This window comes from Panthera tigris, chromosome B3 (assembly GCF_018350195.1).
Source record: "Panthera tigris isolate Pti1 chromosome B3, P.tigris_Pti1_mat1.1, whole genome shotgun sequence".
NCBI lineage: Eukaryota > Metazoa > Chordata > Mammalia > Carnivora > Felidae > Panthera > Panthera tigris.
Window position 1 is genome coordinate 59,506,424 of NC_056665.1, and position 115,596 is coordinate 59,622,019.

Sequence of the window (115,596 nt, forward strand, 5' to 3'; positions counted from 1 at the left end):
AAAAAAATTAAGAAAAAAAGATTCTCTATCCCTTGGGGCCCCTGGGTGTCTCAGTCAGTTAAATGTCCAACTCTTGGTTTCAGATCAAGTCATGATCTCATGGTTTGGTTTGTGGGTTCAAGCCCCACATCCGGCTCTGTGCTGACAGCATGGAGCCTACTTGGGATTCTCTCTCTCCCTCTCTCTCTGCCCCTCCCCTCCTTCTCTCTCTCAAAGTAAATATTTAAAAAAAAATTTTTTTCTCTCCCTCCTTCTCTCTCTCTGCCCTTCCCCCTCTCACCTGATCATGTACTTTCTCTCAAAAGGAAGGAAGGAAGGAAGGAAGGAAGGAAGGAAGGAAGGAAGAAAGAAAGAAAGAAAGAAAGAAAGAAAGAAAGAAAGAAAGAAAGAAAGAAAGAAAATACCACCAGTATTGATTTGGGGATCACAGATTTTAGTGATTTTAAATTTTAGTAGGCTAATTCACAAATACAGAACTCATAAATAACGAGAATGATTGTAAATGTTGTGGGATAATTTGGAGCTTGAGGCTACTTGGCCCTGTGAAATTGCCATCTCAACTTGTGGTTTCTTTTCTTTGTCTTTTTTCTTTTCTTTTCTTTTTTAATATAATTTATTGTCAAATTGGTTTACATACAACACCCAGTGCTCATCCCAACAAGTGCCCTCCTCAATGCCCCTCACCCACTTTCCCCTCTTCTCCAGCCCCATAAACTTTCAGTTTGTTCTCTGTATTTAAGAGTCTCTTATGGTTTTCTTCCCTCCCTCTCTGTTTGTAACTGTTTTTTTTCCCCTTCCCTTCCCCCATGGTCTTCTGTTAAGTTTCTCAAGATCCATATATGAGTGAAAGCATATGATATCTGTCTTTCTCTGACTGACTTATTTCACTTAGCATAAAAGCCTCCAGTTCCATCCAGGTTGCTGCAAATGGCATGATTTTATTCTTTCTCATTGACAAGTAGTATTCCATTGTATATATAAACCACACCTTCTTTATCCATTCATCAGTTGATGGACATTTAGGCTCTTTCCACAATTTGGCTATTGTTGAAAGTGCTGCTATAAACATTGGGGTACATGTGCCCCTATGCATCAGCACTCCTGTATCCCTTGGGTAAATTCCTAACTGTGCTATTGCTGGGTCATAGAGTAGTTCTATCTTTAATTTTTTGAGGAACTGCCACACTGTTTTCCAGAGAAGCTGCATTCTTTTTCTTATTTATTTATTTATTTATTTATTTATTTATTTTGAGAGAGTGAACACAAACATGACTGGAGGGAGAGGCAGAAAGAGAGGGAGAGAGAGAATCCCAAGCAGGCTCCTCATTATGAGCCCAGAGCATGATATGGGGTCAGTCTCACAAACCTTGATATCATGACCTGAGGCAAAATTGAGTTGGACACTTAACCAACTGAGCCACTCAGGTGCCCTTTTATTCTTTTCTTTTCTTTTTTAAGTTTATTTATTTTTGAAAGAGAGAGACAGAGAGAAAGAGAGAGAGCAAGTGGGGGGTGCAGAGAGAGAGGGAGACCAGGAATTCCAAGCAGGCTCCGTGCTGTTAGTGCAGAGCCAGATGCGGGCTTGAACTCATGACCTGTGAGATCATGACCTGAGCCAGAATTAAGAGTTGGATACTTAACCAACAGAGCCACCCAGGCACACTTTTTTTCTTTTTATACTAATTTATTTTACATTTTAAAGAATAATACAATTTATTTATTTATTTATTTTTGCTTCTTGTATAAGATTTTTAAATTTTTACTTAAATCAAAATTAGTTAACATATAGTGTAATAATGATCTCAGGAGTAGAATTTAGTGATTCATCACTTACATACGGTTACTTACGGTGTTCTCCTAACAAGTGCCCTCCTTAATGACCATCACCCATTCAGCTCATCCTCCCACCCAATACCCCTCCAGCAACCCTCAGTTTGTTCTCTGTATTTAAGAGTCTCTTACGGTTTGCCTCCCTCTGTGTTTTTATCTTATTTTTCCTTCCCTTCTCCTATGTTCCTCTGTTTTGTTTCTTAAATTCCACACATGAGTGAAATCATGTGATATTTATCTTTCTTTGACTGACTTATTTTCCTTAGCATAATACAATGCAAATGGCAAAATTTCATTCTTTTTGACTGTCAAGTAATATTCCATTGTATGTATATGCGTGTGTAGATAGATAGATAGATAGATAGATAGATAGATAGATAGATATACCTGGACACACACCACATCTTCTTTATCCATTTGTCAGTCAATGGACATTTGGACTCTTTCCATAATTTGGCTATTGTTGATAGTGCTGCTGTAAACATTAGGGTGCATGTGCCCCTTCAAATTAGCATTTTTGTATAAATAACTAGTATATATAGGTATTTGGATAAATAGTTGGTAGTGCAATTGCTGAGTTGTAGGGTAGTTCTATTTTTAATTTTTTGAGGAACCTCCATACTGTTTTCCAGATTGGCTGCACCAGTTTGCATTCCCACCAGCAGTGCAAAAGAGATCCTCTCTCTGAATCCTCGCCAACATCTGTTGTTGCCTGAGTTGTTAATGTTAGCCATTCTGACAGGTGTGAGGTGGTATCTCATTGTGGTTTTGATTTGTAGGAATAATACAATTTAAAGCAAGAGTTAAAGTACAATACCTAGGTACAATTAAGTAATTCACTGAATTAAGTAATTTGACTATTCTCAATAATTGAACTTCCTGTTTCTTAGTCATACATCTGATACCCTTTTTTATTTATTCATGCAAATTAACTTTACTTATTTTACATTCTAAATCTGAAAAATTAAACACTTTTAGTCTTTCAAGTCTGATTATGTTATTTATTATTTCTGCTAACTCTCATTCCTGATGCCTTGTTTTCTCACATGTTTTGTATTTTCTGATTGTGAGTTACTTGTTGTAAATTTCTCTTGTTATTCTTTGAAGTCCATGTGGTTTTTTTTTTTAAAGATTTTTTCTATATTTATTTTTGAGGGAGGTAGGGGCAAAGAGAGAGGGATAGAGAGAATCCCAATCTGACAGCACAGAGACTCATGCAGGGTTTGAACTCACTACCCATGAGATCATGACCTGAGCTGAGATCAAGAGTTGGATGCTTAACTGACTGAGCCACCCAGGCACCCCTGAAGTCCGTATTTTGAGTTGGATTCCTGCAGAATGGACTTACATTTTTTTTTTCTTTCAGGTACCTAAGGACACATGGGTAGCATGAATTTGTGCCTTAAACCTGTAAGAGGACCTACTTGGTCCTTTTTTTTTTCTTTACAAATTTTTATTTAAATTCTTCTTAGTTAACAAATAGTGTAATATTGTTTTCAGGAGTAGAATTTAGTGATTCATCACTAAATGTTAAATTACATATAACACTCAGGGGTCAACACAACAAGTACCTTCCTTAATACCCATCACCCATCTAGCCTATCCCCTGCCCACCTCCCTCCATCAACTCTCAGTTTGTTCTCTATTGTAAGGAGTCTCTTATGGTTTATTTCCCTCTCTCTATTTTCCCCCTTCCTATATGTTCATCTGCTTTGTTTCTTAAATCCCACATAAGAGTGAAATCATGTGGTATTTGTCTTTCTCTGCCTGACATATTTCACTAACCATAATATACTCTAGCTCCATCCATGTTGGTGTAAATAGCAAAATTTAATGCCTTTTATTTTATTTTTCAAGAGAGTGTGTGTGCATGCGTGCAAGTGGGGGAGGGGCAGAGGCAGAGAAGGGGAGACACAGAATGTGAAACAGGCTCCAGGCTCTGAGCTGTCAGCACAGAGCCTGATGCCGGGCTCAAACTCATGAACTCCAAGATCATGACCTGAGCTGAAGTCAGATGCTTAACTGACTGAGCCACCCAGGAACCCCAAGAGAGAGCGAATCTTAAGCAGGCTCCACACTCAGCACAAAGCCCAGTGTGGGCCCAATCCCACAACCATGAGATCATGACCTGAGCTGAAAGCAAGAGTCAGACGTTTAACGCAGAGCCACCCAGGCTCCCCAAGATTTCGTTCCTTTTGATGGCTGAATAATATCCCATTGTATATGTATACCATATCTTCTTTATCCACTCATCAGTTGATGGACATTTGGGCTCTTTCCATAGTTTGGCTATTGTTGATAGTGCTGCTATAAACATTAGAGTACATGTACCCCTTTGAAACTGTATTTTTGTATCCTTTGGGTAAATACCTACTAGTACAATTGCTGGATCATAGGTTAGTTCTTTTAACTTTCTGAGGAAACTCCATGTTGTTTTCCAACATTGTTGTACCAGTTTGCATTCCCACCAACAGTATCAGCTTGTGGTTTCTAGGTTACTTCAACAGAGAAGACATTACTGGAGCATCATTCACTAGCTCTTAAATTCTTGGTCACTTACTATTCATTGGTTAGAACTAATCACTTGCCCCTACCTAGCTGAAAAAGATATGGAAAATGTGGGGATTTCTTGGATATCTAGTGAGCAATTCATATTTCAGTTACAAAAGGCAAATCAAAAAGGGAAAAAGGGAGAAAAATAATTGTAATTTACAAGGGAGCAATGTGTTCTTGTCAGAAGGAGTACCCGTCTGACAGTTTTGAGGCAGTGAGGATGTTTCAGATTTCTCAACTTCTTCAGCTCCTCCTAGGTATCTCCCTTTAAATTGCCAGATTACAGAGCATTCCGGTCATCCCACCAATCTTCTCCATTTCACTTTAGCAAGACACATGATTAATTTCTTATTCTGTACTCCTGTAATTTGTCTGTTGTTTCTGTTTTTCTCTTTCTATTTGATCACTCATGGATTGAAACTCTTCTCATTTTTGTTGGACTTTACCAAACTGCAGTTGAGCCTTGAACACCACGGGTTTGAACTGTGTGGATGCACCTACACACAGTTATTTACTTATTTTTTTTTTAGCTAAATACAGCACTGTAAATGTATTTTCTCTTCCTTATGATTTTGTTAATAATATTTTCTTTGCTCTAGCTTACTTTATTGGAAGAATACAGTATATAATACATATAATATACAACATATGCATTAATTGATGGCTTATGTTGTTGGTAAGGTTTCTAGTTAACAAAGGCTCTTAGTTAATTTTGGGGTAGTTAAGATTTTTGACTGTGCAGTGGAGGTTGGGGGTGGAGAGTGGTGCCCCTAATCACCTGCATTGTTCAAGGGTCAACTGTATAAGCAGTAACCTGCTTATATCAGATAGCTTGATATATTAGCTATAAACCCTAAACACTTTACCCTCAGTTGGCACATACTCTGAAGCTTTGGTGGCAACAGGATTGCTTAACCAACTGCTTGCTCCATCATCATATGTACTGCCAAGAATTTCCTAGCTTGGGTTGAGGGAGTACTCATTGTTTCCCTCTCTGTTTGAGTCTACTAGTTTCAAACTTGTTCTAAAGATCTTTCACTCAAGACACTACTTCTTGGTAAAAATTTCTGTATTAATTAGGACTCTTTAGTTTCAAATAAATAATTCATATTGAGCTAAATAACTCAATACTAAAGGACTCTTTAGTTTCAAAAATATAACTCGTATTGAGTCTAATAACAATAGTAGTAATATTTAGTGAAAGTTTATTTTGTAGCAGTGCCTGGCACATGATAGGTACTTACTCTATTGGATGAATGCCACACTGTGCTAAGTACTTTAAGTGCATTATCTAATTTAATCCTCAAAATAACTCTATACTAGTATTTCTCCTTTTTATAGAAAAGAACATTGTGACACAAAATGGTTTAGAAACTGCCCAAGATGCCCAGCTAGTAAGCATTGGAGCCAGGATTTGAACCCAAGCCATCTCATTTTTTTTTGTACACTATTAGCCAAAAAGGATAATTTATCATAAGGGGGTTGTTACAGAACCAAGGGAAGAAATTCAAATGGATTGCAGGATGGCCTGGAACCAGGAGATAGAAAACTATTGGGAATATAGGCCATACTCTTCCTTTGATTATCCTCTCTGCTTTTCAGACTAGATGTGGTAACTGTGATAGGCAAAGGGAAAATATTGGCAAAGGGATGCAGTAGATCATTTCACTGATCCCAACTTCTGATTTGCCTTGGAAAATCCTAGCAGTGTCCTCAACTTTGGTGGCCTGGCCAAGTCATTCCATTTTGGGGGGCCTCTATTTCCTCATTTATAAAATGAGAAGTTTCTTTACCACAGGATTCCTCAGGTCTCTTCCAGTTCTAAAATTCTATGATCCTAAGTGAACTTTCTAGGGCAGAAGCTCATTAATAATAGATTTGAATGTGTGGGTTTGAGGGGATAGAATAGAGGAGGATTTTAAGGAAAGAGGGACAGAATAATAGTTTGAATGGAGCCACAGTGTTGAATTACTATTTAGAGCTGGTGTCAGGTAAAGGCCTTTGGGGATATATAAATGGAGGACAGAAAATACTTCTCACCTTGACCAGACCAGAGTATTTTTTATGGGATCTCTCTGATCTGTGAGCAGTACTCTCTTTCTTTGTATTTGCATGAATACATGCACATGTGGGCATGCGTGTGTGTGTCCATGTGGGAAGTAGCCCCCTTGCACAGTGATTTAATCTGGCTTATCTCTTTTCTCAGCTCAGAATTTTCTACAGAGCATTCACCTAGGCCACAGGAAGAGGACCACAGGGCAAACACAAATATTTGAATGGCCCAATGAGCAAGTTGCACATCCATAAAATGAGAGGTTTGGTCTCTGTAACCTCTGAAGTCCTCTCCCATTCTTAGCATTTTGTGGTTCTAGGTACTGAGTCAAAAGTGGCTCTGCTCTTCCTGAATGCTCTGTCATTGGACCAGACATTTGTCTTTGTTTCTCTTCTCTGTTCATACCTGGCTGCCCAGTTCCTTTCTCTGGGCCCCCTTTGTTCCTTGATTCCTTCAAATCCTACTTGCTTTTAACTCCTTTGTACCCTCTATACTTTCTTACATTTTTCTGCAGCCCCCCTCCCTACCACATTATAACCTGGTCTCCAGGTCTCCACCTCTATTTCTGCCCACTGCTATCTGCATCCTGGCTCTTAACTGAAGTTATTTCCCTGGGCTCCTCTGAGCCCCCGCCCCCCCCCCCCCCCCCGCCCCCGGGATCCCCTATCACTGGTCCCTCTCACAGAAGCACACCTTTCTCCAAAGCCAAAGGATCAGGTATTCAGTGGCTCAGGTGACAAACCTGCTGTCAGGTTACAGATATTGTTCCCTGAAAGACCACACTACAGTGTCAGTGGCAACTCAGGCTGCCTGCAGTGCTCTGCCCTCACCTGGCTATTGCATACAAGGTGAGAATAACCAGAATTCACCTCTTACCAGTGCTCACCTGGAAACATGGCTCTGAGCCTCTGGGCCCTGCTGCTGCCGCTGTCCTGTGCAGGTGAGATGAACAGTGAGCAGGGCTGGGGATGAAGGGGATGGTTGCTGAAAAGAGACTTAAGAATGCAGAGATTAACCGGTTTCTATAAAAGATAAAGGAAAATGGTCAGAGACTGGAGCTAAGGGAGAAAATGAGGGTTAAGAAAGCAGGCCAAGACTTACTATAGTAAGTATTCAGTAGTATTCAGTAAAGGGACTCAGCTTGCCATCCTTGTCGCCTCATCTTTAGATCCAAGCTAGGACTGGGCTCCGGGCAGGACCGAATTGGGTTCTAGGCTCTTCCCCTTTAGTGACTTCTGGTTTCTCTTCTTACAGTGATTCTGGTCCCTACTGGGATTCAGTCCCTGGACCCTGGTCTCTCCCTCCTGAAGTCATTGCTCTCCACAATGGACCAAGCTCCTCAGGGGTCCCTCAGCCGCTCACAGTTCTCTGCATTCCTGGCCAACATTTCTTCTTCCTTTGGGCCTGGGAGAATGGGGGAGGGACCTGTGGGGGAGCCCCCACCTCTCCAGCCCCCTGCCCTCCGGCTCCACGACTTCCTAGTGACACTGAGAGGCAGCCCAGACTGGGAGCCAATGCTAGGTCTACTAGGGGATGTTCTGGCACTGCTGGGACAGGAGCAGACCCCCCGGGACTTCCTGGGGCACCAGGCAGGTGTGCTGGGTGGACTCGCAGAGGTGTTGCTAGGAGCCTTAGTTCCTGTGGGGCCCCCAACCCCTACCCGGCCCCCATGCACCCGTGATGGGCCCTCTGACTGCGTCCTGGTGGCTGACTGGTTGCCTTCTCTGCTGCTCTTGTTAGAGGGTACACGATGGCAGGCCCTGGTACAGGTGCAGTCCAGTGTGGACCCCACAAATGCCACAGGCCTCAATGGGAGGGAGCCAGCCCCCCACTTTTTACAGGGTCTGTTGGGTTTGCTCACCCCAGTAGGGGAGCCAGGCTCTGAGGAGGCTCTTTGGGGAGGTCTGCTGCGCACAGTGGGGGCCCCCCTCTATGCTGCCTTCCAGGAGGGGCTTCTCCGTGTCACTGACTCCCTACAGGATGAGGTCTTTTCCATTCTGGGGCAACCAGAGCCTGATGCCAATGGGCAGTGCCAGGGAGGTGAGTGCTGCTGGGTTCGGGGCTGGGCTGTGGCAGGACAAAGAAGGGGGGAGATTGGGGTAGTCCTCTTCCTTACTCTTTTCCCTCCTAGGCAACCTTCAACAGCTGCTTTTATGGTAAGTAACTCTCTTACCAGGAGAGGAGTTCTGAGGGAGTGGGCCTGGAAAGTTGTCAGCCTGCAGAATGGAGGAGGAGACTGATGGGAGGGCATTGTTTAGTGGTTTTCGAGCGTGACTGTCTGGGTTGGTGTCCTAGCTCTGTTTACCTAGCCAAGTGACCTTGGGGTAGTTACATTCTCATTCTCATGCCTCAGTTTCCCTTCTTATAAAATATAGATAATATTAACAACCACAGAGTTGTTGAAAGGGATTGAATGGGTTGATGCTCTATGTGCAAGCCACTCAGAACTGTCTTGCACATAGTGCTTAATAATGTTACCTAATAAAGCTGGGGTATGGAAAGAAAGGATAAGACTGGATTCCTCCATCTTTACTGTTTCAGTACAACAATGTCAGAACACTGTTAGACTTACTCAGTTGCAGGGCAGATTTCCTGATGTGAGGTCAACCAAAGGTTGTATTTAAGCTACCTAAAAGTATATGAAGAAAGGAGAAAGAAGGGAGCCAGGTGGACAGAAGGGACTCCAGCTGGGCTGCTCCTAGATGATTTTGTGCCTTGGCAGGACAGATCTTTCTCCTGCTCCCACCATCCCAGTATTTAAACCAGTAACACCTATACTCCCAGGGACCTTTTGGAAAAGCCTATGCTTGCCATCCCCCCATGCAGGGCTCTGGGCCAGGGTCAGAATGTTCAACTAAAGGTTAAACTGACCAGGTGATGCCTACTTCTCCCTCCTGCCCTCCCTCCAGGGGCATCCGGCACAACCTTTCCTGGGATGTCCAGGCGCTGGGCTTTCTGTCTGGATTGCCACCCCCACCCCCTGCCCTCCTCCACTGTCTGAGCACAGGTGTGCCTCTGCCCAGGGCTTCCCAGCTCTCAGCCCACATCAGCCCTCGCCAACAGCGAGCCATCTCTGTGGAGGCCCTCTGCGAGAACCACTCAGGTCCAGCACCACCCTACAGCATTTCCAACTTCTCCATCCACTTGCTCTGCCAGCACGCCAAGCCTGCCACCCCGCAGCCCCCTCCCAGCACCATTGCCATCTGCCAGACAGCTGTGTGGTATGCAGTCTCATGGGCACCAGGTGCCCAAGGCTGGCTACAGGCCTGCCATGACCAGTTTCCTGATCAGTTCCTGGAGGCAATATGTAACAACCTCTCCTTTTCAGCCTTGTCTGGCCCCAATCGCCGTCTGGTAAAGCGGCTCTGTGCTGGTCTTCTCCCACCCCCCACCAGCTGTCCTGAAGGACTGCCTTCTGTTCCCCTCACCCCAGAGATCTTCTGGGGCTGCTTCTTGGAGAATGAGACCCTGTGGGCTGAGCGGCTGTGTGGAGAGGCGGGTCTGCAGGCTGTGCCCCCCAGCAATCAGGCTTGGGTTCAGCATGTGTGCCAGGGCCCTACCCCAGATGCCACTGCCTTCCCACCCTGCCACATTGGACCTTGTGGGGAACGCTGCCCAGATGGGGGCAGCTTCCTGATGATGGTCTGTGCCAATGACACCATGTATGAAGCACTTGTGCCCTTCTGGCCTTGGCTAGCAGGCCAGTGCAGGATAAGTCGTGGGGGCAATGACACTTGCTTCCTAGAGGGGCTACTGGGCCCTCTTCTGCCCTCTCTGCCACCACTGGGACCATCCCCACTGTGTCTGGCCCCAGCCCCCTTCCTGCTTGGCATGCTATCCCAATTGCCACGTTGTCAGTCCTCTGTACCAGCCCTTGCCCACTCCACACGCCTACACTATCTCCTGCGCCTGCTGACCTTTCTTCTGGGTCCAGGGGCTGGGGGGACTGAGGCCCAGGGGATGCTGGGTCAGGCCCTGATGCTCTCCAGTCTCCCAGACAACTGCTCCTTCTGGGATGCCTTCCGCCCAGAGGGCCGGCGCAGTGTGCTGCGGACAGTTGGGGAGTACCTGGAACAGGAGGAGCAGTGGACCCCGCTGGGCTTTGAACCCACTGCCAGCCCCAGCTCTGGTATAAACAAGATGGAGCTGCTGTCCTGCTTCAGTGTGAGTAATCTGCCAAGGTTAAAGCCCCTGGAACAGAGGGAAGGGCCTCCAAACAAATTCTCTAATACTGAGAGGTAGTAGTATAGTATAGTGTTTTAAGCACACAGCTCTGGAGTCAGACAGGCCTGAGTTCAGATCTTAGTTCTGTGATCAACCTTGGACAAGTTATTTAACCTCTCTGAGCAACATTTTTTTCACTTATAAATGAGGGAGAGTAACCGTGCCACTTTTTTAGGGTACCTGTAAGGATTACATAAGATTATACATGCTGTGGGCTTATGTATATAGCATGACACATAAACGTGCACTAAACGTTATCTCATTATTCTTTCTAACTCTTTGACTCTCCCCCTTTCTGCTCCAGAAAGGAAAGGTATCAAGTTGGAGGGATCTGACTCTGTCCCTAGAGAGTGAGAAGGCTGGCAAATATAGGAAGATAAGACAGAAATGAGAATAGTTCAGGGCAACCAGAAATCAGAAGACTTGAGTTCTGGGTTCAACTATGTCACACATTAGTGTGGTAATAGGAAAATAATTTAACTCAGATTTTCTGGACTTCTGTTCCTTCTCTGTAGAGTGAAGGGGCTACCATAATTCATTCATTGGGTGCCCCGTTATATGTAAGGCCTTTGCTAGGTTATGTAGCATATGTAAAGATTCCTTACTCCATGTTAGGGCCCACCTTTCTCAAGTCCTGTGCCCAGTGAAATGGGATTATACAGATTCATAGTTTTGGTTTGGATCTACAAGTATTTATTGAGCCAACAATGGACCTAGCATAGAAAAGGGTACAGGAGAAGTTTGAGACATCATCCTGGTTTAATGGAATTTAGTATCTGATGAGACACACATACAAGCTTCAGATGAAGGACAAGCATATAGCAAGTGGACTTGGAGTGCCTGGGGAATCTTCAGGAGGACAGAGGAGACAGCTCTTGGTATCTTGTCTGTCTCCCCACCAGCCTGTGCTATGGGATCTGCTCCAGAGGGAGAAGAGTGTTTGGGCCCTGCAGATTCTAGTGCAGGTAACAGATGGAGGGGTACATGGATGGAATGGGTAACAACTGTGGCATGAGGTCTCTGCCCAGTGAGGCCATGCCCACTTTAACCTCCTACTCCCAGGCATACCTGCACATGCCACCAGAAAATCTCCAGCAGCTGGTGCTTTCAGCAGAGAGGGAGGCTGCTCAGGGCTTCCTGACGCTCATGCACCGTTCCTGGGCCCAGCTTCAGGTGGGTATAGAGGGCAGGTGGGGGGGGGAGGGGAGGATGGAGGGAGACATCTGGGAATCAAGAGCACCTGGAACCTGGTGTGCAGAGGGCTTCCCCAGTGGAAGGAGAAGCTCAAAAGGAGATGGCGATAATACTGAGCATCTCCAGAGCCAGCATCCATTCCTATGCCCTCACAGGTGCCACCATCTGAGGAGCAGGCCCTGGGTCGCCTGACAGCCTTGTTGCTCCAGCAGTACCCACGCCTCACCTCCCAGCTCTTCATTGACCTGTCACCGCTCATCCCCTTCTTGGCTGTCTCTGACCTGATGCGCTTCCCACCATCCTTGTTGGCCAATGACAGTGTGTAAGGACCCCACACCACTCCTTCTGATCCTGTCAGGGTCAGCCAACCCCATCAGCCTATAGCAGCCCCTTCTTGAAATCCTCTCTGTTAAAATTAGGGAGAGTCTCCTTCTTGTCCATGATAGTAGGGCTTCAGAGTGTGAGGGGGACAACAGGGGCCAAAGGTTAATATCCATTTCTCTCCCCAGACTGGCTGCCATCCGAGATTACAGCCCAGGAATGAGGCCTGAACAGAAGGAAGCTCTTGCAAAGCGACTGCTGGCCCCTGACCTGTTTGGGGAAGTGCCCGCCTGGTCCCAGGAGCTACTGTGGGCAGTGTTGCCCCTGCTCCCCCACCTCCCTCTGGAGAACTTTCTGCAGCTCAGCCCTCACCAGGTATGACATGATTTTCTTGACTAGCCCATCTTCTCCTAGGTGGAACAGGAGTCAGTAGTATGTCTCCTGGTGAGCTTCTCCCCACAAGTGTCCCACAGTGACCCAACATGAGCTGACCCTCCTCACCTCAGATCCAGGCCCTGGAGGATAGCTGGCCAGCAGCAGGTCTTGGGCCAGGGCATGCCCGGCATGTGCTACGAAGCCTGGTGAACCAGAGTGTCCAGGACGGAGAAGAGCAGGTGCGCAGGTGAGCAGTTGTGGGATCAGTGATCAAAGCCAAATTGGGAGAGAGGCTAGTGCAGCTGCCATGGTGGGTTGGGGGCCTAGGAAGGAAGGGTCAAAAAGGTAGGCAGCGGCCACAGGCAGTATAGGATTCCAGGACAGAGGCCTATCTATGGTACCCATATTTCCTAGTTTAGCAGAGTGCCTACTCCATATACCTACACGATCCCTACCTTAGTGCCAGCTTCAGTGACCACATGAAGGCCAGCTTCATGCCCTTCTCAGGCTGGGGTCCCTCGCCTGTTTCCTGAGCCCTGAGGAGCTGCAGAGCCTGGTACCCTTGAGTGATCCACTGGGGCCAGTAGAACGGGGGCTGCTGGAATGTGCGGCCAACGGGACCCTCAGCCCACAAGGACGGGTGAGCCCCTTGGCACAGGCCTACAAGAGTCCAGGCTTTCCTTGGGTCTGTGTGGATGACATGCTCAGTCATCTCAATCAAGCTTGAGCACAACAGTGCCAGCCCTCCCCTGACCTCTACTATCTCTGTTCCTTATTTCGTGGTCATCCTTATCTGTTACCACCTCTTCCTGACCCAATGCCGTTTGGTCTATGACACCCCAAACATACCCTTTGACATCTTAAGCCCTATCTGTTCGTGTCCCATCTTTGGTTCTAAACCCTAGCCCAGGCCCTGGGAAATCCAGATGTGGGATTAGAGAGGAAGTTTAAGGTTCACTTGTCTTTTCTCCCCAGTCCCAAACTTTCTTTGGTTACAGGTGGCATATGAACTTCTGGGGGTATTGCGCTCATCTGGAGGAGCTGTGCTGAGCCCCCGGGAGCTGCGGGTCTGGGCCCCTCTCTTCCCTCAGCTGGGCCTCCGTTTCCTGCAGGAGCTGTCAGAGCCCCAGCTTAGAGCCATGCTTCCTGCCCTGCAGGGCACCAGTGTCACACCAGCCCAGGTGGGCCTGTCTCAGTCTCTAACATCCACCTTCCAACCCCAGGAACCCCACTCAAGGGAATGACATTCAGGGATACCACCAGCTTCTCTGGAGCCTCCTTTTTCTCTGTCCCAAGGAGGACTCCCTCATCCCCCTTCTTCAGATCAAGAAGAGCCCAGAGCCAGGCTAGTCACTGGGGTGGTATCAAGGAAACTAGAAGTTTTAAAGGGTAGGTCCTAGGGACCTGCATAAAACCTGGCTACCAGGACTTGAGTGCTGTTGTTTCATCCCATCCCACCTTAGGCTGTCTTACTGCTTGGACGGCTCCTCCCTAGGCATGATGTGAGTAGCAACAACTTCTCAATGTCCCTCAGAGGTCCCTGTCCCCCTTTCCTTGGCTCTCACATCTGCCCCTTCTTCCCTCTCAGTTCCTCAGACCTGCTGCCTTGCTGTACTGTGATTGTTGTCTTCCCAACCACCCTGCTTCTCTTCTTCAGGACTCTTGTCTCTCTTGCTCCCCAGCTGTCCCTGGAGGAACTCTGCTCCTTGCACCCTCTGCTGCCAGGCCTCAGCTCCCAGACACTCCAGGCCATCCCTAGGCGAGTTCTGGTTGGGGCCTGTTCCTGCCTGGCCCCTGAACTGTCACGCCTCTCAGCTTGCCAGACTGCAGCATTGCTGCAGACCTTTCGGGTATGAGAGTAGCAGGGAGGATGAGACATTCAGGGATGTGGGCTCTGGTTAAGAGGAGGGCATCTTCCCTGTGGCCAGGGAAGGCCTCCCATACCTCCCCACTTCCTTACACACACACACACACACACACACACACACACACACACACACACACTGCTGATTCTCATGCAGGTGAAAGACGGCGTTAAAAACATAGGTACAACAGGTGCCAGTGCAGCTGTGTGTATCCCTGGTCAGGTACGTGTGGGATCTCCCAACTAAGCTCCTCTCCATGTCCCCGGGTAGTTTCATATGACTGGTGCTGCCTCCTATACTCTCCCTGCAGTGGCCCTGAGCATCCAAGTTGACTCTGTTTACACCAAGACATTAGCAGCTCTCCCCAGTTCCAGTTACATGACAGCATGACCCACACTGTCCTATAATGTCAAAACCAGAAGGGTCTGAGAAATCTTCCAGGCCAACGAACCTGCTTTCAGATAAAGAGAGCAAAGCTCAGAGAGTCTGAGGGAGATCAGTTCATCAGGTGCCTGAATAGCAGCAATACTTGACCACATCCACCTTCATTGTGAGGGCTCTCTGGTGTGTGTTGCTATAGTGGCACATGCCATCCACCCTTTCCCTAGTTTTGGTCCCTTCCCACCCCCATGATGCCCCTCTTACCTATCATTACTCTGCTACACACATCCTCACCAGCAGCCCATCCCCACCACCTGGCCAGACTGCCTGCTTCCCCTGCTCCCACTAAAGCTGCTACAGCTGGACTCTGCGGCTCTTCTGGCTAACCGAAGGCGCTACCGGGAGCTGCCCTGGTCTGAACAGCAGGTAATTCTCCTCACTTACTCCAGAACTATCCTCTATGTTCCACCTCTTTTATCTGTCAGCCCTAGATTGGTCACATTATCTCCAGCATCCTTTATAATGTGACTTGCTTTGCTTTATTCCTTCTCCCTTCCCCTTACTTCTCCCCCCCCCCCCCATCTCCAAGAGAGGAGTGTACATTTGGGAGAGTAGGAGGCTGGTGGATCCACAGGGTGGGGAGGGAGGGCTAGGTCCAAAGCATCTTAGGTCCTTGGGCAATATCTCTGCTGGGGGGCTGCTCCTCTTTCTTTCTCCTGTAGGCTCAGTTTCTCTGGAAGAAGATGCAGGTGCCCACCAACCTGACACTTAGGAATCTGCAGTGAGTAACTTGTGTTGAGCAGAATTTAATTCAACTAACATTTTTTGAGACTTCCCATGTGCCAGGCCCCATATGATATGCAATGGGACATGCGCGGATGGATGATGCATAGTCCCAGCGTGTGGGCCTTCTCTTGGCTCCTCCTCCCTTTACTCTCTTGCCTTCCCATAGCACCACACCTATCCTGACTAGTTTAAGGGATTCAGAACACCTGGATTCAGGTCCCAGCCCTGAGACCTATTCATGGCCTTGAGCAAGTCATTTAATCCTCTAAGCTTCAGTTTTTTTCTTCTGTGGAATGAGAATTACAATAGTACCTACCTCATAGGATGTGGTTGTGAAGATTACATGAGGTAAGACATATAAAGTACTTAATATAGTTCCTGGCCCAGTGAAATCTCCCAATAGATATTTGCTGTTGTTAGTTTAATCCAAGGTGACCTCAGAGCTACTGGCCATGCAGCAATAAACAGGAACAAGTAAGTATCACTTTCCTTTCACCCACAGTAAAGGAATCATGGGCTTCAGAAACTAAAGATATAGCTCTACGCTCAGTTTACCACATTTTTAATAGAATGATGTTCGGAATATCCCTTGACGTCTGTGAACGTTTATTTTCCTCTCTGATAAACAGTGATGATGTTGTGGTTTTCTATGGAAAGCCATTTCTCAAACTGTAAATTACCATAAATGAATTCTGTACTTGTGTTGAGAGTATCGGTATCAAGGAGCAGACAGACCACAGCATGTGTTGAATGAGCATCTACCCACTCACATACCTACAGGGCTCTGGGCACCCTGGCAGGGGGCATGTCGTGTGATTTTCTGCAGCAGATCAACTCAATGGCAAACTTCCTTGAAGTAGTGCACATGATCTATCAGCTGCCCACTGGAGTTCGAGGGAGTCTGGTGAGAGGGGTGCTTAAACATTAGTGGAGCAGGGAGGCAGGGATCCTGGGTACCGAATCCGGCCCCTATGCTTAGCTCTATCCTGACCTGTTTCCCCAACCTATCCTACAGAGAGCCTGTATCTGGATGGAGCTACAGCGGAGGATGACAATGCCAGAGCCAGAGCTGGCAACCATGGGGCCAGAACTGAGTGGGCTAGACACCAGGCTACTCTTGGATTTACCGTAAGTGCTACAACTGGAGACACTGGATCCCTAGACGTCTCAACCTGGGGTAGAAGGTCTGCCCTTAGGAAATGCCCTAAGGTGGACGTTTTCTGTCTGGTGGTCCTCTGCCATCAGTTATAGCCCAAAGCAGAGGATTCTACTCAAAGTTGCTCTATGTTTTGACTGGCTCCCAGAACATGACCCCAACATAGGACAGCTAATGGTGGGCAACACTATGATGTGGGCTGCCAAACAATCATAGTATAACCTAGGCCACATTAATAGAGATAGAGTATCTGAACTGAGGGAGTCAATGGTCCAACTCACCCTAGAAGATTATAGTCTGCTTAAGCCACCATGTTGTCAGTGTGTTCAGTGGAGTACAGAAAGAGCGTGTATGAAACATGATAAATGCCTTTAAATACTCCTAAGGCTATCAAATAGAAAATAGATTAGCATGTTTCTGAATGGCTCCATTGGGCATCACAATGACCAATGAGTAAAAATCAGATTTGAAAAATACAAGGAAAACTGATGTAGCAAATTCCCAATGTCAGAGCTATTCAAGCCTGGGCCGAATGGTCTCATTGCAGGAATGTTGTAGAGCACATTTAAGTATGGATAAGGGTTGTGGGGAGAGAAAATTCATGAATGTAAGGGTCCTCTTAACACAGAGACTCTAGGAGTTTTATGAGTATCTCTCTCCAGGCTTCCTTTCTCATTTTGCCCCCATCCCTACCCCATTGCCATCTGAACTGTAAGTTAGAGTAGGAAAAGGCTAGTATTAGTCTTCCTAGGGATGAGGTGATGGTAAAGCAGTTGATTCCATCCTTACATTTTTATAGGCCTTTCCACAGATTTTGGCTTTTGTGCTATGCAGCCTAGTTCCAGTTCCAGAATTGGCAGCCCTAGATAGAATACACTTCTGAAACCTGGACAAAAGGGCTTTTAAAAAAGCCATTGAAATCTATTTAAATTTATTGGTTCTTGGAGATAATTTAGAATCCTAAGGACCTAGATAAGTTTCTAGACCATGAGTTGGAAAACCTGAGTTCCCCATCTAGGAAAGAGGAATAAGAAAAATACCTGTCTTACCCCAAAGTTTTGTCATAAGGTTCAAATAAGAGAATACTATAAAAGGGCTTGGTAAATTGTACAGCACTATGCAAATGAGAGAGGACTTCCCCACAAAAAGTAGAGGAAGGGTGACCCTGTGGAAAAAAGGACTTGGGAGTAAGATCCCACCATCTCTGTGAGCTGGTTTTCTAATCTATAACATGGGGGGGGGGGGATTTTTTAAAGTTTATTTTTATTTGTTTTGAGAGAGAGATAGAGAGCAAGTGGGGGAGGGGAAGAGAGAGAGGGAGACAGAATCCCAAGCAGACTCCACACTGTTAGCATAGAGCCTAACGAGGGGCTCGAACTCATAGACCATGAGATCATGACGTGAGCTGAATTCAAGAGTCAGACGCTTAACCAACTGAACCACCCAGGTGCCCCAAATGGGGAGAAATTTTAAAGATATTTAATATTTGGGACTTTTGATTCCATTAGATAAGGTAGGGTCATTTGTCATTTTTCCTGAGGAAGACTAGAAATATGGCACTCCTTTTGTTCTCTCCTTTTAAACACTATGAAGGGAATTGCATCTGGGGCAGTTTAATATCAGATCCTGTCCAGGGCCATAGGGTTTGGTCTGATGTTACCTCTTGTCTGGGCAATGTGGCATTCTGTTATCCCTTCTCAACAGGACTCATTTCTGAATGCCCCTGTTGTCAAATTGCTATAGGGTCCGGTTGATGGATAGACTGTCCAATGAATCTATTATGTTGGTGGTGGGGCTGGTACGAGGAGCTCCAGAGCAGCTGCTGGCACTGACCCCACTCCACCGGGTGGCCCTGGCAGAGAGGGCACTACAAAACTTGGTAAGAGTCCAACGTACCAGACTCGGAACTGCTGCCTGGACAATTTTTACCTCTCAGACAATGCTCTCTATCTTCTAGGCCTAGCCCCACACTTTTGTTGCCAAAAAGGTTCTTGTCCAGAAGGCCCTAGCCCCTAGATATATCTCTAGGTTCCATCCCAACCTATCTCTAGGTTCATATTTTTTGTCCACATTCCTTAGAGTCCAAGAAATCCGTTGGATTCCAACTCCTAGCCTTTCTGCCTGTTCCTATCTGGGCTCATTATTTAAGAAAGTAAACAATGGCAGTGAACATCGTAGGGTCTTGAGTTGGGAGCTGGAGGGAGGGAAAATCAAAGGTTTTGGTGTCTTGATCAAAGAATCTGGTCCTCTGAGTCAGAGATGCATTGTCCCAAGGCCTGATGCCCCCTCCAGGCTCCAAAGGAGACAACAGTCTCAAGGGAAGTGCTGGAGACATTGGGCCCCTTGGTTGGATTCCTGGGGATAGAGAGTACACGACGGATCCCCCTACCGATCCTGCTGGGCCAACTCAATCAGCTGCAGGGCTTCTGCCTAGGAGAGCCATTTGCCACAGAGCTGGGATGGCTCTTGTCACAGGAGCCTGCTCTTGGGTATGAACCTTCGGGAACTTCTAATTCTGACTCATCCTATACCCGCTCTCTTAACCACCATCATCAGTGGCAGATCATTGAATAAATATACACAAGGTCCCTTGGAGCCCTGAGTCCCCATGTCCTCTTTTCCCCTTCCTTTCCCTCACAGTTGTCTCAGCATCCCAGCCCCTGATCTTCTTCCTGTCCCCCAGGAAGCCAGAGTTGTGGAGCCAGGGTGAAGTAGAGCAAGCTGGACGCCTAGTACTCACTCTGTCTACTGAAGCTATTTCCTTGATCCCCAGGGTGAGGTGAAGGAACAAGGGAGGGAGTAAGAGCAGAGAGGGGACTGGTGAGCTGGCTTTGGGGAGCTAAGGGCAAGGAGACTGAGGGCAAGGGATGTGAAGCCTGAATCTGGGGGAAACTGCTAAAAAGAGATAGGACTTTAAAATTATAGCTGCAGCAGCTGGCCCTGACCTGACATCCCCACCCTCCATCTACCATCTCACACAGGAGGCCTTGGGCCAAGAGACTCTGGAGCGGCTCCTAGAGAAGCAGCAGAGTTGGGAGCAGAGCAGAGTTGGACAGCTATGTGGAAGACCACAGCTTGCTTCCAAGAAAGCTGCCTTGGTAGCTGGGGTTGTACGGCCCACTGCAGAAGATCTCCCAGGTGAAACTACCCAAATATTCATGTCTATCAGGGTGTATAGGAAAGAGTATCCAGAAATGTAGACAGAAGTCGGGCTCTAGGTATGCTGTGCCCTTTGAGCAGATTTGCACACCTTCTGCTCTCTGGGCTTGGGTTTTCTCATCTATAAACCACAGTGGTTAGAGGGATAATTTTCAAGGTCTTTTCTGGTTCTAGGGTTCTATAGCTCTGGACATTTATAACTCATTACATTATTAGCCCAGGACTTACCTTTTCCTGTTCTCTTATCCATATTAGCAGCTGACCCACTCTAAGCTTGGCTCTATGCTAGAGTATGGTGCTGTCTGCTGGGAAGATGCTTAGGATGTAGGAGGGAGATGCTAGTGAGACCTGAGTTCTGATCTAGACCTGCCATTAAATCCCTAGGCAACCCCTTCAGCCTTCCATTTATACAATGAGGGACTTATCCTCTTTAGTCACTTGTTCTAATATCCCTTGAGTCCTGTAATTCTCATACTACAGTAATCCTTTGGCCCATACTGTCTATGTTACCCTATCCTCCAAAGGTTGGAGGGGTCATTCCACCTATAGATATTTCTGTGGGCATAGTTTAATTCTACACTGACCCCCTGTGCCTGCCTTCCCCCTTCAGAACCTGTGCCAAATTGTGCAGATATACGAGGGACATTCCCAGCAGCCTGGTCAGCAACCCAGATTGCAGGGATGGAGCTCTCAGACTTTGAGGACTGCCTGGAATTATTCGCAGGAGACCCAGGACTTGGGCCTGAGGAACTACGGGCAGCTATGGGCAAGGCAAAACAGGTTAGGGATGGAGGGGCCAACATGAGGAAGCTGGTTGGGTGTGGTATGAGACACAAGGGAGTGGATAGCTGGGGAAAAGTGGAGGAAATAGGAGATGAAAGAATGAGAGTGGATCCTGAGTAGGAAGTCAGAGAGGATGAATATGGAGAAAAGGAAGCTAGTGCAATGGGTAGAGGGAAGAAGGCAGTGGTTACCAAACTTTAGGGTGTATCAAAATTATCCAGGGAGTATGTTTTTAAAATGCTGGTGCCAGGGTCCTATGCTAGACTCACTGAAGAATCTTTTTTGGGGGGAAGAATCTTCTGAGGGCTCTGGGAGATCAGCATTTCAACAGGCACTCCTAGTGAGTCTGGTGCACATAAGGTTTAGAATCCATGGACTATGATCTGCTATTCTTCTATACTGAGACTCTAGCATCTTTCAGTAACACCTTAGTCAGAACCTTAATCCAACCCTCTCATTTTACAGTTGAGGAAACTAAAGACCCAGAGAGGCAAGTGATTTGCCTAGAGTTCACAGCTAAGGTCAGAGGCATGACTAAGACCAAGCATTCTGACTCCTAGTCCAGTGCTTTTCCACTCACATTGTTCCTCTTTCTCCTAGTTGTGGGGTCCTCCCCGGGGATTCCGTCCTGAGCAGATCCTGCAGCTAGGTCGGCTCTTAATAGGTTTAGGAGAGCGGGAAATACAGGAGCTGATCCTAGTGGACTGGGGAGTGCTGAGCACCCTGGGGCAGATAGATGGCTGGAGCTCCATCCAGGTAACACCTTCCCTTTTCCTACCTTCCAAACTTCTATTCCACAGATCTAGGCCTTTAGGTCACCTAACACCTAAAGAATTTTTTTTCTGTTACCCTGCTTGGCCATTCTTTCTATTAAAATAGAATACCCCCTACTTGTGGCCTTAGGAACTCTGTGATTTATTCACTTTGAGGTCTGGACACATAAAACTCCCTCCTGACTGTCTTCCCTGAGGCCTTCTCTTTTTTGGATCCTCAATCTTCCTCATGGCTATTGGATCATCAGTTCTTAATAATACAAGTATAAAATCCAGTAGCACTTGTCTCTTCCCCAAACATGAATTTACCCATGAATTCCTTGTGATTTCTCTCCTTATTCTGTGCCCTCCATCTCCATCCCAGCTCCGGGTTGTGGTCTCCAGTTTCTTGCGGCAGAGTGGCCGGCATGTGAGCCACCTGGACTTCCTTCATCTGACTGCACTGGGTTATACACTCTGTGGACTTCGGCCAGAGGAGCTACAGCATATCAGCAGTTGGGAATTTAGGTCATCTGTGGAGGGGATGTGTGGGTGGTGGTGCTCATGTAAAGGTGGACTCACTGGGGATGGAAGACTCATGGTGGAGTGGTCCCATGGAGGAAGGGACCTCACCTGAAGCCATCTATACTCCCGTCCCATAACCATGGACCCTATCACTGTGGCTGAATATACTTTCTTTCTTTCCACTCTTCCACAGCCAAGCAGCTCTCTTCCTGGGCAATCTGCATCTCCAGTGTTCTGAGGAGCAACTGGAAGTTCTGGCCCAGCTCCTTGTGCTGCCGGGTGGTTTTGGTCCAGTCAGTAACTGGGGGCCTGAGATCTTCACTGAAATCGGCACAATAGCAGGTAGGGAGGCTGGGCCACTGCTGGTGCTAGCTGTTAGAGGTTGGTTTCCCTACCATGGATGGACTGGGTGGAGGACTGCTCTGGAATTCTTAAGGTGGGAGTCTGAGAAGGCATTTAGGTAAGAGGTTGGAGATGTGTTGGGAAAGGTGTATGGCCGGGTATTTGGGGAGAGGTTAGAGAAGTCTATAGTCTGTAGGTTTGAAGAGAAGGGGGAAGGCCAGTATAAGACAATGTTTGGATGCCCATCCCACTTGCTTCAACAGCAGGGATCCCAGACCTGGCTCTTTCAGCACTGCTGCAGGAACAGATCCAGGGCCTTACCCCTCTTGCTATTTCTGTCATCCCTGCTCCTAAATTTGCTGTAAGTATTTAAGAACTGGGGTCTGAGGTGACCACACAGAGCCAGGGCCCAATGGGGGCTATATTGGATGTACTAATTTCTGCTCCCACCCCCAGGTGGTGTTCAGTCCCACCCAGCTATCTAGTCTCACGAGTGTTCAGGCTGTGGCTGTCACTCCTGAACAAATGGCCTTTCTGAGTCCTGAGCAGCGACGAGCAGTTGCATGGGCCCAGCATGAGGGGAAGGACAGCCCACAACAGCAGGGTGAGTTCCCAACTGCACAGCTTGCCCCACTAACTCCTGACCCAGAATCTGACCCCAAACTTGATGCTATCTGGTTCATAGAACCCATTCAGGGAGACCCCTGAAGCAAAGGGATCTAGGCAGACAGTTTCCATGTATCAGTGGTTCTTGGGGAACAGAGTTTTGATATTCCTCCCATTTTCTGTCTCATTATAGGTCGAAGCACAGCCTGGGGCCTTCAGGACTGGTCACAGCCCTCCTGGGCCATGGCATTGACCATCTGCTTCCTTGGCAACCTGCTTTGAACCTGTCTCCACAGTTAAAGAGAAAGATTGTTGGGAAAGAAACTTTAATAAAGTGCAAATGGAAATGCATTCTAATTATCCTCAGGAAGCCGATGAGGAATATGGGTAAAATGCTAATGCTTTCCACCCACCTGAGAATCAGTGTTCCTGGCATGCCATATCTGGAGTCTTCTTTCCATCATAAATAACCCCACTGCTTCTTTTCCTTTCCTGAAAGCTAGTCCCTCCTCATCCCAACCATTAGAAATAACACAGACAGCTAGAGCATAGCAAGGAGTCTTTACTAGGACAGAAGGGAGTTGGAGGGGCATCCAGGGCAAGTAGAATGGGCCACATTAGAATGGGCAGAAGTCCTGGGGATCTTGAGTCATCTCCTGAGGATGGGGAATTAATGCTTATTGTGGATGAGAGGTGGAGGGATGCGGATATCCTGGCCTCTCTCCAGACGCCGTTCACAATCAATCAAATAGTTTACTCCATCGATGACCAGCTGCACCAGCTCCACCTGAAGGACACTAATCCTTGATCTCTGCTTCCCACCCTTGAGTTTCCTTCTTGAACACTGATTTGCCTTCTCTAGGAACTCATTTCCCCACTCAACCTGAATTTCATTTCAGATTCTGTTACATTCCTGGGGCCCACTCACTGTCATATCTCCACCCCCACAGACCTATACCTTTCCACACTGTAATCCCTAAGGATCTCACCTCTGACTTGCCCAGTCGGTCCAAATTAGAGATGTCAAAGACGCTGCCTGTGGCAGCTGTGTCCACTCCACCAGTGCCACGCTTTTGGAGTCTTAAGTTCTCCAGGATCTTTGGGAAGCGGCTATCCTAGAGGAGAGGAGATAGGGATTGGGGGCCGGGCCATTAGGGGCAGAGACTGGTCCTATTTGAGACTGGTCCCTTTCCCCTGATACTCTACCCACAATGTGTCTGACTCCTTTCCAAAATGCCCATACCCTCCCATCCACACAAGGCCACCTTCCTTATTCATACCCCTCTCTAACCACACAACTCATTTACTTTGCTTAGCAGGGGCAGTTTGATGTGCACTCCTGCCCGAAGTCCAGTGCCCAGGTTAGACGGACAGGTCAAGATGTATCCCAAACGCTCATTCCACATGAACTCCCAGCCACGCTCCTGGATCAGCCGTTCCACCTGAGTCCACAAAGGCTCTGTTAGTGAAAAGTCAGGGATATTTGAGCCCTCACTTAGCCAGACCTACAAGAACTCTAGAAATATGTCTAGAATGAGGAATTTGGACTGTGAAAGAATGACACTGCTGTTTGTGTGTGTGGGGGGTGGGGTGGGGAATCGTTTGTTATTATCATGTGTACAAGGTAATTTTGATGTTGCAAGCCCATAATGGTGAGGTTACAGAAAAATATCTTGTGTGTGGAAGAAGAGACACTTGAGAGAATAAGGCACTAAGGATGATCTAGGGAAATGAGTGGAGGTGGTAAACTGAACTGAGGAAGGAATGATTATTCAATGAGCTCAGCATGCATGGATTATCTTTGCTTTGCTAATGAGCCTAGAGTTTGGAAGGGTTCTTTCACACATAAAATGAGGGTGTAGGCTTTGCAACAGGAAGAGGCAAGAAAGCCTTCTGTTAGCTGTGGAAAGAGCACATGTGAGAAGGCAGAGAGAAAGGTGAAAACAGTCCAGAAGAGCTGGACTCATAGTTATGTGTATACATGAGGGGGTGGGGAAGGGAGTGTGGGTAGATTGTTTTGTTTCACTAGAGCTTCCTAATGATGGAAATGACTATTAGAGTTCAAGAGACAGGGGGTGTGCCAGAAGGATGGATGCGAAGACTACCTCATATGAGTAAAGAGAACCCTGTTTATAGTTCAGAGAAAAAAAAAAAAAAAACACGGCATAGGGGGTCATCTTACATGCTGAACAAGGGGAAACCTTTACATCTAGAAAAATAATAGGAGCTAACACTTATTGAACATTTATTATGCACCAGGTATTTTACATACATTATCTCATTTAATCCCCAACAACCTAAAATGTAGGAAGCCGTATTATCCCAATTTTACAGATGAGAAACCTGAGGCATATCATTTGAAAAGTACTTCCCTACCCACTTACCATCAGAATATGTTATCTGTTATTAGCCAAAAACAATAAAAACTTCCCAGCTAGAATCTAAAAAAAGAGAAGCTGTCTGTCTTTCCAAGTCCAAAATATAACTGTATATATGAGAACATACAATAAAAACTGGGTTTATGGGGATTTCTAATCTAGAATAGAATATGGAGTCCTAATCCATATATGATTGAGGATTCAGTAGAGCCACACATTCTGGGACTTAAGCCATTCCATCTTCCATTTCCCCTAGTCTCCCTCCTGCTCTCAGCTTAAAACCTAGACATGATACTTCAGTGAGAATGACAGAATACCTTGGTTCAGAACTGGATGGTTACACTGGAATCATGAACACACCAATCTTTCACTTCCTACGTTGATCCAGGCTCAAACTTTTCCTTATCTGCACACTCCGCACACCTCAGGCATTGACACAATTATTCCATCTTTGTCTTATCCGACAACTACTTTATTTACTACCTTAGATTCAGGACATTCTTTCTCTTTCTATTCTTAGGTGACCATATATCCTGGTTTTCTCTGGACAGTCCTGATATATTGTCCTGGACTGACTGATGGTGATCCCTTTTGTTATCAAAAGTATCATGGGTTGATTGATAAATTATATGGTCTAGTCCTTAGCTTTTCCTTATGTCCTCCCACCTAGTTCCCTTATACATTCTTCTCCAACCTCTTTGAGGCCTCGACAGAATCTTTCAAACACTTTCTTCATGTTGCCACCCTTCTCCATGGAGATGACCCGTGTATGATCCTCTTCATTCACCCAGATCAAGAAGCTCTTCTCATTGTTGTGCCTGAGAGCAGTAAAGAGGGAAAGACAGGGATCAAGAGATAGGGCGAGAACTGGGAGAGATATAGGAATAAAAGACATTTACAGATTATGGGGGAAAGAGAGGTAAGGTAAGCCTCATACCAGATTCCACGAGCATCTGGCCAGTCTCGAGCCATTCCTGCTGCAGTCAGCAGTGGGGACACGGGCTTATCAAATAGGAAGTGGTCCTGAGGGGAGTAAAAGGACTTGAGTTAAGAATCTTCACAGTAGCTCCTGGGCCTCTATCTCATCTGACCCACCCTCCCCTGACTCTTCTTTCTATTTGCTTCCTCAACCCAGCTTCCTCTCAAGGCCCCTCACATCAATAAGCTGCTGCTGTTCAGCCTCTGTCATCTCACTGAGCCGATAGTAACGTCCAGCGAGGTCACCCTTCAGGCCACTCAGTGCATCCACTACAACACGTTCCACCTCTCGTCGCTCTGCCCGAGTACAGGCTGGAGGAAGGCTGAGTCCCCGGATACTTCGGCCAGTTCTGACTCTTGAGGACAATACATACCTCTCATCAAAGTAGCCAGAACGGATCTAGGGAATAAGAGAAATTAATATAACTCACAGAAACACAGGGGTGGGAACAGAGAGCCTTGGGGAAGGAGAGACCTTAAAGACTGTAGGGGTCCTCACTACATGCATTGGAAGGAGAAGTTCATTGGGCAAGCACTCCAACAGAAGAGGGCATTATGAATCCTCCCTCAAACTGCCCACTTTGGGGTACAGTCATTCTCACCCACCCTCTCCTCTCCTCTCCCTTCCATATCTGCAGCTCCTTAAGGTACAATTCTTCCCCCAAAGAATCTAACCAAAGAAACCAAAACTAAAAGCTCGGCAGTATAATGACTCTGAGTCAGGAATAATTAAGGTGAAAGGATTGGAGAAACAGAATGCTATATATAAGGCAATGCAAATCAGAAGAAGAATATCTGTCCTACCTTGCTGGCATCCAGATCAGTGGTATGCTTCATTGTTCGAGGGTCATATCCATTGTGTCGCTCTTGTATCACAGGATCAAACAGCTCAGCAAATACCTGATGGGGAATTAAGAGGGAGAGGGTGGTTAAGGAGAGAGAATCCCTTTCCAGGCCTTAGTTGTGGATTGATTTCACTGGGTCAGAAAACATGAGTATGGAAGGTCCAGCCTTAAGGGAAAGTGAAGGGTCTTTAGGGGGAAGGAGCTGGGATTACTGGGAAGATGAGTTGGGTCACCAGGGAAACTCTGGGGGCCCCCTACCTCATAGGTCTCCTCATCTCCAGCTACCATGCCCACAGTCTTGATGAAGGGGTGGCCGGGGTTGTCCACGCCAGTCTGGATACACTGATCTAGCGTCCAACCAGTGGGTGTGGTCTTGTCGCAGAGCCGGGCATAGACTGCTGGGGTCAGGTGACTGGCCATGCAGTTGTTGTGCTTTCGGAGGTCTGGGTACTCAGCGCTAGGGAGGGGGTACCCAGTAACCATGGAGGAGAGCACAGGGGGCCTAGACCCAGTGCAATCAGCTGGGAGCTATCCAGTTAGCCATGTCTGCCTTTGCTCCTTGGGAGGAGGGGAGATTAGGGGGAGGCTAAACCTTACTTAGTAATCTCTTTAGGGACTTTCAGGGTCTATTCTTTCCCAACAGGTCTAGTTTCCTCTGGCTGGCGGGCACAATTTCCCCAGATTTGCTCAGTTATTTCCTACCATTAGCACAACATTGGGATGGGGGAGGGGAAGACTAAGGAGGGGAATTCAGGAAATGGGGGGGGGGGGGGACAGCAGGAAACGAGATGGAAGAGAGCGAAAAGGATAGTTCCTGGTTTCTCAGTTAGGGCTTTGGGCAGAGTGGGTGCAGCCAGAACTCACAGGGCCAGAGCGGGTCTTGGGGGCGGGGACTGCGGGTTACAGGTCCCCAGAAATGCGTTAGCCTTATGGTTTTGGCTTCCATTCCCAACCCACTGTGGTCTCCAGATTGTACAGCACTCCACTCCAGAGCCTTCGTGATTATAACCCTTCTCTTTTGCCCAGGTCCTCATCTCCATCCCCATCTTCGTTCCCGTCGCCACCTCCCCCCACCCCACCCCCCCACCCCTGTGCCTCAGACACTGATACCTCGGGGGATACAGCCTCCGTCGTTCACTGGCGGCCCTTATAGGTTCCGGGCGGAGCAGAAACCCAGCGGCTAGAGACCCAGCTCCAGCCAAAGCCAGGAGCCTGAGCCCCGGGCGGGCGGACAGCAGACGAGAGAAGGGACCAGCCATGGCTTGAGGGTCCGGCTATGGAATCCCGGGGTGGGAGCTGGCGCAGGGCAGGAACAGGGAGGGAGGATGCAACCAGAAGGACTGAGGACTGGAACTGGGTGCGAGGCTGGAGCTGAAATGGGGGCCGGATTGGAAGCTGGAGCAGGAGAGGAAAACGGTAGCAACCAGACTGCAGGAGAGGCGCAATGAGGTAGCGGCTGGCGGGCGGAGGAGGGAGGTCCCAGCCGCAGTCTCCAGGGGTGGGGCTCACGCAGGCCCCGCCTTTCCGCCTGCCACCGCGCTAGGTATGCGGGGGCAGAGGTGGGAAGCACCGCCAGGTAGATTAGGGGACCCGAGCTTCGCAACCTTTGGCCGGGGATGCCGGCCCACCTGGGTTGAGGTCGCCCAGATTTCAGCACCACGTAGAGGACAGCACCCGACGGGACCCGCAAAGCCTAACACCCTTCCCCCAAGCCTCTCGGTTTAATCGGAAACCCGATTCGTCACTCTGTGTGGGTGTGAAAGGGTGACATTGCCCAACCTCTCTCTAGTTTTCGGCCTTCCCCAGCAACCTCTCCATATTCCCAGGGGAGGCGGCAGCGGGAGAAACCGTGGCATAAATACAGACAACAGAGAAAGAAATGGAGAAATCACACAGAGGCATACACTGGAAAAGACACCCGGTGGCTCAAGGTCACCTTTGCTTTAGAACCAGGAAGAGGACCAAGGTGCCCTCCGGCCACACCTGTGCTATTCTTACAAGGTTGTGGAAGGATTCCCTGAGACCAACCAGGGGAACATTAACTCTTATCCCATTTATGCTGTGTTCCCTGCTCCCGATTGGCTCCCACATAGCCCTGCTATGTCCTGCCCCCGCTTCTCATGATCCCCAACTTTTTTCACCTCCACCCTCCTCCCCATTTTCTACTTCACCTTTGATCTTTTACTTCCTCGTGTTTTATCCAGGTTCAGGACTGTCTTCTGCTCACAGGACTCCCTCTGAGTATTCTCTGCAAGCTTGCCTACCTGTTGGTTGTACTGGGTGTAGACCTGGGATTGGGCAGGGAATTGTTAGTTTCCTCTTCCTCCTCTCCCTTCTCTCCCCTCTTTGTAGTTTCCAGTTCCTGGGCTGGAGGGGAGTGTAAGGTGAGGTGAAGGGTGTGGTAAGATGACGGCGGGTAGGAACAGAACAGGCAGGCACAGGTTTCCAACCACCACAAATGTTTCCTCTCTTGGCTCCCTAATCCTGTTTATTCCAGAGTGTAAAGGGGAGTGGTGTTCAAGGCCAGGGAATCTGTACATTCCTACTGGCCTTCTGTCCTTTATCCTCCCAAGATATGTATTCAGATTTGAGAGGGTGTGTTCCCACAGCTCAAAGTGTGACTTAGGTGTGACTTGACCTTTGTCCTGGCAGTAAAGAGAATGAATGATAGAGCCAAAATAGAGATGTGGGGGCTTCATATGGAAAGTCATTTAAGCTTGGGTACACATGGTGGTGTTAGTCCCTTCTCTGAGCCATCTTGGTGATAGTAAGATACTTGGAAATCTTACTTGAGAAAGAGAAATTCCCTTCATATTGTCCTCTGGCCCCACTGATGAGATACCATTCTACTCCTATACTCTCGTTCCCTTCATTACTCTCAGGCTTCCTTTGTGTTCCTTTTCCTCCCTTCTTCATTTGTATCCTTAGAAGCTATCCACCTCTCTTCTGTGTCCATCACTTAATTCCTTCTTCTGGCAAGAGAGCAATTATCAGAGAATTGATAGAATTCTGTAGTTAGAGTCACTTTTGGAGAGATGGAAAATGTTACCTGTGTTGTGGGGGCTCATTGTCTAGGTTAAGGAGTAGTTATGAACAAGCAAATATAATTACTTGCAATGGTGTATATTTACCCAGATAAAGAAGGGAGATAATCTTCCAATGAAGGAGAGTTGTTATTTGATTGAGAGGGTGGTTACTAAGATTAAAGAGGTAGGGAACAAGAAGAGAGAATTAGAGAAGGAAAAATAAGACAGCCTGAGAAATCACTCAAGTTTGGAGACTAGTTGTCCAAATTTGAGTAATAGCTCCTCGGAGAAAAGATGTGTATTTGTGTACTTTTCTTATTCCCTGTGAGTCACTGACAGCCACATAATGTATTAATGCTCATTTTATAAAATTATCCTATGGCATACAGGAAGTAATTGATATGTATATGTATTTTATTTATTTAATGATAATAATTACCAAGACCAACATTTATAAAGCACTTTATAATTACAAGAAACTCTTGTATGTGTTATTTCATTTAATTGGATTGTTCCAATGGTTGACCAGGGACTGAGACTACATTTTAGACATGAAGTCTACATTTTAGGGTGCGAAGATAAGTTAATTACCTAGACGATGTTTTAATAACTTGTTTGAAGGGCTGGAGTGGTGGAGAGGACATGAGCCTGAGCACAAACTAGGGAAGTATCTATTTCCCTTAGGGACAACCCTTAGAATCATCCCTATCTCATTCAGGGTTAGTATAATGAGGCACCTGACTGAAAAAATGGTAAGCTCCTTAAGGTTGCAGAGGAGAAACAGGGCAATTGGGATTGTCTTGACTAGGGAAACCTAAGTAAGGATGAAAAGATAATAATAAAAATGGAAACATATACAAAATGCTTTCATATAACCAGTACCATATGATTAGATTTTTAAAACACTCTCTTACAGATGAGGGAATGGAGGCTGAGGGAAGTTCAGTGACTTGCCCAAAGCTGCACAGCTATTAAAGGTAAGACCAGGACTCAAATCCAGGTTTGTCTGGTTCCAAGGCTGGAGGTGTAAAGAACAAACCAGTGTGGATATGGGAATCATATTGCCCAGTGTTCCATGTACATCCATTTTCTTGTCTTCTCCATAAATAAGTCTTTGTTCTTTCCCTTAACTTTCTGATTTGTTTCTCTCTGTCTCTTTTTGTCTCCAGTCTACTTATCACTCCTCTACATCTGTTAACATTTCAACCAACATTTATTGGCTCTCTAAGTATATCATACCTCTTATGTTTTAAAAATCAAACAGAGGGGCGCCTGGGTGGCTCAGGGTGTTAAGCATCCGACTTCGGCTCAGGTCATGATCTCCCCTGTTCCTGGGTTCAAGCCTTGCGTTGGGCTCTGTGCCGACAGCTCAGAGCCTGGAGCCTGCTTCACATTCCGTGTCTCCCTCTCTCTCTCTCTCTGCCCCCCCCCCCCCAATCGCGCTCTGTCTCTCACAAAAACAAACATTAAGAAATTTTTAAAAATAAAAAAATAAAAAATAAAAATCAAACAGAAAACCTGGTTCGTCTCAGGTCGTGCAATGGCACAAATTGTGCCTCTTTTCTGCATCTTGCTTCTTCTCTGCTCTTCGTCTCACTGGAAAGTCTCTGTCTAGACCAAGCATCTGGGCTGTGGCGACACAGAAATCAGAGGAAGGCGAGCATCAGGTTGCATTCCCTCCCCATAGCCACTAGGGGCCACCCTCCTCCACGCAGAAGTGCGGGCCAACGCAGCCTGACTTTGTTGCCGGTGCGCGCCTTCCGCTGATTGGTGACACCGCAGGGAAGCAGCGCTTTGATTGGGCTGCTGTCAGGTGTCGCTGCCGGCAGGTTCGGCTGCGCGAGCGCAGGGAGGCGGGTGAGCGAGGGCCGGGGGCGGTGGGGGAGTGGCTGGGGGCTGGGGGCGGTATCTGAGGGGGTGGGCTGGATAGAGTGGGCTTGCTAGGTGCTGAGGGCCATGGTTAGTACCGGCTGGGGGCGGCTTCGGGAGGAGGCCCTCGATGAGGCCTCAATGTCTGCGTAGGGAGAGTAAGGCGGAGAAGGCGGGGGAGGGCGAAGGCTGGTGGAGTCGCATCGGAGGGCAGTATTCGTGACCGGGAGCTGTGTGAGGAGACACACCGGAGACACACCGTAGGGAGTCAGCAAGAGAACAGAGGGGTGTGAGGATTTGCGGAAGAGGGAGTCCTGCGTGAGGAGCGGAGTCAGCCCGAGAGAGGGTCAGGGTGGGGAGGTCTGTGTGAGGAGGGGTGGAATGGAGTCGACTCTGGAGAGGATCAGCTTCAGGCAGGCGTTGTTACAGAGAGGAGGGTACCCTGGAGAGAGCTAATGTGAGGACGGAATTGATCTAAGGCAGTCTTTGTGGGAGATCATTGAGTGTTCCATATAAATTGTTACCAAGTGTGGTGACTCATTTGCGGGTTTGGAGGGCAGTTTAATGTTGGAGAATCACTGAGTGAGAGGATTACTTGGATTATTAATTGGATTCGTTGATCAGTGATGGGGGAGGGGGCAGCAGTGTCTTGAGTGGTTGGGGGAGGGTCCATGGAGAGTCATTGTTGCAAATTAGGGAAAGAAGGGAGTATGAGTGAGTTGGTAGAACAAGGGCTTCAGCCCAATTCATCCGTGTCAGAATAAGGATCTGTGTGAAGGATTAAATGCTGCATCCAGAAAGAATTTAGGGGTCCACTGTGGAAGGTGAGAAGGAGCTAGTGTTGGTTGCCTGAGGAGTTTTACTGTGTTGAAAATATTCCTGCCTGGACTCTGTATTGATGTGTCCCCTTCACCACTAATGGTGCCCTCCATTAAGTGCATGGTGTTTAAGGAAATTAGAGGACTACTGCAAACAGCCCTAAATTCTAAGGGATCAAGAAGTTACACAGTTTACCCTCCCTTCTGCCCCACCCTCTCTTCTCACCTACTTATCGTCTCCCCTCCCATCCTCCCTTTTTTCCGTCATTTGCATTGATTCGGCCTTGGGAGTGAGATTGCTTTAGCCTAGTGTAGAGTGTGAAGTTTTCTTTTGCAACAAAGTATTGAAGGAAAGGGGGATGGGAAGAAGGGCCTGGAAAACAGGGGAATGGCTCTTGGAATACCATATTAAATCCCAGCTTCTCTCAAAGGTACATTTAAATAAATCCTGTCTTATTTCATAGCTATTTCATAGCTATTCAAAGCTATTTCATAGCTTTGTCATTTTGCTTTGTTAACTATAAATTTAGGCCTTTATAATATCTCTTTAGCCCCTTAAAGGATCTGTGAACAGACTCTTCTTCCCCATTCTGTTACCATCCCCTGTTATAGAGTTGTAAAAGATTTTAAGGAAAAATGACTATATACATTCAGTAGAAAATCAGGAAGGACTTAGTGGAAAAAAAGGGTGAAGGGTTAGGAATCTTAGACATGAGGGAAAGCCCCTGCTTCAGATAAAGGATAAAGGGTGCAACAAAATTCTGCCTGCTTAAACTATACAGGTCGTGGAAATTGGGTCAGGTCACTAAAAAGGGGTTCAAAGATAAAGCATATGTATAAGACCTGCAGTACACAACTGGAAATGTTAAGTCTTAAGGAGAATGTTGTGACCGGCCTGTGGAGACAAGCAGATGGTAAAGACTGGGGAGGTCAAGGTCTATACAAAGGTTAGCAATAATTTTCTAATCAAAGCTGGAAATCCCACTGGGAATGGTAAGGGTTTAAAATAAAATACAAAATGCAATTGTTGAAGACTATTTTATAAGTCTGTTAAGATGATCCATTTACTTAGAATGTGGTGTTCATTAGAGTCATTAGTATTTCTGAGAACTTTTGGAGAATGTGAAAAATTGCTGCTGGGTGACTCAATTTTATTTTTGGAAACAAATAGTATATGTATCCTCACAATTTGGCATTAACAAATGTTAACCTTTTGTGTATTTGTTTCAGATTTTTAAAAAATTGAAATAAACATTACAGATAAGGTTGTAAAGTTCCACTCAAATCCTTCTCAGTTCCATTTTACCCTGTCCTCAGAGGTAACCAGTATTATGAATTTGATGCTTTTCTTTTCAGTCCATATTTTTAGACTCTACTAATTATATATACAGTCATAAATATATGTAATATTTTTTATTTATGCAAACTGAATTGTACTGCAATGTGTGTATTTCTGCAGTTTGCATTTGGAAGCTGTCCATATTATTACAGACATCGTTTCTTTTTTTTTGAAAGAGTGAGCATGAGATGGGGAGGGGCAGAGAGAAGGAGAGAGAACCCCAAGCAGGCTCCATGCTGTCAGCACAGAGCCCGACGTAGGGCTTAAACTCATGAACTGTGAGATCATGACCTGAGTCACATCCAAGACTCAGACACTTAACTGACCGACTCACGCAGTTGCCCCTGATTCATTTTTTAAAACTGCTGTTAGTCTATCATTTGTATATTCTACCCTGTATTTATGCATTCTACTTGTGATCTCTGAGTTTTCAGTTTTTCCCATTACCAACAGTGAGTTTATGAACATATTTGCACGTTATGTGGGAGAGTTTCTTTACAGCAGAGATTCTCAACCTCGGCACTACTGATATTTTGGACTGGATAATTCTTCATTGTGGGGGAACATCCTATGCATTTGAAACTATTAAGCAGCATCCTTGGCCTCTACTCATTAGACACCAATAGCACCTTCCCAGTTGTGACGACCAAAAGTGCTTCCTACCAAATGTCCCCTGGCCAGCAGAATCACAGTTGGTTAAGAACCACTATTGTACATGTGTATATGTAGAAATGGAACTGCCAGATTATTCTAATCCAAGCGTAAGTCTTAAGATATTCTCACTGATTAGGGTGCCTGGGTGGCTTGGTTGGTTGAGCACCCGACTACGGCTCATGTCATGATCTTGCAGTTTGTGAGTTTGAGCCCGGAGTTGGGCTCTGTGCTGACAGCTCAGAGCCTGGAACCTGCTTCGGTTGTCTCCCTTTCTCCCTGCCCCTCCCCCACTCATGCTCTGTCTCTCTCATTCTCAAACATAAATAAACATTTTTAAAAAAGATATTTTCACTAATTATGGCTCTAGGCAGATTTTTTTCCTACTGACACCTTGGCCTAGACCCGACTTGGGTCTGTAGTACCAGGAGATGGTAGAGAGAAAACTGAAACTTTATTTTGAGAATGGGTTGGAGGCTATTGTATGGATGCCTGTATCCTCAACCTCCCAGTTAGCACTAGACCTCTTTCCTTGACAGATTTTCCAGACTTGGGCATCTGTCTTTTAAAGTGGAGCACATGGAAGAGAAACAGGGAACATAGAGGATTTTAATGTTTTGATATAATGCTTAGAACATAGAGTGCCCTCAATAAATTCTTTTTGAGTTAATCCTTGGTAGGAATGAAGATGAGGGTTAAGGTCAAAGGCAGCTGTGCTCTCTCATTACCTCTGCCCTTGAATTAAATCCCTGAGTTCAACACTACTGTGGGGAGGTGGTGAAGGGATAGGAATGTTTAGGAATGAATCCAAAGTTGGAAATGTCTCTCTAACTTTCTCTTCTGGTAGGAATCAACAGCAGCCTTCCATGAGGAACTGCCTTTTCCACTTGCTGCTGGAGTTAATGGTGTTTCCTGCTGGCAGAATCAGGGACATGCCAGCACTGTAAGGGTTAACCTACTGATCCTCTTACCAGTCTCATGGTTGGGGTGGAGTGAGCAGGGAGGAAAAGGAAGACCTTGCTTTTCTCTTATGGATCTTTAGTCATGTCAAGTCATAGCCCACGTGCCTCCTTTCCTGTTGTTCCTTTTTACGATAGCTTTGTTTCCTGTTCCCCCTAGTCTCCTTGTGGTTCCCTCTTATTTTATCATTCCCTATGCCCCATCCCCACCCATTGCTATGTGGGTTTGGATTCTGAGCTAATGGGATACCCTCCATTGCAGAGCGGGATGAGTGGGTGCTCCGGCGGGGATGTGGTCGTTGCCGGCCAGTGAGGGCGAGAGTGCCACGGCCCACTTCTTCCTTGGAGCTGGAGATGAGGGGCTGGGCACCCGTGGAATAGGCATGAGGACAGAAGAGAGTGACAGCGAGCTCCTTGAGGATGAGGAGGATGAAGTGGTAAGACTAAGGAAAATGACGTAACTTGGTGTTGGGACCCCTGTCATAGAGAGTTGAGATTCCATTGGCTGGAGATACTTCTCTGCCCTTTCCAAATGCGTAGACTCCCTGTCATAAACAGGCCCTATCTTGATTAAGAGGAGAGGCAGTAGAGATTGGTTAGATTACCTATCTTTGAATCCCTTGCCTTTATGCCTTCCTCCTGTTGTGTCCTGGTTATTGGTTCTCTAGCTCTCCTACCTGAGCACACATTTCCTACTGTGGAAAGCCTCCTATTCTTTAGGCAGTAGGAATCCCTATAGGCACCCCAATCTAGACCTAAGTTGGGAGACAGCATTTGCCCCATAGTTCCAAAGCCTGGCAAGAAACTCTATGCCCTAAGGAAATGAGACAGTGTTCCCTAAATAGGGATGGTCTAGGTGGGAAGCTCCTAAGTTCCTGACAGTACTTCCTCTCTATAGCCTCCTGAACCTCAGATCATTGTTGGCATCTGTGCCATGACCAAGAAATCCAAGTCCAAGCCAATGACCCAAATCCTAGAGCGACTTTGCAGATTTGACTACCTAACTGTTATCATCCTGGGAGAAGACGTGATCCTCAACGAACCTGTGGAAAACTGGCCATCTTGCCACTGCCTCATCTCTTTCCACTCCAAAGGTTGGAGTCTGTGAAGGAAAGTGGGAGGAATGGTGTTGGGAATGCTGGCCTGGGAAATGAGGTTCTTACTGTCGAATAGTACAGTGGTCATCAGCTCTTCCTGACACACTGGTGAACAGTGCAAAGGGGGTTCCTTTCCCTGTATTGTGGAAGAGTTGCTGGCGGTAGTTTAAAGCCCATATTTGAACCTCAGGACAGTTCTAAAGCTGTTAGGGTCTCTGACAGAGTTGTGTGTCTCTAGAAGGACCCTAGAAATAACATCTTTTTAACTTTTTCCTGATGGATATTATAGACTTGGGAAGTTGGGCAGAAGGATGTTACGGGTTGGATGGGTAGAGGAGCTTAGTGGCAACTTTAGCTTTAATACCTCTATTTTTCTTGCTGTTTTCTCACTCTGTCTCTTTCACTTTCTTTTTTTGATCTATTTCCTTTTTCTATCCCAGGATTTCCTCTGGACAAAGCTGTTGCTTACTCCAAGCTTCGAAACCCCTTTCTTATCAATGACCTGGCTATGCAGTATTACATCCAGGATAGGTATAGCTTTCTGTTGATTGGTGGGGTGGGCAGTCCTGAGATCATGCCTGTTTAGAGAGCCCACTCTGGGAGGGGCAGAGTCAAACAAACATGCCTAATTTTTGTATCATACCTTCCCGAGTTCTATACCCTGGTATCTCCCAATTCCTGAGCAAATGAAATCCCTAGCCTCTTCCCTTGTTCACCATTCCCCGCCTCCCCCAGCTAATTTATTTGGGGGTGACAGGAGGGAGGTGTACCGGATCCTGCAGGAGGAAGGTATTGATCTGCCTCGATATGCTGTGCTCAATCGTGACCCTGCCCGGCCTGAGGGTGAGTACCTCGCTTTGTCCAGTCCTGCCCCACCTTGCTTTCTGTAACATAGCCCAGCTGTCCATCTTCTGGACATCTCCATGTATTACTTATCCAAGTGAGGCTTTGGTTATTGGGCAATGGGTAGAGTTAGAACCATGGGTCCTTAAACAGAGACTTAGACCTCTTATGTAGGTATTATCATATTTATATAGCATATATTACCATATCTATTACTAAGATACGGTCATAGAAATTTGAGGGTTATGAAGATTAAAACTCAGAGAAATGGGAGTTGGAAATATTCTACAATCCTCAACCCTGGGAATGACCACATACTTTTACTTCAGAGTGCAACCTGATAGAAGGTGAAGACCAGGTAGAGGTAAATGGAGCTGTCTTTCCCAAGCCCTTTGTGGAGAAGCCAGTGAGTGCAGAGGACCATAATGTTTACATCTACTACCCCAGTTCAGCCGGAGGAGGAAGTCAGCGCCTCTTCCGAAAGGTATGGGAGACATTTGAGCATTTGGGAAAGTCAGATAGGTGGAAGGACAAGAGCTGGAGAATTTGGGGACAACGTGAAGGCAACATCTTTTTCTTCTTTTTCCTCCTGAAGATTGGCAGCCGAAGCAGTGTTTACTCTCCTGAGAGCAGCGTCCGAAAGACAGGATCATACATCTATGAGGAGTTTATGCCAACAGATGGCACAGATGTCAAGGTTATGGTGGATACAGGGATTTAAGAAGTGATAAATGTCTGGGTTGGGATGGGGTGCTTGGGAAGCAAGTGGAAGTGTATGGAGAAAGTCACAGAAAATAAAGTGAATGTGATTTGCTTTTACATTCAGGTGAAAATAATGAATGAGAGAAGTAGACATTTACATTGTTACTGTCAGAGCAAGGGCAAGGGTAACATGGAAAATGGTATAATATTGTAAGTTATTTCTTAATGAGGACTAGGTAATAAATGGTGCTGGAGTCCCAAGGAGAAACCTTCATAAGGATACTTTGGTGGGGCCCAGTAAGGAAAATGTCAGTCTCCTTGTTCTTAATACTCAGGGTTTTTTTGTTTTGTTTTGTTTTGTTTCCGAAACTAGTTTACAGACCTAGTGCTCATGTTGTCTTCTCATATGCAGGATGAGCGGTGGGCATACTCAGTGATGCTATGTACCTGCAGGTATATACAGTGGGGCCAGATTATGCCCATGCTGAAGCCAGAAAATCTCCAGCTCTCGATGGGAAGGTCGAACGAGACAGTGAAGGGAAAGAGATTCGATATCCAGTCATGCTGACTGCCATGGAAAAGCTGGTGGCCAGGAAAGTCTGTGTAGCTTTTAAGGTAGTGAAAGGCCCTTGGGGGATGGTGCTGTGGAGTGAGGGAAAGGGACAGGAGCAGGGGTCTGGAAGAAAGAGTGGCTCTCTTGTTTTCATCTTGCTTCTTTCCACTGCAGCAAACAGTTTGTGGTTTTGACCTTCTTCGTGCCAATGGTCACTCCTTTGTGTGTGATGTCAATGGCTTCAGTTTTGTCAAGAATTCGATGAAATACTATGATGACTGTGCCAAGATCCTGGGGTAAGGACACAGTGGTCTGGACTGGGGAGAATGGGCTTAGAGAAGAGAGAAAGCTTTTTGCCTTATTTTAAATATTATAAAAAGGATTAAAAAATGAAAAAAGGAAAATAAAAAAAGGGCTTCTTAGCCCTCTTGCTTTCCTAACACTGTACTCCCCAGTTACAACTGTTAGCAGTTTTACATATATGTCTTTTTCTACCATGTATAAACAAACTATTTATAGTACTAAATGTGATCATACTGTAATACTGTTTTAAAAGTTGATTTTAAAGTAAATTTACCATGTAATATTTAAAAATGTATGAGGAGGGGTACCTGGGTGGCTTTGTCCGTTAAATGTCCAGTTCTTGATTTTCGCTCAGGTCATGATCTCAAGGTTTATGAGATCAAGGACCACATTGGGCTCCACACTCACAGCACAGAGCTTGCCTGGGATTCTCTGTCGCTCCCTCTCTCTCTTTCTTTCTCTCTCTGCCTCTGTCTGCTCCTCCCCTGTTCATTCGTGCACATGCGTGAGTTCTTTCTCTCTCTCAAAATAAATACATGAATTTTTGAAAAGTTAAAAAAATAAAAATGTATAAGGAATAATGAACATAGTGAGTATTCATGTATTCACCATAAATCTTCATATATAAAATCTTTCTGGGGTACCTGGGTAGCTCAGTGGGTTAAGTGTCCGACTTCAGCTCAGGTCATGATCTCATTCCTAGAGTTTGCACCCCGCATCAGGCTCTGTACTGACAGCTCAGAGCCTGGAGCCTGCTTGGGATTCTGTGTCTCCCTCTCTCTGCCCATCCCCTGCTTACACTGTGTCTCTTTCTAAATAAATAAATTAATTAAACATTAGATATAAAATCTTTCTTTGAGGTTTATTTATTTTGAGAGAGTGCAAGCAGGGGAGGGGCAAGAAGAGAGGGGGACAGAGGATCTGAAGTGGGCCCCGGGGCACCTGGGTGGCTCAGTCGGTTAAGCAACTGACTTCAGCTCAGGTCATGATCTCGCAGTTCGTGGGTTCGAGCCCCGCGTCGGGCTCTGTGCTGACAGCTCAGAGCCTGGAGCCTGCTTCGGATTCTGTGTCTCCTTCTCTCTCTGTTCCTCCCATGCTGGTTCTCTGTCTCTCTCTGCCTCTCAAAGATAAATAAACATTAAAAAAAATTTTTTTGACGTGGGCCCTGTGCTGACAGCAGAGAGCCTGATGTGAGGCTCGAACTCATGAATTGTGATATCATGACCTGAGCAGAAGTCAGATGCTTAACTGACAGAGCCACTCAGGCTTGAATAAAATATTAAGAATACTCCTTGCTAATTACATCCCTTCCCTTTCTACCCAGAGGTAACCACAATCCTTAATTTGGTGTTTGTCATTCCCATGCATTTATTAATATTTTAATACATCTATGGGGGCTTTTTTGGGGGGCATGTTTTTAGAGTTTATATAATATATTCTACAACTTGCTAATTTCTGTGAGCTTTATTCATATGTGTAGTTGTGGTTCATTCATTTTCATACATTTCTTCATGTTTTTCCTTCTAGGAACACCATCATGCGGGAGCTTGCTCCACAGTTCCAGATCCCATGGTCCATCCCCACAGAGGCTGAGGACATTCCCATTGTCCCTACCACATCTGGCACTATGTGAGCAAAAGTATAAAATCTGGAGTAACCTACTTAAGGCACCTGAATCAGACCACTGGTTACTTTCTGACCCTATACCATATGACTAGTGGAGGCTGGGTATCTTCTAGGCAATTTCCTTAACCCTGCCTATATTCTTAATCTCAGTTTTTCCTCTGCTCTTTGACATGTCATGTAGGATGAAATGATGGGAGGTGGTATGGGGTGGGTTGGAGGAAAGGCTCTAACGACATTCCATATCTTAGGATGGAACTCCGTTGTGTCATTGCAATTATCCGTCATGGAGATCGTACTCCCAAGCAGAAAATGAAGATGGAGGTGACACATCCAAGGTAGGATGAATGTCCTGATTTAGACAAATAGGTTTTTGTGAGAGAGATGGGGATGGGGAAGTTCCCAAAGGCTTTGACTGTCTCACCCCATACTGAAGCTTTTCCTTATTTCTTCAGATTTTTCAGTCTGTTTGAAAAACATGGTGGCTACAAGACAGGGAAATTAAAACTGAAGCGGCCTGAGCAGCTACAGGTAAGGTGGTGAGTTGGGCTGGGAGGAGCGAGGTGGGTATGGGATTGGGGGCCTCAGTGAGAGACCAGGATGAAAGGGTAACTGCCCAGGACTTGGTCTCCTTCATGGATACCCTATTATTTCCTCCAGGAGGTGCTGGACATCACAAGGCTGTTACTGACTGAACTGGAGAAAGAACCAGGTGGTGAGATCGAGGAGAAGACTGGGAAACTAGAGCAGCTGAAGTCTGTGCTGGAGATGTGAGAAAGGGGATAGGAGAGGGGAGCCAATGACAGTGAGAACTAGGTGCTGGGGTAGAAAGTAAACTGAGTTTATCCTGCAGGTATGGTCATTTCTCAGGCATCAACCGGAAGGTGCAGTTGACTTACTACCCTCATGGAGTAAAAGCTACTAATGAGGGGCAGGGTAAGATATAATACTCCCTTCCTATTACCACTCAAGTCTCTTATTCTTAAACCTTTAGATGACCTGAGGGTGCTCTGACTCTTGATTTCAGCTCAAGTCGTGATTTCACGGTTCGTGGGTTCAAGCCCCACATCAGGCTCTGCACTGACAATGTGGAGCCTGCTTGGGATTCTCTCTCTCCCTCTCTCTCTGCACCTCTCCTACTTGCGCTCTTGCCTCTCTCTCTCTCTCAAAATAAATAAAAAAAATAAACAAAACCCTTGGGATGAGCCCTGAGTGTTATACGTAGGAGATGAATCACTGGATTCTACACCTGAAAACATTATTGTACTATATGCTAACTAACTTGGTTGTAAATTAAAATATAGAAATAAATAATAAAAAACAAAACCTTTAGATGACCTCTACACCAGATCACCATTCTGGGCTCCTCAGAAGACCTGACATTTAGATGTCCCCACTACTTTCCTTTTTTTTTTTCTTTTCTTTTTTTTTTTTTAATGTTTATTTATTTTTGAGGGGGGAGAGGGGCGGGTAGAGAGAGGGGACAGAGGATCCAAAGCGGGCTCTGTGCTGACAGCAGACAGCCCAAAGGAAAGGCTCTTGAACTCATAGATCTTAAGATCATGACCTGAGCCGAAGTTGGACATTTAACTGACTGAGCCACCCAGCTGCCCCCCCTCCCAGCTATTTTTCTTAGATCTAGACCTATTCACTTCCCCTTATTCCTGCAGATCCACAGCGGGAGGCCCTATCCCCTTCTCTGTTGCTGGTACTGAAGTGGGGTGGAGAACTGACTCCTGATGGCCGTGTTCAAGCTGAGGAGCTGGGACGAGCTTTTCGCTGCATGTACCCTGGAGGACAGGGTGAGTGTCTGGGGGGCAAATAACAGGGCTTGGATGAGATGATTAGAGAATAAATTGGGGGAATGAAGAGACAGAGGCAATGGGAAAGTTAAAGGGGGAAAGGGGCATTCTTTCTTCCATGTGGGTATGTATAGCAGTCCATTCTTTGTCCTCCCCTTTCTCCCCCAGGTGACTATGCTGGCTTCCCTGGTTGTGGGCTGCTTCGTCTCCATAGCACTTTCCGCCATGATCTCAAGATCTATGCCTCTGATGAGGGCCGTGTCCAGATGACTGCTGCTGCCTTTGCTAAGGTGCACACTATAGTTCTTTCACAGTCCCAGCTTCCATTAGATAGAGCAGCTAAGAGTTTGGAGAACTAGTTGGGAAATGTCAGCGTGTTTATGTGCTGACTCAGAGAAGTTTCTGCTTGTGTCTGACCCATTCTGTACCACTGAGAATGAGCTGAGAATAATTAAGTGGGCGTAGGCACCTTGACCTGTACTCCTCGCCTCTACACCAGCTCTCATTTGATCTCTGAGACCATTTAGGCTTAGGGGAAGTAGACTGGAAGGAAAACTAATAGATTTTGTGCTTCCCCTCCAGGGCCTTCTGGCTCTAGAAGGGGAGCTAACACCCATTTTGGTACAAATGGTGAAGAGTGCCAACATGAATGGGCTACTGGACAGCGATGGCGATTCCTTGAGCAGCTGCCAGCACCGGGTGAAGGCTCGACTGCACCATATTTTGCAACAGGATGCACCCTTTGGTCCTGAGGATTATGATCAGGTCAGGCTCTCCCTATTTTTGTGCCCAATGTACCGCCATCCCAGATTCCTAGAATTCTAACTAATAGTGATCAGTAATGGTACTTACTACATTGTAGACACTGCTTTCCATACATTTTCTCATTCAATCTTTACCCTTTGAGTTAAGTATGGGTCTATAATCTCTTACTCATAATTTCAAAAATAAAAAAGATCAGGCACCAAGATTCATTTGGTAGCAAAACCTGACATGATAAGACTATTTCTAATTCTTGGGGCTCCTAGGTGGCTCAGTCAGTTTAGCCTCCGACTCTTGATTTCAGCTCAGGTCATAATCTATGGGTTCAAGCCCCGCATCCAGCTCCACATGGACAGTGCAAATTCTGCTTGGGATTCTGTTTGTCTATCTGTCTGTCTCTCTCTTTCTCTCTCTCTCTCTTTCTCTCTCTCTCTCTCTCTCTCTGTCCTTCCCCTGCTTGCACTGTCTCTCAAAATAAATAAATAAACTTTAAAAAAAAAGACTATTACTAATTCCTATTTATTTTGTTTAGTGTAAATAGTCATACATTGTGCTGCAGAAACATAAATGTGTTTAGTTATGCCCTCAGTCCTGCTAGAGGTATTATATAACATATGACTATGTGCTATATTAACTCTAAAGTCTGAAAAATTCTCAGTTCTAAAACAGTCAGTCCCAAAGATTTTGAATGAAATAATGTTTCAGTTATTTATTGCTACTTAAAAAACTACCCCAAAACTGAGTAACTTAAAACAATATCCATTTTATCTTACTCATAGTTCTAGGTTCACCTGGTCTTCCTTGGGGTCTCTCCTAAAACTGCCCAGATGTTGTCCATGTGTTGGGGCTGAAACCATCTGAAGGCTTGACTGGGTTGCTAAGATAGCTGGGTTCTCTCCCACTTTATGCTCTACCTATAGTCTTAGAGCCTCTCCTCTCCACATGTTTTCTCCATGTGGTTTCTCTAGCATGGTAGCCAGACTTCTTAAATGGTAGCTTAGGACATCCCAAAAGCAGAAGCTTCCAAGCTCTTTTATATTTTTAAAAAATATTTTATTTTTAAGTAACCTCTACACCCAACATGGGGCTCAAACTCACAACCCTGAGGTCAAGAGCCAAACACTCTACTGACTGAGCCATCTAGGTGCCTCCTTCCAAGCTCTTTTATTTTTTATTTTCAGTTTTTTAATTTAGAAAGAGAGTGCACTCAAGCAGGGGAGAGGAGCAAAAGAGAGAGAGAATCTTAAGCAGACTCCAGGCTCAGCGCAGAGCCTAACATGGGGCTTGATCCCATGACCCTGAGATTATGACCTGAACCAAAATCAAGAATCGTATGCTCAACCGAATGAGCTGCCCAGGCACCCCCCGAGCTCTTTTAAAGTATATGTCAAGACTTAATTAGTAAAATGTAACTTTGCTTTTTGGTTTTGTTTTATTTTATTTTATTTTGGTTAAGCAGTCACAGGGCCAGTACACAGTGTAGATTGTAGGCAATCCACCATAGGAACTGTGGACTTGTACTACTTTTCCCCCATTTTAAAAATGAGAAAACCTAACCTCAGAAAAATTTAAGCAACTTTTCCAAGGTCACCTAATTAGTATTAACCTAAAGAGTCTAACCTGAGAGCCCGGACTGTTCACCACTATAGTGTACTGTCTCACGGTAGTAATCACAGTGGATGCCATTACCCAATGTCATCTTTTTTTGCTGTGTATCCAGACCTTGATTGACTGGGAATCATATGCCAGACAGTGATTTTGTACTATCCTCCCACTGATAGCTCCTCATTTCTGATGGATTTGTTTTTTAAAGAAAGTATATTTTTATAGAAGCTGTAGAACCCCTTGAATCTTTTTTTTAAGATTTTTTTTTTTTTTGAGTTATCTGTACACTCAGCATGGGTTCAAACTCACAACCTCAAGATCAAGAGTTGACTGCTCTACCGACTGAGCCAGCCAGGTGCCCCCCACTTGAATCATTTTAAAGTGTATAGTTCAGTGTATTAAGTATATTCAGTTAAGTCTATTCACAATATGGTGTAACCATTTCTGATGGGTTCTTCAATGAGCTAAGTAGCTGAGAACATTGTCTGGAGAATGGCATTTTTTGTATTTTTCTCTGAGCAGGACTTAATAAGGACAGGACCTTGCTCTCTTATTTTCCAATCAGTGTCAAATTCAAAAGCTAAAGCACTTTTTCTTTCTCTCTTGCTTCTTTTTGCTAGCAAAAATGGGACTTGTGAGGACCTAGGTTGAATATGTGTATTCCACCCATAATCCTCTTTTCACTTCCCCATTCTTCATTGACTGTCACTGTCCTGAAAGCTTGAGCTGGAATCTAGTTCTGAGGCAAGACCTCTGCTGTAGGTTCAAGCTAACATTTTGTTTAGAGGAATAAGATTTTGTTATCTCTGTTACCCACTCATGAAAACCTTGTGTAGGGATTGTGAGGGGTTGGTTTAATCTTTATTCCTCAGTATTTTCCATGTATATTTTAGAACCCCCCAATAAAAGAACCTAGGTTTATTTTATTTCCTCTGGATTCTAAGGCTTTTACCCTCAACCCTCCTTAGATGACTGTGTGTTTGAGCAATCCTCTCATCTTGGAACTGGTGGTCTGCCCTGTAGCCCAGGAATTCTCATTAGAGTGAGCCTGTAAACAGATCTTACTGGCAGACAGTTTCTGTAATAGGCTCACAGGATTCTGCACAATCAGCACAGAGCCTATCTTGCTTTTCATCTCTCTGTTGCTCATAGCTCGCTCCCACTGGAAGCACTTCCCTCCTCAACTCCATGGCTATCATCCAGAATCCTGTAAAGGTCTGTGATCAGGTATTTGCCCTGATTGAAAACCTCACTCATCAGATCCGGGAAAGGATGCAGGACCCCAAGTCTGTAGGTGGGTATGAATAGTACTATCTTCCCTTCAAGGTTTCAGGTATGGATGGGTTACTCAGGCACTCCTGTGCCCTCTTCTAAGTGTCTGAAACAAGGCATCCTCATCTCTCTGATTCTACTGCAGATTTTTTAGGGTCTTTTGTTGAAGGTAAAATCTTTGGTTCTTTCTGACTGTCTGTCTTCCTTCCAGACCTGCAACTCTACCATAGTGAGACTCTAGAGCTCATGCTACAGCGTTGGAGCAAGCTAGAGCGTGACTTTCGACAGAAGAGTGGGCGCTATGATATCAGTAAGATCCCTGACATCTATGACTGTGTCAAGTATGATGTGCAGCACAATGGGAGTCTGGGACTTCAAGGCACAGCAGAGTTACTACGTCTCTCTAAGGCACTGGCTGATGTGGTCATTCCCCAGGTGTGTCTCATAGCCTGGGGCACTGGGAAAGGAAGGGGAGAAAAGCAGAAAGGAGGGATGGTGTGGGAACCAGGGAAAGAAAACTTAGAGAAAGAATTAGTTGAGTTGCTATATTTGTCAGGGTTCACTCTGGCTCTGAGTAAGTGCAAGAGGCTAACTGAGGAGACACCTGGAGAGGGGGAATGTGGTAGATATGAAAGAAACTCTAGACCTGAGGTGAAGACAAGCATCATCTTGGGCCTGGGAGTATGAGGCAAGAGGGAAACAAGATTCATTGATGTACTTATTCCTGGCCTGTGGCCCCTAGGAATACGGGATCAGTCGGGAGGAGAAACTGGAAATTGCTGTGGGCTTCTGTCTTCCACTGTTGCGGAAGATACTACTTGACCTGCAGAGAACCCACGAGGATGAGTCTGTCAACAAGCTGCATCCCCTGTGAGGGAGGGCTGGGAGGGGTGCTGGATGGAGGGAGGGGCATATCAGGGAGCCCTGGGGGGAATCCAGGCTGGTACAGCTTGGGGAACCAAGAATAGAAGGGATCCTGGGATAGAAAGGAAAGCAGTCTTTGAGTTGGGAGGAAAGACTTTGTGGAAGGGTGGGAAGAAGATTATCTGACAGTGTGAATGACTTAGCTCTTATCTTAGGTACTCTCGAGGGGTGCTCTCCCCAGGTCGCCATGTTCGAACACGTCTCTATTTCACCAGTGAAAGCCATGTCCATTCCCTACTCAGTGTATTCCGTTATGGGGGACTTCTTGATGTAAGGATCCTCCTTCCTTCAACGTATGAACATTTATTCCAAGCATTCTTTTACTCTCCTCTTCCTGCTTTTTATTACAAGCCTTCTGTATTCTCTTTGTCTCCCTGCCCCTTCCCTGACTTCCTAGTCCTTGGTCATTGACTTTCGTCTTCTTTTGTTCGGTAGGAGACCCAGGATGCACAATGGCAGCGAGCTTTGGCTTATCTTAGTGCCATTTCAGAGCTCAACTATATGACCCAGATTGTCATCATGCTTTATGAGGACAACACACGGGTGAGGAGCATTAGCCAATGGGGGGGGGGGGTGGGTAATGAGGGTGCCCTTTCTTTCTCCTTAATTCTCATCTTAGAAACTTTCATATCCTTATAATTTGTAGAATTCAGCTAGGTGTGACACCCAAGGACAGCATGTCACAGAGCATCCAGGAGATTCCTTCTGGAACAAAAAAAGTGTTTTGGGATGGTGTTGAGCCAGAGAGCTATCAGACAACATAGCTCTGCATTAGGGAGGGTATAGAATTTGGGATGATGTTATAATGAGTCTTTTTCACTCAAACATTATTATACGTTTTTCATCTGGCTTCACAAAGGTATCTTTAACTGTGCTGCTGTATGTACTGTAGCAAAACTGAATTACTGTGAGAGAAGGATGGAAAGAGTTGTAGAACTGGAGGCTAGAAAGTTGTGTGGGGTGGTGGATCACAAATGGTAGAAGTGAGGTAATGAGGAACCTTTAACACTAGACTATAGTTAAGGGGAAGCTTACGATAGATCAGCCCCAAAGTGGAGTAAGATACTGGAACCTCATCCCTGGGAGGATATATCCTCTTGAGTTCTTCTCTGTTGTCCCTGCCTGGTCTTCCACCACCATATTCAGCTTTTCCAACTGCCCCTTCATCTGTTGATGCCCCATAGGATCCCTTATCAGAGGAGCGGTTCCATGTGGAGCTACACTTCAGCCCTGGAGTGAAAGGTGTTGAGGAAGAAGGCAACGCCCCAACTGGCTATGGATTCCGTCCAGCTTCTTCTGAGGTGGGTTGGAGTGCTGGGGTTTTAGATTAGAGGATTTAGGAACCAAGTGGTGGAAAACTTGAAAACAGTACAGGGAGGTAAGAGGGTTGGGGGTCTAGGATTAGAAGGCTGGAGGCCATTAACTCCTCTTGAATCTGTGCTTGTTGTTGGGTAGAATGAAGAGATGAAAGCAGACCAAGGCAGCATGGAGAACCTGTGCCCAGGGAAGGCATCGGATGAGCCAGACCGGGCATTGCAGACTTCACCTCAGCCCCCTGAGGGCCCTGGCCTCCCAAGGAGATCACCCCTCATTCGTAACCGAAAAGCTGGCTCCATGGAGGTAATAGGAGGGGCTTGGGAGAAAGAAGTGGTGGAATTGCTCATAGGACAATATCCATGAATCCTCTGAATCACTTTGGGGGGATTCTTGGCACCTTAAGCAGAGTCCTTCTGCCCCTGATGGATATGTTTTATTTAATCTCCGTTTCATAGCTGGTCTCCCAATAAAGCTCCTTTAAGTTGGTTGCTACCTCTGAGATTAAGGAGATATCAGTGAGAGGTGCCGAGAGATAGGATTTTAAGAGATGATAATGAGGAGGAGGCCTTTGGATGAATTTGAAAAGGCTGTTCTTTAAAAGGAAATATAGTAGAAATAGCATGAACTCTGGGCTAAACTCCCAGGCTGATATCTAGAAGCTGTGTGACCTTGGACAGGTAACTTCTCCAAGCCTCAAGTTTTTTTTTGTCTATGAAACACAAGCAATATACACCATATAGATGCTCAGTAAACAGTAGCTATAATAATAAAACAATTGATATTAAAGGCCAGGCTGTCTCCATCTCTTTGTTCCCTTGGGTTAAAAACTATAGCTCAAACAGGAGCAATTATATAGCACTCTAATTTCATTCCTTTAGAGTTATCGGTATTCATTCCAGAAAGGAAATAAAGTATGGAGGTCTCTCTGTCTTACCCTCTGTTCTGATGAGGAGATCTAGGGACCTGGGCCTGTGTCTGCCTCTAGGCCTGGTTCCAATTCTCTAGCCTAGAGGAAGTAACTGTTGTAAATATTACCTTGTATCCAGCTAACTGTGCTGGGGTTTTTGTTCCTGGTTTTTTCCTGCAGAGTCTTTTCCTCTTGGGCCCAATGCACTCTTTTTGACCCCATGATTTATCCCTGTCTCAGTGACTCTGACTGTCCGATTTGGGTCCTGCTTTGACAGACAAATCTGTTCACCTGGCTTTGTACCAGCTCTCTGTCTTAAAGGAATTGATCTTTCATTTTGGGACTACTCAGAAGAATTTGCAACTAGCTTACATAGGTTCAGCCAGAGGTTTACAGTTCAGATTTTGGAGAAATTTGGAAAGATAAACTGCACTCTGTTTCGGGCTTATTTTTTCTTCCTGATTATTTTAAGATAGATTTGATGTTGTGACTACTCAGAGCTTCTTTAAGTGTGGTATGCATCATTTTCCCTTTGATGTATAACTTAGTATCCATAATATACTAGTACCCTGCAGACTCATGTGACTAGATCAAATGGACAGAATGATGTATAATCTTCCATCAATAAAATGCTTTTCCACATCTGAATGTCTTCCCCATTCACATCGTCTGCCAGTCTCTCTGGCACTGTTGTGCTTAACCCCCACTTTTCTGGTTTAAGCAGTCGAGAGACATAGGCAAAGCAGAGCCCTCTGTGTATCATCTCTCAGACTTGAGGAGTTGGCTTTTTTCTTTCAGGACTATAGGGAAGCTTCCTGTTGTAACCACATTCCTTCCTTTTAGTTCCTAGTGTTACTTATACCATGGCTTATCCAGGATGATGGTAGCCCAAGATATGTTCCTCAGTTTTGCAAGAAAATTGTCTCTTTACTCCTTGGTCACACAGCCTTTTAATATTAATATTTCCTTTCCTTATTCTATAGGTATAGGCATTGGTAGTTTTATCCTTATTGACTACAACCCTTCCCCCATCCCTTCTTCTGCTCTTGTCATCTCATATTTTTGGACAGTTTTAGAATATAGATCTGTGACCTTCATAGCAGCTGTGCCCTAGGTAATGATCCTCTCCAGGTCTATAACTAGCTCTGCCTCACTGGGGCTTTTGGGAGCCTGGGAGTTAAAGGAGCCGTGACCGGCTTTCCACCCGGTCTGATTGCAGGTCATGAACATGCAGTGCACGGGGAACCTGGACCTGATCCCCTTGCGGGGACGGCGCCGCAGGAGGTCAGGAGACCTCCCCCGGCCTTCCCCAGCCATCGGCCTACAGCCCCGGGCTGTGTCCACCACTCACCTGGCATCCTGCACACAGGTGTCCCTCCCTACTTCATCTTCCTTTCCTGCCTCTATCTTTGCCTTTTGGGACCTAGGGACTCAGAACATTATCTGGGGGTTGGAGGGTGTGTATGTTGGGGTTTGTGTGATTAGGCCCTCGTAGCCTTTTTAGAAATCTGTTACACGTCTCCAGACATGGAGGGGAGGGCCTCCTGGTTCAGATAAGAAACTGAGTGTGGTTGCCCTAACCACAGTTGTCCCATGGAAAGAAGAGAGGGTAGCCAGACTTTATTTCTTATTGTTACTCAGCTATTGTGATTGGCTTTCTGAATCCCATGGAGGGATAGATAAGATTAAGGAATACTGCTCTGCTGAGAACTGAAAATAGTTGAATAATGATTTCTCAGATTTGGGATAGAAGGGCAATGGGGACAGGCATCTTGGAAATACAAGTGCCTTCTGGTATGGGATTCCCTGTACAGTTCCCTCTGCGAAGTACATTCTTCATTCCCTTTTCATTCTTCTTCCCCCATAAAAATCTTTTGATTCTTCCAGACTTTCTGACATTGCTTGGCTTTATAGGGGCAGGAATTCAGGACCAGGGTTTTAGACTTCTTGGTTGAGGTGCCAAAATGGTAATACAGAGTCCTTTTTCTCCAGGTGCTTTCTGAGACTTCATCCTCGAGGCCTGGTGGCTACCGGCTCTTTTCATCTGCACGGCCACCAACGGAGATGAAGCAGAGTGGCCTAGGTATGGTCTTCCAGCATCTCACCTGTTGTTGTTGGGGAGGTGTGTCTGTCTGTTCCTCAGGGTTTTATTGTGGGAAACCTTAGTCATGGGTGTTGGGGTCATTTCAGTCTGTGGAATTGTCGGTGGGGCTAGGGAGGATGAATTGGGAGAAGCCATGTTTAGGTGTGAACTTTGAACCCAGATGATTGTTTCCATTCCAGGAAGGTGTTTGTCTTTTGTTTTTTTATACCAACTCCCATTTCTCTGGCTGAAGGACTTTTTTCTGGCTTCCCCTCTCATTCCTTATCTGTCCTCCCAGTCTAGCCCCAACCTTAAGGGGCCATGGAGACTCTGATACTTCAGAGTTACCAGAGACAAAACTATAAATAGATGTACTTGTGACCTCCTCATAAGTGTCATATTCCTCATTTGGACAACTTGTGCCATGTCTTCCTCTGAGACCTATGTTTATTGTATCCCTGCTCAGGCCCCTCCTACCTCCATGGCTCTTTCATCCTTTCCTAATCCTGTAATTTTTTTTCCTTCCTTCCTGAAAATTGAGGGACAAATCTGAGACTGGTGTAGTGGCAGAGGCTTCTCTCAGGACTTTGAGGGAATGTCTCTTGATTTTTTTGATTCCTGGAGAGGGGTGGAGAACATCATTCAACCTTTCCTAAGAACACAGACTGCAGGAAGGACCAAGCCTCAGAGGGTATTGTATTCTTTGGGAGCGGGGAGTGGTCCTTGGGAGGGGCTATCTTTGAATACAGTGTCTTGTGAGCCAGTAAGTAAACTGGCAGTTAGAGACAATTGTGTGGCGTCTGGACTTGGTTCTCTGGCTCTTTCTATCTTGTCCTATTATTCACTCCATTTAGCTCCTTTCATTTTTCTGTTAATTTTGTCCTTGGCAATTTCTTGGCCTAAACATAATCAGCATTTGGACCAGCAAGGGGGAGAAAAGTTTTGGTAACTTTCCTGGCTAGTTTTATGGAAGTAGGTTGCCTTCTAGATCCCTGAGATGAGGTAGATGGTTTGGGGCCTGGAAAATAAATGGCAAATTGATGGATCTGTGACACAGACTTCTCTTCCTAGAAGTTTCAGTAACGAATAGGTTTCAAGTAGGCTGAAAATGAGGATAGGTGTGTCAGGCCCAGTTGAGTAGGAGTGCTGTCAAGAACAAGGGTGGTGGTAACCTAGACACTACCCTCTGAGATGATCCAAGGACTGGACAGGGCAAGATTGGCAGGATGGCACCAGAAAATTATTAGGGGATGAAGTAAATATAGAACAAAGCTCGGGTGGTCTGGGATAAAGTCTGCTAGTTTCAGCTTCTGTGAAGAAAAGTAGACATATTTAACAAGCTTTATTTGAGCCCCATTCTAGAGCCTGTTTACACATGAAAAGTAGGAGAAGGTGCTGCATAGAGCAGCAATCTTGAATTCCAGGACAGAGATTATTAGCCGTCTAAGCTTCTTGATTTTTATGGTAGCTTTGAAATGCTGGGACCCCTGAAACCATGACACCTTCTTTGTGGGCTCAAAGGAAGCTGACCTCCTTTCCATTCTATCCATCTCTGCTATATTAAGTTCCAAAGCCAAAGCCAAGGCCTTGGCTAAGATGGATTTGGAAGGAGAGATGCAACTCCTGAAACTTAGGTGTCAATCTTGTCTCTTTCCTCCCACTCTGTCCTTGTGAGCTACAGTAGGAGAGGGGACTTTGGAGTCTCAACCCTACTCTCAATAATATCTGGAACATTGACTGGTTTATTTGCTTCAGAGATTTTTTAAGTTTTATTTACTCCTCTGGCAGTAGAGTTCCCTTTGCTTTCTTTGAACTTATGTGTGTAGGCATCTGGCTTTGAGATAGGGTTTATGAGACAATAAATGTTTGAGAGCAGAAAAACATGGCTTTTTCATTGTTTCGTGTTTATCAGGTCCTCATTCTTAATAGGGTCCTCAGCACACAGTAGGCATGTTCTGCATGCAGTCACCGGACTCTTCACATGCCTTTAATTTGTGTCCATCTTCACTTCAGAAACAATGCTCTGTTTCTTCTTGATGAAAAAAATAATTATGTCTTTTCTAAATGAACACAACTGATCTTCAGAATCAGGAGGCCTGGACTCTAGTCTAGCTTAGCTCCTAACAAACTATATGACCTTGAGTAAATGAGATCCCTTTTGACTCTCAGTTTCTTCACCTCTAACATGAAGAGATTGTACTGGATAATCTTTAAGTCCCTTCCAGCTTTAAAAATTCAGTGAGTCTCGTACTTCTTTTCTTGGGAAACATAAAAAAGGCCTGAAGAGAGATAGAAGGAGGGGAATGTTGGATGAAAAACTTAGGAGGGATTGAAACTTACATGAACTTGAAATTTGGGCTGAGTGCTCAAAACCTAGTCTCTAGTTTCAATCAAAGTTCTTTCCTTGTAAGTCTATAAAGTATTATATTTCTCAATTCTTCAAACTCTATATCCAGGGTAAGGAGCACTGAATTAAATCTAGGGAGATCTAGAGAGATCTACCTATTCTTTTAGCATTCCTAAGAGTCACCTGGAAAACAGTCTATGCCTTTCAGTAGCTTTGAGTCCCCTAATATGACTAACATTGTATTTGTAGTGGTCTCTTGTATCTAGTATATAGATCTTTAGCAGAATCCCTACCTTGCTTGCCCGGTGCGACTATGGACAATAGTGAAATCTGTTTGTGGTTATGAGAAGTGGCCACATGGTGGTGGCTCTGAGTAGCTATATGTATGTGTCTTGATGTTGTCATGTGAAGTTATGTGTACTTCTGTGTGGTAATTGCAGCTTTGTGTGGCTACTAATGCACTCCCGGCCTTGCAGGCTCACAGTGCACAGGGCTGTTCAGCACCACAGTGCTGGGTGGCTCCTCCAGCGCTCCGAATCTTCAGGACTACGCCCGCAGCCATGGCAAAAAGCTACCACCTGCCAGTCTCAAGCACCGAGATGGTATGTGGGTGGGTTTGGGGGGCAACTCTTTTTTTCACTTGTCCCCCAGCGCGGACACAGCTCAAGAACTATTCATACTTAAAGTGGCACTGACTCTGGCCTTATAGCAAGTTTTCTTCATCAATTATAGAGGGGAGAAGGAACCAAGACCCCATGCACCCCTCCATTTGCATTCCCTCTCACCATACAAATACTACTTATTTATGCTTATCCCTTCATAATCTCCCACATACAGCCCTGCTACATCAATTTATTCCACCTTTATATTCTTTCCTGGATTCTGGCCTATAGGAGCAAGGACCAAGGAGGATGATCCGTGGTCAGGAAGAATGCAGTGGAATCTTAATTAAAATCTAGGAAATCAGGGATGGGGAAGTTGCTCAGTCAAGGCAGAAAAGATGATATGGAAAGAGATTGGGGGAAGGGAGGAAAGTTTTTACACAGATTTTATTTCCAAATGACCAGAAAGAGAATGTTGTGGTGAAATTAGGGTTGTTTGTGGGGTCGTACTGTGGTAGAAATGACACACAGATTCCTACAAGGAGATTATAGCAAAGGAGAAGATCAAAAGGTAGTAGTCAGGAATCTAGGGGGTGGGGTGGGAACAGATCATATACTAACTGTAAAGAACAGAGTATATTGTGGGCAAATTCCAGAGCAGAGGGTGGGGGCAGGGGTGGGTATAATCCCCATGATGTCTTTTCTCCCCAGAGCTCTTGTTTGTCCCGGCCGTAAAACGATTTTCTGTGTCGTTTGCAAAGCATCCGACTAACGGTACGTTTGCTTCTGACTCAATGTCATTCCCCCTCATCATGTCACCTCCAGACACTTAACCTCTGAGTTCTGACACTGACTCTGCCTCTGTCTTCCACTGTGTTGGCAACCTGGTGTCTCTGAACCACTCACCAGTGTCCCTCTTGGGACATACTCCTTGTTGTGACAAACTTTACTCTTGGCTGCAGCCTGGCTGCTCTATCCGTGTGGCAACTCAGGGATTTACATCCATGGTCACCATCATCATTGTTCTGTCACTTTTTTCAGCATTATCACCAAAACATTAATTAAACCTCTCCCTTTCCCATCACATGACTGCTGGGCTTTGTACAAACATGACAATGGTTCTCCTTCTTAGGAAGAGAATAGTATTTCCTGTATTATCCCCATGTCTTTTTTTTCCCCCTACTCCTCAGCTTATAAGTTTGGTCTTCCTGTTTTTTTCTCCAACTTTTTGTTGGAGTGAATGACTAATTTGTTTCTCTTTTGGAGCAATGTTGCTGCAGTTCCCAGCTCCCAAGCATACCCATAAGGTCTTGAGTTTACAGTTTTCCATCACCATATTCCTATCTCCTATCATTGTGTGTACTTTATGTGGCTCTTGTGCTCCTGACATTTGCTTTATGTTACTACTAACCTAGGGTGTTGGCCTAGAAAACAGGAGCCCAGACCAATTTGGGATAAAGAGAGAAAGAAAGGAGTAGGAGGTAGTAGGTAAAGGAAAAGGGATTGTACCTTGGGTTATATAACACGAGTTACTACACAGTTTCCCTTTAGCCCCAGCCTAAGACACTGCTATCTCAGATAAGCTTGAAGTGAAGGTTGAGATGTCACCTGGGAATTCTGGGGGACTTAGGAAGGAATAATACTTCAAGAATATTGAAGAACTGGTCTGGTCATACTAAGGTGGGAGAGTTTAGAGATCTGTGTAAACCAAAAATTGAAGAGCTGTGGTCTCTTTGTAGGGCATGGCAGGGAAACCCAGGACTTACTCCCTGTTTTATCCTTCATATTCCTCGTTTCTCTCTGCCTTGTACCTTGTTTTCAAGGTAAATCCGGTTTCTTTATATATGATTTTCTTCTGTCTGAGAACTAAGACTCTGCAAAGGAGGCAAAATTAGCCTGGCTTCCTGGCTGGAAAAACCTCCATAGCCAGTGGCAGCTGCTAGATTTTAGCCCAGTCAGGCCATACTTCTCCACTAGGCACTGCTGAAATCTCCCTAGGTTGACTAGCCTATACTTGCTCGGTTTATAACCCCACCCCCACCCTGACTCCCATTTGTGCCTGTGACAGGAGCCCCCCTTTTAGAGTGGCATCGCTGTGCCTTCACATTTAGCTCCAAATTCTTCTGACCTTCATGTGTCACAATCATCTCCAGAGTAGAGCCTCACGCACCAACCCAACCCCACAACTTGGGACTTGGACTTATGAGATGTGTTACTTAGAGTATAGAATATAGTACCAGGAAATTGGGCCCCTGAAATCAGAGCTAAATCACTGATTTAGCCTAGTTCTTAGGCTTTATGAGAAAAGATCCAAATTCATAAAACAGATCCTCAAACCTATATATCTCTAGTTCCCTGAAGCCTTCGTTAGCAGCCTCACCAGTTGAAGAAGAGAAGAATTAATTCTCCTGAAGGAAGAGCAGAAGAAAGACCTGGACAATTCAGATATGGTGCAGGAGAGAAAATTCAGGATCTCCTTTGACACCCTGCACACTTCCTCAGAGACCTTCTGGCCCTCTTCTTGTACTTGAGTTTGGAGGCTAAAGTGCCTCAGATACCAGAATCTGGGATCTACCTGGTGGAGAAATTTGGAGCTATTACATCTCTTGCTGAAGATTATCTAGATTTAAGTTGTCCCTCTGGACAACATGAGGGCTCTACCCCATGGTCAAATCTTGCGTCACTGACCCAGCAATTACAGAGTGGATGCTCTGTCTACAATTGTTTATGCAGATTAGTCACAACAATATGCCAACCTACTGTCCCATCATCACCATTTCCTTGCCATGAGGTCTGTCTTTGAAATAGCAGCTGGAAAACCTGACCTAGCTTTGGCAAGGAGGCAAGGCAGTATCTCACTTTAGCAGGAGAACATCTGTCAGCCTATCCCTGACTCTGTTCCTGATATGCTTCTGTCACATCCTGTGACTATGTTGAGTATACAAGTATGGCCCATTACTAAACTGCATGCTGAACTCACTAAAGTAAACTAATATAGTGGAAAAGAGACTAGTTTACCCTTATCCAGAATGTTAGAGTGTACCCATTGGATTTACCAAGCCCATTTCTTGTAGGATACACTTAGTGCCTGGATAGAGCTGAAACCTCTCCTGACATCCATAATAATGTCTCTGGAAACCATAGTCTCATAAGATCACTCTGTGGAACCACTTCTGGTCTGGGAGTTCTTTAGCTACCCTAACATAACTTGTCTATACCATCAGGTCTTAAGACAGCATACCTTTCTCCTAGGATCCTTTCCTTATTGCTCCTCCTATGCCCCTTTCCACATGCCTTTCACTGCCTTCAACCTTTTGCATTTGAATTGCATATATCCACAAAGTTTGCCACGCAGCTAAAATTGTAAGTGGTTCAGGATTGAAGCTTTTCCACTCACCAGCTGACCAAAGTTAGACAGCAGTGGGAAGAAAATATAAAATTACCTAACTTTTTTTTGGCTTATGTAATAGATACAGTGTCTCCTGAATCCTGAGATTTATGCAATTATTTTTTAAATATCTGCATATTTGGGTAAGAGTAAAGGCTGATTAGTCAATATCATCATTTTCACTTACGGATTCCGTTTTTTACATACTCTGTTTAAAAGGAACTCTATACCTGGTGTTCTGCCAATCTCCTTAGCCACCTATCTAATACCTTCCCTGTCTGTGGCTATTTTAGAGTCTGGTCCAGAGGCCTGGCCTGAGCCTTTTTAGCTTCAAACTCTATCTTGATTCCCTCTACCATTTTTGATACTCTTCTCTAAGTGACTTTGAATCTTTGCATCTCTATACCAACTTTATAAATACATTTGTCTGTGAAGCAGGCCCTAAGTAGGGATGTTCAGGGATCATCTGTTCAGGGATGACCAGGGACACTGGAGCTCTAATCAAGACTTCCAGCCACAAAACTGCCAGCTTACCCCCATCTAGAATGATGTGACTGCTCTCTGTAAGCACTGACTTAATTTATCCTCAGTGAGAGAGGGGAGGGCCTTGCTGTATGATGAGGTTTCACTAGCCCCTTCTTTTAGATTCCATGTGATGCCGACTCTTCTTCCCTGCAAGAGATACCCAGTGGTTCTGACCATCTCTCCTTCTCTCTTAGCTCACCTTGGAGTTGAGTGGTCCCACTTCCTAGTAATGCTTGTGCCATTCAGTGCCCCCCTCATTGTCTCTCCCTCTTCTCTTTCTTTATCTTTGTGCTTCCTGCCGTGGTCCCCCCCATCCCCTCCAGAGCTGCTGGATGACCAGCACCCTGTGGTCCGGTTGCTGCGCAGTTTTTCCTCTGACTGTCCAGGGGGCCGGCCAGTCTCCTTGGATGCCACGCTGGCGCATCACCTGCACCAGTGCTCCTACCACCTGCGCCTCTTCCGGAACTGGCTGCGCTCAGGCCAGGATGACCCCGAGTGCCTCTACGGTACCCCCTGCCACCAAGCTGGCTGCTGCCGTTACCCTGGCTGGGATGACTGCTTTGCTTATTGCACTTCTGGCAGGAGAGTCCACCTATTCCTTTCTCCTGTTTACCCTAAGGTTATGTGACTTGCATTTAGTTGCTTGGATGGGATTGGGGCCAGACTGCCTGGTAGCTGTAGCATTGGCTGCTCATCCCCTTCCTGTTCTCCTTTCTCACTGCCTCCTAATGTTACCCATTCCCAAGTCTATTCAGTATAGGAATAGTCTCTTGCCCTGGAATCTGCTCTTGTGTCTATAACCCTCAGCTACCACCATCTTCAAATCTAAATATTTTTCTAGCCCCTCTGAGGAGCTAAAGACTATATACTTCTATGCTCCTGCCACTAGAGTACAGGGGAAAATTGGGGCACAAATGTCTTAATCGAATCTTTGAAGCACACAAGGGCCAGAGCTTAGAAGATGGTCAGGTGTAATCTTTTTGAGTTATAGATTTTAGTCATTAGGGAACAAGAGGCTATGTCTTACATAGGTATTGTTGTTGTGCCTACTCTTAGTTTCTTTAAGGAATTGTAAAGAGACATAGGAAAGATTGGGGGCTGAAAAAAGTACTTGGGATGTGTGTTCTTAATCCTCTAATGGGGACTTTTTTTTTTCTTTCATCAAGAGGCCCTGGGATTAAGGTTCCAAATTTAGGTTTACACTTCACCCAACCCAGACTGGGGAACTTACCTTGGAATTGTTGGGTTCAGCACAGAGAATCAGTATTTATTCTTTTTCCTAGGGGTTTGCCTCATTTTCCTGATGGACTAGAGAAATTCTAGCAAGTCTTCTGGGGTTTTCCAGTGAGAGCAGAAGGGAGAAGCTTTGATGTGATGGAAATGACCAAGAAAGAACTTCCATCCCCCAGCCTGTTCATGCATGTGGTTTTCCTGGGCTGAGCTTCATGTGTATTGCATGCACTCCAGCTTGCTTCCAGACTAGCTTTCAGCTAGTCTTTCTACCCATATCCTAAATCTGCATGAACCCCTCCTCAGATTCCATGCCCTCCTCTTTAATCCAGTTCTCTTTACATGATCCCTGAAACCTGCTGTTTCTTCCCAGCTCCATGACCTCCCTACCTCATTTAGACCTACAATTTCACCATTAGCTCTGGACTTTTGTTTTATTCCCCTAGAAAGAGCAGGAGCAATGTAGGTACTTACCCTATTGGAATTCTGTTGATTTTTCCATGGGTCATTGCAGGCTCTCCATAGGTAGGATCAGAGATGATTCGATTCACTTGGAGGTCTTAGCAGGTAGACTTTTTAGGAAATCTGGAAGTGAGAAACAGACTCCTTTATGGGCTCTAAAGAGTTCCCACTCTTGAGAATCTTGGATACCCCATCTCCAAAAGCCACGGACTCTCCTGATGGCTCTCAGGGACTCTCCATGCTTCCTTGGACAATTGGGGTATATCTGGCAGGAATAACATTGACTTTGCCCATCTCTTTTCTAACAGGATTTGAAGGGTGTTCCATGGTGCCTACCATATACCCTCTGGAAACACTGCATAATGCCCTTTCCCTGCGTCAAGTGAGTGAATTCCTGAGTAGCGTCTGCCAGCGCCACACTGATGCCCAAGCACAGGCATCTGCAGGTATGGAGAATACTCTTATCTTGTACGTCTGTCTCTGTCTCTGCCCCTGTGCTTCCTAGAACATGAATAATAAATTAAAAATATAGGCACTCTAAAAAGACACAAAAGTAGACTTGAAAAATTGTTTAATTGCATAGGCCAATTCAACATCATAACTTCCCAAGTTAATTTATAAATTTAACATAATTCCAATAAAAATGCGGCTGTTTTTCTAAAGTCAGACAAATTGATTCTGAAGTTGTCATTGAAAAATAAGCAAGAGTAGCCAAAGAAAACCTCAAAAAGAAGAGTAGTGAAAAGTTACTAGCCCTATCAGATCTCACAACATTCTATAAAACTTCTATTATGAAAACACTGTTGTATTGTACGTGAATGGACAGAGAGACCAATCAACAGAATAGAAAATATACAAACAGATGAAGTTAGTATTTCAAAATACTGGGGGAAAGATAGACATTTTAGAAATGTCTATTTCTACATTTCAGAAATGTTTATTTTACATTTGAGAAATCTAAATGTAAAAATTAATTAATAGGTTGTTCCAAGGGCTTGTCTTTTCATAGAAGCACCAAAAAATCAAGCAAAAACTATCAGAATCAGCTTTGTCAGAACTCTGGAAAATAATCAAAAGTTTGCATCAACCAGGAAAATGGTCAATTGAGAAAGAGGCAACCTAAGAATGGGAGAAAGCTTCCCATCATTTTACTGTCTCTTATTCCCACCCTCTCCCCAACTTTGGCATCAGTCTTAAAGACGGCAGGCCATGTTCTCAGTGTGGGGCTCTGGTCCCTGGTTCCAAAGAGAGAACAGACTTTATTCTCAAAGAATTGTGTTTGTCTATTCTAATTTATCTATTCTAACTTGTCTAACCTAAAGACTGTCACAGGGTACTTACCTTTGTTTCACTTAACTTGGACCTGAATCAGGGCAGTAAAGTAGCAGAGAGTGTTCCTTGAAAACAGTGTAAGGCTTATGAATAACATGCTGCTTCCTGGGGCAAAAATTATAATTGAGGCAAACAATAAGTGTACTGAAAGCCTGGGGTAAAGACTTAGGGAGAGAATTTTTTTGGAAAATTAAAGCATTCAAAGGCACCCACATATTCTGGGGAATTTAGAAGCCATTTGCATGCCTAGGGAGGGACGCATGTGCAGAAAACACACAAGATGACCCTAAGATTTTACCTCTGGTTGAACTCTGTACTTGGCACAAGCAAGAAGTGAAGACCAAGGGGGAGTTGTAAACAGTTTTGCTAACTGTTGAAGGAATACCTCAACACAGAACCAATCTGTAAAGGCTGAGAGAACTCCCCTTCCCTCCCTTCTCCTTTCCCCCCATCTTCCCCTCCCCTTCTTTTGGTTCTTGGCATTCAAGGAAATCCTTGTCAGAACACTAGTTGTGAAACAAGCTAAAGGAACAGAGACTTCAGAGACTACACATGATAAAGAAGACAGACTTCACAAAAAGAGTTTAGAAAAATCACTAAACAGCCACAGCCTACAGCAAACAATGAAAACAAACCTTAAGGAGGGGGAATAATCTGATACTCAGAGTTAATGCATCATTCAAAATGTCTAGTTTTCAACAAAACATTATACACTATGCAAAGATATGAGACAATATGATCCATTCACAGAAGAAATTAATGGAAACAGTCCCTGAGGAAGCACTCACTAGGACAAATATTTTAAATCAGCTATCTTAAATATGGTTAATGAGCTAAGGGAAACCATGGACAAAGAACTAAAGGACATCAGGAGAATGTCTCAGCAAATACAGAATGTCATTAAAGAGATAGAAAATATAAAAAGGAACAAGCAGAAATTCTGGGACTGAAAAGTGTAACAAACGCAAAACTCACTAGAGGGTTTCTTAGAAGATATGAGCATGCAGAAGAAAGAGTCAGCAAAATAAAGATAAGTCATTTGAAAGTGTCCATTTTGAGAAGGAGAAAGAAAAAAGAATGAAAAAAATTAACAGAGCCAAAGATATTTGTGGGATACCATCAAGGATACCAACATATTCATAGTGGGAGTCCCAGAAAGAAAGAGAGGCAGAAAAAATATTTGAATAATGGCTCTGAAGACTTCTCAAATGTGATAAAGACACAAATCTATACATCCAAATAATTCAGACACCAGGAAGGATAAATTCAAAGATATCCCCACTTAGGGGCAGCTGGGTCAATTGACCTGAGTCAATTAAGCGCTCGACTTTGGTTCAAGTCATTATCTCATGGTTCGTGGGTTTGAGCCCTGCATCGGGCTCTGTGCTGACGGCTCAGAATCTGGAGCCTGCTTTGGATTCTGTGCCTCTTTCTCTCTCTGCCCCTCTCCCATTCACCTCTGTCTCTCTCTCTCAAAAATAAACATAAAAAAAAATCCACTGAGATACATTATAATCAAATTGTCAAAAGACACAGAACATCTTGAAAGTAGTAAGAAAAAGCAACTTGTCACATACAAGGGATCTTTAGTAAGATTAACAACCAATTTCTCATCAGAAATCACAGAGGCCAGAAAGCAATAGAATGACATATTTAAAGTGCTAAAAGAAAAAAAAAATGTCAACCAATAATTATTTATGTAGCAAAACTGTTCAGAAATGAAAGAGAAATTAAGACCTTCTGAGAAATGCTAAAAGTAGCCTTTGACGCTGACATAAAAGGACACTAGATAGTGACTTGATACCATACCAAAACAAAGGTAACTACATTGGTAAATATAAAAGTCAGCATTACTGTATTTTTGATTTGTAACTTCTCTTTTTGTGTCATATATAACTTAACATAAATGAATAAAACAATCATCACAAGTCTGTATTAATGGGCATATAATAAATAAAGATATAATTTGTGACAGTAACAACATAAGGTGAGGGCTGAGCTTTATAGGAGCAGAGTTTTTGTATGTTATTGAAGCTAAACTGTCATCAATTCAAACAAGATTGTTATAAATTTAGAATGTTAATTGTAAGCTCCTCGATGATCACTAAGAAAATATCTAGAAAATATACAGAAAAGGAAATGAGAAGGGAATCAAAATGGTACACTACATAAAATCAATTAAACCCAAAGATTATAGTAATGGAGCAAAGGAGGAAAAAAATAAAGTATAAGCTGTATAGAAACAAATAGTGAAATGGCAGAATTAAGCTCTTCCTTATCAGTAATTACTTTAAATGTAAATGAATAAAACTCTCCAATTAAAAGGCAGAGATTAACAAAATGGGTTTTTTAGAAAGTCATTCAACTATATGCTATCTACACAAAATTCACTTTAGATCCAAAGGTGCAAATAGGTTGAAAGTGAAAGGATAGAAAAAGATATCCCATGCAAATAATAACGAAATGAGAGCCAGGGTAGCTATACCAATGTCAGACAAAATGGTCTCTCAATAAAAAATTGTTATAAGAGACAGAGAAGGTCACTCTATGTTGATAAAAAGGTCAGTTCATCAAGAACACAACAAAAATTATAAACATATACTCACCAAACAACAGAGTCCCCAAATATATGAAACAAACATTGACAGAATTGAAGGGAGAGATAGTTCTATGATAATAGTGTAATATCTCACCTTTAATAATAGATAAAACAACCAGACAGAAGATCAGTAGGGAAACAGCTTCAATAATGCTATAAACCAGCTAAACTTAACAGATATATAGAACATTCCATCACCAACAAATAGAGATTCTTCTTAAGTGCGCATGGAATATTCTACAGGATAGACCATATGCTAGGACACAAAAAAAATAAATTTTAAAAAATTGAAATCATACCAAATATCCTCTCTAACCACACTGGAATGGTGCTAGAAATCATTAAAAGAAAGAAAACTGGAAAATTCACAAATATGGAGAAATTAAACATTTGGTTTTTTTAATGTTTATTTTTTACAGAGAGAGAGAAAGGGTGGGGGGAGGATCAGAGAGAGGGAAACACAGAATTGAAGCAGGCTCCAGGCTCTGAGCTGTCAGTACAGAGCCTGATGGGGGCTCAAACTCACAAACCTCAAGATCATGACTGAGCCACGCAGGCACCCTGAAATTAAACATATTCTTAACCTATGCGTCAAAGAAGAAATCACAAGGGAAGTTAGAATATACTTTGAGATGAATGAAAGTGAAAATGCAGCATTCCAGAAATTATGGAATGCAGCAAAATCAGTACTAGGAGTGAAATTTATACCTGTAAACACCTACATTTGAACACAAGAAAGATGGTAAACCAAAAACCTAACTTTATACTTTAAGGAACTAAACCCAAGGCTAGTAGAAGAAAAGAAATAGTGAAGATTAGAACAAAGACAAAAGAAGGAAGGAATAGAAAACAGAAAGAATCAACAAAACCAAAAGTTGGTTCTTTGAAAAAAATTAACATAATTGACAAACTTTTAACTAGACTAAGAAAAATCAAGTGTCGATGGAAATAACCAAAATCAGGAATAAAACTGGGGACATGGCTGCTGACTTTACAGAAATAAAAAGGATTATAAGAGAGCACTATGAATAATTATATGCCAATGAATTAGATAACCTAGATGAAATGAACAAATTCCTAGAAACACAGAAACTATAAAAACTGACCCAAGAAGAAATGGAAAATCTGAACATAACCTGTAAGAGAGAAAAAGACTGAATCAGTAGAAAAACTTTTCAAGAAAGAAAAGTCCAAGACAAGATAGCACACTGGTGAAATCTACCAAATAGTTAATAAGAATTAACTCTAATACTTTTCACACTCTTCCAAAAAATAGAATAGGAGAAAATACTTTCTATGAAGCCGTCATTACCTTGATACCAAAGCCAGATAAAGACACCATAAGAAAATTAAACTACAGACCAATATCCCTTATAAATAGAGAAGCAAAAATTCTCAACCAAATACTAGCAAACCAAATCCAACAGCAAGTTGGCTAAGTGAGATTTACCTCAAGAATGCAAGAGTGAAAAAAAAATGCAAGTATGATTCAACATAAGAAAATCAGTCAGTGTAATGTAATACACTACATTAAAAGAACAAAAAGAGGGGCACCTGGGTGGCTTAGTTGGTTGAGTGTTCCTCTCTTGATTTCAGCTCATGTCATGATCCCAGGGTCATGGGATTGAGCCCTGCTTTGGGCTCTGTGCTGAGCATAGAGTCTCTCTCTCTCTCTCTCTCTCTTTCTCATTCTGTCTCTGCCCCCCCCCCCAACTTGCCCCTCTCCCCTGCTTGCATGCACTGTCTCTCTCTCTAAAATAAAAATAAAAATATTTAAAAATTAAAAGAGGCACCTGGGTGGCTCAGTCAGTTAAGCATCAAACTCTTGATATCTGCTCAGGTCATGATCTCACGGTCATGTGATTGAGCCCAAGTCAGGCTCCACACTGAGCAGAGCCTGCTTGGGATTCTCTCTCTCTCTCTCTCTCTCTCTCTCTCTCTCTCTCTCTCTGCCCCTTCCCCATGTGTGTGCATGCTTTCTCTCAAAATAAATAAATAAACTTAAAAAATTGTTCTATCATTATTTTTACAAGTTAAAAAATTAAATCTTTTAAAAAATAAAAAATAAAAGAACAAAGGGAAAAACTCACAATCATCTCCGTTGACATAGAAAAGCATTTGATAAAATCCAATACCCTTTCACGAAAAAAACACTCAGCAAACTAGGAATGGAAGGAAACTTCCTCAACATGATAAAGGGTCTTTATGAACAACCAATAACACACATCATACTCAATGGCAAAAGACTAAAAGTTTTTCCCCTACATTCAAGAATAAGACTAAGATGCCCACATTCACCACTGCTCAACATTGTCCTGAAAATTTTAGGCAGAGTAATTAGGCAAGAAAAAAAAAAAAGGAATTGAAATTGGAAAGGGAGAAATTAAACCTATTTGCAGAGGATATGGCCCTATATAGAAAAAAAGCAAAGAATCCTCAAAAAAACCCTTCCAAAACTAATGAACAAATTCAGCCCAGTTGCAGGGTACAAGATAAACTCACAAAAATTTATTGTGTTTCTGTAAACAGCAATGAACAATCCAAAAAGGAAATTAAGAAAACAATACCATTTATAATAACATCTGAAAGAATAAAATACCTGGGAGCAAATTTAACCAAGAAGTTTAAAGACTTCTGCACGGTAGACTATAAAACATTGCTGAATAAATTAAAGAAGACCTAAATAAGTGAAAAGAAATCCAATGTTCACACTCCATCCCCAGAGTCTTTTAGTTTTTCCCCTTGTAGCCCCCACCATATGGAATTTTAATACCACAAATATACAATACATGTGTGTTTATGGTCTGTGACCATGTGATGGACCACAAACCAGCAGAATAGCTAAGATTTTTTTTCACCCTCACCAGAACCAATTTTGTTGAGAATGCATGGTCTAGAACAAGGAAATTACAAGGTGGTCCTGAGTCATGTTATAACAAAAGCAAGGAAGTGATCAAGCCCTGAAGAGGCTCCCACTGACCAGAATCAGAACATTTTAGCATTTAAAAAATTTTTTAATGTTTATTTATTTTTGAGAGAGAGAGAGAGACAAAGAGGGCAGGCAGAGAGAGAGGGAGACACAGAATCCAAAGTAGGCTCCAGGCACAGAGCCTGATGCGGGGCTTGAACCCATGAACCTAGAGATCATGACCCGAGCCAAAGTTGGGTGCTTAACCGACTGAGCCACCCAGACACCCCACATTTTAGCATTTAAAAATAATTTAAAGTACACTGAATATATAAAAATCTACAAGCTCATAATAAATAATAAGTAATTCTACTAAAAAGCAGGCAAAAATAAAATAATTCGCATCTGCCACAATTGGAGAATACTTTCACTACCTCTTTTCTCTGAAAACTAATTGGAAGTAAATAAACTCTTATTTTACCTTTTCAGTAAGAACTGCAGTTCAGTGTAATCAAATAGCCCCAGGGAAAGCTCTTCTTTACAGAAAATATGCCAGCTAATAAATGTTGGAGGATTGATAGCACTAGAAAATCACCATTTAAATAATTAAGGATCATTAATGGATACTAACACAATTAAGTGAAATGTTGATTGAGTTGCATGGTGCCCAAGGATTACCTCTAATCAGAACAAGAAAACTTTTCAATGGTGAGATCTTGTGGCTGCCACTTAAACCCAGTTAGTAAACTTAGCTTTACTTAGTGGGACAGTGAGATATTATGTGCCTCTAATATGATGTGATATAAAGTACATCGGATCACCTCTTAAAATATTCTTACCAAAGTTATTTAAACTGAATAATCTAATCAAGCCTTTTATATCTAACTTCCAGTTTATAGGAAATACAAGCAATAGTGAAACAAGTTAAACAATTCTATGAGGGAGCAATCAGACAAATCCAGAATGTGGGAAACAATATTTCTGTGAGACAACTGACCTGTTTTTTTAAAAAAATCACTGTGAGGGAAATAAATGGTGTGTGTGGCAGGGGGGCGGGGGAGGATAATATTCCAGATCAAAAGAGACTTTGGAGACATAATAAAATGTAATGCATGGTTCATGTTTGGATATTACTAAAGAAGACATTTTTGGAATAATTGAGGGAGATTTGAATATGAATTGGGTATTAGATGATATTAGGGTATTACTATTAAATTTTATTAGCTTTGTTAATGGTGTGTGGCTATGTAGGAAAAATTCCTTATATTTTAGAGATGAATATTGATGAATTTAGAGTTGAAATGTTTCATAATGTCTCTCATTTTTAAAAAAGAACTTCAGCGTGAAGAAATGGGTGAAACAAGTATGGCAAAATGTTAACACATTGATGTGGTAAATATAGGAGATGAATGTATCAGTATGGATTGTACTAGTCTTTCAACAACTTTTTTTAAAAATGGGGAGATACGGTGGAACAGAAAATGAAAATATTCATAATATAAAGTTTAAAATATTAAAAATGGTTTGTGTGAAGCGTCCCTAGGAAACACTACTTTTCAGCCTGAGAAAGCGTAAGTTTGTTTTGGCTTATGTTGAGAACCTGTGGTTCTTGGATTCTTCCTCAAACTCATTTTTTCCTTCCTTCTCTCTCCCCACTCTATCCAGCCCTCTTTGACTCTATGCACAGCAACCAGGCCTCAGATAGCCCATTTTCCCCACCCCGTACTCTGCATTCACCTACCCTACAACTCCGGCAGCGCTCTGAGAAGCCCCCTTGGTGTAAGTAATCCTTTTGGAACTGCCTGGACAAAGGCCAAGAGGGATGGAGGGATTGATGAATGAGACATCTGTGTCATGAGAGAAATGTAGCTGAAGGTTGAAAGACCAGGAATAACCAGTAGGGGAAGCAGTGTCATCTGTTGTTTCCAAGGTGAAGGGAGGATCTCTTTATCTCATTATCTCAGTTCTCCATGCCCCTCTATTTCATTAGAGAGACTCCTAAAAGATAGTGTCCCAGAAGGTCCTTTGGGGAAGAAAGGACTTCATTCTCCTCAGATTCCCATTTTGTCTCTACAGCTTTCTCAACAATAGATGACTTGGGAGGAAACCTGGATATATAGAAAAGTTGGCAGAAAGAAACTAGTATCTTGTATTACTTTCTGCATATCCTTTCTTGGAAGTTGTCTGTTCTCAGCTGTTAGTTCAAGTTGAGGTGCTGCTTTTTCCCATCTCTTCTTTATAATATCTAGCCTATCACTAATTTTCCTTGGTAACAGTGTGAACAGTGGAGTCACAAGGAGTTCTTAGGGTAATTGCAGGGAAGGGGAGATACTGGTGACAATCAGAGGGAGTATAAGGGCCCCAGACACCAGTGATGGAAAAATCCTTTCCTTATTCAGCCTGCCTCCAGGAAATAATGAAAATCAAGCATGGCTTTTATTATTTTATTTGGATAGGACTGAAGCAAAGATTCATATTTCAGCATTGGGTTAAATGCTGAATTGGCACTCTGTATGTAGAAGAAACATCCCTTCCTGACACCAAGGGTTCTTCCCCTGAATTTCAGATTCTCTTATATTCACCTTGCCATTGCTCCTTTTACCTCTCTCCTGGAATATTTATGGGTTTTGTGCCCCTGGAAATCTTTTTTTTAATAATACTATTATTATTTTGAGTACAGTGGATAATGCAATGTTATAAAACAGTGGTTCAACAAATCTATACGTTATGCTATGATCACCAGTATAGCTACCATCTGTCACCATACAACCCTGTTACAGTGCCACTGACTATATTCCCTTTGCTGTACTTTTTATTCCTGTGACTTATTCATTCTATAACTGGAAGCCTATATTCTCTACTCCCCTTCACCCATTTTGCCCATCCCCCCAGCTCCCTCCCCTCTGGCAACCATCAGTTTGTTTTCTGTATTTTAGGTCTGATTCTGTTTTTTATTTGTTTATTTTTTTTTCTTAGATTCCACACATATGTGAAATCAGTGATATTTGTCTTTCTGTCTGACTTATTTCACTTAGCATAATACCCTCTAGGTTCATCCATATTGTCACAAATGGTAAGATTGCATACTTTTAATGGTTGAGTAGTATTCTGTTGCATATATATACATCTTCTTTATCCATTCATCTATTGATGGACACTTGGGCTGTTTCCATATCTTGGCTATTGTAAATAATGCTGCAATAAACATAGGGATGCATATGTCCTTTCCAGTTAGCATTTTCATTTTCTTTGGGTAAATACTCAATGGTGGAATTATTGGGTTATATGGCATTTCTATTTTTAATTTTTTGAGGAGCCTCCATACTGTTTTCTGCAGTGACCCTACCAATTTACATTCTCATCAGTAGTGTACAGGGATTCCTTTTCTTCCGTATCCTCCCAGCACTTGTTATTTCTTGTTTTTTTTTTTAAAGTTTTAATTTTAATTCCAGTTAGTTAACATACAGCATTATATGTTATTCCTTGTTTTTTTTTTATTCTAGCCATTCTGACAGGTGTTAGGTGATATCTCATTGTGATTTTGATCTGCATTTCCCTGATGATTAGTGATGTTGAGCATCTTTGTGTGTGACTGTTGGCCATCTGTATGTCTTCTTTGGAAAAATGTCTATTCAGATCTTCTGCCCATTTTTAAATTGGATTATCTGGGGGGTTTTGGTGTTAAGTTGTAGAAGTTCTTTATGTATTTTAGATACTAACCCTTTACTGGATCTATCATTTGCAAATATCTTCTCCCATTTTGTAGGTTGCCTTTTTGTTTTGTTGATGGTTTCCTTTGTTGTGCAAAAGCTTTTCATCTGGGTATAGTCCCAATAGTTTATTTCTGTTTTTGTTTCCCTTGCCTCAGAACACATATCTAGAAAAATGTCGCTTTGGCCAATGTCAGAGAGATTACTGCCTGTACTGTCTTCTAGGATTTTTATGGCTTCAGGTCCTTAATCCATTTTGAGTTTGTTTTATGTGTATGATGTCAGAAAGTGGTCCAGTTTCCTTCTTTTGCAGGTAGCCTTCCAGTTTTTTCAACACCATTTATTGAAGAGAATGTTTTTCCCCATTGTATATTCTTGCTTCCTTTGTCACAGATTAATTGACCATATAAGCATGGGTCTTTATTCTGTTCCATTGATCTATGAATCTATTTTTGTGTCAGTACTGTTTTGATTACTACAGCTTTATAGTATATCTTGAAATCTGGAATTGTGATACCTCCAGCTTTGTTCTTTCTCAAGATTGCTTTGGCTGCCTCTGGAAACCTTATTTTTCTCCTGCTTCTGTTTCTGTCTATCCTCTTTGATTTGCCTGAATCAGACCACTAGCTGAATATTAAAGCTACTTCTATCCTTGGGTAAACTTTTTTTTTCTTGTTTTTAATCTACCATCAGACTTTGGACTCAGTATGAGATGTGTAGCCTCATTGGTAAATATTTTCTTTAGGGTTTGTCTGCCCTAAATAGGCTTTGGTGGCCCAAACCATGTTCCTCTTTCTTTCCTGCTTGAAGCATGCTTCCTGTGGTCCTGTACAGAAAAGAGAGAACTGGCATACCCTAAACTCAATGACTGATTCAGCCTTTGCAGTCTCAGGCTTGCCAACTTTCCCAGGTTCTCCTTGATGACAGGATATTCAGGTTTCCTATTTCCAAAATCTATCATTATTGGTATCACAGTGTTTTACATATGAAATTACAATACTATCAATAAGTACATTTACAAAAGGAAAAGTAGATTAGTCCGCTACTAGAGGTCAATGAAGTAGAGATTGGGGTAGGAATTGTCCCACAGTGTAATTGAAGACTCTAAAACCTTTATTTTATTACTGTCAGTATCTAGCTAATTAGTTTTTTTTTGTTGTTGTTGTATATGTCTATAACATCCATAAACCTGTATGTGTTCCAAGACTTAGAAGTCTTAACCTTGGATCCAGGATGGATTTCAGGGTAAAGTCTTTGAGCCCCAAGAATTATTTGTGAAGATAGTATGAATATCCATATGCATACCTTTCTGTACATTTTTCTAAGAAGATAGTCTGTGACTTTCATTAAAGTTTCAAAGAGTTCAGTGACCCCTAGAAGGGTTAATTAAGAACTTCTGCCATTTAGATTCCATGGCAGTCTTCCATCTTCAGGTAATTTTCCTTCCTGCTGTTCTGATTCACAAGATTTTGCTACATTCTCCTGCTTACTTATCTCTTGGGCTGTAAAGAATGATTACCTTTGCCGCAGAAATAAGCTGATTGTCTTAAAAAAATGATTCTTAACAAAAGATGTACATCAGGTTTAATGGGAAGTGTCTCAATAAAATATATTGCCTTTTTCCCCCTCTACCCCACACGTTTACCCAAAACCTATAGAATTAGAATTTCTGGAGATGGAACCTGGAAATTTTTATTTTTTTTTAAAATATTCCATAGTTTTGGTACATACCCCTGATTATGAACCACTGGAATACAGTGTTGATATGCTTCCAAAGTAAGAATGAGGGACAATGGGAATTTGGAGTTAGGGTGGGGGTACATTTGTGAAAGAACTGGGTGAAGTAGGCCTTAGCACTCTCTTCTGAAGTCTTAGATATACCTTTGTGCTCCTGTATACTCCTGTAGTATACATTATGCCAGACCAACAATTCCTGAGCTGGGCTAATTTAGGAGCCTCTGCATAACTTAGGAAGAATCAGACCCTCTTTTCTCAACACATGACTAACATAGGCCGTATATTCTGGTATTTGGACTACATACATAGAATTTAACCTACTCTTCCAGCTTGCCTGACTTGGTTTTCTGACTTTGCTTTACAGACAGCAGTGGTCCTTCCAGTACTGTGTCCAGTGCTGGTCCTTCCTCCCCTACTGCAGTGGATGGTAACTGCCATTTTGGCTTCAGTGATCAACCTTCTGTAAGTTCACACATGATTGAAGAACATCAAGGCCTTGGGATGCTCCCTGGGAATGGAGAACAAGAGTTCCCCGTTGAAGGGATGCAAGAGCCTATTGAACCAAGCCAGTCTTCACAGGAACCACCTGTGGAAACCAGCCAGCCATGCCAGAAAGTTTCTGAGGAGATCAGTCAGCCATGCCAGGAGGTCCCTGACATCAGCCAGCCATGCCAAGACATCCCTGAAGAGTTTAGCCAGCCATGCCAGGAGGTCCCTGTCATCAGCCAGCCATGCCAGAAGGATCATGATAATGTTAACCAGATATGCCAGGAGGTCCCTCAAATCCACCAGCCATGCCAGAAGGCGAGTCAACTGTGCCAGAAAATCTCTGAGGAAGCTTGCCATCTTTGCCAGGAGAACCCTGAGGAGGTCAGCCGGCCATGCCAGGAGGTCTCTGTGGAGGTTGGCAGGCTGGCCCATGGGTTCCCTGTAGGGGTTGGTGGCCTGGTCCAGGAAATCGGTGTAGAAGTTGGCAAGCCAGCCCAAGAGATCCCTGAGGAGCTCAGCGAGTCATGCCAGTTCTTTGTAGAGGTTGGCAGGCTAATCCAAGAGGCTTCTGCAATCAATCTGTTGTCTCAGGACATTCCTGAGGTAGATAAACCATCCCAAGAGTTTCCTGGGGAGGATGATCTGCAGGTACAGGAGGTCCCTGAGGTTAATCAGCAGTCCTGGGTGTTCCCTGAGGTGACTGACCAGCTGCCTGGAGAGGATATTCCCCAAGCCCAGTGTCAATCTAGTGATCCAAACCCTCAGAGCCAGTCTCTAGCCTGTAACCAGCACTCACCCCTTCCACCAGCAACATGTGATTAATCGTGTTCTCATTAGTGGTGTCACACTATACCAGCTATTTGAGCTAGCAACTTTTTCTGTTGGCTAACTCACCTACCAGTGTAAGACCTTGGATCTCACCAGAGGTGTCTGAGGAAGCAGTCCTCTTGGCATGAAGCCAAGAACTGTGCCCGAGCTGGGCTTGGAGGGGAGCCAATTTCATGTTCAAAGCAACCATTGACTCCTCATATGGCCATTAGACTTGAATAGGATTTCCATAAAGGGGTGGGCTGAAGCATCATTACCCAACGTCCTCTGAGCATCCCAAGAAATTCCAGATTGTTAAAGGAAATGCCACTTAACTGCTGAAGACACCATCCGGGGACATCAAGTGCAAAAGGGGACTCCCGGGTCTCCGCTTTCTGGGGAAATATTCACAACTTCTCAAGGTACCCTTAGACCATATGTGCATTCAGGAAGATTCTTGTCTTTGCTAGCACTCCTCAGGTGGGCCTAGGATGGCTGTCTGAAATGTCTGGGCGGGGGGCGGAAAGAGAGTCCCTTTCCCAAACATCCATTGTGGTCATTAATCTTTAGATTGGGTTTATGGGTGTTTTATATAACGTCGCAAGTTCCCCCTCTGCCCCAGTAGTGTTCCTCTGGGCAATAGCTCTAGGGAAAAATAGGTATTAGATTGCTGTGAAAATTTTAAGAGTAACTACTTAAAATGCTCTGGGGGTTCTTGGCCAATCTGTGAAGCTGGGTCTCCTTTTGTTGTGGGGCTACTTGGCTTAAGAGATGCTGTAGCAGAGAAAATCAGGTTCTATTTTAAGCAATCAGCAGAGATCAATATTGTACAGACATGAGGAAAGATTATATATATTTCTGTAGTAGTGCCAGGGACAGACTGGCCAAAGACCAAACACTCCAGGGTCCCCAAGAGGTTTTTCCTTTTATCGTTATGTCTTTAGGGTCAGGTGTGATTATGAAGCTTTTCCCAAAGATATGGGGATGGGAATGGGCATGGGTAGGAGGAATAATGCAGTCATTGCAGTGGGGTGGCCAGAACATTATGAGTGCTCAATAAATATGAAATAATAAAAATGTTGATGGTGGTGATGATGTCCTTGTGAATTCAAGTATGAGTATGACTATAAATCAATCGTGTGACTGAATTAATTTGAACCAGTCAAAAGCTGCTATAGTTGAGTGGGAAGGAACTATAAAATAAAGAGATCAGGGGGGTGCCTGGGTGGTTCAGTTGGTTAAGTGACCGACTTTGGCTCAGGTCCTGATCTCACAGTTCGTGGGTTAGAGCCCCTTGTCAGGCTCTGTGCGGACAGCTCAGAGCCTGGAGCCCGCTTCTGATTCTGTGTCTCCCTCTCTCTCTGCCCCTCCCCTGCTTGTAGTCTGCCTCTCTCTCACTCAAAAATAAATAAACATTTTAAAACATTAAAAGAGATCAGGCATCCCAGGAGGGCCCTATGGCAGTCAGCCCACCATCCTAAAATGTCTTAAATGAGTAGTGTTGTCGGGGACAGAGTTTCTATTTCTGTGAAGCAGCAGTGGGTACTTGCCTTCTCACCAGATCTTTAGATTCACCCTCTTAATTTTCCACTCTGATGATTTGGGGTGAGTGTCAAGGAGGAGTTGATATAAAGGGGTTATGGTCTTTCTTTACCTCCTTGACATTTACACTGAGAAAGCCCAGCACACTGGGAGGGCTGGAATATCCCCTTCCCCATATATTTACATTAACAACCTGGCCTCTCCTGACATACCTACGACTATAAAGGGTTTCACTGCAAGGGAAAAATCCAGCATTAACTTCATGGAAATTCTAAATGCACAGGTGAGTGCTCATTACAACCTCAATAGGCTCTGGATCTCTTAGGGCTTCTCAACTCTTTGACTCTTTGGTGTTCCCTTATCCAGGGTATCTGATGCTATTCAGTCCTCAGCTCTTGACCCCAAGTCGAGAGTATGCAGATCCCCTTCCCAGACACCCTGCCCCTCTCTTCCCTCCCCCAAACCAAATGTATCTCCCCACCCTAGGCCCCTATTCCTCATACTCTGGCATTCTCATTTTCAGAAATTATGCTGGCTCCCCATATCTTTTCTACCTTTATCTACCCGATGTTCTCTGGCTTCCCTGGGTCCTGGAGCTGCTTCTGGTTATCAAAGACATCAAAATCAATGACAGTGCCAGGAGAAGCAGAGAGGTAGAAGCCAAGGTCCAGCAACTAAGCAATGTGTAGAGTCAGAAAAAGCCTAAGCCTCACGACAGCATCTGTAATGAACTTGATTTTATTGTTAGAGTTGGAGGCGGCTCCATTACAGCAGCTGGGAACTATAGCAGGGAAGTGTGGGGAGGAGCAGAGCACAGCAGCACAGGGAGGGTGGGAGCTAGGAAGAACACAGGCCGGCTCATATTATTTTCCACACAGTCATTTGGCAGAGAAGCCGAGCCCTGACGAGTGTCTGGATTTCTCAGTCCGGCGATAGTCTGGCAGGGCTGCTCATTGGCTTGCTTGGGGAGAGGTCCTCTCCTGGGGTGGTTTCTTCAGCCTGTTTTCATCTTACTCAGTAGGAGTTCAGCTTTAGCTCAGCTTTGTCTCCCTCTTCCCTTCCTCTCATTTTCCCCAAGTTCTCTGGCATAGCCTCTACCTCCCAGATCCTCTGTCCAAGAGTTTAGGGCTGGAAAGGCAGCCAGTGTTCCCATTTCAGCTGCAGGATGGCATAGTGGAATGTTGGGGGGAGTCACACATTGCTGGGGTGTCAAATGTTGGGATGTCAGGCAGTGGCTTATTTTTAACCCATTACACACCAGGCCACAGCAGATGACCACATGCAGAGAAGCCAAGCAGGGGATGAAAAGGGATGAGGATAATTGGAATGTGTAGGTGAAAACGTCAAAAGGTCAGGGAGCTTGGAGGAATTCTGGGATTGGGGCTGGGCTCTCCTTGCCCCTCTTGTGCTGCCCAATAGGCCTGGTCTGGGCACAGCTCTGGGATGTGAATGGTATGAAGCAGGAGCTGGGAGGATAAGCAACTTTCTTCTCTCACCAGTCTGTTGGTCAAAAGAGCTTCAAGTTTTGTATTGAGACATTCAGATATGGTGGGGGGCAGTGGGACAGTATAGCAGTGGTTTACCCCTAGACCCCTGCTGGAACCCAGACCCCGGTGGGTAAGGGAATCGGAGATGGAGGAAGGGGCGCAGCTCTGGGTACCTTACTGACAGAATCCTGCCCCAGGTCACATAAATTATTACTGGAAATTTTTCCTTGGGTTGCTAAATAGAGATAAAGAGGTCCCTGGGCTTGGGGATATATGATCTCCCTCCATGAGGGAGGAGGTTGCTGAGACCCATCCTTCCTTCCCACCCAATACGAACATTTGGTAGTGTTAGGAGAGGGTGTCACTCCAGAGTTCTCAGAGACAGATGACCTCCTATCCTAATTTCGTGCCCTCCCTCTATCCAATCCCTGTTGCCTTTGGTTTTGAAAATCCCGTTGGGTATGGATGAGGGGGAGGGACAACCTCTCCCATTTAGCCCAGCCCAAATTCCCACAACAAGACATCCCGCCCCATCTCCCCCACCCCAGCTCCCGTGTCCCTCAACCCCAACGGACTCAGCAATAGCCATTCTCTAAGGGAGCTGGGGAAGCAGATTCCTGGGGAAAGGAGTGTGGTTCTTTCAGAACTCAATCTTGCAGGCTGGAAAGGACTCATCTTGCATGACCACGGTGCTACTGCTAGCCAGGACCAGAACATTCAGTTGTTGCTGCTGCTCATGAGTCTGCTGGTACCATTCACGAGTCACCTCCGTGTCATGGGTAGGGATTAGAGTCACCTAGGAGGGAGACAAGACATGCCTGATGTTACATTATGAAGGGAAGGTAAGTGAGGGGGATGGGGCATCACACCTGATGGTCTAGGAAGTAGTCCCACTGCCCACAGAAAGGGTTCAGTTCTTTTATGAATAGAGACTGTGTTCCACTGAGTAAGCTTTGACCAGACCTCCTCCTTGGCATCCCTTGCCACTCACCTGAAGATTCTCCCCCCATTGGGCCTTGCCCTCCAGCAGGGCATCCAGCACAGCCCGGCTCGGCTCGCCATTGACAGGGTCATTCCCACTGACCACATAGTAGGATGCACGCACTCGACGGAAGAAGTCAAGGTCAGCAGTCTTGCCACTGCAATGATTCGGGATATAGGCGAGATCCACGTATACAGGGGAGCCAGAGCTGCCCTTGGAACCCAAGGCCGCTGTAGAGACAAGCCAGGACTCATTGGAGAGGTAAAGTAGACACTTTTAGCAATCTTCCACAGTTTCTCCTACTCCTGGAGTCTTTGACCAGCCACACCCAACCCCAACCCACAATCTCTAACTTTTCATGTTATACTTACATGATCCTGCCTTGAGTCCATTGACCAGGCCTTTGGACATGGGGCTGTGTCCATCCTTTTCCTCTGCTGGAGTGACTTGGCTTGGAGTGCTGCGTGGTCGGGGTGGGACCCGGGATGCTCGATCTGCAGGCCCTTTACCAGGGGTGGGTGAGCGTTTTCCCCGAAGATCCAGACGCCGGGCAGGAGATGCTGGCTTGCCCCTGCCTGGGGCCCTGCGCCCTACTCTCCCCTGTGCTTTCTCCTTCTCACGTAGTTTTTCTACCCTTCCAGATTCTGAGCTGAGCCCCTCAGGGTCAGCCATGCACACATCAGGGCGAGGAGGGGATGGGCGGGGGTCTGGCTGAGGGATAGGGGGTGGGTCGTGGCCAGGCCTGGGATGGTGAGTCCCACTGACCCCTCCAGCTTTGTCCACAGGCAGGAAGTCTCCATCTTCATCTGAGTCAAGAGCTGCCTCAGCTGTGATGGATGGACACTCCTCAGTTTCTGGTGGAACATCAGAATCTGATTGTGAGGAGCCTGAGTCACTGGCTGATGTTGGGGGTGTCTCATCAGCCACAGGGCACGGGCCCCCTGTGGCCCCTGGGCCCCCTGCCCGGCGCCGCCCTCCCCTCCCTACTAGCCGAGCATCTTCAGTTGAGAGGTCACCTTCATCTGTGGATTGGGGCAGAGGTGGGTTCAGAAAAGATGGGGAGAGTTCCCCTCGGTGGGGCCGGAGCTCAGCAGCACATCCCTGGGGCCCAGCCTCAACCTCAGGGGAGACACTTCTGGGTTGGCCTCCAGAAGCCCCTCCAGGGCACAGTGGCTGCTCAGGGGAAAGAAGTGTGTCAGGTCGGGAACTCCTCTCGGCTCCCTCAGGCCAGGCCCCACGTTCCCAGGCAGGGCAAGTCTCAGCTGCTTCTTTCTCAGCCTTGGCCAGGGCAGGGCCTGGGGGGTTGGGGCTGGTTTCAGTTGGGCCATTGGTGGCACAATCCCCAGAGGGACTCTGGAATGGGCTTGGCTTCTTGGTGGCAGCTCCTGTGCATTCCAGGCGGCAGGGCAGAGTGCTGTCATCCATGTCTCCAGGTAAGCTTGGAGCTGGAGCTGGGACCAAGTCCAGTGAAGCTGGGGGTGCTGGGCTCAGAGGAGTGAGGTCCCAGAGACTTTGGGCAGCTGGTTCCATTCCTGAGACCAGCTCTCCAGACCCCCGTTCTACAGCCTCCAGGCCAGGAGGGAAGCGCTCAGCCACACTTGAAATCACAGGTGTGGTGGCCTCAGAGGAGGAGCCTTCAGACAGGGCTGGTGAAGCAGGTCTTGGCAGACTGGAGAGGAGAGGAGCCCCAGGAGAGCTGGGTGATGGGAGCTGGGGCAGTGAGGAGTCCAGGCTGGGGGCCTTGGTCACTTCGAGGTACTCATCATGCCGGGCTCTGGTGGGGGGACCCGGAGCCAGAGCCAGAGCTCGGTCCCCAGAGAAGGCAAGGGAGCCACAGGGTGCTGAGCGGGGTTCAGCAGGAGAGGGCAGCTGTGGGGGAGCTGGCTGCAATGAGGAGAAGCCAAAGGCTGAAGCAGGGAAGTCCAGGCTGGGTCGGGCAGGGCCCAGGTGTGAGTCCGAGGGAGGGCTGGTATGTGCCTCACTTTCAGGCCACAATGTAGGGGGCCCTGCAGGGATGGGGTGAGGGGGACTCGGGGACTCGGCCTCTTTCTCTGGCTGTTCCCGTGCTCCCTTCTCCAGCTCTGAGTCACTAGTGCTGTCATCCCAGTGACCCTGGCCTGATTCCTTGGGTGATGGGGTTCTCCTATCTGGGCTACAGCTCAGGATATTACCATTAAGAGAGGGGCTTGGGCCTTTGCTCAGGGGGATAGGAACACGGGGGGGCACTGCAGGTGGGGTGAGGCTGGGCTCCATACTCGGACCCGGCTCAGGCTCTTGCCTAGGGGGTAAAGTGGGTCCCGCCAGGGCTGCATAGCTAAAGGTTGGAGTGTCAGATTGGAGGCTCTTGGGTGAGACAGGAGATGAAAGCTCCTTCTCTGCAGATGGGTTTCGGCCAGCAGCCTCCTCCTTGGCTGAGATGCGTGGGGGCCAGTCCCCAGCTGCCCCAAGCGGAGGCTCTCTAGTGGGGCATGCAGGGCCAAGCCCAGTAAGCATCATCTGCTCATAGATGTCTGCGTACTGGAAACTTCTCTCATCAGGATAGGGTGTGGGCTCTCTCTGCTCAGGTTCTATCTGTTCGGGCTCCTTGGTGGGATGGCTTTCACTGGCCTCTGGAACCTTTGAGCTTTGAGGGCTGCTGCCAGGAGCCCCAGCCCCACCTTCTTCTGTCTCCCCTTCAGCCTTGCGGTAGTCCTTCCCCAAGGGAGAGTATGGCCCACCTTCCAACTCAGCTGCTGCCTCCTGTGCTGCAGCCACCACACTGTCATACTCAGTGGTGCCCCAGGAGAAGGGTGCAGGAGTGTGTGGTTCTGGGGCAGGCGTGGGGGGAGCTGGAGCTGGGGAGAGGGGTGCAGGGGGCAGGGGTCTGTCCTTGGGCACCCATGGTGGGATGTCAGCCAGCCATGAGGGGGTGGTGGGTTCGTTCCTCATGGGTAGCATGGGCTCAGGCTCTGGGATAGGGCTTTCTTGTCCAGGAGCTGGAGGAACCCTCTGTCCAACCACCTCAGGTGGGGAGGCTGGAGGAGAGATGATTTCAAAAGGGGAACGGGTCAGCTTGTCTTCTTCCTCTGGAGGCAGCCCAACTGGTGACTCAGCAAGCCAGCGCTCCACCTCCAGTCCCTTCTGTGGTGAGGGCTCCTGAAAACCCTTGAAGTCTGAGGCCCAGGGGCTCTGAGGCGTGTGCTCCAGTGGGGGCACTTCTTGTTCATCATCTGGCCCCTCATCAAGGAAAGTGCTCTCCCGCTCTTCTGTGTACCGTGGCCGGGCCCCCTGGCCATCCAGCTCATGAGGGAACCAGACCTTACGCTCACAGCTCAGCTCCCTCCAGTATGTGTCCTGTTCCAGGGCCACATCCTCTCTGCCCCTCCAGTACCTGTCCTCCTGCTCAGGAGATGTGTCCTCCCATGTCCGGGCAGGCTCTTTCTGTTCTCCAACTGGCTCATCTCTGGATGGAGATGTTTCTTGCCACTCCTGTACCACATCCTGCTCCTTCCAGTACTTCTCTCCCTGATCCAGGGCCTTGTCCTCATGCACTGGGCTCTCTTCCAGCCCCAGAACTTTGGTCTTCTCCAGCAGAGCTTCTTCTTCCTGTTGCACAGCCTTAACTTTTTCTGGAGATTTTTCCTTTAGGATCTTCTCCTTTGGTTTCATGGTTTTATCCTCCTGCACTGGGCTCTCCTGCTCCTGAGTTTTGTCCTTCTCTTCCAGAGCCTTATCTTTCTGTTCAGTGGCCTTATTGTTTTGTTCCAGGGCTTCATCCTTCTGTCCTAAGGCCCAGTATTTTTGTTCTAAGGCTTCATCCTTCTTTTCCAAGGCCTCCTCCTTCTGTTCTTGGGCCTTGCCTTTTTGTTCTGAGTCTATGTCTTTTTGTTCTAAGGCCTTATCCTTCTGTCCATGGGCCTTGTCCTCCTGCTCAGGGACTTCGTCTGTCTGTCCTAAGGCCTTGCCCTTCAGTTCAGGGACCTTGTCCTCTGGAGCCCTGTCTTTATGCTCAACGTCTCTGACTTTTTGTTCTAAGGTTTCACCTTTTTCTTCTGGGATCTTGTCCTCCTGTTCCAGAACCTTGTCTTTTTGTTCTAAGTCTTTGTCTTTTGATTCCAGGGCCTTGTCCCTCTGTTCCAGGGCTATGTCCCTTTGTTCTAAGTCTCTGCCTTTTTGTTCTAAAGCTTTATCCTGCTGCTCTACAGCCTTAGTCTTCTCTTCCAGAGCCTTATCTTTCTGGCCAATGGCTGTATCCTTTTGCTCTACAATGTCATCCTTCTGCTCCAGAATTTTGTCCTGCTGTAAGACTTCATCTTTTGGTTCAGGTCCCATGTCCCTCTGCTCTGGGGTTCTGTCTTTCAACTCTGGAACTTTACCTTCCCACTCCATGGCAATGCTCTCCATGGCAGGGCTTGGCAAAGACTCAGGACTCTTGGTGAGGGAGCTGTCAGGTGTCAGAATGTGTTCACCAGGGCTTGTGATCACACCAGGTGAGTGCTTCTCATCTCCCAACAATGTAGAGTGAGAGAAGGAGCTGGTAGGTAACTTTCCATCAGGGCTCTTATCTGTGATGTCTGCCAGTACAGAGTAACCAGTGGTCCCATCTGTGGGAGGTGACAGTGTGGCTGCACAGGGTTCTGGAATAGATGTGCGCACTAGGTGCTGAGAGGTGTCCTCAGCCTGTATCAGAGGCCCCTTTTCTTCCTTTCCAAGACTTAGTTCCCCAAACTGGAGGGTGCCAAGGCTTTCTGGAGAGAGCTGCTTAGAAGAGATATCCAGAGAGGTCTCCTTGCTGGGACTCTCTTCCGAGAGAGAAAGTGACCGGGTGTCTTCTGGAGATACCTCTGGCCAAAGGTCTTTGTGTACGTGCTGCTCTGTCAGGCCACAGGGAGACCTGGGGATGGCTTCTTGGTTGGCTGTGTCTGGTGAGACCACACTGAGTACAGATACGGACTCTGCATCTTCAGGGGAGAGGCTTTGGTCAGGAAACTGGAGCACCCCATCTTTCTGAGTTTCACTAGATTCTTGGAGTGATGTTCTCAAATCTCTGGAAAGAGCTTCTGTTCCCAGAATTGGGCCTGTGGGCTCTCCTGCCTCCACAGTCTCAAAGACTATTGCTTTGTCCTGTTCTGGCAACAGCTGGATAGTGCAGCCTGTATGTTCTCCAACGATGCTGACAGGTGCTTCCTGGGCATGGGGGCTCCTGGGAGGAGGCACCTTTCCCTCCTCCAATGTGACCTCTTCAGGCCCTGGCTTAACTATCTCCTCTGCAGCATCTTCCTTGCCCATACCTGGTGTACGCCTAGTTCCTCCCCAGGAGCCTGCTTCCTGAAAGTCTTGGGGCTCAGACTTTTCTTCCACTGGGGACTGATGAAAGGGTGTGTGGGTGGCACTGGGTGGGCCAGATGGTGGAGGAGAGGCCATTTTCACTGTGCTGTCATCTGGGCTAAGGCAGCGCTCCTCCACTTCTCCAAGGACTGGTTCCCCTTGATGTAGGGTATGCCCAGGGACACCAAACATCGGGGTTCCAAACTGACTGGGAAGTTTCTCAGATATCTCTACATTTGTGGTCTCCTCCTCTTCCTCTTCCACGGCTCTCTCTCCAGGCAAGCCTCTCCCTACAATCTCTCCTTTCTTCTCTGACTCACCAGTCACAGAGAAATCCTCACAGGGTGGTGATTTGAAGCCCTTATCTTCTTCCAGTGAAGAGGTAGGTGAGATGGTACCAGCCGACGGCACATAGTCCAAGCCCTGAGTGGCTTCAGTGCGGGATGAGGGGATGCTTGTAACTGTGTCGAGCAGCAGGGAGCTCTTGCCTGTCTCTTCTGTCTGGGGAGCTGTGAGTGAAGCCACAGACTGGTCCTCAGCCACGGAAGTGGCAAAGGAAGAAAGCTTGTCGCATTCAGTGATTGAGGTGGCTGAGGATACGTGTTCCTCTTCAGCCAGAGGGGCGGCCACCATGTTGGGGGGGTAGGTGAGTTCAGTCTCTGCTGCTCCATAGCCTTTGCTGGAGGTGACAGGAACAGCACTGTCTGTAGGCTGGCTAGCCTCAAAGGGGCCAGGACCCTCAGGCTCAGGGAGGTCATAGGTACTTGTAGGAAATCTAGGTGGAGCTGGACGTTCCTCCGGCTCATCATGAATCTCCTCATCTGAGATGGTTTGCTCTGTCTCTGAGTAGCCAGGAATTGTCTCATCCTGGATGTAAGAGACATGCTCAGTGGCTCCTGCAGGTGTGGCCAGGCTGCTTAGGAATGATGAGGTTTCCTTCTCAGGAGCTTTGCCCTGGAGTCCTACTTCCCGGCCCCCGAGGGCCTCCCTGATCCTTGGAGTTGCCTTCAAGGCTTCCTGCATATGTTTTTGGTAAAAACCTTCAGCCTTTGTCTCTTCCTCTTCCTCCTCATCTGAAGGGTGCACCTCCTCCATTTCTTCTAACTCAGCCTTCTCTATCACATCCTCCTTTACCTCAGGTTCACTTTCCTCTCTGGCTTCTATTTTATCAGGGAGCCTCTCTGCTTCCTTCTGCTTCTTTTCCTCCCAGGTATCTTTCTCTTCCTCTGTTTCAGCCCCAGAGTCTGGGCCTCTATCCTTGCTACCTTGTTCTTCAGGGATGTCTGGGACAATCTCTTTCTCCTTCATCATGGGCTCTTCTTGTTCCAGCCGTGGAACAGAGGGTGGTATCTCCTGGCCAGTTGTGCTTGGGGGTCCCTCCTCTGCAGTGTCTGGAGGGAGTGGTTTCTCTCCTAGTCCTAGGTCCCTTTGTTCAGCCAGCAACCCTCTCTCCTCACGCTTCATCTCCTCAAAGTCCTGTGTGAGATCCTCTGGTGAAGACACAGCCAGCTCCCTGTGCCCACTGACTGTTGGGGGTGGTACAGCTCCCTTCTGGGCTGGGGGTGTCCGGGGCTCAGAGGACAGCTCCTTCTCCCCACGGGCAGCCCGACTCTTGTCCACTTTGGCCCTGCTAGGGGCCTTGGCTTTGTAGAGGGTCTTACGTACCTCAGGGGTAAAGGGCTTCAGGTCTGGCTTGGAAATTTTCTTGACCTCAGGTTTGGTATCTTTCCTCTTCTCCTCTTTCTTGGCATCCTTCTTCTCCTCCTTCCTTCCTTCATCCTTCTTGAGCTCCTTCCTCTCCTTCTTGATCTCTTTTTTCTCTTTGTCTTTTTTCTCTTCCAGCTTTGAGATCTTTTCTTTTAGGTGCTTCTTCCCTACCTTGTCTTTTATCAGCTTTCGCTTCTCTGCCTTCAGTGCCTCACTCGACTCTGTCCTCACCCTTTCAGGCTTGGTAGGCTTCTCTGGGGGCTTCTCAGATGACTCTTTTACTTTTTTCTCTGTCTTGGCTAACTCCTTGGCTAGTTCTGAGCGGGCCTCCTTGGCTCCCTCTTCAGCCACCTCCTCCCGTTTGGCCAGCTTGCTTACAGCTGTCTTGGCAGTGGCCTTGAGGCTCTCCTTGCTGTCAGCCCGCTGTTTGATTTTGCTGGGTTTGAGGTTGGCAGGCACAGCCCCAGAGGCCAAGTCTTTCTGTGTAGCCACAGGGTACCGCAGGAAGTCCAGGTGCCGAAGCTTTTCCAGGCCCTCCAGGATCTTGTTCTGGGGTGCGTTCCCTGGAAAAAGCACACGTACAATCTTCTCAGTGGGATTGGCTGGTAGCCAGACAACCAGAGCCGTGATAGAAGTCAGGTAGGGCACTGAGATCTCAGCCTCCTTCCCATTAGCCAACACAATGCCTGTCTTAGCTTTACTATTGCCTGCCCACTTTTGCATGAGGAACTGCATCTCTTTGCTGTCCTTGACAGGGTTGAGGACATACATGTCCAGCCGTCCTACACCCATCTTGTGGAAGAGGGTCAGTGGCTCAATGGTGTTGCTGACCACACGGTACAGAGGTTCGGCCTGGATGCCCAGGCGGTTTAGGTGTTGCAGAGTGAGGCAGGCCTCCTCAATGCTGCGCTTGGCTTTCCGGGAGGCATCAGGCAGCCGCAGCTTATCAGGCACATTGAAGAAGACAACTCCAAGCTCAGGGGAGATGAGGTTCTTCACCCAGTCACTGTAGCTGCTGGAGCCCTGGGACTGCTCCTCCTCCAGTTCTGCCACTTTGCGCTGCAGGAGTCCATTGATGCCTGGCAGGTTATCTGCCCCAATGTGTGTGAGCAGCACTGAGTCAATGCGGTCCAGGTGCCGCACCAGCTTCCAGAAGCAGGACTTGCGATCAGAGCCACCATCCACCAAGATGTTGAAACCATTAACGGCAAAGAGGGCAGAGTCTCCCCGGCCACCAGGGAAGATATAGCAGCAAGGCTTAGAGAGTTTGAGGAAGCCCCCTGAGGTGGGGGGCTCTAGCAGGTCAAAGGGAGATGGCACATCCACAGTCTCAGAGACGTACTCGGAGAATTCAGCCACACCATCCATGGTGGGCAGTGTGGGCTCAGGGTTTAGTCGGAGGTGCAGGGTCTCTTGGGAACTGGATAGTCCCAGGTGGCTCCAGTCTCCCTCCCCTAAGCAGGAAACGGTGAGGAAGGCCTGGATTCCAGGGTCTCTATTGCTGAGCAATTGGGCAATCTGGAGGAATGGGAGATGAAAGGCTGATCAGGTCAGGTAAACAGCTGGGGTTGCCTTAACCCAACTCAGATTCAATCTGCTAGTCTCCACCTCTTTGCGAGGTGATCGCCTCCTATTTTTCCGCAGAAGTTCCCAACCTTCAAGCAACATGAGATTTCCCATCCTTGGATCCCTCCCCACAGCCCCAGTCCTACCCCAGTTTTCATTCCTCCCAGACTCAGACATGGCACTTACCTCTGGGTTGTGAAGGACCTGGGCAAAGTTCTGATAAGAATAGGTGCCACTCTGTAGGATAAGGTCTCCCCCGGGCTCTAAACTTTGCCCACTCAAGATCAGTAGTTTGTGAGCTGATTGACTGCTAAGGAGATGGTGAACCTATAATGGAAGGACAAGAGTGGTCATGGATGTGGGAAACTCAGGGAAGGGCACTGGATGTTCCTGGTTCCCCTTAGTACTGCAAAGACATGCTCCCCACTAGTAGGCCCACAATACCTCCAGTGTAAGGCTGGGGATCATAAAGCAGCCTAGATGGTTCAAAGCCAAGTCTGGGAATTCTTGGCCTTTCAGCAGTAGTACTGGCAGGGGTGGGTTACAGCACTTCCAACAAGCCCTTGTGGCAAGGCACAGGCCCTGGCCTTACCTCAGAGCTGATGCTGTCGGCACTGGGGTTTACCAGGATGACGGTCTCAAGGATCTCACTCTGGTGGCAGAGGGTCCTCTGGCCTGAGGGAGAGATGCAGGATTTTGTATTGAAGAGAGTGGGTATAGTAAAAGGGAAGAGGCATTGTGTGGGAAAGGAGAGAAAAGAATGTACAGTCAGAAAATGGAGCTGAGGGGAAAGAGGAGGCTAGCAATCCTTAGATCCTGCCACTTTGGATACTGCTGAGTAAGGTCTAGGAACTGGCTCCTCCAGCCCTTCCCTGTCAGGGTTTCCTCCTCCCTTCACCCACACTGACTGTCTTCTCTCCTCCCTTCATCTGCCACACCCTCTGCCTGCTCAGTCTGGTACCCCCACCCCCTCCGCTTGAAACTCCTGCCTCAGGCTGCCCTATTGACAAGAAGCTTTTGTCCCTCTCGAGCACTAAGCTCCTGGTGCTGCCTGGGGATGGGGGGCTCAGCTGGAGGGAGGGCTCCTGGGGTTGTGATGCTTACTCAGCTCTCTCCTCACTAGCCTGCCTCTGCCCTGGGCTTTCATGCCAGTAGAGTGCCTGGAAACATGGAGATGGGCACTTTGCAGTGTCTACAGACTCCCCATCCTCCTTTCCATTCCCCATCCAAGGCCAGAATTCCCATTTTCCAAAAGACTGTTTCTATTTATCTGAACCCTTGGGCTTTTACAATTCAAAGATTAGAAATAGGAGTATAATTTCTTGTTCTGTTCTCTAGTTCTTCAGAGGCCAAGCCTGAGCTCACAAGCATGCACACAATCATGCTGTTCCCACCACCATAGGTTACAGCTCCCTCTCCCACCTCACCTCCATGTCCCCAGGCACAAGAGAGGCCTGGTACACTGCCCCACAACCCATCCCTTGTGAACAGTTTCTTCTCTCATCCTTGCCCCTCTCCTATGGGCCCTCTGCGATGGAGATGGGAGTTAGGGGTCCACAAACAAGACACAAATAAGGAAGGAGAGATTCAGAGTGTTCCCCAGGCCATGGAGAAAGACAAAACAGCCTCAAATGCCCTGTCTATTTCCCTCTTGCAGACTCACATGAAACACCGAGCAATGCAGCAAAGAAAGAAAGTGGCAGGTTACAAAATAATGGAGGATGCTGCCATCCCCTGCTCCTGCCCTTCCTAACTGCTGCACACAGCGGCGTTACCTTGCAGAAAGAGAGTTGAACAGATGGCCCGGGAGTGAGCTGTCTGAAAGATATTGGTGGGAGTGCTCATAATCTGTCCCCTAGACCCTCTTCTGTGATCCAGCTCTTTCCTCTTTCTGGGGCTTAGGCATGAGGAGCCTGGGGCCAGGGCCTTTGTTAAGAGGAAGAACCACAGTGCCAGGATCAGGCAAATCTGGCAGCAGAGGGCTGCACTTGCAGCTGCAGGGGAAATGAACTGTAGATGTGTCCGAAGAACAAACCTCATAGTGGGTGGGTGGAGCCCAAGAAGAGTTCAAGGGTTCTCTTCTATTAATTTGGGAACTGTGGGAAGCTTTGAGGTCAGTTCAGAGGATGAGAACCACCTTAGAGACAGGCTGGGGCAGCTCTTGGGCAGATGAGGGGTATCAAGGTTCAGGGAAGGGCCAGGCTAGCCCTAGACTAGTCGTAAGTAGTTCAGATTTAAAAGGGCAAATCCTACCCTACCCTGGACATATACACACAAGGTCACACATTCGAGCTACAATGGTCTGAAAGAAGAAATCTGTGGTACAGACTAATTTGTTTTCTATTTACCACTCTTCCTCCACCAGTTGACCATTCCTCACAGTCCCTTGTGTATAACTACTAGACTTCTCTGATTCCAGTTAACGTCTTAGTGAAAGACCCTGTTCTTCACCCATGTGCTCTCCAGTTCTGACTGGCAACTACATGGTCTATATCATGCACCCTTTTGAGGCCTAGGAGAAAGCCCTATTTCTCTTTTCTGCTCCCCCAGCAATCCCACTGAAGGGAATTGACTTGTTTTTCCTTTTTCTTTCATACGAGGCAGGGACACTTCCCCTTGGCCAGGGATGCTGTGGGGGTGGCCTTGGCCGCCAACGCTGAGCAGGCAGGAGGGCAGGTGTCTCCGCAGTGAGGCAGAAGGGGAGGGGGGGCCGCTTGGGCAGCTGCAGTTTGCCGCAGTGTGTGAGTGTGTGTGAGTGTGCGCGCTGAGCTCAGGCTCCAGCTCCGCCCCCACCCCCCACCCCAGCATGACAAGTCATTTTCTTGGCTGCCTCTGCATGGGGGGTGAGGAGGGGGGGACACAAGAGAGGGAGAAGAAACTGGCGCCTCTGTTCCAGAGCCCCCATCTTGGGAAGAGAAGCGGCGATGGGGTGGGGGTGGGGTTGAGACTTGGAACCTGTGGGTTTGACAGGACTGGGAATGCGGGGCAGCTGCCGGGGAGGGAGTGCTTGCTCTCAATCTCCCGAGTGGCCTCTCAATCTCCAGAGGGAGCCAGAAGCGGGGGCTTAGAGTCCCAGTCTCAAGCCGTTTACAGGGAATGGGGGGGGGGGTGCCGCTGCAAATAGGTTGGTCTATGAAGAGGCGCGTGCCACGTCTTAGTGACCCTTTCTTCCCTTTTTTTCCACAGTGTCCCCCACCTTGCCTTACTTGGCAAAAACTCGCTATCCCGCTCACCCCCAGCATTGGAGCAGCTGAGCAATCCAGCAGCTGACACCAGAGACCCTCCCATTAGGCGCATTCCCGTAACATCCGCCTTTCCTTCAGATTCTTCTGCCTCTGCCCAAAGACATAGCCCCCAAAGTCCTCCAGCACCCCGGGCTACCAGGCAGAACCAGAGACACCACCCTCTGCTACTGCCCCTAGGCTGATGTCTCCCAACCCAGCCCAGCCTGAGAGGTGGACTGTCACAGTCCCGGCCCCACTGGCCTCTGCCTGGTCCTGGGTCCAAGCTGACCCCACAGCCAGTAATGTTCATCTTTTCTCTCTGTCCCCCCAGTCTGCCCACCCTGCTGGGCAAATTCCAAACACACAAGATTAGGTATCAACTCCTTTCCCGCTACCCCTACCACAGCATTCCCCCACCCCCATGCAAAGCCCTTTGGTTTGGTTCTTACCCTGGGGTGTGGGCGGGAGCCCCTCATGGAGGCTGCAGCTCCGGCCTCAGCCGGCAGCTTCAGGGAAGAGTCTGCCGCACTTGGGGTGGGAGTGGGGGGGGGGGGGGCTTGATGGGGAGGGCGGCGCCTGGGCGGGGAAGAGGGGCTGGTCCATGACGAGGCACTGGAGACTTAACTGTTTATTTGCCTTCACAGTGTCCGGGCTCTGATGCTTCTGCTTGGCTCTGGGGGGTGCTGAGGAGTTGTCTAGTAAGTCAAAGAGCCACGGTGGTCTACAATGGCCCATAAGGCCCTTCTCCCCTCAACACTGCTTCATCAAGAAATGCCCTTTTAGCATCAGCCAAAAGACCAAAGTCCTGTGCTATGACACACTGCAGGGATACAGGAGGTGTGGGCTGCCTGGGCCCTCCCCCTTCCCTCAGGAACCATCTGCCGCCTCTCCCCTGAGACCCAGGGAATGACCTTCAATCCCTGGAGGAGCAGGAGACAAAAGGGTTGGGGACCTGAAAGAATGGAATAAAAGTGAGGGGACTGCTTGAGATGAAGGCTGGGGATGGGGTGGTGAGCACTGTGGGCTTTTGAGCCACATCTGCAGGAACCAGGGGAGGGTAGAAGTCTCATTTTAGGTTGCAGTGTAGGTTGAAATTCTGGAGTAGACACATGGTCCCTAGCCCTTCTGGGTGGGGCACAGGGACTCTGGGAGCTGCATGTAGTTCTGTGTCAATGCAACACAGCACAGTAACCACACTAGCACTGATACTTGGAATTCTTGGGTCATTAGATCTGAAGAGGCTGGGCGCTTTCTGCTTTTCAGTGAGAGAGTTAAAAATGACCAAGGAGGATCACCAGGGCCCCAGGCCCAAGTGAGATTTTTTTTTTTTTTAAACTATAGGCCAATTATTAAGTGCAACATAAAGTACTCTTCGGATCAAAAAAAAAAAAAATCTTATGACTTTGTAGGGTATTGGGTCCCTGTGCTCTCCTTTTCTCTGCACTTTTCTATTTCTCTCTCTGATGTTTCTTACACTAACTTAATCCTTCCATTGTTGGCTGTTTCCCTTAGTCTCTACCTCTGTTTCAGCACTCAAAAGACTCAAAGGGACGATCTTGAGAGCCCTAGCATACAGTTCCAACCCAGTGATGCTCATGCTTCCATAGAGTCCTTCCCTGCCCTCTTCTCTTCCACCAACCCTCCCCAGTTCTGGCCAACTCCTAATGCCTTCCACACATTGACATCCACCCACTCAAACCCCAGCACCAGCCCCACCCCTGCCCCAGACTGCCAAAAACTGCTTTTGAAGGTCAGAGAAGCCAAAATAGTCTCTGCTCTCAGCATCCCCCCTCCCCCCTTAACTGTAGCCAGAGGAGAGGAGGAGCTGAGTCACCAGGACTGGAGGGGGGGGCAGGGAGGAACAGAGGAGGAGGAATCTTTGCTCAGATCCGGAGATGCAAAGCAGCAACATGGCAACAGCCCCATTTGGATTGAGGAGACTATCTGCAGAGATACACAACACAAACCAGACTGAGTTCTGAGCATCACAAAAGGAAAACACTTCCCTTCGGCAACTTCATATTTTGTATTTCTTCCCACTTCAAATCTTCTATCTCCTATCTGCTTTCTAGGGCTCTCTGAAGTGTGCTAAGAGGGAAACTTGAGTAGACATTTGGCTAGAGAACAAAATAACATTTCCCAGCCAATGCAGAGCCCCCCTTATTCTCAGCTGCTACCCCTAAGGGCCACACCCTGGGCATTGTTCCAACTCACACTGGAGTTTTCCTTCAACCCTCACCCTCTGAACAGCCACCCACCACAACTGCCCCTCCACCTGCTGTGTTCCTAGGCTCTGCTGCAATGAAATGGTGAGATGCCAAAGAGAGGCCTGAGCTCAGACATAAAACGCGACTAGAAGTCCTGGATTTGAGACCTGACTCTACCAATTTATCAGTCATGCCATTAAACAAGCCACTTAACCTCTCTGAAAGCTTGCTTCCCGAACTATAAAATGAGTATAGTATTAATACCATCATCTAATAATGCAGTGAGGAATGAATGGCATAAAAGATGAAAAAGCGCTTCATTCCTAGAATCCTAACCCTGCAGCGCACAAATGCCACTGAAATTTTGTCTCCTTTTTGTAGACTTATGATCAGAATCAAATTGAGATTAAAACCAGAATCTCAGACCAGACCAACTCCAGAGTACCCCCTAGCTCCCAGGTAAACCCAAAGCTGGAGGTGCCTGTAGGAAGTGAAGTACTTTCATGTTCGCTGCTTTCCCTGTTCAGACAGCAAGGCAGAACCCCGAGTTGTAGGGGCCAATGAACTACTGTATTAATTCACAACGGCTTTCATGTTTGCAGAAGGAACAGAAATACCACTTTTAGAGCACATTAATGGTAGTGGAGACTCACACAGAAGGCCTACAAACTGATCCTTCAGTGTATGTTTCTTAGAGTCTTAGAATATCAATCATCAATTATAAATTAGGAAAGTCTCTCCCTTTCCTATAGGTGCTCAATAATAGAAGTATCAGAGTGTTGTTTAAACTCAGTTTTCCACTGTCCTAATAGTTTCTGGGTCTGTTTCATAATGCTTGGAAGCTCCAGATTTTCTGCAGGATTAGAAAGTTAGGCTCCAAGTCACCACTGGAGACTACCTGGCTCAAAATTCACCTTGGAAAGCTTTACCAGATTTGACCACTAGAAGGAGCTGGGCCACTGACACTCCATCACTGGGTCCTTCCTTTTCTGTGTTTGAGTGAAGAGTGGAGAGTGGATAGGAATGATTGCACTTGCCCTGACACTGTAGGATACGTATTTGTCCCCTTTCTCAGCCTTTTGTCCCAGGGTTGAGGAGAGGTGAGAGGGATGGTTGCCTAGCCTGTGGATTGGGCAGAAAGGATTAAGCCATACCATATCCCCTTGAACCCATCACAGCAGCCTGGTTCCCTTTGCTACTTGGCAAATGGGAGGCTGAAGGGCGGGGCAGCGTCTGCAGCTGCTTTGGGCCGACTGTTGTTTGTGGGGACAGCTGAAAGAAGAGCCAGCAGGGGTGGGGCTGTGGCTGTCTTGAGCCATGTGGGTTTTTCCAGGAAATTCTCCACTGTTCTCCAGGGACATAGGCCACCATGAAAATGTCCAAACCTTAAAAAAAAAAAAAAATCCAGTAGACTAAAGTGAGCCCTGATCTTAGGAGTATGGTCCTAGGCCCCTGAAGGACGCCATGGCAAAACTGATTATAAAGATCAAGTAGGTGTTTATATATATTAGTGGTTATTTCTGAGAAATGCCTGAGCGTAACTATGCATCTATCTGTAAGCATCTTTCCAAGCATCCCTGAATGTTAATCTGAAGAATGGCTAAGCATTTTGGTTTAAGTTTTTTTCATTCTTACACCATTCCAGAATGCGGCCTACTCTTAAGTTTCTGTGGCCCAAAGGACAAAATTAGAGAATTCAGTGTGAATTGTTAACGTCAGCACATACCCACCAAACTTCAATTCAGTCATTAATTTCATCCACTGTCATCCCCTTATCCAGCTTGCACCAGAGATGGTAGGAGTAATAAATGGCAAAACTGTTGATTTTCAATCATCAGTGCTAGTGGAGGAAGCCATGACATGAATAATTCTAAACAGAAGGCAGTCTCAAAACAGTGAGTGGCTAGCTTCACAGGAAGCCAGTCACATCAAAGAGATGCCAGCTTCACATTTTTTAAAATGCTGCACATATTCCTAAGATAATGGAATATCGGTCATATTAACCCTCTCATCTCCTCTCTCTAGGAACGTCTCTAGAAGAGTCAGTGATCAGGGAAATGACTAAAAATGTGGCAGTTAGCAGGAGGAATAGGAAGAGAAGGGTTGGTGATTACCCACTATACTGGATAATTGAGACTTATCTGTATAAGATAAGAATTCAGTCATTTGGTGGATAAGAATTCAGTCATTTGGTGGCAGTGACTGTTGAGTTGGATGGATTTTATTTTCCATAAAGGCACTGGCACATTGATTGGTGTGTCAGCATTTACCGATAGCATGACCAGATGCCCAACACTTTTATAGTGGGATATAGGCCTTTCTGCAGTCTCCCCACAGATACTGCCATGGAATGATAGTGCCTGAAATATTTTCTCAAATTCCTAACTCATTTCTCCCACTCAGCAGAATGGGAAATTGAATCCTGTGGACTTTGATTTCGGAGCCAAACCTCAGAGTGTGACTATCTCTTGTAGCGGCAATCCAGGAGACCCTGCTTCAACCCTGGATTTGATGGTGCTCATCAGCTTTTAGGACCAGGATTCTGCTCTGTTCTCAAGAGCTGTTGGATGACCCAAAGGAGGAACAAGGAATCCTGAAACCTGGAGGGTGGGGCTGTGTAGACTGAGGGAAATGTGCTAAGCAAAGATCCGGGAAGGTAACTGGGGCACTCACAGGTCTCTATAAAGGGAAGCAAGGAGGCTAGGATATACAGAAAGAGGAACACACACACACAAAAGAGCGGATTTTTGCATGGGAGATGATTAATTACTCAAGAGAAGTACCTCATTCCCTTAGTGCATGTCAACAGCTGTCCATAAACCATCCTCTTGTCAGGTAGAAATTCTGTTCTCCAGGCTCCCTCCACCATCATACCATGTGTATGCAAAGAGTCCTGGGTATGCGGAGGATAGCCTCCTAGCTTTCCAACTTTCCCCTCAGTAGTCCCTCCCTTCTGCCTGACCCAAACCTCCCACAAAGCCAGCTCTGCCAGGGAGACTGGACCTCTGACATTCTGTAACCAGCCCTCACCCCAAGAACTTGAGACAAATGACACTAGTCCTAACCTTTGACCTCTGAGGAGAAGTGAGCTAGGTGCCGGGTAATGAAGAGTCTCAATTGTTGGTTCAAGTCGAAGGATGATAAGTCAATGTTCCAGGAGAGAATCCCTGTGAGAGAGAGAGAAAAAAAAGAGGGCGCTAGATAAGGTCAATGGGGATGGACTTAGGGGAATACTTCCAAGCTCATGAGGACAGGGAGAGGGTAAGGATTGCCATGATCAGCCTCAGTGACGTCTTTAAGAAAGGTGGCTAGTGCCTATGTCTATTTCCCATCCTGTGTCTTTCTTGAGCTTTGCCTGAGCCAGAGAAAGAAGGGCAGAGGTTAGGCTAAACTTGGTCATTAATGAGTTTGTATGTAGTAATTTTCTTGCAGAATTGCCCAATTGTGATAGAAGTGACACTCAAGGGCCAGTTCCCAGATACTGGGGGCTGCCTTCTTGGTCTTTACAGCTAAATAGTATTCTAGTCTCTCCTTCTATGCCCCCTCTTTGCCTCCACCCCTCCGCGGCTTGCTTCCACCCGCAGGTGGCTCCGCAGCACTGCGCCACAGGCAGGCAACTGGAGAGGGAGGTGAGGGCTGAGGAGATAGTGGCCACGAAGGTCACTCTCTCAGGTTTACCGCTGGCACTGAGAGATTTAAGATTTGTCTGGGACGTTCAGAAAGCACACTGTTCCTGTTCAGGGACCTAAAGAAGAAACTAAGGTAGGAACATGGACTCTCCAGGGGATGGTAAGGACTTTCAAGACATCCGACCCGAGACACTGCGGGTGGGAGGGGTGTGACCAGAGTGGCCCCAGGGACTGTATAGAGCTCCCCTGCCTCAGGGAGATTGCGGAACGCCTTGGGGTGTACGGGAGGGATGGGGAAAGAGAGATGTTAGTAGCTAGAGAGGCTATGCACGACATGGAAGATGCAGGTGACATGCACTGATGATTCAGATTAACAAGGGAGGGCAGATCTCAGGAAGTGCAACCTAGGGATGGAGAATGCAGACGTACACACAGATGGCGGAAAAGCACGGGATGGAGGATGCCCCGAGCACAGCCAGGACAGCGGCTCACCTTGTTCAAGGTGGGCCCGCACGGCCCTCAGCTGACTCTCTGTACCAATATCGCCGATCACGATGAGCAAAGAGTGTTTCCGCAGATCCCAGCGTGCTGCCGCCACTGCGGCTCCGGCCTCGCACGGCGGCTCCGCGGGGTTCTGAGCTAGCGGAGCGCCGGGGCTTCGGAGCCCCAGCCCGGGACTTGTCTCCATGGCAACGCCGCTAGGCCGCCCGGGCCCAGCCTCGGTCTCCATGGAAACTCCGTTGGAGTGCTAGGCCGGCAGCGTCCGCTGCAGGCAGAGTGTGCGCCGTTCTTAAAGGCCGGCGGCAAGAACCGTTCATTGGCTGCTGCCTGTCAGGGGGTGGAGCTCTGGCGCCGCAGGGGCAGGGTTGGGGCAGCGACGCTTCGGCCCTGCGGACTCCCTAGGTCTTGGGGTGGTGGCCGCCCGCGTCAGCCCCCGCTCGTTTTCCACGGGGAGCGCCCACTCCGACTTGGGCAGGGGTGGGGCTCTGAGGGACCGGGTGGAGGGGCGAGTCGATTGCCTTGGCGCCGGAAGAAGCTTCTAGTTAGGATGTTTCCCGGATAAGTACTGTCTGGCAATTCCGCAGCCTGGCCCAAACTGAGGGGAGCCATATTGTCCCTCCCTGTCTCCCAGTTTATAGCGTTGTCTCCATCTGTGCCGCCGTATTATCATTATCTGGTGTGGTTTTTTCCCGCCCCTTTTTCTTTTTTCTTTTCTTTTCTTTTCTTTCTTTCTTTCTTTTTTTTTTTTTTTTTTTTTTTTTTTTTTTTTTGTCACTGCCTGCCAGGGTCCTAGATTCCATCCTCGGTTTACTTGTCCTCATTGCCCCAGGCCTTGGGAATGCTCAGGAAGGCTGCGCAGTACTGGAGGGACAGAATGACCTTCCAGCCCAGAGTCCCTGGTGAGTTGTTTTTCCGAAGATAGTGGTTGGCTAGTCTCCATCTCTGCTGAGTGCAGGACTCCAGTGCAATGAGCTCAGACTGCAGCAAGGGGGATTCGAGTAAAACCCAGGAAAGACCTTCCCAACGACAAGTAATGTGACACAGTGAGTTGGGTAACCTTGGGAGACAGTGGCATTATTTCCCCCAGGGAATTCCCAAAACAGAAGGGGCAGTGTTTGAACCGAAGTAGATGATGACCTGTCCAAAAAAAAACCAAAAAACAAAAAACCAGGGGATGCGAAAGAGGACTGAAGAGGCTGGCACTGTTTTATGACTGACTAGAACATTATTGTAAGTATGGTGTGTGCTGTTAAGTCTACTCTCCCCTGTTCTTCAGTGTGTCCCCATCACCTATTCTGTACTCCGGCATCTTCTTTTACCCGAGATTCTGAATCATTCTGTACATGTATGTATCCGATAGAGAACCTGTCTTTCACCATAGGGCTCTAGCAGCACTGTTTTTTGTTGTTGTTGTTGTTGTTGTTGTTTTCTTTTGGTCTCATTTGCCTTACACTTTCAGGATGGTACAGGGTAGAAAGGAGCACAGTTCCTGACTCTGTTCCACCTCCTCTCTGGAGACCCTGAGGAGGATTGGACAGGGCCTGCATATTAAGTGCCTCACTGCAGTCCTAGTCCTTATCGTGGAGCATGTGTGATAGTAAAATAGCCAGTCCACTCTGCAGTCAATTTGGATATGGTCGTACCCAAAATTAATGTAATATCATATGTCAGTTATATCTCAATTTAAAAGAATGGACATGGCCCTGAAAATCCTTTTTGTAGCAGAGAAGGAGAAATATCAGATGGTGGTGGTGCCTCACCCTACATGCCACTAAAACAATATTCTGCTACATCTCTGCCCCGCCATTTGCAAATCTGAATCTGGCAAAGCTTGGAGAGATGTGCAGGCCTCCTCTTCTGCAATCAGACAAGAGTGCCACGTGGAGGCAGAAAGCCAGAATAGGCTGTAGGGAGAAGGGGACAGTTTCCATAGCAACTGTAGAGATGAGGCCTTTAAGTAGCACAGGGCTTCAGTATAAGGGTCAGCAGCAGTTAACCACACACTCTGCTTTCATCAGGTCTGACAAAGAGGTTAGACAATAGATCTGAATGGTATAGGGAAGGACCACACACTGATCAGATGGTAAGGGCACAAACTCAGGTCTGTGATCTCAGACCGCGCTAGAATTAGGTTTTGTTAATTACAGTTACAATGGCAGGCTATGATAATAGTACAATTGCACATATAAGCTGGATGAGCATTCAGCGGGCTGTTCTTTAAAAGGCAGAAAATATCAGAAGAAGATTGACTCCCGGTATCTCTTAAAGACCCCACTCTTTCCTGGGTTAACAGTATCCCAAACATTAGGTGATGATCCCAGTATCGTCGTCATATTATCAGAAAATATTTTCAAGTATCAAATGGCAGACAGCACAATGTGCAAAATGCTGTATAAAGAAAATTATGGAGTTTAGTATTAGCATCTAGGTTCCAGAATTTTAAAACTGAATACAGAAAACACTGATGCATGTATGTGAGGCATGGAAAGCTGATTAAAAATATTAAAGAAATACATACATGATTTGCAAAGTATATAAAAACCTATTTTGTGTTTAGGAAGAGTGTGCCATGGCAGGAACCTAGTAGTAAAAAGATGTCCTTCAAAGAAAGACCTGTCCAAAGGGATTATTGGGCACCTCTGATACACATGATTACGAGGCACATGCAGTAGTGTGTGGTGGTTTAGAGCCCACTGCAGTGTTTCATTTAACTATTGACCACTGGGATGACCACATATGATCTTTTGGGAACTCCTTGTTTCTTCCACACCCCTGTCATGCAGCATTGGCAGATATAGTGCTTACAACCAATGCTTTTCAAACTCTTTGTGATGAAGGACCCTTGAATTGTAGAAGGGGTCACTAGGGATTTACCACTGAAGGCAAGGTTAGAGGAGATGCAAAAGGAAGACGCTATTACAGGCTCTTCCCACTTCAGTGGGCACAAGGCAGAAAACAGTATAAATCTCAAATACTATGAAAGGTAATTGTAGCCTTGGCTAAGTGTAAGCCAATGAAGGGATTCTCAGACCTTTGCCAGTTCATAATATATAGTGATAAATTAGCAAATAGGTAAGTTATGCACATATTTAACAAGGTAGGAGGGGCATCTCTAAATTTTTTCTGGAAATAATTTCATATTTGGCATTTAAATTTGAATTAAATTTAAAATTTTAGTTGTCCTCACAAGAAAAGCAGAATTTTATTGGAATTAATTGTTCTCATCTTGAATTATGTATATATGGGAGAGGAGGGCACCATAAAGTTTTCAATGCTTAGGGATGTCCACAGGAATTAAGCCAGCTCTAATAATTCATAAAAAAAAGACAATAACTCCTCCCTTACTTCTGGCCTGATGAATGTCATTAGTTTTTCTGAGGATGTGAACAAACTCATTTTTTAATATTTATTTTATTTCTTTAAAAAAATTTTTTTTAACATTTATTTATTGTTGAGAGACAGAGAGAGACAGACCATGAGCAGGGGAGGGGCAGAAAGAGAGGGAGACACAGAATCTGAAGCAGGCTCCGGGCTCTGAGCTGTCAGCATAGAGCCCAACGTGGGGCTCGAACTCACCAACTGCGAGATCATGACCTGAGCCAAAGTCAGACGCTTAACCAACTGAGCCATCCAGGTGCCCCAAGTTTATTTTATTTCTTTAAAGTTTACTTATTTTTGAGAGAGAGAGAGCAGGAGAGGGACAGAGAGAGAGGGAGAGAGAGAATCCCAAGCAAGCTCCATGCTATAAGCAAAGAGCCTGATGTGAGGCTTGATCCCACAAACCGTGAGATCATGACCTGAGCTGAAACCAAGAGTTGGATGCTTAACCAGCTGAGCCACCCAGGCGCCCTAGATCTGAGCTCATTTGGCAGCATTCCAGCTTGTTCTGCTGGATTGCATGGTCTTATCAACTAAAATATCCAAAAGGAACTGCATGCAGCTCAGATTCCCATACTGCACTCAGTTCTGCCTATAAAGCATTCTTTACACAGAGAGAGTCGTGTTTGATTACAGGATTGCTGTGTCAGAGGTTTATCCTTGGCTTTTGGGGAAAATACTATGATCATAATGCATACTGGCAGCCATAGGGTCACCTCTTAGTATGAATAGCTGGTTTATCTGCAGAGGCATTGAGTAAAATAATCTCTAAAAAAGGTCTAGGTAGGGGAGAAATCTGCATTTGTTGCTATGTCTGGCACACAGAGGAGGCCCACAGTAATTATTTGTTGGATAATTTTCCTAAGTATTTGTTCACATTAAGTAACGGGAAAAGCACAGACACCGGGTTTACCCTCTCCCTGCAGAGCATTGCAAAAGGACAATAAAGACATTTACCCCTTTTTCTTCCTCACTCCCCACATTCTTTTATTTAAGAAAGTAATTCCCAAGGGGTGCCTGGGTGGTTCAGTCAATCATCAGACTCCAGCTCATGTCATGATCTCATGGTTCATGGGTTTGAGCCCCACCTGGGGCTCTGTGCTGACAGCTGGAAGCCTGGAACCTGCTTCAGATTCTGTGTCTCCCCCACTCTCTGTCTCCTCCCCCATTCCTGCTCTGTCTCTCTATCTCAGAAAAAAAAAAATCAAAAAAAAAATTTAAAGAAAGTAAGTCCCAAAAGTGAAAAACATTTATAGATACTATTTACCCTAATCCATTCTATTAGCCTGTGAGATGGAAGTTAGTGTTTGGCTGTGGCCTTAGCCTTCTGAGCAAAGCTACCTCTTACTGCAGGGACCTCTAAGGATTTTCTTGTGGTGGTGAAGATGATAGTGGTAAAGGTAGTCTAAATCTAGGTGTATAAACTTAGTTTTGAGGCCATGCCTTTGTGTGAATCAAATTTTACATCATTTTTTATTTATTTATTTTTTTATATAGTATTTTTTTAACGTTTATTTATTTTTGAGACAGAGAGAGACAGAGCATGAACGGGGGAGGGTCAGAGAGAGGGAGACACAGAATCTGAAACAGGCTCCAGGCTCTGAGCTGTCAGCACAGAGTCCGAAGCAGGGCTTGAACTCATGAACCATGAGAACATGACCTGAGCTGAAGTCGCACACTTAACAGACCAAACCACCCAGGTGCCCCCTTCTTAATACTTTCCTGAAGATCCTTCATAATATGCCCTAACTTCCCTTTCTAACATTACTTCCTGCGAATACTTTACATTAACCCTTATTCAGTCAATCTGAGCCACTTGCCTTTCCCTCAGTCATTCTTTTTTTTTTTTTTTTTTTAGTGTATATCTATTTAGAGAGAGAGAAAGAGTATGAGTGGAGGAAAGGGGCAGAGAGAGAGAGAGAGAGAGAGTCTTAAGCAGTTTCCAATGCAACATGGAGCCTGACATGGGGCTTGATTCCATGACCCTGGGATCATGACCTGAGCTGAAATCAAGAGCTGGACCCTCAACCATCTGAGCCACCCAGGCACCACTCCCTCAGTCATTCTTATACTTTCTGTTCAGGCTGTCTCTTTTTCCTTAGATGCTTTGTTCACCTTAATTCTCATTTAGGAATTTATTTACTTTACCCTTTTGATTTATTTTGTTTGTGAAATAAGGTTCCATTTCATTCCACAAAGGATTTAAGGATTATGACCCAACTCAAACACAGCTGCTTCTATGAAACTGACTTCCCCACTTGCCAACTGTACAAGGTACTTATCCTCTCTGTGCTTTAGTTTCCTTTTCTATAAAGTTGTAATAATTGCATCCCACCTTGTAGTGTTATTTTGAAAATTAAATGGGACAATCTCTTAAATATGCTTACAACAATGTCCAGATTTCATTTACTTATTCATTTAATAATATTTATTGAGCACTTACTGTGTGCCAGCACACCCAGTACACAAAGATTCCTGCTTTTGTGGAGCTTACATTCTAGTGGAGGAGACAGATAAATAATAAAGAGGCAACATATAGTATGTGAGAAAGTGGTAAGTGCTGTGGCAAAAAAGAAGAAGATAGGGTAAGGGTGACTGAGAACACTGGTAGGTGCTCTGGTGTTGGGGAAGAAGAGGGGAGGGACAGCAAAGGTTGCTGTTTCATTTTTTTATTATTGTAATGTTTATTTTTGAGAGAGGGAGAGAGACAGAGTGTGAGTGGGGAGGGGCAGAGAGAGAGGGAGACACAGAATCCAAAGCAGGTTCCAGGCTCTGAGTTATCAGCTCAGAGCTAGACGTGGTGCTCAAACTCACAGACCATGAGACCATGACCTGAGCTGAAGTCGGACACTTAACCCAACTGAGCCACCCAGGCACCCCGAAAGGTTGCAGGTTTGAATGGGCTGGTCAGGGTAGGCCTTAGAGAGAATATGAGACCTGAGCAGACTTGAAGGAAGTGAGGAAGATAGCCACTTGGGTATCTGGCAGAAGAGTCTCGTAGAAAGAGAGGATGGCCAGTACAGAATTCCTAAGGTAGCTATGCCTGGTACATCCAAAGACTAGCTGGAGCCCATTGTGGCTGGAGTGGAGGAGTGAGAGAAAGAATAGGAGATAAGATCAGGGAGATACTAGAGACCAGATCACACAGGAGATTGTAGGTATGTTGGAGTTTGGTTTTTATTCTGAGTGAAATGGGGAACATATGCAAACTTTTGAACAGAGAGGTGATGTGGTTTGATTTAGATTTTTACAGGATTACTTTGGTCACTTTGAGAATGTATCATGGAGGATATAAGGAGTGAAGGGGGGAGCCAGTCAGGGATCTTGCAGTAATCTGGGTGAGCAATGATGTAACTCAGATTAGACTGATGTCAGTGGAGATAGTGACAATCAGTGGAATTCTAGATACACAGTATTTTAAAGTAAGGGCCAACCTGATTTTCTGTCTGATCAAATGAAGAATGAAAGAGAAAGAATAAATAATGACTCCAAAGATAAACCAAAAACTTAAAAAGAAAAAAAAGTTACCCACTGGAGGAGAGAAGAAGTAATTGTGAGGCAGCCAGGGATGGGAAGTAGACTTTTAAAAATTTAACTTATTTTGTAAATTTGACTTTGGAATTATATAAATGTTTTACATACGTATAAATCAAAATTAAGTCAAAATGGCCAATCTGACAAATAACTTGAATCAGAGTATATTTTTTAAATCTACAAATGAATAAAAAAAGACAACCCAATTATAAAGTGAACAATTTAAGTGGATTGCCACAAGATGTACAAATGGCTAGTAAGACAGGAAAAAGCATTCATCATTAGTCTAGAGAAATGCACATTAAAACCACAGTGCACTATCACTTAACATCCACTAAATAGCAAAAATTAAAGGAGCAATAACACCAAATGTTAGCAAGATTGTGGAACAAATAGAACTCTCATTTACTGCTAATACTTGTATAAAATGTTATAATCACTTTAGAAGAGTATTTGTAAGTTTCTTGTAAAATTAAACAAACAACTATCCTGTGACCTAGTGGTTCCACTCCTGGACATTTTCTCAATAAAAACACATATGTCCACAAAAAGACTTGTGGGGTCTGTTCATAGAAACTTTGTTCATAATAGCCCAACCCAAACTGGAAACAACCCAAATGTCCATCAATAGGAGAATGGATAAACAAATTGTGATATCTTCATGCAATATACTACTGCTCAGTGATAAAAAGAAACTACAAATTTATGCAACATAGATGAAAATAAAAAACATCATGCTGAACAAAAGAAACAAAACATAAAAGAATAGTATGTTAGTTGGTTTCCTGGGGAACTAATGCCAACACATAATTAGATGTGCAAAGAGATTTGCTGGGGGAGTATATTGGTTATCAATTTGAAAAAAATTAACCCCAAACTTGAAAGCTTAAAATAGCAAATATTTATATCTTATAGTGTTTTTTTTTAACATTTTTTATTTTGAGAGAGTGTGTGTGTGAGTGGGGAGTGGCAGAGAGAGAGAGGGAGAGAGAAAATCCCAAGCAGACTCCTTGCTGTGTCTGTGGCCCAATGCAGGGCTCAGTCCCATGAACCCCAAGATCATGACCTGAGCCAAAATCAAGAGTGGGATGCTTAACTGACTGAGCCACCCACGCACTCCTATCTCACATAGTTTTTAAGGATCTGAAACTCAGGAGCAAACGAGTTGAGTTGTTTTGGCTTAGGGTTTCTCATAAGGTTGTAGTCAAGTTGTTGATTGAGTTTACAGTAATCTGAAGGCTTGACTGAGGCTGGATATCTGCTTCCAATGTGGATCACTCACATGGCTATTAGCAGGAAGCCTCAGTTCCTCGCCATGTAGGCCCTTCCATAGGTCTACTTGAATACCCTCATAACATGGCAGCTGGCTTCTCTCAGAGCATGTGAGCCAAGAGAGAAGAAGGAGGGAGCCACAATGCCTTTTTATGACATAGTGTGGGAGTTACACACCATTATTTCTATCTTATTCTATTTATTAGAAGCAAATCACTAAGTCTAGTGACTTCCCTCTTGCAAGGAGGGAAATTAGCTCTACTTTTGAAGGGAGTGTCAATGAATTAGTGGATTTATTTTAAACCACCACAGGGAGGGACTAGGGGAAAGCAAAGAGAGCCTTCAGATCAAGGTACAGGTCTGACATCTGTGGAAGGAGAGAAGAAAGGGATAAATCTTTGAATGGAAGAGCTTTGTCCTACAGCATAATTCCAAGAAGGTTTGGTGAGGCTGATGAAAAACCTTTAAGTCAGAGGGGTGGGCGAAATGGGTGAAGGGGGTCAATTGAATGGTGATCGAAGGTAACTAGGCTTATTGTGGTTATCACTTTGTGATGTATACAAATATCAAATTACTCTGTTATACACCTGAAACCAATATACATACCCATTTTACCTTAAAAATTGTGAGCAAATCTGTTAGTTTAACGTACCCATTAACCTAAGACCTAATGAGTATTAAAATGGGCCTGAAGAATAGATCCTGGCAGGAAAAAAGTTTTCAATAAATTTTTTATCTTAAAAAAAAAGTCTTCAAATCAAAGGCACCTGTTGGAGGCATTGTGTATATCACAGCATTAGGCCTGTTTTTGTAGCCCTGCTGTGTTCTCTCATTGGCTGGGATCAGTCTGTGGAAAGTGTGGCTTTGGTCCAAATGTGGTGATAGATCCAGAGCGGCAGCAGGTAGTGTCATCAGTCAGTTATGTTCCTTGAAACCAGATTTCAGTGCTGCATTTTCATGGTCACCACCGGTAGTTACTGCATGGATAAGTTTACATGAAATTCCTGAATGCATAAAACTAATCTATAGTGATAGAAAGCAAGTAAGTGGTTGCTTGGGGTTGGGGAGGATGTGAGAACTGATTGCAAGGGAACTTTGGAGTGGTGAAAATGTTCTCTATGTGATTGTGGTGGTGGCTACACACACACACATACACACACACACACTTGTTGAACTCATCAAATGCTACATTTAAAATAGGCACATTTTATTGTACATAAATTATATATAAAGTTTACTTTAAAAATACAATGAAATACTCCTTTACAATGAAAATACCAAATGTTAGCGAGATGTGCAGCACCTGAAACTCTCATATGTTTGTTAGTGGGCGTATAAAATTATACAACTATTTTGGAAAACTGTTTGGCAGTTTCTTACAAAGTTAAGCAAATACCTATCCTATGACCCAGCTGTTCCACCCTTAGATATTTTATGCAAGAGAAATGAAAACATATGCTCACAAAATACCTATCTATGAATGTTTATAACTGCTTTATTTATACTGGTCTTAACATAACCCAAATATTCATCATTAGGAGAACTGATAAAATGTGGAACATATACACAATAGAATACTACTGAGCAATAAAAAAAGAATGAACTATTGGTACATGCAACATGGGTGAATCTCAAAAGTGTTACTGTTGACTAAAAGAAGCTGAATATAAAAGACTACATACTAAATGATACCACTTACATTAATATTGTTGAACAGGAAAAAAAATCTATGATGGTAGAAATTAGAATATGGTTGCCACGAAAAATTCTCTGGAGTGAAGAAAAAAAATTTTTTTTTGCTGTTTATTTATTTTGAGAGAGAGAGAGAGAATGAGTGGGGGATGAGCAGAGAGTGAGAGGGAGAGAGAATCCCAAGCAGGTTCCTCAAGGAGGCTGATTCTGGTGCGGCTTGAATTCAGTAAACATTGAGATCAACCAAAAGTTGGACGCTTAACCAACTGAGCCACCAAGACACCCCAAGAAAATGTTTTATTTCTTGATTGGTATGTAAGTTTCAGAGATGTATACATCTGTCAAAACTCATGACATTATACAACTAAGAGCTGTGCATTTCATTGTATTTAAATGTTATCCTAACAAAAATATAAAAATAGTCACTAAAAATAAAAAAATGAAATAAATTAACCTCTCTGTATTAAATTGGTAGAATTATTTCAAATGACTCTACAATAATTTAACAGTACTTTTTTCAAAAAAATTTTATTGTAAAATACACATAAAATTTACGATTATAGCCAATTTTAAGCATATGGTTCAGTAATATTAAATACATTTATAATATGGTGCAACCATCACCATCATCCATCTCTATACTTCTTTTTATCTTGTAAAACAAAAACTCTATACCCATTAAACAATAACTCCCCATTCCTCTTCCCCCCAGATTGTGCCAACCACCATTCTACTTTCTGCCTCTATGATTTTGACTACTCTAAGTAGCTCATATAAGTGGAATCATACAATATTTGTCTTTTTATGGTTGACTTATTTCACTTAACATAATGTCTTCAAGATTTGTCCATGTTGTAGTATAGGTCTTAATTGTACATTTTTAATGAGATGTACCCTAAGGAAAAAAGCAACTGCAAAGAAATATTAAACAGTTTTTGCTAGTCATCTCATTAATAGTAATAGTGGTATTTTTTTCTTTTTTAAATTTTTTTAAATTTAATTTTGTAAAATTTACATCCAAATTAGTTAGCGTATAGTGCAACAATGGTTTCAGGAGTAGATTCCTTAATGCCCCTTACCCATTTAAGCCCATCCCCCCCTCCCACAACACCTCCAGTAACCCTCTGTCTGATCTCCATATTTATGAGTCTCTTATGTTTTGTCCCCCTCCCTGTTTTTATATTATTTTTAATTTTTTTTTAACATTTTATTTATTTTTGAGAGAGGGAGAGACAGAGCATGAACAGGGGAGGGTCAGAGAGAGGGAGACACAGAATCTGAAACAGGCTCCAGGCTCTGAGCTGTCAGCACAGAGCCCAATGTGGGGCTTGAACTCATGGACCGCGAGATCATGACCTGAGCCGAAGTCGGCCGCCCAACCGACTGAGCCACCCAGGTGCCCCTGTTTTTATATTATTTTTGTTTCCCTTCCCTTATGTTCATCTGTTTTGTCTATTAAAGTCCTCATATGAGTGAAGTCATATGATTTTTGTCTTTCTCTGACTGACTAATTTCACTTAGCATGATACCTTACAGTTCCATCCACGTAGTTGCAAATAGCAAGATTTCATTCTTTTTGATTGCCGAGTAATACTCCATTGTATTATATACAATAGTGGTATTTTTTGTGTGTGAAATGATTGTATATATACATAGAAAATAGAATAAAGCAAATTATGTTAATGTTATCAACAACAAAGATGTTGATCATAAGAGAGATACAAATATAAAATCAAGAAACTTGGGTAAAATCTCTGAAATCCTAAACTTAATTGGAAAAAGCAAAAACAATGACCAATCCAATGTTAGCAATAAGCTTTCCAGCCATCCACATTACAGTCTCTAAGTGCTATTTACTACTAAAATGAACCAAGTCTTCTTAGGGAAACAGCTGATTCCAGATCTGGGGCAGGAAATGAACAGGATGAACCTGGAACATCTTATTATAACAGAAAGGATGGAAGCTATCAAAGACCCCTGCAATCATGTCAAAAGGACTCTGGAGCTAATCTGAAGGAAGTGATGTCCAACAGTCCTAAGATCTAACAATATGCATTTCAAAGTGAACAATAATTGCAGTTGATTGAATACACCAGGTGTTAAAAATCCATGAGTTCATAGTGATACTAAAAACAAAAATTTCCTTGGTCGTTTTTGGAGTATGCTAAAGAGCCTCATCATTTGGAGAAATATTCTCTATTATATGGAGAACCTTAAATCATTGTTTTGAAAACTAGCAAGTCAAAAAGAAAGAATCAAGGATTGGGGCGCCTGGGTGGCTCAGTCGGTTGAGCGTCTAACTTCGGCCCAGGTCATGATCTCACACTTTGTGGGTTCGAGCCTCGCATCGGGCTCTGTGCTGATGGCTCAGAGCCTGGAGCCTGCTTCGGATTCTGTGTCTCCTTCTCTCCCTGCCCCTCTTCCACTCGCACTCTGTCTCACTCTGTCTCTCAAAAATCAATAAATGTGAAAAAAAAATGAAAAAACCATTTAAAAAAAAAGATAAAAAAAAAGAATCAAGGATTAATTCTGCCTTTCCTTAGGTAATCAAATATTTGATGAAGAAAAAGTTCTTATTTATGAAAGAATTCCAGCTAATAAATGAATACAGTATGTTAAAATTAGAATATCACTATTTTGGGGTTCCTGGGTGGCTCAGTTGGTTAAGCATCTGACCTTGGCTCAGGTCATGATCTCATGGTCCATGAGTTCAAGCCCCACGTTGGGCTCTGTGAGACAGCTCAGAGCCTGGAGCCTGCTTCAGATTCTGTGTCTTCCTCTCTCTGCCCCTCCCCTATTTGTGCTCTGTCTCTGTCTGAAAAATAAATAAACATTAAAAAAAATTATAGAATATCACTATTTTGCAGCTCTTAGTGAAATAATGCAGCTAGGTAATGATTACCAATGACTACTAAACTATCAAGTAAAAAGATAGTAACATTTGGACCTATTTATCAATTGTAACAAAAATACATTCAACCAGATGTTATATGTCTCCTGATAAGATGCAATGGGAAGTAAATGATACCACTTATGAAGTATTCTTGCCAAAAAGAAAAAACGAAGCATAAATCATAACAAATATATCTAATTGCCCACTTATAGAAAATAAGAAGGGACAAATATGTCAGATGATACCACAGGGATGCAATAAAAAAAAATCGACACAATTCTGGAAATTTTATAGAACAAATGACCTAGTTTCATCAACAAATTTATAAATTGCAGGAAATAAAAATGAAAGAGGACTTACAGATTAAAAGATAGCTAAGAAAAGAATCATCCAAAGTCAGTGTGTAAACCTTGTTTCGGAATTGTAAAAAAAAAAAAAAAAAGAGAGAGAGATAGGGGGACAATTGAGAAATTTGAACACTACATATTTGATTGCATTAAGAAATTGCTGTCAATTTTCTTTGTATGTGTTGATTTTTTTAATTTTTTAAACTTTTAAAAAATGTTTTATTTGTTTTGTTTTGTTTTTTTTTTTTTGAGCGAGAGCATGGGGGAGGGGCAGAGAGAGAGGGAGACAAAGGATTGGAAGCAGGCTCTGCACTGTCAGTGCAGAGCCCCATGTGGGGCTTGAGCCCACAAACCAAACCATGAAATCATGACCTGAGCTGAAGGCAGACACTTAACTGACTAAGCCACCCAGATGCCCCTGTATGTGTTGATGTTTTCAAAAGATTCTCTATATTTTAGACACAAATACAAGTATTTATGGGTGAAATTATATGATGTCTGGGATTTGCTTAGAAATAATCAGTTGGGAAAGGAGTGGGAATATCAATGGAACAAGTTTGAATGTTTGTTGATAATTGTTGAAGTTGACTGATAAGTACATGGGTTTTTTTTTTTTTTCCTTTTCCACTAAAATAAGAAAAGAGTGTCTCCAAGCTTTTTGTTATAATCAACAGGAAGGATGAAGTTTTCATCACCTGAGATGGGGAAGGCTGCAAGTGGAGCAGGTTTTGTAGAAAAGATGAGTTAAATTTTAAGCATATTGAATTTGAAGTGTCAGTTGAACATCCAAACAGAGATACTGAATAGGCAGTTAGATACACAAGTTTTGGATTTGGAACAGAGGTCTGGGCTGGAGATATAAAGTTGGGAGTCATTAACATATAGATGACATTTATAGCAATGAGGCCGGATGACATTAAAAAAAAAAAAAAGAGCAAGAGTAAACATAGTAAGTGGTCATTAATATTCATTATGTTTATTATTTTTTAAAAAAATTTAGGGGCGCCTGGGTGGCTCAGTTGGTTAAGCATCCAACTTTAGCTCAGGTCATGATCTCACGGTTTGCAAGTCTGAGCCCCACCTCGGGCTCTGTGCTGATAACTCAGAGCCTGGAGCCTGCTTCAGATTCTGTGTCTCCCTCTCTCTCTGTGCTTCCCCCACTCGCGCTCTGTCTCTCTCAAAAATAAATAAACATTTAAAAAGTGTTTTTTAAATTTCATTTTAGGGAGAGAGAGAGAGAAAGCATGCACATGAGTGGGGTAGGGGGCAGAGGGAGAGAGAGAGAGAACCTTAAGCAGGCTCCATGTTCAGTGCAGAGCCCAACATGGGGCTTGCTTCCAGATCCTGGGATCATGACCTGAGCCAAAATCAAGAGTTGACGCTCAACTCGTTGAGCTACCCAGGTAGCCAAGTAAATATTTATTATAATAAACATGATTAAAATTATTTCTTTTGACTTCTTTCTCCTCTGAACTCCTACAGCACTTTTATTGTATCTTGTATTATAGTTATTTGTATACATGCCTTATCCTCTTTATAAATTATAAGTTCCCTGAGTGTGGGAACTATATCTTAATCATCTTTATACATTGCTTTCCTTCCACTACTACCATGGAGCCAGAATGGTGTCTTTCACATAAGTGAATTGAAATTAATAAGTGAACTAGTATTTCTGAGAAATTTCTGGTCAGGGCTATGGATATTCTGGCTTCAGGTTCATGAGACTCCCTATGTTGATGGTCTTATATTTGAGCAGGGCCAAAGTGTGTTATTGTAGTTCTTGCTAACTAGTTAGCACACTGACTCTGTATTGCCTAGTTCAGCCTTTATTTTTTATTTTTTTTATTTTTTTGCAATAACAATGATAAGAGCCAGTGTTTATTGGTCACTTGCTGTATACATCAGGCCCTGGTCTAAGAGCTTTGATCTGTTTTGTTCTTCACAACCCTGTGTGCAATGTCCTTCTCTGCATTTCATAAAATCTGAGGCTCAGAGAGATGATGTCCAAAGAAAGAAAAGAGCTGAAAATTATAATCGAGAGGTCCCTTGATACTTGTGGAAGGTGCCTACTAAAAGACGTTTTCAAATCCCCATATTTGAGAATGCAACCAACAGCTTGTAAAGTCCCCAGCAATGTGCAATTGTGAAACAAAACTGAAACATTAGTGATCATGGAATAAGTCTGACACAGAAGGATCACCTCTTCATGAGACCTTTCTCTTCACCTTCATGCCTGTCAGCAGCTCTGGCAGGTGAGACTGTTTTCCAGAAAGAAACAAAGTTTTGTTCACTCTACCAGGTGCCTGGGTGTGTGGACAGAGCAGAGGACCCCAGAGCTTCTCCCTGGTGACTCCCTGTGCCCCCACTCCTGGAGCCTGGGGGAGTCGGTTCTAGAATTCCTCAGAAGAGCCATTCTCCACGTGTAACGAAGGAGCTTCTTAGCTCAGGAGCTAAGTCTGGAGCAAAGAGCATCAAACCAGCCATGAGTGGCCTGAGGAGTGACTAGCCTATTTCTTGAATACGTGGTCTTCACACAGAATAATAGATCAGCCTTTAGGATCCAACCCTATCTAAGATAGCACAGAGGAATAAACCCATGATTATATGGTCAATTAATGTTTGATAAAAGAGGCAAGAATATGCAATGGGAAAAATTCTCCTCAACAAATGGTGTAGAGAAAACTGGAAGGATACATGCAAAAAAAAAAAAAATTGCCATTTTCTGACACCATACACAAAAATAAACTCAAAATAGATTAAGGACCTAAATGTGAGACCTGAAGCCATGAAAATTCTAGAAGAGAACACAGGCAGTAATGTCTCTGACACTGACTGTAGCAATAGTTTTCTAGATATATCTTCTGAGGCAAGGGAAACAAAAGCAAAAATAAACTATTGGGACTATATTAAAATAAAAAGCTTTTTCACAACAAAGAAACCATCAACAAAACAAAAAGACAACGTACTGAATAGGAGAAGATATTTGCAAATGACCTATCCAATAAAAGGTTAATATCCAGATTATATAAATGATACAGTTCAACACCAAAAAACCCCAAATAATCCAATTTAAAAATGGGCAGAAGACATGAACAGATATTTCTATAAAGAAGGCATACAGTTGGCCAACAGACACATGCAAATGCTCAACATCACTCATCATCAGGAAAATGCAAATCAAAACCACAATGAGATATCACCTTATACCTGTCAAGATAGCTAAAATATGGGGCGTCTGGGTGGCTCAGTTGGTTAAGTATCAGACTTCAGCTCAGGTCATGATCTCACCGCTCGTGGGTTTGAGCACCACATCGGGCCCTGTGATGACAGCTCAGAGCCTGGAGCTTGCTTCAGGTTCTGTGTCTCCCTCTCTCTCTGCCCCTCTCCTGCTCACACTCTGTCTCTTTCTCTCAAAAATAAATCAACGTTAAAAAACAAAGGATGGCTAAAATAAAAAAACACAAGAAACAACAAGTTTTGATGAGGAAGTAGACAAAAAGGAACTCTCATGCAGTGTTGGTGGGAATGCAAACTGGTGCAGCCACTGTAGAAAACAATATGGAGTTTTTTTAAAAAACTAAAAATAGAATTACCATATGATCCAGTAATTCCACTACTAGGAATTACCTAAAGAATATGAAACACTAATTTGAAAAGATATATGCACACCTATGCTTATTGCAACATTATTTGCAATAGCCAAATTATGGGAGCACCCAAGTGTCCATCAATAGACGAATGGATAAAGAAGAAGTGGTATGGGGCGCCTGGGTGGCTCAGTGGGTTAAGCGTCCAACTTCGGCTCAGGTAATGATCTCACAGGTGGTGAGTTCAAGCCCCATGTTGGGCTCTGTGCTGACAGCTCAGAGCCTGGAGCCTGCTTTGGATTCTGTGCCTCTCCCTCTCTCTACTTTCCCCTGCTTGCACTCTGTCTCTCTCTCTCTCTATCTCAAAAATAAATAAACATTAAAAAAATTAAAAAAAAAAAAGACATGGCATATATACCCAATGGAATATTACTCAGCCATAAAAACAAATGAAATCTTGCCATTTGCAACAACATAGATCGAGCTAGAGACTTTAATGCTAAGTGAAATAAGTCAGAGAAGAACAAATACCATATGAATTTCACTCATATGTGGAATTTAAGAGTCAAAAGAACAAACTAAAAAAGAGAGAAACCTCAAAAACAGATTCTTAGCTATAGAGAACAAACTGAGGTTTACCAGAAGAGAGGTAGATGGGGGGATGGGTGAAATAGGTGAAGGGGATTAAGAGTACACTTATCTTGATGAGCACTGAGTAATGCATAGAATTGTTGAATCACTGTATTGTACACCTGAAACTATTATAACACTGTATGTTAACCATACTAGAATTAAAATAATTTAAAAAAATACAGAGGAGAGATGACTAAAGTGACCTAGAGTGGAATGAAGGAGAATATGACATAGTAATATGGGGAGTACAATATAAAATTGGCGCTGTGTACATGATTTTATGTATACACACACTTACCTCAGAGGATGAGTAAACATTTCATGGTTCAGCCACATGCATGAGTAGGAACCAGCATGGTGTCCTTTCCCACTGAAGTGTTTTATTTTCTTCTTATATTTCTCAGGCCCAGAACATTCTCCCCATTGGGACTTAAGAGTTCAGGAATAACTGTTTTTGTTTTTTTAATGTTTATTTATTTATTTTGAGGAAGAGAATGTAGCATGTGCATGCGAGGTGGGGAGGGGTAGAGAAAGAGGGAGAGAATCCCAAACAGGCTCCACACTCAGCACAGAGCCTTATGCGGGGGCTCAATTCCACAACCATGGGATTAGGACCTGAGCCAAAATCAAGAGTCGGATGCTCAACCGATTGAGCCAGGCACCCCTGTTTTTGTGTTAATCTACAAGATGACTTTTCTCATCTTCTACCATCCTGGTTCTGATTTCTGGCCTTTCTGTTTCCAAAGGCTCTAAGAATATTCCTTTTCTTACTTTCATCCCATTCCTATGTTAGGTGCAGTAAACTTTTCTTGTAGTTTTGCTTAATGTCACCCCTGCTCAGCTCCAATCTTAGATAATTTGGTACCACTGTGTCTTTATCCTACCTTTCTTTTCTTTCTTTCTTTCTTTCTTTCTTTCTTTCTTTCTTTCTTTCTTTCTTTCTCTTTCAACTACAAGATCAGGAAGATAACATTGATTCAATACTATTATATAATCTACATACCTTATTCGGATATCATCAGTGCTAATATTAGAGTTCTTTGTAGCAGAAGGAAAACCGAGTTCTTGTCTGGGGTTCAGTCCCAGATTACATGTTGCATTTGATGGTCTTGGGTCTTATCTCCTAGATCTGCTCAAATCTGAATCAGTTCCTCAGTCTTTCTTTGTCATTGTTGATCTTGGCATGTTTTTCTCTTCTCTCTCTCTCTTTGTTTCCTATGTCTCCCTCTGAAGAATATTGGCTAGTTTTTTGTACAGCATCCATCAATTTAGGTTTATGTGATGTCTCCTCATGGTCAGATTCAGGTAATAAATTTTTGGCAGGAATACAATTAAAGTGATGTTATTTCCTTCTCGGTGCATCATATCAAGTGACACATGATGGTATTTTGTCCCATTACTAGTGATGTTAACTGGAATCATTTGGTTACGTTGGTGAACATGAGTTTTTTTTCACTGCAAATGTACTACTTTCTGTTTGTAATAATTTAATACATTTTAGGAAGATACTTTGAGACTTTGTAAGTACCCTCTTTTCCACCACATTACTAGTTTTGGCATCAGTGATATTTATTTATTTTAAATCACCTTTTTTTAAAAAAGTTTATTTATTTTGGGAGAGTGAGAGAGAGAGAGGAGAGAGTGAATCCCAAGCGGGGCTTAGTCTCAGGAACTATGAGATCATGACCCGAGCCAAAACCAAGAGTTGGACGCTTAACCAACTGAGGCACTCAGGCGCCCCTATTTTAAATCATCTTTATTATGAAATGTAACCCACATAAAAATGAATAAAATATAAATGTGCAAAGGTATGAATTATACATAATATACCTGTTAATGCTCCTGGTAATAAAATTAGAACATTTCCAATCACCACCCTTGCCTCTTAAAGAATTAAAACCCCTTAAAAAAAAAAAAAGAATTAAAACCTCTTTAGCTCCCCTAAAATTAACCACTAGTTCTGACTTTTATTGTTAATCATATAGTTTCTTTATTATTATTATTATTATTATTATTATTTATGACTTAGGTGTGTATCTTTAAATACCAAAATTTAGTGTTGTCTCATTCAAAAACTTTTTAAATTGTAGTACAATACATATAACATAAACTTTACCAATTTAAACATGTTTAAGTGTACAGTGCAGTAGCATTAAGTACATTCACATTCTGCAACCATCACTACCATCCATCTCCAGAACTTTTTCATCTTCCCAAACCACAACTCTGTACCCCTTAAACAATAACTTCCCTTTTCCTCCCTCCCCCCCATTCCCCTTTATGTCTCTATGAATTTGCCTATTCTATGTACATAATATAAATGGAATCATACAATATTTGTCCATTTGTGTCTGGCTTATTTTACTTAGCATAATGTTTTCAAGTTCCATCCATGTTGTAGCATGTTGATA

The 115,596-nt window shown here is 44.9% G+C and overlaps 4 protein-coding genes and 1 long non-coding RNA gene across 28 annotated transcripts; 3 read left to right on the top strand and 2 right to left on the bottom strand.

The window, feature by feature from the left end:
* Positions 1–7,330: 7,330 nt before the first annotated feature.
* On the top strand, positions 7,331–23,216 carry STRC (stereocilin). The gene is given in 29 exon segments (XM_042987709.1): positions 7,331–7,372; positions 7,666–8,476; positions 8,568–8,592; positions 9,346–10,600; positions 11,563–11,625; positions 11,723–11,833; positions 12,010–12,176; positions 12,364–12,550; positions 12,682–12,797; positions 13,058–13,190; positions 13,549–13,731; positions 14,014–14,052; positions 14,233–14,400; positions 14,572–14,637; positions 15,097–15,222; positions 15,519–15,577; positions 16,363–16,486; positions 16,598–16,710; positions 18,482–18,617; positions 19,031–19,227; positions 19,422–19,512; positions 19,720–19,876; positions 20,508–20,677; positions 21,281–21,436; positions 21,818–21,960; positions 22,151–22,299; positions 22,563–22,660; positions 22,756–22,903; positions 23,099–23,216. Coding segments are annotated over 29 exon segments (5,322 nt in total). The 3' UTR covers positions 23,188–23,216.
* A 242-nt stretch (positions 23,217–23,458) lies between these two features.
* LOC102971492 (creatine kinase U-type, mitochondrial) lies at positions 23,459–29,501 on the bottom strand. Of its 4 annotated transcripts, none has more exons than XM_042987711.1 (10): positions 29,371–29,501; positions 28,217–28,477; positions 27,365–27,563; positions 27,066–27,161; positions 26,440–26,661; positions 26,221–26,306; positions 25,978–26,101; positions 24,213–24,347; positions 23,895–24,020; positions 23,459–23,692 (listed from the first exon to the last, which is right to left on the bottom strand). In XM_042987711.1, exons 2-10 carry the CDS (start codon positions 28,363–28,365, stop codon positions 23,576–23,578), a joined length of 1,254 nt encoding a protein of 417 aa, XP_042843645.1. In that variant the 5' UTR covers positions 28,366–28,477; positions 29,371–29,501; the 3' UTR covers positions 23,459–23,575. The 4 variants fall into 4 exon arrangements, with proteins under 4 accessions (XP_042843645.1, XP_042843644.1, XP_007081803.2 ...); XM_042987710.1 differs by having other exon boundaries at positions 29,278–29,501; XM_007081741.3 differs by having other exon boundaries at positions 28,217–28,501; positions 29,278–29,501.
* Positions 29,502–31,945: 2,444 nt separating this feature from the next.
* PPIP5K1 (diphosphoinositol pentakisphosphate kinase 1) lies at positions 31,946–74,778 on the top strand. 19 transcript variants are annotated; one of them, XM_042988999.1, is made up of 33 exons: positions 32,064–33,250; positions 33,602–33,766; positions 35,657–35,752; positions 36,031–36,205; positions 36,667–36,862; positions 37,306–37,396; positions 37,623–37,708; positions 38,038–38,192; positions 38,304–38,405; positions 38,864–39,025; positions 39,138–39,259; positions 40,794–40,895; positions 41,141–41,227; positions 41,345–41,420; positions 41,550–41,659; positions 41,743–41,825; positions 42,560–42,691; positions 42,860–42,981; positions 43,274–43,456; positions 46,211–46,352; positions 46,542–46,765; positions 47,073–47,200; positions 47,410–47,524; positions 47,690–47,797; positions 48,439–48,555; positions 48,710–48,874; positions 50,698–50,847; positions 51,471–51,561; positions 54,385–54,510; positions 55,222–55,284; positions 60,424–60,561; positions 68,620–68,733; positions 72,766–74,778. In XM_042988999.1, the coding sequence occupies exons 4-33, from the start codon at positions 36,059–36,061 to the stop codon at positions 73,710–73,712; spliced, it is 4,584 nt and encodes a 1,527-aa protein (XP_042844933.1). In that variant the 5' UTR covers positions 32,064–33,250; positions 33,602–33,766; positions 35,657–35,752; positions 36,031–36,058; the 3' UTR covers positions 73,713–74,778. The 19 variants fall into 19 exon arrangements, with proteins under 19 accessions (XP_042844935.1, XP_042844933.1, XP_042844938.1 ...); XM_042989004.1 differs by lacking the exon at positions 33,602–33,766 and having other exon boundaries at positions 72,766–73,112; positions 73,143–74,778; XM_042989002.1 differs by having other exon boundaries at positions 32,074–32,091.
* Positions 74,779–75,961: 1,183 nt separating this feature from the next.
* On the bottom strand, positions 75,962–95,949 carry MAP1A (microtubule associated protein 1A). Its single transcript, XM_042989013.1, has 7 exons — positions 95,841–95,949; positions 94,785–94,886; positions 86,881–86,963; positions 86,475–86,615; positions 78,080–86,240; positions 77,718–77,938; positions 75,962–77,522 (listed from the first exon to the last, which is right to left on the bottom strand). Exons 5-7 carry the CDS (start codon positions 86,088–86,090, stop codon positions 77,367–77,369), a joined length of 8,388 nt encoding a protein of 2,795 aa, XP_042844947.1. The 5' UTR covers positions 86,091–86,240; positions 86,475–86,615; positions 86,881–86,963; positions 94,785–94,886; positions 95,841–95,949; the 3' UTR covers positions 75,962–77,366.
* Positions 81,904–91,918, top strand: LOC122239476. 3 transcript variants are annotated; one of them, XR_006218641.1, is made up of 4 exons: positions 81,904–81,936; positions 83,339–83,397; positions 90,157–90,210; positions 91,803–91,918. It is a non-coding gene; the product is annotated as an uncharacterized LOC122239476 (long non-coding RNA). The 3 variants fall into 3 exon arrangements; XR_006218643.1 differs by lacking the exons at positions 81,904–81,936; positions 83,339–83,397 and adding an exon at positions 82,104–82,177; XR_006218642.1 differs by lacking the exons at positions 81,904–81,936; positions 83,339–83,397 and adding an exon at positions 89,481–89,589.
* Positions 95,950–115,596: the final 19,647 nt, after the last annotated feature.

Bases quoted from the DNA above. Each gene is read 5' to 3' on its own strand.
- LOC102971492 (XM_042987711.1), bottom strand. From the start codon at position 28,365: ATGGCTGGTCCCTTCTCTCGTCTGCTGTCCGCCCGCCCGGGGCTCAGG. The intron at 27,162-27,364 runs GTAGGGGGCCCC...ATTCCCCATCAG, and splicing joins GAGATGAGGAGACCTATGAG to GTATTTGCTGAGCTGTTTGA. The intron at 24,021-24,212 runs GTAAATGAGTTG...CCTCTCCTCTAG, and splicing joins AACTGCCCCTGCTAAGCAAA to GATAGCCGCTTCCCAAAGAT.
- PPIP5K1 (XM_015537387.2), top strand. From the start codon at position 36,059: ATGTGGTCGTTGCCGGCCAGTGAGGGCGAGAGTGCCACGGCCCACTTC. The intron at 42,982-43,273 runs GTGCACACTATA...CTTCCCCTCCAG, and splicing joins CTGCTGCTGCCTTTGCTAAG to GGCCTTCTGGCTCTAGAAGG. The intron at 60,562-68,619 runs GTATGGAGAATA...CACTCTATCCAG, and splicing joins CCAAGCACAGGCATCTGCAG to CCCTCTTTGACTCTATGCAC.
- MAP1A (XM_042989013.1), bottom strand. From the start codon at position 86,090: ATGGATGGTGTGGCTGAATTCTCCGAGTACGTCTCTGAGACTGTGGAT. The intron at 77,939-78,079 runs GTAAGTATAACA...TTGTCTCTACAG, and splicing joins TGGACTCAAGGCAGGATCAT to CGGCCTTGGGTTCCAAGGGC. The intron at 77,523-77,717 runs GTGAGTGGCAAG...TCTCCCTCCTAG, and splicing joins AATGGGGGGAGAATCTTCAG to GTGACTCTAATCCCTACCCA.